Below are 113,816 nucleotides of genomic sequence, written 5' to 3' on the forward strand. Positions count from 1 at the left end.
TGCAAGTATAGTCTAAGAAGGTAATTTTCTGAAAAATTTGAAATATTGTCAAATAAAATAGTTTTCATAATATGTCCACTTCTTCGTATGAAATATGACTTGTCGTAGGTCAAGTACCTTGTTCCATATTCTAGTTCCCTGTTTGCGTTTTGCTGATACCTGGCCTTCCAAAGCCATATAAAGGCAAGATTTTTAGAGAGAAGGTCCGCAGTGTACTTTAATGAAATAATTAATTACATGATGGTGACACAACGTGTGACAAAAATTGTGCACACAGTACGTGATCTCATCAAATAAACTTAATTGTATTTAGATAAATTACCATACACGTCTTTTTGCGGTTTTTACAACTCCACATTATTCCGTTGAGTGAAAAACTAATTTTATAATCTCCTTTCGGGGTTTACAAGTATATATATATATATATATATATATATATATATATATATATATATATATATATATATATATATATATATATATATATATATATATATATATATATATATATATAATATACCTAGTGTGATAATGCTGTGCCATGATTCGCTAGAATCAGTCACGTGATAGGAAAATAGAATGACTATTTCTCTTAACTGTTGTGTCACGTGTGCACTAGTGTACTGGAATAGTTTTATAACGACAAATTATAAATTTACGTTTATCTCACCTTTTCACTTCACACACTGTCAAACAGAATCCTTTTACGTACAGTCAAACAGAACCTATTTCACGAACTATCGTAGAGAACTTTTCCTCGTATTGAAGTAATTTAGTGCTTTTCAATTACATATCGGTTATCGGGGGGCATACTTTAGAAAATGAGATTAGAGGGAGGGCCTCATTTTAATTTGACTCGTTGTCTTACATTACATTATTTTAGTTTTTTGTCATCCAATCGCTGTAACAACGAAGCAAACGCTATTAATATAAAATACACACTGTCTGTCTGTCTGTCTGTCTGTCTGTCTGTCTGTCTGTAGTTTTCTCACCCGTTCACCCTTGCTGTATCATCTTCTCTCGTGGGTGGTTATGCTCCGTTAATAACCACCTTCGAATTCGGACATGTTACGATCGTCGCTACCTTGTTTTAATCCCCATAATATGATAATCTATCCCACGATCATTTCGTATCTGTTCCTTTCAGTATCTATCTTATTAACAAGGGCCATTTATAGTTAAAATCCCAAGATTAGCTGTCTTCATGCTGATAAGAATAAAATCATATCCGATTCTCTACTGTCACTGTCTATTTTGCCATACAACACACATTTGTATGTAAGCGTTTTGCCTCGGCCTCGTCGTCACTGAGATAATGGTATTAGCAGATAGCTAAGGGATCCGATCAAAATATTCAATCAGCTTAGATGGTCTTGCTTGTAAGTATTTAGGTGTTATGCTATACACAATACCATGTGCTTAGATCTCCTCCGAGTCATGACATCGTTCAAAAATTACAGTAGTCTATAGGATTCACTGTCATTCGATTTCCGGCTCGTCGTATGTATAGGCACCCAACTCTTTGTAAATTACTTATGAGGTTATTGGTAAACTGTCAGAGAAAACCCCATTTAAACAATTTAGTGTGTCGACGAAACTTGTAGGGAGCCAGGTTTGGAGTATAATATCCGTTTTGAGTTGACTCCACATGGATGTAATCATTTCCTGCGTCGCACTACAATGAGCAAGATTGACTTGAGGATGCAGAACTCTTGCCATACCATTACAATAGCATGGAATCGTCATGTATTTGAACTTCAAATGAATATTACAACGTAGCTTCATGTGACAATTATGTAGCGCCGATTACATGTGTGAACTGGAACTGCAGACTGATGGTACATGCATAGAGTTTCTTACATTTCGCATGATGATGCAGCCTTGGTTTATTTCAAACAGGTAAGAATCGGACTGATAGGATGGCGGCAGAGATTGACTGGTCTGAAGGATCAGGCGACAACACTACCAACGCAACGTATCATTCAGGGACTCCGAGTATCACAGAACGAGCTGTCGGATCTGCGTTCATGGTCGCCGTGTCAGTTATCGGCATCACTGGAAACCTTGTGGTAATGATTTGCTTGATGAAGTATAAGTACCTGCGACGCCCGTCAAACATTCTTGTTGGGTTTCTATGTATTTCGGATTTTCTCTGCTGCAGTTTTCTTTCAATTGTAATGATTTATTCCTACGTGACCAATGGAAAGATTTTTGGTTACCCCAACAACGGTAGTGATGGCAACTGGATCTGCAAGTTGTTCGGATACATGCTAACATCTTGTTCCGTGACATCGATTGGTTGTATGACATTCGTCGCCTTTAACAGGTATATGTGTGTATGTAAGAAAACAATATACAGCCAAGTATTTACCCATGCCAACACTGTGAAAATGGGACTTTTCGCACATTTGTACGGTTTCGGACTCTCAGCTCTACCGTTCGCCAAATTTTCCAGATATTATTACATCAAAAGCGAGCAAATATGTCTTTTCGACAAAAACGGCACAGGTGTATACTTTCTCGTGATTGGATTTCTGTTTGTTTTTGTTATACCATTTCCAATTATCACATTCTGTTACGTCAAAATTTGGCAGTGTATTAGGCGTGCCAGACGACAAATCCAGACAAACTATCATCAGGCTATAACAGTGGTTCCGCCAAAAGAGATCGCCGTCACACGATCGCTTTTGCTTGTGTTAGTGATGTACATGATCTGCATGACACCGCATCTTATTGTCACTGTCTTTATTCATGGAAGAGAAACTCCTTTCGGATGGGTAACGCTATGGTGTGCCAATAGTGCTGTCAATCCGATTATCTACGGAACTCTAAATCCACAGTTCCGCCGAGCTTATCGTCGTCTCGTGTGCTGCAAGAAATTACGGTTGTGTTTCTCAGGTAAACACACTACAACCGTAACGAGTATGTCAGAATTTTGTACCGAGACTCAAAAGTCGTAAATTGATAGAGTTCGATATCATCGATGGCATGCTACGACATTTAGGAAATGACCCTTTGGGAAGTAATTTACAATATGTGATAGGCCAAGACTCAGCCACAAATATTCTTTGTAACCTGACAGTCGGTTTCAAAGGGCATTTATACAGTCTTCAAATGGGTTATCTTAGATATACACATTTGCAGTCAGTTGATGGGGAAAAATACGGAGCAGATGTTTCTTGTATTCAATTAATTTGTCAGTTTCCAACTTTAACATCAATACATATTTATTACCCGTTACGTGAAATATACACGCTCTTGGGTTACAATTTTTAGTAATTTTTAAAAGTGGATGAAATTAAATATCGCATTATTCGAGGATCTACCAAAGCTGAAAAGACAACCTATGTCACGGGTTTACTAACAGCTGATGTTAGGTTATCATGTACATATAGTATAATGCATCCATCTGCTACTACAGCCACGTATTAAAACTACATGTGATTCAACACAAGATATTTTCAGAAAAACAGAAGCATATTCGGTATCTGATAGGGAAAGAATCATGTCATTTAATTTGTTACTAATAGAAAATCCTTTTGCGTAAACCATGTCCTACAGCACGATTCTCGCCTACAGTCGCGAAAGTTGTTTTTATTCAACCATCTGGAAATTCAACCTGTGTTGATGATGATTGCACATGCGCTACTGTTGACGGTACACGAGGGGATTACTAATACTAGCGCTCTACATATACTAATCTAAGATTCTTTGGTTATTGTATTTTAACCATCGAGGCCATTGTGGTACTTCGTACCAAACTGACATCAAATATATACATATATATATATTCATATAACGACTGTGTCGTTTTTATTTACCTAATCAGTCATACATTACGTGCCTTCAATTTGAATTGTTAAATCTACATTTGTAATTTCGTATAAAAATACAAACTAATATTATCATATCATGATTGCATGCACGTTTTTAATGAGAATATCCTGACAGTTTTAATTACTATTCCCATATTTTGCATGTACAATAAACAGACTTGCACACCATTACTAGTAATATTATTCTATTACAAACATCACGCAGGGTTATGATTTGCAATTTAAAGCATATAATACCAGTATATCAGCTGACTGTTAAAGGCGATACGCGAAATCATGGACATTTTTGTATTATTTTGTAGAAAGGAAATCTGTTTATTTTCAATAATACATTGCCAATGGCTTTGAATTCAGCATTGAAATGACACGTGACACTATCTATCATTGTCACAGAACGTAATGTTTTCGCATTTACGAAAGGAGTGCACAGTTACAAATTCAAAAAAAAATCGATGGAATTTTAGTTTTCACAAATCATGAGGGCTTGCCTTTTACACGCGATGTTTTTGTATATATTTCGATATATGGATATGTCCATGATATGAACCAATTACTATAGTACTTATACGTCAATAGATTTCTGTCGCTACCGTGACATAAAGTTTTAAAGCTAGCTATTTTTATTCTAGCAAAGGCAAGTTTACAACATCATACAATAGAACATTGCTCATGGCAGTTTATCTTAAATAACAAATAAATACATGTTTTCATCATATTTTGACATTTTATTCAAATTTTACTATCAACCAATATGACTGCCAAGAATATCATCCACGATATATATATATCACGTGATCGTATTTGTAATTTACACAATTTACAACCTAAATGTAACTTTCAGATCATGTAGCGAATTATGAAATCATTCTGGTATCTCTGCATCTTGCTATTATTTAAGGTTGGAAAGGAAATATTGAATATTGTTACGTAATGGCGTATTTTTATATAAAGATATGGAAATGTAATACAAGGGTGTACAATTCTATGAAGCAGTTTCTGGGTTTATATTGTCTGTTTGAATCATTAATCCTTACATTTTGTAACTATCAAATATTACAGAGACACATAATGACAATATAGTTTTGAGATCGTCGTATACCATGAGTAATCGCAAGGTCGAATATTAGTAGTAAACGTATATCTACATACATTTTGAATAAAGTCACCCAGTTGAATGATTGAAAGGCAGAAATATGTATGGGTGGACTTCTTCTTTAATATTGATATTCTAGTAATATGTTGCCTGTATTCCGAACATTTTACATTTTCCAAGAACGTTTGACGTGTAAACTCTTACCGTTATGGCAAAGCTAGCTATTAAAGACTATTTGCAAAAACAACACAAGGTGACTTCCTATCAGTTTATTAATGCTCGTAAATATTCTTCCCCAGACACAAAAGAAGGGACGGGTTTATACGTTTATCATTAAAGCAATTTCCTTTTAGTTTTACCTCTTTACATTTTTTAACAGTATTATTTTACGTTCATTATCTTTAAATCGCTCTCTCAAAGCATGCTGGGGAACAATCTGATGTGCAGAGGGACCATTCGTGTGTTCGAAGTAAACGAGGAGGTACAAATACGTCAACTCGTATGAAATACTCGATGTTGACAATTGGCAGATTTATAAAGAAGATATTCTATATTCAATTTGAATCCCTTAAGATCTTTGCTCATTTTCACTGTGGGTTGTGAATGGTAAAAGTAGTTAGAAATCGCGTGCCGCGCTGAGTGATAAGGATGATTTTGCAGTAAATGACTCCGCAGGGTCTTTTTATCGTACCTTCACCAGTGTCAAGAGACGATTTGTAAGTCCCCGTTGAACTCATTAGTACGAGCAACCTGGTTCCGTCGTCATGTGGGCGTAATATAAAGAGGATAAAGTCATCTACAAAGAAACTAATTACAGAATGCGACGAGGATTGTCGATGAACCTAAGACTTTTGTGATAATTTACCTGCAAATCGTTTGTGTATGTGTGTTTATGGAGGGAAGTCATCAGTGAAGGTTCTCACGGCAGATACAATTACTACTCCCAGACGATATCATGTCACCATGTTTCCTGTTTGTTACATACAGTAATTTGATTTACTACTATATATCTTAATAAGATATCTTAGTGTAATAGCCCACAATGTTATTACCTAACTGTAGCACGTAGCGAGACGTCGCTTTATGATTCGACGTTAGATTATGTATAAGACTTGATGAATGACATAAATAATCTTGTGTACACAGCGTGGTATGCATACAGAACCCGGGAACGGCTGTGTTCAAGACTGCTGTCGGACATGAAAGCATGACGACAGTTCTTAAATTCCTTAATCCCTACAATTTGTGTCACGACAACATTTTATTACGGTAGCTATTTATGATAATACGTATTAGGTAGGTGTTAGTTGGGAGTCTAGAAGGAACTCTCCCTTTGGAAACAGTCGTACTACAAAAAGTAAATAGTTACAAGTACAACCATAACCTATTTCTTAATGTATAACAAAATCAGTCAGGTAAACCCATGTTTCCTATATAGGTGCTGTAATTGTGAATGGTGTATACTATAACTTATGAAAAATACATTTCAAGGTTATTCTGAGCATCTTGTTTATAATGTAACGACCATGAATTGTTAATTATCAGACAGTGTATGAATATCATCAAGGTTCTTTGTATGTATGTATGTATGTATGTATGTATGTATGTATGTATGTATGTATGTATGTATGTATGTATGTATGTATGTATGTATGTATGTATGTATGTATCTATGTATGTATTAAGAAAGAATGCCTTTTTGTCACAAATTGTGACTTGGTATTTAAAAGGCGACACATGTCACGTTGATTGATTGATTTTTTAGCAATTTAGTAATATCAGAAAAAAAATGAAAGGTTATTAACCTCATTAAAATGAAATATAAAGGTGATGATGGCCAACGTAGGTTGTTTGATTGATTACGCAGTTTAAGGGGCACACGCTGAGTTCATACGTTTTTAGTCACTGATCGAAGCATACTTAACCACTACTTGCAATTGAGAGTAGTCGAACCTGGCATTAAGATGTAACTTATAAACGACACGATGAAAAAATGTGGAGGAAATCCATACTAAGCAATCAACTATTTTAACACTGCCAGGAGTCAATGTAATGTCATAGAAGGCATGCATGGATATTATCTTTATACTAGATTAGCTTAGTGGAGGTTTTATGTAAAATATTTTCATCTGATTAAAAGGCTTATAATCTCAGCTTGTGTCACTTTAGATAGAAATGTGTTCAATCGTCTGTACATTTTACGTTTTGAAGTACGCTGTCTAATACAAAAGATTCTAGTCACTTCTTCATACAAGCCCGAAAAGAAAGACACACGTGCGAGTACTTTGCAGAATGATTGAGCCAAGATCAGTCAACTAGTATACGAGGAAAGACATCAAAAAGGCAACTTGCTTTCTGTGTAAGTGTAGATGCAATTTACATTGTATTTTTCCTTATTAAAGTTGTTTTAAATTTAGTTAGGACATCAAAAGAGGTATCTTGTAAGTCTTCACCAGTTCTACAACAGTCTGACACATGTTTCTGTGAGTTTGAGTGCATATGGACCACGTTTAGAATGCCCAAAGGGGATCATGATCATTGCCACCACCACCACCACCACCACCACCACCACCACCACAGCCACCATGTCACTGATACAGCATCTGCCAATATTCAAAGTAATACTGTTTAATAACTCCATTCCAATAGCTGAACTATGTTGAGTCATGTCTAGCAAATAGTACAGTTCATCAGAACATTGTATATGCTATATTGTGTACTTGTATTTTGTATGCTGACTATGTCGAAACTGGGGCCCAGTTATAGTCAACCAATTTATTAAAATGTTGTATCAATTATTTATCAAATGTTGCCCTTGCTTGGAAAGTACGACTAAGCTATATCATTTGGAGTCGACATTTCATATATATGACCAAGTCTTCGTCATATACCACGTGTGGATGTAAGCTACATATATAAACAAGTCTTCGTCACATATCGTGTGTGGTTGTAAGCTACATATATAAACAAGTCTTCGTCACATACCATGTGTGGTTGTAAGCTTCATATATAAACAAGTCTTCGTCACATATCGTGTGTGGTTGTAAGCTTCATATATAAACAAGTCTTCGTCACATATCGTGTGTGGTTGTAACCTTCATATATAAACAAGTCTTCGTCATATATCGTCTGTGTTTGTAAGGTACATAATACTTTTATTATCGACAGATCTGTACTTTTGATCGCGCTATCATTGTCGTAAATTTTAAAGCTAACTATTGTATTTCTGTCCAGTCAGCGTTACAGACTTGAAGTGTGTATAAAATATTGGAGTTTCGTCTGTCTGTGTCGATAGTTGCAATGGAGTAGTATGACATGGTGACTGACGTCTCCAAAAGCCTTTTGGTTTCAGCTTGCAAGCCAATCGCACATCACAAGACTACTTAGTGCTTAAGTCTCGCATCGCGGACGAGATTACTTGCCAAGGAATCACTAACAAACTATCGGCCAATTCAACATTTAATGGGCATGTATATGAGTTATAATATTGAAGAAAGAACGTTAACAGGCTCAATGAGGACGGTTTCTATGGTGACGGAAAACGCATCGTAGCTCACACCTGTCTATTACACGACTTTCATTTCTTTCTTGTCAAATGAAGAATGATGTCTTAAAAATTTTATGACAACCTGGTGGAACAGATTATATCCGATTGCCGCGTTTTGAGAGGAGATTAGCTAGGGTTATGTTTGTCAGCCATACGGTGCGAGTCCTTATAAGTTAATTTTAGCATTGCAAGTAAACCGATATGGCTATGATACCTAGAATCTAAATTGTAGTCTATATGTCACTTGTAAGAATCTTGGAGATGTGTATGTTCATTGGCGTTGGACATATCTACTTTAGGACGTCTCAAGATCTTGTGATTTATATTATATTGTCATATTGACAAAGTACAAAACAGGGAACAAATAAAAGCCATATAACTTGACAGCCATCTAATATAATATAATATAATATAATATCGCCCAAAAGTGTGCTTCTTCGATTTATTGTTATCGAAATTGTGTCACGACGACACAAAACAGGTAACATATATGCCATACCTTGATATTTACTTATTCATTGAAATGTCAAACTTCTGCGTTTGTTGATTGATAAAATATTCAGGTGTATTTATTTCCTGACTGATCGTGATGAACAATGTGATGTACACAATCAAATATCACCCCAGTAGAAATGTACATTGAAAGCCATCTTTATAGAGATTAATGACCTCCCATTCCTGTACATATGACGTCCACCGATTTGCATAATATATACCATTGTAAATGTCAGTATGTTTGTAACCTTGGATTCAATTCATTTTGATGACACGAGGGAAGATACAAGGCAAACGCATTTACTCGTCAACTTTGTACGATATGACTATTCCAGTGAACACGTCCACTGACACTGGATTATGAACTTGACCGTCTCACTTATACTACAACATACAAACTTGCACTCAACTCGATTAAGGTGAAAGCCAGGTGGCCCATAGACGGAGAGGCGAGGAAGGAATAAAGTAATCGTTTTCCGAACGGCCATACAACTGTTGCTATGGTAACGACGACACATGTTAATAATCTCGTGAGCTAATAACAGAACACTAACATGATTAATTGTAATTAATAATAGCACATCATTAGGATGCAAAACAAAAACAAAAACAATAATAACCCCCCCCCAACAAAATAAAGTGCCAGATTACAATGTAGTACGGTTGCAATCTTGCCCTGTAAGCTTATTGTGTGTGTGTGCGTGTGTGTGCATGTGTATGTATGTCTGTCCATGACTGTCTGTCTGTCTGTCTGTCTGTCTGTCTGTCTGTCTGTCTGTGTGTGTGTATGTATGTATGTATGTATGTATGTATGTTGTCTGATGAACGCATTGAGCGTGAAACTCGGAGTTACAACCAAGCACCTCAAGTTCCAACCAACCTACTTTGATTATTCCCGCCCTGCTTACCCAAGCATCGAGCACTCTATTCTACGAGTTTGATACTATTTACTATGTATGTATGTATGTATGTATGTATGTATGTATGTATGTATGTATGTCGGTATGTATGTATGTACATGTTTGTATGTATGTGAAAATCGGTGTTGATGCTCAAAAAAACGTATTTTACGATCCCAACTTCCATATCTATTTCCGATTCATTTACCACTGACATGAACGATCGTAGACACAAGTAATAGCAGGGAGGATAATGTTCACAGGCATTGTGTTTTTAAAAATACAGCTACATTAACAAACTTTGTAGTGCACATGCGTCTTGGTTATCACCAATGTACACACCAAATCATGAGATTTTAACCCTAATTACAAAAAATAATTTATTAAAAATGCACGAGTGAGTGTGTGTGACATTTTACTAACGTTCTTTTGAAACTCTAGCATTGTGTCTTATGCGTGCAGCAATTACTTTTTATAATTATAAATATGATTTAACAATGATACATTCTACATAATCCTAATCAAATCATATGTTTAATTATAAAAAGTAATTGTTGCACTTGTAAGACACAATGCTAGAGTTTTATTTCAAAAGAACGTTTGTAAAACACATTCACTCGTGAATTTTTAATAAATTACTTTTGACAAGTACTGTATAATTACACATTATTTTTAAAAATAATTTCTCACCCCCCCCCCCCTGCCGTAAATTTTAACCTCGGCCTAATTTTAACAAATACAGTGGTGGTGGTGGTGGTGGTGGTGGTGGTGGTGGTGGTGGTGGTACTAAATCGTTAGTTCTTTCTCCCCGTTATTGCAGGCACACAATGATTGCGTTGATTTATTAAAGGTACTGTACATATAGCAGACTTTAAGTTGATGTCTTTGCATGAACATGTACAGAACGTTTTTGCTTATAATATTGCAGAAAATTGCAGAAGTAATATTTACATTAGTTATTAAAATAACGGTATTCAGCTATGAATGAAGCAATATCTTACCATATGAAAACCAATCTTGCGATGTGAGCTAAGAATTAAATAACGAAAAGAATATTCAGCCCGAGGTATTTCCAATTTCTGATGCCATAACTTTTAATAAGATTGGCAGTTTCAATGATACAACACGAAACCTGTCTCTATTTTCCCTTTATTCTTTGTGATATTAATAATTCAACGTCATAGGTTTCTTATCACTAGGATACCTAGATAGAATACTAAAACATTAATATTATATATGAATGTATTGTGTGATATGTGGACACTGATAATTTACACTTCCCTGCGATGAGTTAGCTGTCGTGAAATAAACTCATATTGATTAGCTTTGCCTACTAGCAGAGATTGAAAGAGCAACAGTGATTTAAAAAAACAAACCAATAAGCTGATTAGGTGTAAGGTAGATATTTTTTCTCCATAGGCGTCTTATCTTGGAAAATACCCATGACTTGTAACTAGACAATCAAGTTAAGATTACCAATACTAACATCCACGCTGAGCATAAACATTTTACCGGAACGTAAACCAGTCCTGCGAAGAGCCCCATGATAACATTTTATTGCATGATAAACTTCAACACTGTAATGCGCTTACTATACGTATGATCACAAATTACTTACACTGAAAGTTAGGTGATAAAATAATAATTACGAGACTTAAAATGAGGTAACAACTTATTGGCGTGAATTTGCAAGGTACTATGACGTCATTGAGATAACTACGTAAACACATAAACCATCTGGTATACCAGTATATAGACAGTTCAAATTTGAAATCACCTTAACATTTTATTTGTTACAGGCATGGGCAAATATATAAACTACCTCACTCTAATTTGTACAATTCTGATTGCCCTGAAATTGCAATTACAATTACAATGGAAACCGTTCAAGTGCAACATGAAATAGCGTGATGTCTGGTTTGACTAATTTGTTTCTGACATAGTTACATTTATTTTGTGTCAACCGACATCATTGCAGATGTGACCAAATTAACTCCGAACCTGTAGTACTAATATGGTCTCGTCTGTCATGCCACAGGTATGGAAAAACTAATTCTGGTGTCTTTGAAAATTCCCTAACTTTGAGTATACCCTTCTAACTGTTAATTACTAAATTAGTATTCTCCATCCTTAGATGACCGAATTTTTATCAAACACTTATCGTGCAGTAACCTGTCGAGCATTTCAAATTGAATGTTATCGAAACAGATTTCAACCATAGGGTGAGAAAGTCAGGTCAGATATAAGTTGTATGTCAATGTTTCATCAAATATATGGGAACTAATGACTTATTGGTGTAATGTCATTAATGACGGTATTCAGGGAAGGTAACACACTGTGGTTTATATATCACTTCTAAGTTCTAATGCCATACTGGGCAGGAGTGAAATATTGATATGTTATATTTGTTATGAAGGGATAATACGTATACAGCAATATTGCTGAGACTTCTCCGACAGTAAACAGTTTAACTATATGTGAAGTCAGATTATATCAAGGACATGACGTCATAAGTGAACCTAGCACGACAGAGGTATACCATTTACATGCAACTGTTCGGCTAAGAAGAGCACTTTGTAAAATTTAAATGAAAGTATATAATGTAACTGGGTTGGCGCCGATCTGCCGAGATATCGGGTCGGTATTTCTGTTCAAGCAGAGAAAATGCAGCAATTGATAACTTTTTGTCGTGACAAAAGTCAAAGTTCTCTGGGATGAGCAGGTTTCAATTGTCCACCATTGTATAGACGCAGGTAGACTAAAGCTTGATTTATTCTCACTTGTTGGCAATGGCAGTTATGTAAATCACTGTATTAGATGGAGGGTATGGCGCTAAGGAAATTGGAGTTTTTCAGTCTAGTATAACAGCTAATGCTAATGTTCTTCCAAATGTATACATGTATTAGTGTTTAAAACTTTTCAGTAGAGAAGATAAATATAACTCAAGAGACCAGGGCTTTTGTATATTAAGTATATTAAGTATATTAAGAAATGTGTTCATGGCCAATCGAGTCCATCCTAAACATCATATCAGACCACTTTTGCACTTAATAGACATAAAATCTAGTCTTTGGGCTTCGATCCTGTAAATTTAACGAGGCGGTATCTAGTTATCTTGATTGTAGCGTCAAAGTGAATAATTGATTATTTAAAACGTAATGTGTTTATATCCTCTGGGAAATAATGGAAAACGTGAATTTGTTCTATCATTTTCGATTAACGATTCGTGTTTTACCTTCCGGACTATAATTTCATGGATATTGATTTGTTTGATATGTTTGATTTCTCTACAATCCAGAAACCAAATAAAATATTACTTATTGTTTCATTTCTTGGTGTGTTGATGTTTTCGTAACGTTGTTGTTTGTAGCTGACAGGGATATTGGATATGGTAGAATATGTTTACTATACAATTTAGCACTGGTCAGGATGATAATCGATATATTACATTGTCATTTCTACACTACATTTATATTACCAGGTAAAGCTCTACATTAACCAGGTAAAGCATTACATTTTAAATCGATTATATACGAATCCATGACAGGTGTAGTAATTATGATATTTTACATGTCTGATACAGTATGAAGACCGATTTTATTATAGGGAAATTGATTGTTTTCGCCTACACAGGTAACAGGTGTGGAAACATTAATATGCAATAAATATATTATGACTTACGATCATGTGTCAAATGTGATAAATCTCCTCTTCAGTAAACATTTGGTTTACCTCACAGAATTACACCATGGCACGCAATACATTTTGTAACATCTTTAAATTGATCATACTTTTTTTAAAACCATACTTTTATGAGCTAAGTATATTGTACACACTTTTCATTCTAGCTGGACGTGAGTAAGTAACCGTTAAAAAGTCATGTCGTGTTGCCTTTATTGCATCAATTTTAAAAATATGAAAATCCATGGTAAATTAACAAAATGTACGTCGTTTGAAAACTACGCCATTTTTAAACTTTCCTAATTGTGTTATACACAGTTCACTCATTTAAACTACCTCTACTCGCTTTTTTTCCATGACCTAGTAGTGTTGCTGGATAAAATGCAATGAATCTGCAGTAACAATGATTATACACACCGACTACTTAATTGATTATAGGGCAATCTCATGTACTATATCTATTTCGTCTCTCGGGTACATCTGGTAAAGTTAGTCTTCTTAACCAAATATTTGTCTTTGATTGGATGATTGCTTGAAAACGTGTTTTCCTGATAAGTTTGATATGACGTCATTTTCTTTTCTGGTCAGGTTAACTGATATATATGTCTGTAAGGAACTTAATTTAATGCTAAGGCCAAGCCAACCAAGTGAAATTAGCTACATGACGTGTATGGTAAATTTCCATCTGTCAATGTAATTAAATCGCACCACAACACAACGAACCCGTATGTTGCGTTGGTGTGTTATTGCCGCCGACTTTTGAATTTCGAATAAAGTATTGCAGTAATATCATAAATACAATGTACAATATTTCGTATAGGTTTCAGTCTTAAATGTCAGATGTTTACATTAGTCTTTCTACAATATGTGTACCTTTATTCAACAGATTGTCCCTTCCATGGAAATGAAACGAAAGAATATATAGAACCTGTACATGAATCTCTAAGAAGTATAAGAAATATTCACAAAATTAATAAGACAATCAAGGTTCTCATAAATTTACGGCAAACACTTCAATGTCACAATCAAATTATATGTGACATTTATACAGCAAGCACAACGACAGACAGACAGACAGAGAGGCAGACAGACAGCCAGACAGACAGACAGACAGACACACACACACAGACCCCACCCCCCCACACACACACACAGACACACACCGCAATTAGACCTTTATCGTATAGTGTGTATAGTATAACACAAAGTTTTATATTCTAAAGGCTATTAGTGCTCTTTAGTCAAGCTGCTTTTCAAATACATTTCTGCTTGTGCCCTATTGTGCTCATTATATGCCATATCATGTCAATAAGATATGTCAGGGCTAAAAGACAGTAACATGTAATTATCAGAGAAACCTAGACAGCTGAATTGTATGAAACATGATTGTCTTGTCAATGTTATATACTAGTAATGTACATTTACATGTACGCTGCCAACAATATGTCAATTGCAATCCTATAAATGATATATTTTGACTCCCTAATTGAAATACATCTGGTAATTAAGTTTCGAATAGGAAATGTATTGCCAAGTAAATGTCAAATACTCCCTCCCCAACGGTTTGAATATAATCTAAATTTCCAAGTATAGGCACAAAGGATATTTATGGAAATAATCTTGTAATTGCACGTATTTTACTAAATGGCAGTTACATAGTAAGTAAACCTTTACTACGTGCCGTATATTAACGTATAATCATGGCGTCCAATACCCTGCATAGTAATACAGTGCGAGCTGCTGGGCCATATCCCGCGTGGCCCATTTTTCTTGCTAAGGGAAAGGAAACTTTGAGACACACTGTAAGATATGAGTTCGGTAATAAACAATATGATATAGCCGGTGCTTTGAGTTTTCAATGTCGAAGATGTTAAATCTGCCAAATGTACAGTTAATTAAAAATTGATGTTCAATTTCCTCAGTTTTATTAACAATAACGCCCAGGAAGATCTATATCTTATTTTGCAATTTAATCGCAGGAGGTCATACATTACTTGCGGGTCCTCAGTTTGTTTTCTTTGTAAACACCAAGTCGTGTCAGAGAACCGATACTGTCGCACATTCAATATTGAAACGACGTTCTTCATATTATCTTAGTCAAGGGAGACTGGTTATTTTGTAAAGTAAATGAAAGTGAGGAGTTGAAGTCATAATAAAATCTATCAATGACTACTTGTTTTATTGTCATGTACATGAAATGATATCCGCCTGATAAGTAACATGATTATTCTATATTAATTTTTAATAATATTCGATATCGAACTATTGGAAGTGTAGACCGACACTTTTAATTCCAGGCATGAGCAAACCTTTCAAAGTACATATCAATCGACTTTAGTTTTCGTGTGTGATATTTTCTCTTCGTTTCTCAATACTTACGTGATAAACCCTGTAAATTTAAGCAAAGTAAATGTCACTCAACATTCACTATTTTAAAATTAAAAACGTAGCTGCAAGATAAATGATCCTATCAGCATTAATGATGACGTTGCCATTTTCGAAATATAGACTCGTATTGATAGACGTTGTACCTACCTTTTCAATTTCTTTGTTGTAAAACAGACAATTTCCACCAGTTTCTTTTTACAATATGAGTTGATCATATGAAATATCATTTTATGTTTTATTAATAATTCTTGCTTAGGAAATTGATGTGCACAGTGATACAATACAAGAAATATCAACCATGGACTAAAACTGACATTAAATGAATGCTAATAATACCTCAGAAGATGCCCTTTTCAATAATTTCTCTATGATTCACATTGCCTTTCATTTCATTGGATGTTTCGTGTGTAATTATATAGATGTAGTGTCCCAAATATACTAAATATAGATGTAACGTTTATTCCTCTGTTTCTGCATTTAACTCTACCATATACAAACTGAGTGAGTATGATATACATAAGTCAATAGATAGATAGATAGATAGACAGACAGACAGGCAGGCAGACAGACAGACAGACAGACAGACATTATTATATTATTTATATATATATATATATATGTGTGTGAGTGTGTACACAAACACACGTAGATATATATATATATATATATATATATATATATATATATATATATATATATATATATATATATATGAATGAGTGTCTCGCTGGAGAGAACAGTGCTCGATGCAAATATTGGTATATTAGTAGCAGAGCATTATAGACTTAATTCAAATGAATAAGGATCTAATAAGTCGTTACTCAGAGTTTCACGCTTCGAGCGATCATCAGACAACTAAATTGTGATTGTCAAAATCGGTACATACACTTAATGTTTGTATGTATATATTGCGTAACAAGATGGTCGGACTATACTATTCCTCACGGGGGTTTACTTCTGTAGTTGGCGAGCGAGTATTTGCCTTCATGGCGACATTTCGAGACCAGTTCGGATTTTTTGTTCAGTAATCTATTCTTTTCAGCATTGGTTATACAGAGTTTATCAGTTAAACAGAGGTTACAACGTTTTGTCTCACTCGAAGCGTGAAACTCTGAGTAACGACTTATTACATCCTTATTCTTTTGAATTAAGTATGTATGTGTGTGTGTATATATATATATATATATATATATATATATATATATATATATATATATATATATATATATACATAGCTATATATACATAGCTATATTATATTTAAGCTTAGCAGATTGATACTCACCGAGTTATATATATATATATATATATATATATATATATATATATATATATATATATATATATATATATATATATATATATATATATATATATATATATATATATATATATATGTATATATCACTAATAACACAATATCAAGCAAGACACTCAGGAGCCACTATATATAACAGTCGTCTGAGATTTATCACTTCTCAACCCTCCATCGTTCAGCTGAAATCAAACTAAATGTAAATGTGATTCTATGTATAACATCAATGTTCTTGATGCTTGCTTGTAACTGCGATGACAACTCCTTTCGGTGAGGAACAACCGTCAAAATGTTGATATTAATGGTTATTCATTTTCAAAAAGAAGTGTAAATGAGTAGATAAATTAGAAATGGATTCGTTTTGTATCAAGTTCCCTTAGCAACTTAAAAATACGATTCTCGTTCTCCCTGGAGGGTATTTATTTGTATACAACTAAGTACAAGTTGGGAGAAAGATGATTAAACGTTCAAACCGTGTTGAATTTATTTATTAATACAATTGAAAACTATCAGCGTAATGAATTCTGGCAGTGCCTATCAATGTACCCCTCACACTATGCTACTCAGTTTAATGGGCCTGCAAATTTTACTTAGGTGTCTAGTCAAAATAAACATTTAAATGACAGGTTCCTTTTATAAAGAATGTGTCTAACCAAAATATAAATGTTTGAAATGAGTTTTTTATAAGGAATGTCACAGTAGTACTTAGCCGCCAGTCCTGAGGTTTCAATCTTGAAAAGCTGCCAGTATATTACTCTATAGATTGAATTGTTTCATTTCAGAGATGTAACAACTTTCACCACGTATCATTTCCCTCTTCTAATGCATATTAAGTGTAAGGTGTTGAATGGAGACAAACCTCGCAAGTACAATTAATGTAATTTAAGATATTTTTAGCTCACACTTTAAATTAGATTCTTTGATATCTCATAAATCGAGACATAGTAGTGGTTTTTGATTCGTTAGAGCTATGATGTTTAGATGAATACAATTTACTATTCCTTTGGATGTTTGTATTATCACCATTAGGAAACCAAGTATATCTTTACGACATTACTCTGATAATGAACTGTATGTACTGCGTTAATGCACTCTGCGTCAAACTACATAAAAGTAGCGCTATACAACTGAACAGCAGTTAATTTTAGATTGGCATGTAGCAACGACTCGGCCACAGTGCATTTGTCATTTGACGGTCGATGTCCTGATTTGACTTACGGCGACAGTCTAAAACAAACATTAATCAATCGTAGATTGAGTTCATTCGTTCGATGTTGATAGAAACATTGAGAAAAGAAGACACACGTATACATAGCTATATTGTATTTAAGCTTTTCGTTATTTCGATAAAGAAGATTTAATTATTGAATTTGAACTGATACGAATTTAAACGTTGATTCACAAGTGCAAGTTTAAAGAAGACACTTAATCTAAAACAAACTTTTATCCAAGCTTTTAAAACTTGTTGTCAGACTGACCTATATTTAGAGAACATGCCAAGTTATTTTGTTGACCACGAATGACTGAACACAGTCAGAGTTAATATCTTCTTAACATGAATATAATGTGATTATTACGACGTATTCTCATTCTTGTGAATGGAGGTAAGGTTTCCATATCCATGACAAAGACTCCTGACGTTAACCCAGAGCTTTTGATATATATGAATCTGCCATCGATTAATAAAGACAAAGGCTATTCAGGCTATGAAACAAAATACGCCATGTTAACATGTTCAATGGTTGACAAGACGTGTGACATGACTTGTCAATATAAAGGTGAAGTTTACATCCTCCTACAAGGAGTTCAAGAAAATCAGAACTTGACATGAGTGGCAGCTTACATGAAGAGAGGGGGTGAGAGGGTTGATTAAACCGTGGGTGGAGGGTCTATTGTTAAACCGATCTCAAATGACAAAGCGGAAACTGACAGATATGTAAGCTGGCATATATATACCTGTTCATGTCTATCTTTCTCTGGGGTGAAAAGAAGCGGAATACTCTGTAAGCATGTATGTGTAAAATTCATTGCATAAAATGTTAATTCACTACTTTGATGTATTCGATATTTAAAATACTGTAGTGTAGCAATCTTCTTCTGTTCAGGTTTAGAAGTATGACGTATACTCTGCAATGAACCGTATAAAGATTGGAGGAAACCTTTGATAACCAACTCATATAACGTGTAGGCAACACATTTTCGTTGAATTAGTTACACCTTTGGGCTGATGATTTACAACCGTTTACAACTTACATCAAAAGTAATTTGAGTACAAGGGCATGGGAATAAAACATATCTTAGAAATCCAACAATTCTAAGAAAACTTTTGAACGTATGTGTAATTTTACTATGTGTCTGAATAATTTAAAATCATGCAACACCAACAGTGTAAAGAAGCCCGTTCTCACTACTCCTTCAAGCACGAAGACCAATTTGTTTGATCGGTTGTTAATGAAATGAAATAGCCGAAAGTAATTTGTGAAAGAGGTATTACGTAGGATAATTGAATTTCATTATTGCTACTGCGATTATCTGGATTTGAGGGTTTAAGGTACGTTTTAAGATACGTGTTCTGGGTTTCCCTTGTTTTCGTTGTTTTGCAGGTCATATCTATATACCGCTATATACCAGTTCCTCTTTGCCATAATTACATATTATATAGTACGTTGATAACGTTCCCATACCATTTAGAAATTATGCATTGTATTTTGTTTTGAAAATGCCGTCATGTTACCATCTACAACTAATCTATAAGGAGAACATTTAAATTTGACTATGATATACTGCATAAACTATACTCAATGTCCATTGATCCCATGCTGACATCAATTCGTAGAAAGGAAGTAAATATGCAATAAAATTGCTCCCTAGATACATTCAATGTCAGTGGTGAACGAATCATTAATATTCTGAATAATATATGCATTTGCAGCAAATATTCATGATCATTTTACATATGATTCATTCATAGCAATGAAGGAATCATTCGAGACGTGTAAGAAAGTAGTAAGATGATCGTATGCGTAACATCCTAATTTATTGACATCACAGTCTACAATGTCACGAGATAGAGAATTTGAAGAAATCTAATTAATATCTATTTTTCATTTGTGTTGTTTAGAAATAATTGTGCACGCATGCGCTCAAACGTCCATCGTACACTGAAGCCGTACATGAATAAAATACTTGTAGGGTATTATGTATTGTATTACATCCATTTTACTTTCTTTTCAGTCTTTGCATACAATCTTTATTGACTTTCCATACAATCTTTATTGACTTTCCATACAATCTTTATTGACTTTCCATACAATCTTTATTGACTTTCCATACAATCTTTATTGACTTTCCATACAATCTTTATTGACTTTCCATACAATCTTTATTGACTTTCCATACAATCTTTATTGACTTTCCATACAATCTTTATTGACTTTCCATACAATCTTTATTGACTTTCCATACAATCTTTACTGACTTTCCATACAATCTTTATTGACTTTCCATACAATCTGTATTGACTTTCCATACAATCTTTATTGACTTTCCATACAATCTTTATTGACTTTCCATACAATCTTTATTGACTTTCCATACAATCTTTATTGACTTTCCATACAATCTTTATTGACTTTCCAGACAATCTTTATTGACTTTCCAGACAATCTTTATTGACTTTCCAGACAATCTTTATTGACTTTCCATACAATCTTTATTGACTTTCCATACAATCTTTATTGACTTTCCATACAATCTTTATTGACTTTCCATACAATCTTTATTGACTTTACATACAATCTTTATTGACTTTCCATACAATCTTTATTGACTTTCCATACAATCTTTATTGACTTTCCATACAATCTTTATTGACTTTCCATACAATCTTTATTGACTTTCCATACAATCTTTATTGACTTTCCATACAATCTTTATTGACTTTCCATACAATCTTTATTGACTTTACATACAATCTTTATTGACTTTCCATACAATCTTTATTGACTTTCCATACAATCTTTATTGACTTTCCATACAATCTTTATTGACTTTCCATACAATCTTTATTGACTGGTTTGAATTATCTTCAGTGCGTGTGATTTTTTACAAAAGGGTTTACAGAATGACACTGACTCAATCGTTGCCTTTTTATCACATGTCAGTAAATCATTTAATTATATGATGATAATAATCAAGTTGACATCAAAAGTAAGAACAAATGGTTGCATTGCTTTAAATACTGAGCATTTAATTCTTTCCCAAATTTTCTCTAATTTGGATCGAGACATAGCAATTGGAATATAAATGAATTTAACCCAAATAGATGAGTGAGCGTTATAAACCCGCAACGCAATTGAATATCCGCTTGAAATTTGGCAGATGTAGCATAAACTGTACGTTAGTGAACGTATCGGAAATTGCTCGCTACTATAAAAGAAAGTGAATTGATTTCCTTATCCTGGAGTAATATGATAACCTTTTCTACCATGACGTGTTTGCAGTGTAATCTCACAGAGTAACAGCGAATTGAATCGTTCACATGTTCCACTATAACTCTCTATAGTCTTCTTGAAGTTCACTATCGAATAGATATTGCAGTTGACCTGTTCACAAGGGCAATACCAAGATTCGTTTTCTTATGGTTTTTTTCTATGAAATTTCAGATTTTTGGCCAATAAATTATCATTAGAATTTAGCGTTATATTATGTATTTCAAGTTGGTACATATGATCAAACTGTCAAACCACCGTAACGGTTATTTAACTTGGGTTGTTTCAAGTTGAAGCTATATCTTCCCTAATGGTCAGAAAATTACATACTATCACAATTAAAAATTTAAGACCTTGCTATAAGGGATAGACATATCGTGAAACAACTGACCAATTAATCCGAACCCATTCCTCGTTCATTTCATTGCATCTTTCGCATTGACCCTTAAAAGAGCATATCACATATCTGTTTGATTTGTTCAAAAATACATATATACATACATACATACATACATACATACATACATACATACATACATACATACATTAGGGTTTTTGGCAAATATGAGGCACCTTAAAATTTAGTTGAATTCTAAATAACAATAAGGGGTAATAAGGCATGAATTGGTTCTGTAAATATTTCAACCAACATTCCTTCCCATAGATGTGTTATTAGTCCTTTATACATTGTATTCTTAGCTAAACTCTGAAACCCTTCTAAGTCAGATGTATTCCTGCTGCAGGCAGTTACAAAGTAAAGCTTAGGATGTACCAATCTAGAAATAGACGTTATAAGTTAATGTTAAGGGACAAACAAAAGTAATCCATTAGCTCCCTTGGTATGTAGTCGGAGGACATCGACTAATTAGTTCCTGGATTGATGTCATTGATGGAGGAAGTGCAATTATGTTACGGTAGTGAAACTGAGCAGCAAAGGGGCAATATTTCCTTAAGTTGACACGAAAAGATCCTCAAAATAAATGTGTAAACTGTAAAATGCAACGTACGACTACCAGTAGAATGGCAAATAACTCAAGGCTTAGCGATTTAAGCATCTTTAATTACTTTTTCGAAAAAACTCTTTGCTTTTTACGAACACATGGGATGTCTTTATTGATGATTTCAAATAAAGGCAATAACTTCAGAAACTACAAATCGATAAACAATGCAACTGTTATTTGTCACACAACTGGTAAATAACTACTTTCTCTCAATCGGAAATGACATCACAGTTCATCTCTCGCTGATGCAGGTTTTTATTTCTACAAGTCTGGGATTTAGTCCCACAATGCACTGTGCATTTTGACTTTGGCTTTAATATTAACTTGCCTCGTATCTCAAATTTATGAAACAGCAGCGCCTGAACGTCACTGTAAAGTTATAAAACAATAAAATATGTTTTGGAATCCGATGGAAGCTTCCATCATTTCCTTTTTTTATAAGCTAACGATTCTCTAGCATCATATTCATGCTCCTTTTAGCATCATTCAATTTGGAATTAGGTTATCACATTGAACACAAGGAGCTGTCAGTTCTTTCATACTTTGAAGAATAATGAAACCACAGAATGTTACTGCATGACGACTTACAGTACGTTATGAGAATACACTGATTTGGAATATGTACTTTCCTAGAGGCAGTTTTAGTTGTATCACGTGAGGAAATATAGAATCGATGTGAATCTTTACATAGAGTAAATAGTAATGATATAACTTGATTGAACTGTTTTACTTTCTGGTCGATTGGGCATTCGTATTTATTACTTTAGGTCTTTTTATGATCGTTTTTCAGTTTCATGTTGAGCTTTTGCCCACTGGGGAAAAGAACATTTTAATCGGTCTGCTTTTAACACAGTTACGTCAATTTATTGCACAACTCCATTACAATCATTACCACATTGTATAAGACACAATGTGCTGATTGCATTGATAAAGATAGCCTAGTTACGTATTAAATGTATAACTGCATATAACTGGATATGGTACTCTACTGACATAGCATTCAATCAGACAAATAAGATATACAACACTCTCTTGTACGTACTAAATCAGATTGTAAGAAGTACGTCACAGTTGAATTCATTCCTGGCATACTCAGGAATATTTTGGCTGCTTTATCGATGTTCAATTACAAGACTTAGTCTTCATTTTGACAGACAGACAGACAGACAGACAGACAGACAGACAGACAGACAGACAGACAGACATTATGTCCCATAGAGATTTGTTGTCTTTAAATTACCTTGGAAATCTAACTTGCAGCTTTAAAAAGAGCATTTGGCACTAGCGTACGTATTCCAGTAAGATTTGTATATTATTGATGTACTCTTTTCAACACTTCACTCTATAGATAACACTGATACACCAAGGGTATATACTGTTTTCAAGAACGAATATATATTGAAGCGTTTATGAACATTTGTCTAAAAAGACTAATCACTAATTGTTTACTTTAATACCATACTCTGGAGTGCATAGTTTATCGTAACACGTTACATCGTAGCTGTTCACCAGAGACTTTCCCCGTACTCTTATTTCTACAATTTTCCCAGATGGACAGGAGTAATCCATTCTCTCTTTCCTTTCTTGTTTTCCTATGGTTTCTAATCACACTAAAACGGAATGCACCTACAATATATAAATCAAGGCACGGGGCGCACCTAAACCTACACCATATAATTTTACTGTTTATACGTTAAAATTTATCAAGCCCATGATCCAAACTAGTGTAAAACTTTAAACTTAGAAAGCTAGAAGATACATAAATATATGTGTGTTTTAAACAGATAAGTGACATTTTCATGACGTCAGATTGCTGATGCCAGATGGTGTGATAACCTCATCAAACCTTTTCTGTATACGGGAAATATATGGTGTAACATTGTGGTTATACAACTGTCGCAGTGTCGGTGGGCCTGAATCAATCGATGAAATTGCGAAGGTGTACACTGCTTAGAGCCGTATGATGAATTAAGCATCATGATTGTGTGAATAAAATCGTTCTCTACAACACAACACAACACAACACAACACAACTTAACATAGTTTGTTACATTCCAATTTAATACAAATGTAGTAATTTACAAAACGCTTCACCTTTTACCCCCGCTTTAAATTCGATCCGATATCAAGGAAGTCTTTGAATGCTGTAAATCATTCAAGAAAGGAGGTCAATAGGTGACTGTTTGGGAAAAGAAATCGAATGATCGTATACATATATTAGACTGTGAGACCCTTTTTGAATATTAATGCCGCTCTTACTTCAAAGGGTAGTTTGAATTCTACGAGTAAACACTCCACGTTCCAACAGTCCCTCCCAACCGAGTTGGCCTTTAAGCACACGTACATCTCGTCATAGCTTGATGAAAGGGTCTATTGCGTACATATTTAAAACCCAACAGAGAGAAATTATACATGCAAATGTGTCTAAAATTGTACTTTGAGTTTTGGAAAAAACATCTAAGGGAATCTAACGAACATAAAACTAAAGCAAGGAGATATAAACTGACTCGAGGTTGATTTTTGGATTGTTATGTTAAACTAAGGATTTACATAATTTCAAATAATCTGCGAGTACATTATGACTGCCTGATATATAAAGATGGTGTACCATATGATGAACCTTTTTTCTACATTCAATTTACACATAGGATAAGCCAAAATGTAATCACAGAATTTTAACGAATTTCTTTTTAAAATGTCCATTCTTTACGAGCAGTGTGTATATCCATTTTATAAGCAGTGTGTATATCCATTTTATAAGCAGTGTGTATATCCATTTTATAAGCAGTGTGTATATCCATTTTATAAGCACTACATATATTTACCAATTAATAACATAGGAGGACCAGTATAATTAATAAACATAGTAAGAAAAGTATACATCTATGGATTCATGACTTTTTAAACCGATTACCCCCTTATGCATTCGCCAAATTAATGCCTTATGACTAATAATTCTAATTTAAACTCTGTGAATTCAATTTTTGATCTAACAATATAACGTAACTTCAGAAATAAGGTAGGTAGGTCAGAACTTTATATTTTATTTTATTTTTGATGATGATGTTGATGATGATGATGATGATGATGATGATGATGATGATGATGATGATGATGATGATGATGATGATGTTGTTGTTGTTGTTGTTGTTGTTGTTATTGTTGTTGATGATGTTGTTGATGATGATGATGTTGATGTTGTTGTTGTTGTTGTTGTTGTTGTTGTTGTTGTTGTTGTTGTTGTTGATGATGATGATGATGATGATGATGATGATGATGCTGATGATGATGATGACACTGGTGGTACTTACTAAGGGTAAATGTAAACTATGTATACAGTTAATACACACAATTCTTTGCTGGCATAAATCTTTTCAAAACCATTGAACTGTAGAAGGAGGAATTGCATACAGTAACAACATAAGAATTATCAAGCAAGAACATTGAACTAAGAGAAACCGTAGACACGACTTTACCACACAAGAGATGCAAAAGAAATGCCGATTAAGTGTTGGCGATTTTAATGGAAATAACCATGGAAACCTTGCAAATTCGTGCACGAATCTTTTATATACTGCGTCAATCAAGACCATTGATAATTGACTCTGCATTAGGTTTAAATGTGAGAAGGTAAACCCGTCACACGACATTTTTATTTGATGAATGTGTCTGAATAGATACTTGTAGCTTGTTATCATTCGTAGTCTAGTCTAGTTACAAGACATAATGTAAGTGCCTTACACTAAATATATATATTGACCTACATCTGAACAGAAGGCATCCCAATAAACTTTTTTCGCTCACCAGTACTATGACCTCGACGTGACCTCGACGCACTTAGTTATTCACAAAAATGGAAGTTTTACAGCGGCATTAGATCATCGTTTAAATGTAAATCGTAAATTATTCAATTTATTTTGACAAAGCAATGATAAAGGTACTATAAAAAAGTAGTCATTAATTTATTTTAGGATTGTCTACTTTAAAGATGCCACACTTTGATTTCCACTGTGTATATAAATTGAGCATATATCAACATAGAATTCAGCATTTGGACAGGGCTAATTTACTCACTAAAATGGCGATTGAAGAACGAAACGGGTGTAGGGTAGAGTGTCATCAAAGGAAACAACTATTCAGACTCACACGAAGTGGATATAAACCTTTCACCAAATGAGGACATAATTACAATTTGCTATCCCACTGTTTATTCGCTTCGAGAATACTTCAAGCTTATCATCAAATACAAGCTTCAATTCATATAGAATTGTGTGTGTGTGCCAACATTTTACGTGTATATCGATTCACGTGAATAGATTGGTGTCTATATGCAAATTTTTGTGAATTTAGTTGTAAAATATAACGAATGTGTTGGTTTTATTTGCAATTTATGAAAATATGTCCTCCTCAGTGTTCAGTTATCGACAGTGTCATTACATTTGTATGAAACTCTAACTAGGTTGAATTAGACTCAACTAATCGGAGGAGAAACACTTAATAATTCATTCACGAAATTCGAATTTCAGTAATTGCCATGTAGGGAATAAATGTTGTATTCAAGACATTTGTCCATTTTACTCTTTTCGTCAACAGCTTCGTATCAGGGGGTCGTTTATGTCTCTCATTTCAGTCAACTGTAAAGGATTATATCACAAGTGGGTCTAGACTGTTTTCCTAGATGATTTGATCTTAACTCTTGTCTAAAAGATGTCAGAGGTCATATGAATCACCAGCGTATTTAGTGATCATTGAGAATTATTTAGCCATTCACATGAGTGATGAAGGTTGGAAGACCTCAACTTCAACAATGATACTCATGTTTGTTACTAAAATTAAGACAAGTTGATATAGTTAAATTAAGACATTTCAGCGCATAGGATTAAAGCCTTCACATTGCAACCTACATCCTACCAGGTCCCCAATTATACAGGTACAGTCGTGGTTCACATCTTGTCCAAGGACTTTAGCCACTCAGAAACAAACAGCAGGCACCGACAGGGCCCGAACCTGCAACCTGTAGATTCCAAGCCGGTCACGCTAACCATTCACCCATCATGACTCCACATATGTAATGTAAGATCTATTCAATTGATAGGCATTGGTCGACCCATTGAGAAGAAGATTTGTCTCTGTGTTCAAAGAACAGTCATTGTTAAGAATAGTCAGCGAAAATTGCAACCTTCTCAATGGCCAAATAAGGAATGCGAAAGATGATGTTAGTTTTATTTGCATATCCATGTCTATTTAAATGCTTCTAAAATACTACTACTCCATCGCACATTTCAAGACATATTTAAGTGAAAGTTCTTTAAAGCGTACATACATACATACATACATACATACATACATACATACATACATACATACATACATACATACATACATACATACATACATACACACACACGCGCACGCACACACGCACGCACCCACGCACGCACGCACACACACATACACACACACATACACACACACACATACATACATACATACATACATACATACATACATACATACATACATACATACATACATACATACATACATACATACATACATACATACATACATGCATGCATACATACACACACACACACACACACACACACACGTACGTACGTACGTACGTACGTACATACATACATACATACATACATACATACATACATACATACATACATACATACATACATACATACATATAAAAACGTCATTATTTGGTAGTATGATCATCCTAGACTAGAATATCAGCATCCTGGAATGGAGTATTAGCTCACAAGTGACTATGAGTTACCATAACGGAGTTGAATTAATTTCAATCTAAGCTTAACGTTCATCATAGATAGAATATTCCCAGAGTACTCTATCATAAGATCAAAGACCCTGAAATATGGCAAATACCTTATATAAAAGTGCCATTACATTTTGAATAGTCAAGACATTATGATTACGATATTTATATATCTAGTCTCCGTCAACTGCCTTGAAGGAAAGTCATTAAAACTTAATATATATTTTAGATCGCACTCAAACGGTTACAACCTCATAAATTCCTGCATCATAAGATGATATACCAAAGGTCAACTCATGGTATGGTCTAGAACTTGTCCTAAATTAAATCTTGGGACAGAATATTCATTTAGGCTCCCATTGACGGTACTATAATGAATCAACCAAATGATTGGTCGTGTTGTTCTTATGTAACCCAGTATAATAGTGAAATTCAAATGTGAGACAATTCGCAGCCTGCTATCTTTTTTGTGTAAAATGAAACCGTGTATACACGACTGGTTGATGACTTTCCGTTCCTCTAATACGTCACGTATGTCACGACCATGAGAAACCATAATATATTTTCAGGCTACTATGGCTAAGGTGAAGTATTACTGATATATTACATTGAAAATTACTAATCTCAATAAGACCATTGTGGGATATTGACACTGCATTGAGATTTCTGTGCACGATTTTGTGTAGTCAATATGTTGTTTTTTCAATATAAACGTAACACTCAATAATTTTCGGAAGATATACATAGTTTTATTATTATCATTTTGATTTGTCCTTCTGTCAGTAGAAAAAATTCATCGGATATTCTAAAAACATAATGCAGTCAATCCTTTCAAATCCTACTGCTACAGATGCTTAGGAAGAAATCGGATTCATAATCGCATTATATCCCATTCTCGTTAAATAATTACTTTACTTATCTAACCTGTATATGCTGAATGCAATCTAGGGAAATAATCATTTCATCAGTCAGGTCTTTCGACAACAAAAATATAATATTTCAGAGAGTGCTGATTATTTGAAGCATGTATTGAATAAAATGAAGACTTGATAGAATGTAACAAAGTTAAAAATATCAATCTCATATTTCGTTTCAACGTACTCTGAAGTACATTATCTGTATTGACATGCCATATAATGATTGTCTGCTGAGTACTGCCCTACAACTCAATTTCTACACTATCCAAATTGGCTGGTTTTAATCCTTGCCTTCACCTTCTCTCCTAACTGCTTCCTTCTCTTTTTTCAAAGTTAATTCTTCAGTCTCGCTGTCGAGTCAAAGTACAAACATTATAATACTTTCACTTTAATACAATGTTAATAAAGTTATATCGTGATTTACTATACTTCTAAAATGACAATAATATGTGTACAAGTGCTCACAAACTGAACGGAATTACATGATTCAATATTAATAAAGTGTCATTGATGCTTTGTATGATACAGAAGAAAGTAAAGAAACGATTATAAGTTCTGAGACCGTGTTTGATGTGAATCCAGGAATGCATATTATTATATTATATACTTTATTGTCATGCTAAATTTACATGAAATTCTGAATGAATACTGAAATAGTCTTAATTCACTATTTAGCCTTCAGTTATGGACAGTGTCATTACATTTGTATAATAACTCTAACTAGGTTGAATTAGACTCAAGAAATCAGAATGTAAAACCTTAATAATTCATTCAAAAAAAGTCGAATCAAGTAATTGTATCGTGGGGAATAAATATATTGACGACACTACGCAGCTTGAGTCGTATCCCTCATTTTAGTGGACTGCAAACATAGGGGTCTGTAAGTGTTCCGGGGTTGTTAATGTTCTGTTAGCTAGGTGAGGTGTTATGTGTGATATTTCTCAATGTCTAGAATACCTGAGGTTATACGAAGTACTGACTGTATCAGTATATATGGGTATAACTTAAACTTTCATGTCTCTATACACACACACACTCACACACACACACACACACACACACACACACACACACACACACACACACACACATTGGGTAGATTTCCTTGTTAGCAAGACGTGTCGGTTTTTCAAGGTAGAAGTTAGAGATTTTAGAGTAAGACAGGGCTATGTTCGTCACCTGTTTAGACAGATTTATATGTGTATCAGTGTATCTTCCTATGCCCAATGAAGCAGGAAGAGTACGTTTCTTACAATGGAGAGAACATTTGATTTCTCTTAAACACCCTTTCAAACATTTCAACATACGTCAGTAAAATCTCTTCAAGGCATACAGTGATTACAATAAGTTAAATGACTGATTATGAAAGGTAAAATATAAATGATGAAGAGTATATAAAGAACTAAGTGTTTAAGTAGACTGAACGGTTGACACCACTATCAATCAAACTGGCATCAACAAAGAATGCTTTCAAATATACTATTTCACATGCATTTAACGCGTTAAGCCATTTTTAGACAAATTAGACATAGCATAACTTTAACCTTAGTATTTTTTATCATGCAAAGGTATTCCCATGATATGGAGACTCCCAATGTCGAGAAATGGTAGTGTAAGCAGTATATTATGTGATTAATTAAACTGAAAGAAACGTTAACTCGACATTATATGTCAAAATCAATTCTTCTCCTAATATATAATTCCATGATATTACCCCATTTGTCTTATTGTATAGAGATATGGGGAAATACCTATAAGTCATTTCTTCAACCTATCTTAAATCTTCAGAAGAAAGTTCTCCGACTCATCACATTTTCTGATTTTCGTGCTCCCTCTGCCCCTCTGTTTCGCCAACTTAGCATCTTAAATGTTCACCAGTTACGTATATTTAATACTTGTTTATTTATCTTTGATTTGAAAAACAACAATTTCTCACAGACAGTGTATGACTACCTCGACACATATCACATAATTACATGACGTGACTTTCAACAGGAGACAAATTCTACATTCCTAATTTGAGCCAACACAATAACCTATTAAACCAGCATTGAGGTCGCTTTACTTTCATCGATGATTTCGATAGTGCATAATGTGTTCGTCAATGGGGGCGCTCTTTGTGTGTATTTTATCCCCATAAAACCAGCATATCATCTATTCCGACGAGTTTTATGAAGACCGCAATACGTTATGGTGATGACAGATTATGTGGCTTACACAAAAATATATCGAATATATGTAATACATTTACTTGTCTATCTATTTCGGACAAGTATGTCAACTTTTTGACAAATCTTAACACAATGGGTGATATGTGAAATATGATTAAAGACAGGCCTGAGGAAAAATGAAGAGAAAAAGCAGGAAAATGTGACGATTTAATATTAGAGAGAAAGAGACAGACAGACAGACAGACAGACAGACAGACAGACAGACAGACAGACAGACAGAGACGAGCGCACACGGACAGATTGAAGAGAGTGAGCAAAAGAGGTGACAAAAGAAAAGAAAGAAAATGAAAGAATGTAATTGGTACAATAAACGCAACCAGTTGTTTTGAAAATCACATTGTAAAATCGATTACAATGTACTGCTCAACGATTACATAGACTCCTAATGACATCTTAGACCCCTATTTCCTATTGTGGTCTGTTGATATGTACTGTCCATTTATTGGTATTTTTACATTTAACATATTTTCAGTGAATAGATTGTTGAGTACAATCTCTGTGCAACATCCATCAGATCTGTAGTCTGATAAAAAAAAATGCCTAGCAGGTTTAAGTTTTCGCCTAAGGTTTGCAGCGTGAAAAATTTGTACAAATTTAAATCAAACAAAATGACTAACTACAAATTTAGAAACAGGGGACAGTGTATCGTAAGGGATGCACATGATTAACAAACTAAAGTTGCACGTGATGTTCGCTAATAGTCAACACCATGGATATTCAAATGAGGCGATCCAAAATAGAAAGAAAGGTTAGCGAACTATTGAAGTACTGCGACACTAATTGTAAAGATGAACATGTACTTCTATAGTTGACATTTTCAATTGACGTGGATTATGGTTTCATTTTTTTTTCTTGGTAAAAGCGAACTGTTACATTCATGAGGTGATTTTCTTGTATGCAAATTCTAATAAATGTTGAAGTTATTTATGCCATTTCCATTTTTACTTTCTTTACTTGTCTTGGGTACCGCCATCTCCGGAATGACCTCTAGCTTACTGGCGATTAATAACCTGAAGAAACCAACTAATCTATCGCTAAATCGTGATTCTCCTCCGAAATGTGCTACTGTAACAGCTAAACTTCACGAGGCTAGTTCCTATACAGTATCGTTACCATTCACACCTCCACTCGGTTTAGTTAGAAACCACGTTGGCATCCAGACTACAGCTTCATATAAGCAAGACTTTCATGGTTTGTACGGATGTGTTCTGGAATGCCGTGAACCAACTAAGAGAAGCTGATTACATCCATCAAATCTTACGAAGTTGTTTTAATGTTGATCGTGTTTTCAGAATGTTTTAACCTTTGAATTCTAATTGTGTGAAACACCAATTTGGGAAATAAGTGTTAATTACTAAGATTGTTAGCTGTATGCATTTCATTGGCTAAATTATAATTCTAAGGCCACAACATTGCTTATTACCCGTTTTAATTGAAGCATTAACTTCGATTTCAAGTTCAAAATATGACGAGAAAATGAAGTACAGGGGTATAAGGAGATGATACAAATGATTGTCAGATTGACAAGCGCATGTATAGATATATTTTGCTATAGGAAGAACAATAAATACGATTTGCCTCGACCAAATGTTGACTGTGTATATTTAACACAGTAGTAATGTTCATCGGAAAAAAAAATGTTTAATTTAGTCTAGTATGTTGACTTCTGTGGCATTGTATTATTGATGTGAAAACGTCGTACACAATTTTTCATTTCATTACTCATTATGCAACCCTACGTCTGGGCCTTGTAACTTCTTGTAGTAGGGGTGTTGGTAATGAGTTTATGACGACACTGAAACAGTCCCTCGGCAAAACGATAAAGTTGACTGACCATCTCAGGTTTGGAAGCATTATCCAAAAATACAAAACAGGTAAGCAGTGTTTACCTAGGAGGGAGGGGGAGAATGCATTGCTTCATCACCATGGTGATGAAGAGATGTCGATTATCTTACACAACACCCTTTATGTTAATATTTACCTATATCGACCAAAATGGTAGATCTGGTATCATGCCAATTACAATTAGCATACATATGGTTCGGCCCTATTGTATATGGTGCCTGGTACTCATGAGCACACCATCAAAGAAAGTAAAAGTGTTTGCATATAGTATTACTCTTACGTTTCTTGGAGGTAGATATACTGGTGAGAGTCAGTACCTTCAGCACTCACATCAACGTAGTGATACCTTAGGTTTGGATCGCTTCTAGGCCAGGTAAGAAAGTAGTTGACTGACATCATTTGGAAAATGTGTTTCCCTTTTAGTTTGTTTATGATGAATACATGCCTCATTCCATGTAGTGCGTGCAAAACAGAGAAATGCGGTCACTGTGCCAGATATTCAGATTTGAACCCTTGTTTTTTGTGATAGCCAACGAGTTTGGACACAAAAGATAACAAAATGTGTAACGAAAGTGTTAGTTAAAACTAGAGTTAAGTAAAGTTTTCTCCTATCATTATTTCTTATCATTTGCAGGTCAATTTCGAAGATAACAAATAAAAATGCTGAAATTTGTCGTTTTGCTGTTTGCAGTAATTGCATTGGGTAAGATTTGTTGCTATACAATGTGTTACCATTTTGTCATGTCATCTTTGACTCCGATTTAGAATTAGCACATTTGAAATAGTCAATACTTTTTAGCGATGCCGTCTTCCCTGACCCTGGTATATATCGACAAGGAAGGAAAATAGAACCGATTTCATCGAATCTATATATTATACGAGAATCATGAAGCTCGTCTCAAAAAGTTATCTTTAAATGGACAAGCGGTGAATGTTTTTCATTATAAAAATTATGGAATCGAAAATTAGTTTCTTTTGTACATGGCCACTCTTTCTTAGTTTTCTAAGCAAAACTGACGTGAAACAAATTTTCAATCTTGTGGGAGCAAAGAACGAATCTCACATCGTCTAAGGGTATATAATAACATTTCGTGTAGGATATAATTACACATAATTAGATGTCTTTGGTTAGATTCAGATCTCGAACTTCGGGTTAATTTAAAGTATACGTATTGTCAAGCCGTTGTCATAAGAGATTCCAAAGGAGGATTGGGTGGCGATTTGAATTCTTTTTAGTATATGATTGGATAGCGTTCCGTCCTACCCAGGTGTAAATCGCAACCAACTACTACATTTGTATTATTGCTTGTTTTCTTGTTGTGTTTCAGCAAATGCCCAGATGTACACAGATGAAACCGTCATGGATGGGGACGATAAAACACCGATGCCCATGCATGAAGACACTGATGACCACATGATGATGATGATGTGTATGCAGGATTCCGACTGTGGACATGGCATGTGTCACTTCATGGATGAACGCAGCAGCATCTGCCGTTGTCCCAAGAACTATTTTGGTGATCACTGTGAAAATCGTAAGTATCCTATAAAAACTATTTATGATTAGTATATAGGTAATTTAATTCTTTCATAAATAATTTCACAAAGAAACGGGTTAGTATGAAGTCGATCCTACACCAACATTGTAATAAAGTGATAATTAGATATATGATTACATTATGATGGATGGATGGATAGCGTGCGTTAGTGAGTGAGTGAGTGAGTGAGTGAGTGAGTGAGTGAGTGAGTGAGTCAGTCAGTCAGTCAGTCAGTCAGTCAGTGTACACAAATCAATCAACGTGTCAGTCTGTCTGCCTGCCTGCCTGCCTGTCTGTCTGTCTGTCTGTCTGTCTGTCTGTCTGTCTGTCTGTCTGTCTGTCTACATGTATCTGGGAATTGTACGTTAAATTGACAACCGTTTTCTTTTGTCAGTACAACAGAATTCGTTCTCGATTTTCATTTTATAATTTATCATCAATTTAGTAAACTATTGGAAAACATAATATAACCCCCTTCTATGATTTCGTCACTAGATAAACCACTGCAATGCATTGTTTGCGACGGATTCGTGCATGAACACGACCAGTGCTCATCGGGCATGAACGTTGCCGTTCAAAATTGCACTGAAGAACAAACTTTCTGCAAGGTAGGTCACTTGTAATGTCACATGTCATAGTTCTTAGCATGAGCACATAAAAACACCATCAAAGGACGATGTATGTGTCACCCTATGTATTAGCTAGCTGTAGTAAGACATACCATAAATCGTCTTGCCATGATATTGTTTCTGTGCTCAATACTAATAAGATATATTCTTACTTAGGAAATAACTTTTGTCTGAACGTAAACCCAGCCTGATAATGGAAGACCACTACACCATTACTAGTATATGCACCATTAACCTCGCAACAGCCCGGGTCTGGTTTCCCCGGCGGCCCACCCCATTGTAATAACTGAAGACGCCCTATCGCTGATTTTAATCCCCACTATTTGCAGTTGTTGATAATCTTTACAGGTGTTCGCACTCGATATCCTAATCAGGATAGAATTATATCCCATTAACTACAATTGTTTAATATACGTAAAATGTTACCCTCCCCTGATTCTGTCATGCAAAAAAGTGACTCTCCCTCAATTTTTTTAAACATGACCCCCCCCCTCCCCCACCGTTAAAGTAGTTCAAAACATGGTAATGGAAAAGGACACGAGTCCCAGAATATGTGTGGTGTGAAGACACGATATTAATAAATACATGTGTTTGGAACTCATTGGTTAAGGCTACAAAGATTAGTAGATTGACACACTCCTGACATTGTCGGGACCGAGGTCAACATCGCCACAACATATCCCCAGTATCTTAAGCAACTGTTCCCGTTTTACTCCTGTGATACCCACTTCTCTCCTCCCATTACAGCTGACAATGACTACATGGTTGTCAGCAGCGATAACATTGAGATGGTATGATATTATGGCACATAACCCCAACTCTAAGTTTTATCCAGACTTTATGTCCAAACACACACATGACGAAAGTCATAGCATAGGGAAAAGCGTTGCTTGTTTAATGTGTGCAGGGCAACACAGAACTGTATTGAAGTCAACTTACTTTCAACAATACAAGAAAGACTGAAAAGCCTTGAATCTAAATTGGCTGCATGTGCAAAACGATGCAAATGAACGAAGGTCAACGGTTGCCGAAAAGGTGCGAGAATCCACAAGACTGAAAACGTCCAAAGAGCACATAGTCGCCAAGGAAACGTCAGAAATAAAAACACCGTAATTCTTAGGGAAAAATTCTGGAAACCTGTACCCGAATGCCGAATGCTGAATACATTTCTTTTTTAATGAAAGTTAGAAAGTGACTTTTGCGGAACGAAAAAAACAGCTGACCTAAAACTGCGATTTAAGAAAAGATATCAAACTAATTAATAACATACAAAATAAAATGTTAAATAAGTTCATAACATTCAAATTGAATGCATAACGTACTGGTTTCACTTTCAATACAAAGAACACCTGTGCAAAGCTTGCAACCTATTGGCCAGTTGTTACGTCACGCCAAGACAATAATCTCCGGCTTTAGTGCTAACCCGGCGTTGGGAATTTTATCTCTAAACCTAACCCTAACCCTAACCTAAATGGCAGCAACGGGATTTGGGACCGATGAGAGTGATGGGATGGCAACCCCCTCCCCCCCCAAAAAAAAAAAACCGACAAAAAACAAACAAACAAAAAACAACAGAGCCGATTTGTAAAAAGTGAGTCTTCCCCATTCCCCTGGCCTACCCCCTGTAAATACTGAAGGTTCCCTTACAGATTTTTCCTTGAATTTGATTTTTTACAGACAGAAATATGGTACGGTGATGACAACGTTATGTGGCTTAAACGCCATGGATGTTCTGCCCAATGCTGGAATAATGCTAATTGCGGTCGTAAGTATATTGTAAATGTCTTATTATAATTTGAACAGTTTGAAACCGTTCCCTTCATGACGACCATAAATCCTTTCATTCTCCTCCATATGAAATGTATAATTGTAAATACCTGATAAGTTTTTGATATTTCATATTACAGCCCACAGCCCAAACAGTTGCGTGGCTTGCTGTGATTACGAGAGGTGTTTCGGCTACGAGAAGGAGATACTAAATATGGCTGCTGGCGCTTCCATCGTCACATCCGGCATCGTATCTGTCAGTATTGCTGTTATCGCTAGTATTTTCATGTAAATTTCTGATGTATGGGAAGGGATCGGGAAACCTCTTAAGCTTACTATGTATGGTAGCAAAAAAGGAAACGGGAGAGATGATCAATTTTCCTACCTAATTGTTTTTTTTTTCAAAAATTTAATATATAAATGTAACAGAAAAACTGGCCCTTATTAGTCAAAGAATAGATCAAAGACGATTGTCCCTTTCTTGGGAATTTTAACGGGTGTTTTCGACAGGATTGAGCCTAGCCTAGTAGATTGAAGTTAGTAGCCTCAATCCTGTCGAAGATACCGAAGTGCCGAGTTATTTCTCATACAAATACTTGACAAACACTCAACCTTGGAGGGTACACAGTAAATAAAGAGTCCTGTCGGACAGTTTTCCTAAAGTGGATTGACGGTAAATATTGATTACGTAATCGTACATTGTAAACTCGATTCATTTCCAGAATCAAGCTTGTTACTGAGAATGTAAAGTGTCAATAAACGTTTTATATGCAACGATAGTTGTCAACAAAGTTATTTTCCTATTTAAAGAGTGCCTGGTGTGATTTTAATCACAGTGTTGCTGAACAGCAAATATTTGATCTATGTACCCAATACATTTATACTACATTAATTTTGTACTTGTAACGTTGACTTCTAGCTTTGGTTCTGGGAAGGGCACATCTTCATCCAGGGGATGAAGACGTGACGTAGTTCTCTGAGCGCATATTTCCAGAGCTTGAACAAGCTTCCGTCAATAAACTGCCGCATATATATTTTTTGCAACTGGTTACGTAACCTTCTTTTTTGTTCTGTGTGTCGCTGTGTAATCCTGGACTGTAATTCGCTACTTGGGTTACATCCAAAATAGTTGAAAAAAACCCAGACCGTCAGAGAAAAAAGAATCAAACCACAAATACAAATTCACGAGTTCATTCTAAATGTCAGAGCTTTCAGTAGAGGCCAGAGGAGTGCTGGAAGAATTTACATGTGTAGGACAAATTTCACAATGTTAATTCACATAGTCCTCCTCCGTACATGAGTATACAATAATTGCTTGAGATAGTTCTTGCATAAAATTGTAACCATTACAGATATATACTTTGAGATTGTTGATATCTTCATGAATTTTCCAAAAAATGAGTTTCTGGCCACTTGAAAAAGACTAGTGTTAGTAAGGACATTCCTTTGAAGGAGATTCATACTCGATGGTAAATAGATAAGGAGGGAAAGAAGTCAAGTTACTAAATGTGGTCGTTTTCTTCGATGGCACTGTCGGTGGTGAGATTATGGAATGCTGTGCTAGAGAAATCCATTTGACTACATGGTTAAGATGATCGTAGCGTGTATATTAACTAAACTAGAAGGGAAGAGAAGAGACAACTTAAAGTCAGAATTTAACTTCATAATATGTAATGTTAATCTCGATGATAATGTTCTTGACTTGAGACGAGTTGTTCAGTGTCCTTCCCATACACACCTATGGTCTTTATTTCGCGGAAACTTGTACTTCAAATTACCTTTATAACATCCATGTATAAGTAAAATGATTGGTGGAAAACAATATTTCAAAACGTTGACAGGATAGGTGTAGTTTGGAGTCTCAGTTCGTTCTCATTAAAATGTCCACAATTTCGTGATTTACCTGTGTTACATCACCGAAGTGATGAATGACACAATCTTAAATTCACAATTATCAAAAGTTGTCAAGTCCCAAATGAAATTTTCACTTTGGGATATCGCTATGAGCGAGTGGTACATAGTTACCAAGAACAGTATACGGAGTACCCATAGAGTTGGGGGGATGGGGATGAGGCTGTTCAAAATTTTCGATTCCTTTCCCTCATTCTCGCAAGCCAGAGTTCTTATTTCTGTGGGAGGCTCGTTAAGAACGTTGCCGTAAAACAGGCCGTGGTTTGCGACGATGTGGGAGGCTCGTTAAGAACGTTGCCGTAAAACAGGCCGTGGTTTGCGACGACGTTTTCCCTACATTAGCGACCATTTCACGATTCCAATGACAAACACCGACTCGTCCCTGCGAAATTGTATGATTTTATTTTATTTGATTTATTGTTATATATTGTATGATCGCTATACGAAAGAAATAATGAGAATAAAACTGCGTTGACCACGTATCACTTTAGAAAAATGTAAAATTGTCTACGCACGGTCATGAGGAAAGATGGAGTAGAGATACCTGTTGATTTTACAAGTAACACCGTGAACAGCTGGCCAATGCATATACACAAATACAGTGTTTAGAGATGAAACATCATTTGGAGTATGTTATTTCACAGACATGTGCTATATCGTATTTACTTCTTTGTCTTTGCAAGTGACATAATCTCAAATGATGGTGAATAGTATCGATCGAAGAAGAGTTGAATATGGATTTTCTCTTTCTCTCAAAGAGGTCATGTATTTGTTGTATAATGATCCAGACAGTCACAAACTGCTGACTCATAAACCAATTGATTCCGCCACTCCTCAATGCACAAAAGGCAAGTAGAATTGCCTGCATGCCGTAACATAACAAACCAGGCCTGGAATGACAAAACTCATTAAATCTCTATTTGAGAAGGAAAGAAAGGAAGATCAAGTAACATGAACACAAAGAGAGAGAGGGGTATTTGGGTTGGCCAGACTATCATTGTTTCAACCATGCATTTACGTCTTTTTTCACCTTTGGTATTTACATTATAATGTTGGTCAATCTTAATGGTGGTCAGGTCAAATAAAATCACGTGATCTAGTCAAGACACGACAAAAGCAGTGGGAATGGTATCTGTTTCTATTGGCAAGTATGTGTAGGTATAGCAAACAAAAATAGTCACTGAAAATTGTTAAAATACTAATAATTAGACATTGTACATGTTGATCAGTGGTTGGTATCATCCAAAGGCAGTACAGAAACAGGTTGAAATCATGATCACCATTGAGGGCGCTGTTTTTTAGGTGCAGCCCCAAGAATCAATTTGATTTATTGTGCATACCGCCTGTGAATTATAACCAGCAAGTTATTGTACCAAACAAAACATTTTTTTTTTTAAAAACGTTCCGATAGCAACTAGTACAGCTTTCAATAGTGTGGATCGCAAATATTGAATCAGTAAGAAATTGCTTGCTTAGGCCAAATAAAAAAATAGCGCCAATGGCGTTGTAGCCCTTCTGTGATAGTTTGATGAAATATGTACAGACATCACTCACCCCTGATCACTATGGATATGTACATTACATCCCCTTTTCATCACACACACACACACACACACAATTAAAGTTGAGTGTAAGAGTGATATATTCACAGGAAGTCATATTTATGAATACAACAATATAACGAATGTACCTTGTAGACATCCCCCACATATTTTGAGTGACATGTTACAATGTACATCAACATTTTCATATGAAAACCACTAATATTCAGACTTTGAGAAATAGCTGAATACTAATCATAGCGACACACATACATACACATACACACACACATATACACTTCAATGAACTGCTGTGAACACAAATTTGTTTCATGAACGCGTTGTATTTTTAAACAGTGGAAATGACAATCATAAGTAACAACATACATTTCAAAAAAATACCTAGTCCTATGAAGAAACAGAACAAATCGCATCTCCATGTAGTACATATATGCCATGTATGACACAACGTCCCGACACAGCCAAGTAACTCAGTAACACTAACAGTAGGTACGATCAGCTGATCATATATGAATATATTAGATAACATGCGTATGTAGCGCAACATTCAACTATGAAACTAAATACTTAATGGTAAGCAACTGTTAATAAAACATTTTCAAAGTCCATTGTCATTTAATTGTTGTTGATTTGAGTTAATTTCAATTTTCAATAGCTTCTTGGGAAGCTTGGAGAGAATGACGATCATGTTTTTGTGAATTTGAAAATTTGACGTACACGGGTGCTTGAAAAGTACAGTTCACAAACATGCTAGTGAGGCTTTGTCGTCAACTTGTGTGACTTGTAACTGATGACTGGACTTGTTGATGGTGAACAGCTGATGGAACATTAGCTGGAGACAGCTGAGTGTCAGAGGAGTTGATATGACCACCATTTGCACGGTTGACGTTTGACGTCGATCTTGGACTATGACCTACGATATTACATGAGGACGTGGTAGGATTTCCGTACACACTACCAGATAGCGTCGATGACAACTGTCGCTGTTGACCTGTGGATGGTTGAGTTGTGTAACTTTTAACACTGGCCTTATTCACATGCCCACTGACAAACATGATGTGCTGAGTGTCAAATCCTGCATCATCGAGCAATTTACAGGTTGTGGCCCGAATACAATGGTTCGTATATATTTGTGACAATCCGGCCTCTTTGCTTATAGTTTTCATGAATGATCCAAGGGTACTTTCGCCCAAAGGGGCATTTGCATACCACGTTGTCTCATCAGGGTTAAACGGGGACTTAGGTCGTTGAAACAATGCCAGATTTGCAGGATTTAATAACCTGATGTATTTTTGAAAAGACGACACGGGACAGCAATCGGTGTTGGTGGCGTACATACGTGCGTGGCAGGTGTAGTTGTCGTCTGCTTCACTAGAGTGATTATTTACCTTCTCATTGAAGGTGTATTTCACGTACGATTGGCCGACATCATCGTATTCGACAGTAAATGACGATTTAGTCAGACTTCTTATACCTTCTCGCCCTCTTCTACCGAAGTGTAACATTAGGTCAAACCAAACCTTTCGTTGTAGCCCAACGTTGTGTGCAATCGAGAGCACCGGTGACATCGACAGCTTTTTCAAGTCACTTGGACTGATCGGCACTTTGTGTGTCGTGGTATCCTTCCCGTCTTTTTTCATTTTTTTGACGACACCACGAATCACATAGTTCGCAACTTGAAATTCTCGATCCTGCATAATATTTATCTTTCGATGGTATGGAGGACCGGTAATGTGGCGATGGATCGAAGCTCGTAAACCGGACAGAGAGGATTTGCCATACAATTTGCCGTCTTGTTTTCGAGTTGACGCATAGAACTCGCATAGTAGCTCAGCGAGTCGGTCGGTTGGGAGGTCCTCAAAATCCAATGGGTATTGCTTGTACTCAAGCCATTCTACAAATACAAATAAATAGAAACACAAAATTATCCCAGTTGCCTAAATTGACAATTTTATGTTTGCTATTGCATTGTTATGAATTTGAGAACAGCTGATGAATTTACATAATAAACAAAAGGTCGTCGCCAAGGTCGGTCATTGTATTCGTACGTAGTATTATTTTGTCGTCGATTAAGAGTTTCCCGAAAAGGAAACATTTTTCTATAAGATCAATCTACTTACCTGATGCATAACAATTAGGCTATATTTGCATACTCATAACCCCACTAGGCAAGAATTCTTGGTCTCGTGATAGAGGAGGCTGCCCTCTCGCCGATACTACCAATACTAGCCAGTTTTTATTTGCCAGCCCATCCTTAAATACAATTGTATTTCCCAACAAGTGGGGAGGAGGGTGGGTACTGCATCAGGTAAGTAGATTGATCTTATAGAAAAATGTTTCCTTTTGGGGAAACTCTTATTCTATTGCAATCAATCAACTTACCTGATGCATAACAATTAGGCTATTAACAGAATACAAAGGTATCTGTGGAGGTGGGTAGTATATAATTACAAAGACAAAAGGAACTTTCACTCAACATCTAGTTAAGTTCTTTTGCTTCTTGAGCCTAGGCTCGATAAACCAAAGGCAGCTTAATCCATGCCAACATCTTTCAGGTAATAGCTGATGAAAGTAGTTGGTGATGCCCAGAATGCAGCTTTCATGATGTCATCAGTGCTAACACCATTAAACAATGCCCAGGATGATGCTAACGCAATTGTATCATGTGCAGTAATCCTGTGTAACTGACGACTGGTACTGTCCTGGTTGTTATAGGCATAGAAAATAGTCCCTTTTATCCAGCGAGAGATAGAGCTCGGATGTGCTGGATTATGGGCATTAGATTTGTAAGTGAGAAACAACTGACTGTGATTACCTCTCAGTTTAGCAGTTGTCTTAATATAGCATTTTAATGCTCTGTAAGGACATAAGAACTTATCCTCAGAGTCTGATGAAAAGGCCTTGAGCTTTGGGACAAAGAAAGCTGTGCCTGGATGGTTTAAGGACTCATTCTTAGCTAGGAACTGCAGGTGAGGTCTTAATCTGACCCCATTTGGTTCCCAGCGGATATGATTGGGATCAATGGATAAAGCATACAACTCACTTCGTCTACGCCTGTCACCACTGCTAGTAGAAAAACAGTCTTCCATGTCAGGAATTTAAGAGAGCATGAGTGAATAGGTTCAAAAGGGCTGCCCCTGAGGCTGTCTAAGACCAGGGGAAGGTGCCAGGGAGGGAGAAGATGCCGTTTAATAGGCCTCTGAACAAAGAAACCCTTGATAAGAGCAGAAAATGCAGGGTGACTACCTATTTTGACACCCTGTATCTCTGGTAACACTGCTGAGAGTGCTGATAAATAAGAGCTTATAGTTCTGACTTGAAGAGATCTGTCCTCAAAAAGGAAAACTAAGAAATCAGCAATCTGTCCTATACTTGGATTGCTGGGATTAACAGATTGTTTATGGCACCAACTATAAAAAGTCCTGATTTTGTTATCATAGGATTTTCTGGTGCTCTGTCTTCTAGCCCCACTTGCATATTTTGCAGCTTTTTGTGAAAGGCCCTTCTCAAGCCATCGTTGCTGGATAATTTCCATGCAACCAGTTGCATTACACTTGGATCTGAATGATAAACTGTCGATTTGGGTTGAGACAAAGGATCCTTCCTCTCTGGTAATCTGAGTGGTATGTCTCTTAGGAGGTCTAGTAGTTTTGGAAACCATGACCTTCTGGGCCAATTTGGTGCAATAAAGATTACGGTTGTTTTCTCTGAGCTTATCTTTTGAAGTGCTCGAGGAATTAGAGGTATTGGTGGGAAGGCATACCCGTATAGGTGCTTCCATGAAATTGATAGAGCGTCTACTGCTTCCGCTCTTGGGTCTGGGAGCGGAGCATAGAATACTGGTAGTTGAGTGTTTGCTACTGTAGCAAAAAGGTCTATGAGTGGTCTGCCAAGTCTCATGAAGACCTCCTTCACCACTGTTCTGTTCAAAGTCCACTCTGTAGGGATCATGCGGTTTCTGGATCGGGCATCGGTGATCAGATTCTTTTTCCCCGGAATATGAGCTGCTCTGAGGGTTATCCCCTTGCTCATGCACCAGTGACTCATTTCCACACTAGCATGCACAGTGATGGGGAATGAGTTCCCCACTGACGATTTATGTATGATACTACCGTTGCATTGTCGGATCGTATCAGTACCCTTTGTTGTATTATGTGGTTTGTAAAGGCCTTCAGGGCATTCCACACTGCCATTAGCTCCAACCAGTTTATGTGCTTTTGTTGTTGGAGTGAGGTCCACTTTCCTGACGCGATCAAGTCTCAGTAGTGGGCCCCCCCACCCCTGGACTGATGCGTCTGTTAACAGAGTGCTCTCTGGGGTGGATGATATAAGGGAACTCCCTTGAAAAAGTTGTCTGGTACTACCCACCACCTGAGTGTGTCGATAAGTAATGGGTCCATTTGGATCAGTTTGTCTATCGGATGAACAATAGGACGCCATTGTGAGAGGAGGTATAACTGAATTGGTCTCATGTACAACATGGCATGAGGGATCAGTTGAGTGCATGACGCCATCAAACCAAGTAATCGAAGAAACTCTACTGCCGGAAATTGGTTCCTTGTCAGAAAGGGTTCTATCAATGTTTTGAGACTTTGGAACCTTTCCTGTGTTGGCATTGCTATGCCTTCTACCAGATTCAGTGAAGCCCCTATGTAAATCAGGGTCTGGGAAGGTTGTAGGTCGAATTTTTCCCAGTTTGGGATCCAGCCCAATCGTACCGCTGTCTGTAGAACCATTTGACGGTCTCTCACCAAGTGGTTTTGAGAAGACTGTCTTGTCAACCAGTCGTCTAAGTACATGTGAATGTGGATACTATGACTGTGAAGGTATTCCCCTATTACTGCCGTTACCTTGGTAAAGACTCGAGGGGATGATGCCAGGCCAAAAGGAAGGCACCTGAATTGGTAAACCGTCCCTTGGAACGCGAACCAAAGGAAGGGGCGATCTTTTACATGGATGGGGATGTGAAGGTGCGCATCCTTCAAATCCAGTGAGAAGACCCAGTCGTTGGCAAGAACTGACTGAATGGTTTCCATCTTGAAATGTTCCTTTTGTATGAAACCATTGAGAGGTCTCCATCCTCCTGTCTTTTTTGGGACAAGGAAAACGGTACTGTAGAAACCTGGAAACCTCAGTGGAAAGGGAACCTGTTCTATGGCTCCTTTTTCTAACAAAGAGTTTATCTCTATTAGTAGAGCCTCCCTCTTCCCCACATTCCCGGGGGGTGCAGTGTAAATTGGACGATAAGTTACGGGTGGTCTGCTTGTAAACTCCAGATGGTAACCCGATGCTATCACACTCAATACCCACTTGTTTTGGGTGATTGACTGCCAGTGAGTGTAAAAGTGGGCCAACCTGCCCCCTACAGGAATGTGAGGAAGGGGGAGTGTAACCGCGAGTACTCCCTCCCCTCCCTTTTGAGAAGGGTAGTTGTCTACGTCACTGCTGGTCCTTTTTCCCACGAAAGGGCAGTCAGCATTTAGACTGATTTGAGTTGGACTTCTTGTTTTGTCCTCGGTTGTCAGTCTTATTATTATTATTGTGAACTCGTCGAAGTTTTTGGGGTTGGTTACCCTTTGGCTTGGACGGCACTGTTTTGCGTTTGTTTGTACCAGTGTTCATGGTTAGTTCAGAAATCTCTCTCACATCACGCGCAGATTCTGCTTCTTGATGTAGAATCTGAGAAAATTCACCATTATAAACAACTTATCACCACGTATAGGAAGCTTGACTAAGCGTTGTCTTGTAACATGAGTGGGAAAAGACATCTGGTCTAAAAATATCTCCCGTCTAGCATGAGTAGCCAGTGCAATAGCCCAGATATTTTGATCTGCAGCTGACATAATGGCGTGTGTTAAGGAATCGACACTGCCTTTTAGTGTGAATCAATGGTTCCACACTGGGAGATCTAGAGAACTCCTCAAAGTCTTTATCCAACAATCTGAAAACACTGTCAGTAGACTTTCTGTATCTAGGGATATGAGGTAATTGTTTCTCCATACTCTGCCATGTTTTAACCAACTCACCTTCAATAGGCAGTCTTGGAGGCAATTGTGACTTGTCCTCAACTGTATTGACATAGGAGGGAAGAACAGTACTATCCTCCTTAGTAGTCTCACAGCCTAGTTCTGTGGAAATGAGGTTTAAAATAATTGTCCATTTCCCTGCAGAGCCATCACGCTCGGAAACACTGTGAACGGTTGAAACTGACTCACTGTCCGAAATAGACTGATCCTCAGGAGCCTCTGTACTGTGTGAGGGATCCCCATAAGGATGTCTAAAAGGTAACTCCTGCTGTGGGAGGTTTGTGGTCTCATCAAACTCATTCCCAGCATAGATACCCCATCGGATCTATCAAAACGTTCAGCTAAACTAGGATTGACACCCATCTCGGGAACCATAGTAGGCTGAGTACCAATGTTACCATCTGTTTCATTCGAAGTAGGGACTGTGCTATTACTCTGAGCTACAGCACCCTCACTCGGCAGATTCTGAGGAAATTTTCCTAACAAATTTTCGAATTGATTTGCCATTTGTTGAGAAAAATTATCAAAACGTTCATTAAGAATAGTATCCAAGTCGCGCCTGGACAAAAGCTCGGACGACTTGGCACTCTTACCTTTCGCGGTGGACTTACTCGTATTTATACCGGCCCTCGACTTACTACGGGTTGTGACTGGCTTTGGCAAGGGTTGTTGTGGAGTCGTGCCGACGCACGTTTCACATACCTCGTCGTGTCCACAGTTAGGGTCCATCTTTTTGTAGCACTGAGTACATAAAATGGGGTCCCAGACATCCCCGTTGTAGAACTTTCTTCCATGTTCATAGAATTCTAAAAGAAAGCACACTGGAAACATGAGAACGGTAGTTCCAGTTATGTTTTGAGATACCGGAAGTTCAGACCGATAGCGTGATATGCTAACGTACGTCAGGAATTTTTACGTTACTAAGCTAATAAATGTCTTTGAAACTACAAAAGAATCTCAAAGAGAAAAATTGTCCCACAAAAGGACAGGAAAGAACGAAAATACCTGCAAGGGTAGCGCCGTTAAATGTTCGAAGAATTTTATCGGAGTATGAGTGTAGCGATGCATACGCAACGCTAGGCAAATAAGAACTGGCTAGTATTGGTAGTATCGCGAGAGGGCGGCCTTGTCTATCGCAAGACCAAGAATTCGTGCCTCGTGGGGTTACGAGTATGCAAATATAGCCTCATTGTTATGCATCAGGTAAGTTGATTGATTGCAATAGAAAAGCGTTGTTATAGTTTTATGAAAAATTGAAGAAAAATAAATTACCTCTAAATACTCGTACTCCCCACTTGGTTTGCATCGATGTATTCTTTTCATTTCTGGCATTTTCCAGCGAGTTCAGTTCAGTTTCGTTAACAGCAACGAAGCGAGCCATGTTGACAATGTACACCGGTACACTGGGAGTGCGCCCTTGTAGTTCCAAACGACATGCATCGGGCTGGACACACAATTTTTTTACAAATCGTAAAGAAACTCATTATTACTAATATTGTTTAACATTATCAGTTTTATTTTTTTAATTTCAATCTTTTAAAAAAAATTCTTATGGTGTTTACCCCATAATTTCCCTGTTCTTAAATACCCACACCTTTATTGCCTTACGGACATAAGCTTGTATTGTTATGCTCGTTCCGGGGCCGTGATGCCCAATAACAGAGTACATTATCAGTAATAATGTACAGCGATGATGACACAAAATTCACTGGAATTGGTAATGCTATAATATAATTGCCAATATTGATAGAATGCATGCTAAGTGGATCATCTTTTTCATTGATGTTGGTTTCTCTTTTACTTTTCTCGTACTGTTGTCACACTACAATAGTCTGCTCTGTGAAATACATCCAAAGACCTCAAATATGTAAGAGCCATTAGCTACAGTGAGCCTTACAAATACAGTACACTGAGGTTACAAAGTTGCTAAAATTCAAGATTATTTTTGTCAGATAATCAACAAAACTGAATATCTCACCTTCCTTTTCTTTCCTTTTTTCATCTCCGGGGTATCAGTATTCTCCTCTGTTTTTTCATCTTCACCATACACTTCCATCTCCTGAGGTGTATCTTCATCTTTGTTATCAGCATTTTGCCCATCTGTAAGTGTTATAAAGGTAGCTAGAATTGGATTATGTTGATTGAAAGTGATCATTTTCTAAAGTTTTACTCTACATTTCAACTGGTGTGATGAGACTCCTGTATTTAATTTTGAATCAAATGTCATGTGCTGTTATGATTTATGTATAAGCTATTTATATGCATTTGCATACTTCAAATCTCTGATCTCTTTCTGACCTATGACCTGGTAATATTCTGCATTGGAATGAATACTGGTAGTAAATCTTGCTCAATAAAGGTGATTTTTGACAGAACTTGAAAATGCTGGATCTGTACACTAGATTATATACCACTGTTGTCAAACCCTCATCAGTATCCCAAAACTTTATGACCTAAGGAGTAAAACTAACTTGCAAAACCATTATATTATTGCTCCTGCTTGTGTTACAACTTTGCTTGCTGAAAATTTCCACTTTCAGAAAGCATAGCTCCCTTACCAAAATGAAACATCTGTTTTTGAGCTGCAGCAGCTCTCCAACAGACTTCTGACAGTTAGCTGCCGGAAGTCTGTTTTTTGTGCATACTTATTTAGTTTTGAGCTGCAGAGAACAACTCTCAACAGCTCACAGAATGATAGCCGACATTCATTCAAAAGCTTTATAACAGACATCTGAGAGACCACTAACAGACCAGATTACCAACAGCTTCTGACTGCTTTGTGACAGACTGCTGAAAGACTATAAACAGATTTCTGACAGGCATCATTGGTACACCATGAAAGGGGGAACAGATGTTGTGTTGATGGTACATACCATTTTTCCCCATTTTGGTTGTGTTGTGAGATTTTGAAAGGGACTAGTAAAATGCATAAGCTAATTTTGTGTTCACTCAGCAATGGACTGATTTACCAAGTCAAGAGAGTTGTTGTATCTTACTGTAACAGCACACTTTATACTTACATAATTTCAATCAGATAAGGCAATTCTCTCACACAAAGCTGATTATTTTTTTTTGCAAAACCCTGAATGAAGTGAAAGTCTGGTAATATGTTGATTGTCATTTTCAAATATAAGAACATTGTGTTATACATGCAAGTAATGTGATGATGACCTGTTGTATCTGTTACAAACATAAACAAGTTCCACATGTATAGAATAGAATAAAATCTTTATTGCCTCCATTAAGAAAACTACATTTCATCATTCGATTTTCTACAATAAGTATTTGGTGCTAAATGAGATATACGATATATGCTAAATCTATTTTGCAACTCAAGGATTATATTGTCATGGAAAAGTTGCACTTGCTGACAAAGTTGAGTTGTTCTTCCTATAAGTGTAATATAATCATTCAAGTCTTGAATATGAAAAAATAAATCGACGGCTTAGAAATGGTTCAAGAATAAATAGACATATTTCAGCTTATGAAATATATGATATACTAAATTTATTTTGATATAGGAGTACATGGTCATTGGAAAGTTGCACTTGCTGACAATGTAAATGTCAGAACAGTTACATAAGGGCTGATTGCATCATATCACACGCCATCAATAAATGCACTTTGTTCATTGAGACCAAAAACCCCCTCCTGCTCCCTAAACGTACACAATGCAACAAATGAAGTTCAGTATTCACATTGGCACGCACATGGAGCATCGTGTAGTTACTCTGCAAAAAAAAATGACAATACAAAGAGTTAGTCAGTCAGTCCACAGATAAACTAGAAAAACATTAACATAGAGAAATGAACTTAAATGTGTTTGCCTGATATGTATGAAAGATAAAATAAAATGCGACATAAGGGCTTAGATTAAAAACTCGAAAACACATACTCCTTCATGTACATGCTAAATTGAAGACATACACACACCCCAGAAGTCAGAATACACAATAATGTATTGTACATACCTTGTCATTATTGTCAGCCATCCTTTTATACTCCTCCTTTTAGTTTTTTCTCTCTTGACCTCTTCGCAGCTGTGCACTTATTTGTGAGGACCCTGTTTAGATCTTTATCTGTTAATTTTTCATTGTTTTTAAAGGCAGCTGCTCTTGCATACGCTAAAGAAATTAAATGAAAATCACAATTATGATCTTTACAAAGATATCAAATTATTGATATACCATACAACAAATAAAGATACACCAGGTTCAGGTTATACGTTGTTAATACACATTTGTTTGTTTATTAAGGACTGTCGAGAAAATAATATTTCTTAAAACCTCTTGAGATTATAAATAGTCAAGCTATGCTGAGTGCTTGCTATAAAATATCCATGAATATACTAGAGTGACAAGTACTCACATTTCAGGGTCTTCACAATGCTCTGATCCAGGGGAATTTTTCCAGCTGCACTCTGTTTAACGTCAGACCCTGTTGAAACTGCTAAAACTTCAACAGGAAAATAGTATTCAATCAACTTGTGAAACAGTTTCTTTGCGTCTTTTTCACACTCAGATAAGATACCAGTAAGAACTATAGTTGACATATATACTGGTTCGTTTGGTACAAGTTGAGTCATACCCTGAAAATTAAGACAGAAAATAAAAAGAATTAGCAGTTGCCATGAAGTCAGAGTTGTCAAATTTTTTTTAACCGTGGCTGATGACATAATACAAGCTGTACCACTAGAAACTACATGGACATTTTGAAAGAGCAGTTGTACAACAACAGCAAATAATAAACCCTGAAGTTTGAAATATATGACAACAAAAAAAGAAAGCATTATGTACGTGTACTTACTGGACCTGGTTTTTTGAGACGTGTGTCATCCAAAGTCTGATTCATGGATTGGGTCTGGTGATTGTTGTTTGTTCCTTGTTCCTGAAATATGATTTGTATGTTAAAATGTAGTTGAAAATAGCAACATGCATTGCATATATTAGTAGTATAAGTACCTTAATGATTTCTATCCTATTGACATGGACATTCATGTAAGTGCACCCTTGTTAGAAGATTGGTATAAATGTACATCCAACCAAAATGCCAGCTATATGAAGCAGTGCACAGAAAAGAAGACAGGTAGAGTATCAACTTACCTCTATTTTCATGCCACAAAGAAAAGAAATTAGTCGCTTCATGTATTCAGCTGCTTCTGGTGAAGGCACTACAGAGAGAAAAAGTACTTACACATTGAACGAAAAGTGAATTGAAAATATAAGATTCCACAAACCATATGAACAACTTCCACAAGTATATTCTGCATTGCTTTTGATTTAATTGTAGCTACAAAGAGTGTAATTAGTAATGCATCCACCATAGGCATGTTAATGTACTTGTAATCTAAGAGTATGCATACAATAGTGCAAATAAGTAAAGTTTAACAAAGGAAGGCATTAAGAGAATAATTGTTTGGTTCCGGTTACCCGACCCCCACCTAGTTCTTCACTGCAGACCCTAAACTTTTTTTTATGTATTTGAGAAAAAAATAATAAAATCGAAAGAAATTGTGAAGTCTCACAAGAAATAGTGGATGCGGAAACTGACATCAACTTAAAAAGACAATATAAAACTGTTCTCCCAATCAGAAGAAATACATAACACAGAGACCATTTTGAAAACAATGGAAAACCTAAACTAGACACTCACACATTAAAAAAAAAAAAATAAAAAAAAATAAAAAAATTACCTACTCCACCTATTCTAAAATTGAGCGTAACCGGAATCACATAATCTTTTTTACTAGGCCTAATCAAAGAGCATCAATAATTATTTGATGCCTCATATTTTTATGGAGAAATTTTTAAGAACAAGACTCAACAGACATACCTGGCAGTTGTCTTTGGGGTTTTAGCCGTTTAATCTCATCTTTGTACATAGCACAATTGTGACATTCAGTCACACCTGTTGGCTGGCTTTGCTTTCCATCATCCATGTTAAGGATGGACAGGTTGGTAGAAGTACAGGTACCACCACTTCCATTTGCATTTGAGAAAGGGAAACTCATTGGGTTATCATCATCTCTTAGTGTCTCATTAACTGTGCTTATAGCCATCCCAAAAACATCATCAGATGAATCATTTGGGGTGTGTTGCCAGGTATCAAAAGTATGATCATCCATACTATATTGACCATCTGCATGCCTGGGTGTGCTACTGCTTACTGGTGATGATGTGGTACCAGTGTACTTGGAGGCATGTGAGATGGTAGAATGAATAAATACTTGTTGATAACCACTTGATTGCTGCTCCATGTGCTGTTGACTTGAATCAGTAAATGTTGGAGAGAAAGACTGGGGAAGTGATGCCTGTTGCCTGTTGATACCGGTTGATGTCTGTTGAGGTGGTGGTGGTGTTAGTGAGGTCTTATGCATAATGGTTGGTGGTATAGATGGTCTTTCAGTCTGAGTTTGTGATGCTACTTGGCGTCTACCATTACCAGAAAACTTGTGAGCGAAATATGCTGCTGCCTCACTGTTCCTGGCTGCAGTTTTGGCTTTGTTGGCTTCACATTTGGCTCTGTTCCTTTCATGCATCACTTCTCTTGTTACTCCTTTCTTGTGTTTCTTAGCTGCAGTGGCATTATTTTGTGATTTTCTTTTGGACTGAGGAACAGTGGTCTCCATCAGTGGTGAAGTTGAAGGCCTTTTCTTCATTGACTGACCATGTGGTTTTTTGACATTTGATTTCTTTACTGGACTTGATCCTCCAGTGTAGCCCAATTTCCGGGGGCTGGGCTTTCTCTGTCTTGGCCCATTTAATTTTTGCCTCTGTCTGGCTTCTTTTAATTTCATTACATTTTCTACTTCTACTTGGTTGACTATCTTTTTAGATCCTAAAATGCAAAACCAATGTTAACAATCATTAATTTCTTACTTTTTAACTCAGTTCAACTTCTTACATTTTTTAAATTACATTTTTAGAAAGGTTATGAAGTCTATAGTCTAATCACAAACAAGTAAGAAACAGTTTAGCAACAGGTCCTCTCCCATTTACCAAAAGTAGTCTTGGGTAAACATTACTCTATTGTCATGGAAATAACTTTCCAACATCTGAATCTGCCTGGGTACAACACATTCTAGCATAATCAACAAACCACCTGAACCATTTTAACATGTACATGGTTACAAAAAGTAAATTTGTCATTGACGTCAACTCTAGCACTAGCAGTCTTCTTTGCTTGAAACCAACTTATGAGTACATCGAGTACAGATATTTTCTGTGTCTTGCACAATGACCAATCCCAATCAGATTGGGCGAAAAACGCCTACAGTGCCTCTCTCTGATCTTCGGTGATGATATCTTGTTCATCCTGACTGTTCTAAACTTTGACTGCACAGTTTATAACATGTTACAATGTTGTAGCATCATTTCACACCTTTTTCTATACAAAACCACTCTTGATGTACGTGATCCATTGCTATAAAGTGTTGATAGATGGAACTTCTGTCAGTATTACATCTTCAGTCTTCATGGCGTCGACTATCAAAAAATTTCAATGATATTTTCCCAGGCCAATAAAGTAGGAAGTGTGCCATATGTCAAAAGAAGAACAGTTGCCCTAGGATTGTCCATTTATGAGCATTGTTCTAATTTACAACATAGTATTTGTACAATACAAACTACCTCAAAGTATGTAAAGTATGAGTTTATATTGTCTTGATTTTGTATCATAATTGTTCGTATCACATTTCTTTTGAAAATGGTTTCAATTCTGAATGCAACGAGAATCGCATTATAACAGACATCAAACCCTAGAAGTCTGTTGAAGACATTCGGCAGCTCAACACATTTTTGAATGTCTGCAATAGAGCTGTTGGTAGTCTGCCACTGAGCTAAAAAGCTCTGAAAAAGCTCTGTGGCAGCTTGGGACTGAGCTTTCAGTTTGGTAAGGGACACTCCAAAGCCTGAGACTTCCATGTGGTATATACAAATATATACCTTCATACATATTGAGGGGTGTACCACTACCTGTAGTGATAACTTCACATATGGGAGGGTGGGGAATCAACATCAAACATTTACACAGTGAGACCTTTATACCATCACATGTGTGGTGTGGTGAAAGTAACACAATAAAGAGGAAGAATGAATACCTTGCCTAGATGCTGTGAGGTAATCCTTTAATAAAGGAAGCTGACTAGGTCCAGCTTGTGCAACCAATGTTGGTGGTTCTGAATCTTCACTTGATAGATGATTCATCTTCCACTCTAACTGTTCATCTTGTATCTCCGGTTCTTGTGGCAGCTGTTGTGTCACTACCCATTGTACTGGTTTACCATTGTTTGTCTCCCCATCACAGATTGGAGTCATTTGTTGTGTGTCTTCACTATCAATATCATCAGTTATTTCTCTTTTAACTTGAATCTGAGAAGTTTCTTTGTGGTCAATGAACTTCAGTCTGACAGCACCAGTATGGCACAGAAAGTTCAAAAGTTCATTTTTTACTGTAAGGGGAAAAATTGTAACCTAGTTATAGCAAAGTACAACTGGTCAAAATGATTCTACATCATTAGCCTACGTTTTCCACAGCACTAAAACTTGTTTATGTTGACAACCAATGAACATGGTTATTTCATATAAACGTCAACTTGGATATGACCAAGTCTATCATGAAATCTATCTCGTGTGATTTGATGATCCTGTTTACCAATGCAGATTCATTAATATTCATATCATGTATCATTGCGGGATGACACCAAACACATCATCAGCACAGCATGTAGATTTAAAACCAAGTAAGAATTTAACCGTGTTTTCTGGCCCACGCTCTATTAAAGTACATTTTTGCAAAATAATAAAACAGTATTAAGCCCAAGCAACTGTGGATGAACATATGATCATATGTGGACTGAATAAAGATACATGTACCATTATCAAGTGGAAACTGGTAATGTATTTTAAAACTGATCTCATCATAACCCAACTGGAGGGTATATGTTAGTTCAAATCTGCCAGCACAAAGAGTCTTAGCTAAAACTCACCTGTATCAGATGCTGTCTGTTCTTTGACATCAGAGATGAAATGCTGTGTAATGTTTTCGAAGACTTGACATACATCTCCTACCAATCTATTTTCTTCCACTGAATTCCAGAATTCCTGACACTCTGAAATTTGTTGGAGGTTTTACAAATTAAAAAAATTAAAATGTAATGAATGTATTTCATATGAAAAATGTATTTCTCTTATTTCTAAAAGGGATATCTCAGTTTCTAAAAATATCAATGATGCACACAGTTTGCATGTATGTGAGAACATAAGAGAGAGAGAGAGAGAGAGAGAGAGAGAGAGAGAGAGAGAGAGAGAGAGAGAGAGAGAGAGAGAGAGAGAGAGAGAGAGAGAGAGAGAGAGGGGGGGAGGGGGGGGAGGGAGGGGGAGAGAGAGAGAGAGGGAGGGAGGGAGAGAGAGGGGACAGAGAGACAGAGAGAGAGAGACAGAGAGACAGAGAGAGACAGAGAAAGAGAGACAGAGAAAGAGAGACAGAGAGAGGGGGAGGTGGCCGGAGGATTTTCAATTGTCTACGGCCAAAAGTCTTTTGTTTATAAATTGCTGATGAACTTAAGACTGAGAAAAAATAATGCTGCCAGGGTATGAGCTAAAAATGTCAAATTCTCAGGTATACTTATGCAAGTTATGGCAGCTGCACTTAAATTCGATAAATTCTTGTCCATGGTTTATTCTAACTAATAACTGTTGGCAAATGGCACAAAACAAAATACTACCATCAAATCAAATTCCTGAGAATTCTGACCTTGAATCCTCTGAATGGTACATGGTATGTAACATTATATATGAGTTTTTCTCTGTTACTGGTCTACAATCAAATTCAAATTGTGATCAGGAGATGGCATTGTAATCATTCAACATGTTAAAATAACACCAGAAAGCACTCTTTTTGTCTGTGAATTTCAAAAATCTCCTGGGTCTCCCTATTTTGTGTGTTACTTCATTCATTCATTCATTCACTCATCCATCCATCCATGCATTCATTTATTTATTCATTCATTCATTCATTTTCATTCATTCATTCATTCATTCATTCATTCATCTAAATTATTTATTTATTTTATTTATGTGTATACCGTTCCTGGGCTCTATGTGGTTGACCCCGGCCCCAAATACGTATTGTTTTTAACCAGACTCTTAGGGGAGCGTGGCACTATACAAAGCTAGTTGATTTCGCGCTCTCGAATATATACTATGAACTACATGTTAATCTGATATTGATAAATACGACAAAACATGTTGCTGTGTAGCAAGAATTTTGGGATTAACCCCTAGCCAAAGCAGATGTATGCAAGATTAGCACACGGACTAACGTGTAATACAAATCGTGTACGCATATACCATTGTACATAGTATGTGATTTACCATGTGTTTACATACCTTCAGTCCGGATAAGGCCGACCGGAAACCCGGAGTCCTTCGACGTAATACTTCTTCCGTTTTCGTCCAATATGAGGGTGACATTGTAATTCAAGGGAACCTCAACAATTTCAGTAAATCTTACCCCACTGCTCATTTTTTGAACACAGAAACGGAGAGGAGCTGATTGAAAATGACTGAATCGCCAGTTGTGCGGCGTCAAGTCAGCAACACGACTAGTAAGACCACCTAACTCAGGGGAACTTCATTCATTGCTTAACCCGAAAGTCCCTATCCCAACTGCGAAGTGTTGTTTTGTTTGCTTTAGTCATGGATCTATTATCTCATAATAGATCCATGAGAGCTGGACCCCCATGTTACTGCAGAAGGGTAGGGTTAAGCTCCTCACGGTACAGTGATACAATATTTATATAATATCAGGGATGCGTGGGTACCGGGTGGGCGTTTCCCTTCCGCTGTGTGATATTTTCTGCCTTTCTGAGGAATATAGATGCGGAATTCTGTATAAGACCAAGGGTATTATTAGCTAAACTCTATGTATTACCTATGGGACATAAACTAGCTAAACTAGATAAACACAGCTAAACTACCTGACGTAAATATCGTTTTAAATATTTGTTTATACATAAATATGCTAATTATCCGATCTTTATAAACTATCTGCTAATTAGACGGGCCGTCCCTTTTGAGTTATTCATTCCGGTCTGGAAAAATCCAAATAAATAGTTAGTCAATGCCAAGTCGAAAAGATTGCAACTTAGCGAGAACTGATATATAATACGAGTGACTCGGACCAACTTGAAGGAATTATCCTGTTCAAATCGAAATAATGGAAGTAGTTTTATTGTGTATTTTTATTTAGTGCTATAAAATGACTTTTAAGAAAACCGATCTTTTCAATGCCCCCATTCAATATGTTTTGTACACACTGTATGTCATAAAAACAATGGCGCAACCTTTGGTACCATCATGATAACACTTGAAAAAACCATCTGAGGTCACATATAAATTTAATGTGACGAGGTATTCATATTTTGGAGTATTTTGAAGGATAAATTCTGTTTAGATCCAGGAAAGGTGTGTGTTCTTCCATTTGCTATCTGATGATAGTCTGCCTTTTCATTTAACTACATAGAGATTTAAAGACAGGGTTCCCTGATGCAATTACTACTATTAGAATAAGATGGAAAACAGTCGGAATTGAGTCAAATACTATGAACAATATTACAGCATTATTGATGGACAATTCGAAATGTCATTTAGGATTAAAAAAATTGAAATACAGCCAAGTGTTTGGAAAACTGCTAAGTTCTGGTGATGATACACGTTCTCCTTCCTTCCTCGATACGCTGTACAAATTGCGCCCTCTCAGCTGAGAAAATGCTGTTCTTTGGTGCGAGCTTCACACGTGCACCTTGCTGCAGAATTCTTTTTCAACAGTTTCACATACCATCTTATTTTTAAGATACTACAATTCCTGTCTTAGCTCCCTGCGACGCAAAGAATATGTCATTTCACGTTTGAGTTTGGCTGTATCATTAAGTTTTGAAAACCCGATTGAACATTTTATAATTCAACATTGTCTATAAATTTGGTTGTTTTGTTATTGTGGGGAAAACTTTTCCATACTGACGAGAATAACACACACATATGAATACACATCTCAGTGGCAACGTATACAATTTAGTTTTATTAAAGGCCAAGTTCGGTTTAGATAAAACTTCAGTTGTCTGGCAAAGCTATTAAAAACATGGTCCACAAGAAATGAATGACCCTAAATGCAATCCGTTTGACTCCACTGATGCATGCAACATAAAAGTAATGTGAGAACCTGGGATGAATCCCCAGTAATTCCAGAAAAACTTGAATGTGCAGTGTTCTTTGAGAATAAAGTAAGCTTTAAAGCTTATTAAGTTCGATGTATGATTTTGCTTTAATGAGAATAAAATTTTCTGTTTTCTAGTTACAAAACAATGTCAGCTTTTATTTGTCTCCAAATTATATGCTTCAATAACTTCAACTTGCCATTATATTATAATTATGGCATAGTTAGTGCTACTATTGTCAGGGCTACTAACAAGCTAAGAGCTTTATCATACCTTGACTCGGACCACTATAGAGGGGTGACGTTGAAATCAGTCACTGATATACTAACAATGGTATTTATACATTGGTAAATTCAGAATGCGTATATGGGTATAAACAAATTAGAAGAATTGACAATGCTCATGTTTTTTAAGAAACAATTTTTACTGGCACTTCAAAACAAAATAAGTCTTTCTGTTTTTCATCTTGAAGTTCCCATTCAACGACCAGTTGCAACTGAAAGATAAAAGAATGAATAAATGAGATGTTATGTATGCGTGTGTGTGTGTGTGTGTGTGTGTGTGTGAGTGAGTGAGTGTGTGTGTGTGTGTCTTTGTGTGGGTGTGTGTGTGTGTATGTATGTATGTATGTATGTGTATGTGAGTGTGTGTGTTGTGTTTGTGTTGTGTGTGTATGTATGTATGTATGTATGTATGTATGTATGTATGTATGTATGTATGTATGTATGTATGTATGTATGTATGTATGACAGACAGACATACAGACAGACACACACACAGACAGACAGACAGACAGACAGACAGACAGACAGACATACATACATACAGACAGACAGACAGACAGACAGACAGACAGACAGACAGACAGACAGACAGACAGACAGACAGACAGACAGACAGACAGACAGACGATGTATAATAAAACAGTTCTGGCATTCGAACATGAAAAATAGTCACAGTTGTTTAGTAGTTTTGTGTATGAATTTGTACATGACAAAACTAATTTCAACAAAATTTTAATATGATGACTCAAGACACCTACTGTTTGCCAACATCTCTACAGTGTTTTGCTTCATCATAAACCACGCCCATTGAAGTGCAGGCATGTTTTTCATATCATGATCTCTTCAATACTCTTTAGGATGAGCTACATTTGTTTCAACTTCCACATTTGTGGGATGCCATTATTTTGCCACGTGATTCCCGTGATGAGTCATGTGACCACCCAGGAATATCAGACTAATTGAACGAGTTACTAAGTAATATCAGGGACGTATAAACAGATATTTGTATTTTACCGATGGGTACTCTTCTTTAACTGCTAGTGAAGAATTGTAACGATACATGGTGCCTGCTTGTAAGGGACAATTGAAAGATGAACCACATGCTTCAGGGTGTGGCAAAGGAAAAGGCACGGGTACGTCGGCAATGAGACCATGTACCACTCCAGTTGCTACTGTGGCATTTTCACCTGTACATGAAGAGATACAGAAATATTTCCTCGTCAAGAAAATAAAACTAGCTTCAAAAAAATAACACAAATCTGAATTTTTAACCGTTTTTTAAAGACTGGCATAGTTCATCAGATAAAATAGCGCCAATGGTGTTGTAGCACAACTGTACAGGTTTTAATACTGTAAGTTTCACATTGTACGTGTATGTTTGTCTTTACGTAAAATATACGTATTCCTACCTGCATTGAACACAACAGAAACCGACACATTGGTACCTTTCTTCAATGGACATGGCTCTGCAGTACATGGTTCGATGTCAACCGTCTTAATTGCTCCTTTTGCAGGAGGACCAGTAGCTGAAATCAGGTATGTAATGTGATTACGTAGTTGTACATGCACATAACACAGCAATATGTAAGATCTTCCAACTGTAAATGTGTCTGATGCATGGAAAGTATTTGTAGATGATATATTTTAGAATGTGTTTTTTGTCAAAGTACAATGGACGATATAGATAGATTGTACAACGTGTTCACTGTCACCTAGTGTCCATTAAAGGATACAAATACCCATTTTTTTTAAAGAGAACTATATCAAATTTCGTTAATTAATTATATACCCCCCCCCCCACCACCACCACCACCACCACCACCACCACCACCACCGGTACCCATCTACACACACACACACACACACACACACACACACACACACACACACACACACACACATACATACATACACACACACACACATACATACATACATACATACATACATACATACATACATACATACATACATACATACATACATACATACATACATACATACATACATACATACATACATACATACATACATACATACACGAACGCACGCACGCACGCACGCATATTGGTACATTGGTCTTATGCGGGTGTATTAGAGGGGAATATCTTTGTATGAAAGGTCAGAAATGTACACAAAATGAAATAACTCAAGTAAGACATCTTTATTTCTAAGACGTCTGAACTTCAGATCACGTGATGATACCGTGACCTTTTAGAAATGTTACGGTAGTGTATTAGGGAGCCTTCAGTAATATACAAGAGGGGGAGAGCCAGGGGGAATCACACCCGGGCTGTTACGTTAAATGTGACCCTCCCCCGATTCCGTTGTACTAAAAAGTGGCCATCCCCCAACTTCCTTTCTCTATTAGAAAAACGAAATTGGTGGAGGGCCACTCTTTTAAAACATGACCTTCCCCCTGTTAAAGAGGTGACAACCCAAATGACAGAAAACGAATGACAGGCATTTACAATATGTAAACAGTGGAATGAAACCCCTTTTGTACATTCATTTAGTAGAATGACACCCTCTACACTGTTAAACAAGTGGAATGATAGCCTTTACTCTATATTATAATCGGAATGACAGCATCTACTCTACATTATAACACAGTTTGGAATGAAAGCCACTACTCTACATTATATTTGAAATGACAGCCTTTACTCTACATTATAATTGGAATGACAGCCTCTACTCTACATTATAATTGGAATGACAGCCTCTACTCTATATTATAATTGGAATGACAGCCTCTACCCTATACCATAATTGGAACGACAGCCTCTACCCTACATTATAGTTGGAATGACAGCTTCTACTCTACATTATAATTTGAATGACAGTCTCTGTTCTACATTATAATTGGAATGACAGCCTCTACTTTACATTATGATTGGAAGGACAGCCTCTACTCTACATTATGATTGGAAGGACAGCCTCTACTCTATATCGTAATTGGAATGATAGCCTCTACTCTACATTATAATTGGAATTATAGCCTCTACTCTACATTATAATTGGAATGACAGCATCTACTCTATATTATAATTGGAAGGACAGCCTCTACTCTATATTATAATTGGAATAACAGCCTTTACTCTACATTATGATTGGAATGACAGCCTCTACTCTACATTATGATTGGAAGGACAGCCTCTACTCTATATCATAATTGGAATGATAGCCTCTACTCTACATTATAATTGGAATGACGTCATCTACTCTATATAATAATTGTAATGACCGCCTCTACTCTATATTATAATTGGAATGAAATTAAAGCCTCTACTCTATACCATAATTGGAATGACAGCCTCTACTCTATATTATAATTGAAATGACATCCTCTATTCTATATTATAATTGAAATGACAGCCCCTACTCTATATTATAATTGGAATGACATTCATCTTTTACTCTATATTATAATTTGAATGACATCATCTACTCTAATATTATAATTGAAATGACAGCCTCTACTCTATATTATAATTGGAATGTCATGTATCTTCTACTCTACATTATAATTAGAATGACATCATCTACTCTATATCATAATTGGAATGACAGCCTCTACTCTACATTATATATACAAGTAACTCTTCTCTGATCGTATCCTATCAGTCGTGACTACGCGTGCCTTTACATCTAATCTACTAGCACTTCGTCAGACTTGTACCATGGTACTTGCAATACATTTCCGACATACATTGAAAATACTAGCCACTATAGACCAAATCTCAGACATCTATATTAATAGAGGCCTAGATTACTACATGTACCAATTTTCTCAGTAGCCTTATTTTACAATAAAGATGGATTAGGGGGCGTTACATGTAACGTTTGATTCAACCCATACCACTGTCAAACTCCAGACTGTATCGTTAGATCTCGATAGGTACAATCCTGTCGAGTGTCAACATGATCGAACAGCGATCGTTAATAGATAACCAATTTCTATTTCTCATAAACTAAATTCAACACAACATTATTTTGATAGGTAATACCCGTAAAGACGAAAACAGCAGAATATAAGGCAGAAAATACAGTAAAACGGGTCACCCTCCCCGTCAGACTAATCATTTACAGGGACACACTTCAAAATGCACACCACACAACGCAACAATTTGTGAGGTTATTCAAGCAAACTTCTCGGGCAAATTCTTTCAAAAGATTAATTTGAAAAGACCCATACGAAAGAAAAATTAATGTAACTGCCTACAGAATGTGTTTATGCGAGATAGTAGAGGCAACTAATCGCGAGAACTATACATTTATTTTATTGTTACGTCTGCAAACTTACTCAATGTTGTTAGAGATATATATACACGTATAAAACTGAACGGATCAAAAGTCAATCATTTAGACCGACTGTTGGCATGTATATAAATGTTCATGTTGCACAGCTTACGAAATCAACTCTGGGATGTGCATATTTTGGTCGGGTTTGTCAACAAGCACACACTTTTGAGAGAACCCCCCCCCCCCCCACCCGAGAAAAAGTGGAGAGAAATGGCCACTTCCTCATTAACAGTACACCATGTCGATATTCATGTTGTACAGTAACATGGCAAAGTATCATTGGTTACTTACCACAATCTTTAAAAGTCACAGTTTTTGCCGTCACCATGACAACCATGACAAGAAATACAATTCCTGCCGTGTCCTTACGCATGACGATTTGTTTAAATTTCCGTGGAATAAAAAGATTTGCAATCAGAAACACAACTTCCAGGAGACTACTTGCTGTTCGATGGCGATGAAATGAAGTGATACCATTCACGTTTGGAGGTCAAAGGTTGAAGATAGCATATCGTTTCATAAGTCACATGAGATGCTTCACATAACAACTATTTGTTGTGTCATGTGATTTGTGTTTGTCAGTGTCTAATATTCCCCAGGTAATATTCATTGTCATCTAACATGAGCAATGAAGAATTTCAATTTCAGGTTCAGCTTCCTTTAATTTGAATCGTTCAAACGTACTGACACACCTTTTTTTATTCCTTCCTTATTTTTAAATCCAATATATTATGTTAACCAATGTAAATAAGATGTTTGCAGTCATGTCATTTTGACAAGCAGCTCTACAACAGAAAGTGACAGTTCTTTGACAACTTGCCATCAAGTCTGCTGAATAAGTAATTTATTATTCTTTAGTATACACAACACTAAAATACTCCACCCCTTTATTAGTTTGATTTCATATTTTTATTTCAGTATGTCATACTTTGATTTTCTGAATTTCTGTGTTACCCAATATACACCACTTACACTGTATCTACATCAGTGGTTTGAAACACTTTGATTTGTAATAAGTTTGCCTGGACTGAGGATTTATACCAGCAACGGATACAAACTGTAAAATAATATTGCTATGAACAAGTGCATTCTCAAAACATCAAGATTGGCAGGCAAATTTTATTGTCACAGTCTTATTGCAGGAATTACTATTTAAAAATAAAGAATGAAAGAAACAATACCATTACTGTGTTATTGAAATGTTGTTGTAGCTCATGTCTTTTAAAAAATGTTATTCCTTACAAAATTTCCATCTTTTCAATTGATTTCTTATAAAGCCTCAAACAATAATTGTGTGTTTCTGATAACATGGCCTCAGAAAATAAGGTAAGTAGGTAGGTCAGGATTTTTATTTAATATTTTTTATCTTTTAACTTTTTATTTTTGAAAAATATTGCTTTGACCCAAAAGCAAATGAAATGTCGGTCAGAATACCACTTCTGTGATACTTTGAAGAAATATATACAGACATGACTTGGGAAAGAAAACAGACAGGCAAAGAATTTCTTGTCTTTTTGTTTTAAATGTTTAAAAAGATGTTTAGGGTCAGTGGCTTAAACTATAGGATTGGTCATGTAATCGGAAACACAATTTTTTTATTTTATTTTGCCTAATCACACCAAGGAGATATATCAACAGTCGGGAAGGTTCCCTCTCTTGAGTACATCATACAATATACAGGCCAAGACTCTAATCTTATATCTACATATTGTCAGAGTCAATAATAACAATCTAGTACTGTAAACCTGGACATTTTTGCTAAAGACTTATTTTCATTTTCATTTATTTTGCTAGACAACAAAACTGCAAAAATAAGACGTGACTGAAAATTGTTCATTTTCTTTTGTGTGGTATGTAATGTTTTTGGTGAGTGGCAACAGGGCCCAGGTGGAAATCTGTTTCCTGGCTGCCCTGTTCTTAAATACATTTACTGCTGCTGCTGCTGCTGCTGCTACAATATATCAGTCTGGTTATTCATAACAATTAGTGTCTGAGAACTAGATGAAGACTGTAAAATAAAATAAAAAATGTCTAGTGGCAAAAATATCAAGTTTTACAGTATCCATCTTGGTTGTAGTTGTGGTCAAAATCATAGAATGATCTGAAATTACATAAACTAAATTAAATTAAATTAAATTAAATTAAATTAAATCAAATCAAATCAAATCAAAGTCAATAACCTGATTGGCATTCTCTAATCATTAACAAAATGTCAAAGATTTAAAAATGACAAATATTTAAAACATATTTGCACATATGGAGTACATGTCTTTCTGTTGAAGTTTAATATGTTATCTCCAAGTGCACTTGACAGTCTATAATGATATGAACAAATCACATGTTAAAGATGACTGTTTTAGTGAAGTGTTCATTTCATTGTCTGGATGCAAATGTGGTATTGAATCATCTCCGCAAGATTCAATGACGGATAGCACAAGACTAGGTATGTACATGGTATTCTGGAGTAAGTCCAGGAGACATAACAGCATAGTTGTGATGACATACATGTTCACACAGAGTTGTTACTAGCAAATTGAGCCCAGTATGTGTTTCCAATGTTTTTATAAGTTATTAGTGAATGTTAAACTCTATTCATAGCACCTAAGTTTGCTAGCTGCATTCCTCAATATGTGACCTCTTTGCAGGTGGTTCACCATCTTCTAACTCTGTTATAAAATAAAGAAAACAAATTATCAGAAACCATGAAAGTAGGGGCAAGCAATTATAATGAGCTAACATTCCAGTGCAGAGAAATTGTGGTTTATCATACATAACTAAATTAACAAAATCAAATTTTGTGGGTTTAAAAACACTTTGCAAGTCATTCGTACTTTCCAGACTGAATAGGGAAAGCTATTGGTGAATATTACAAATACATTCAGCATATTGCAAAATTGTTCAAAAAAATACGACATGTCTTTGCTGCTAGATTACTATCAACATTTAAGGTGTAAATGTTTGCAGTAACAATCTGGAATATATGTATTCAGGCTAATATTATATCACCTGATTCTGTACTGAAAACTCACCTTTCCTCTGTTCATGTCCAAATAGAACCTCCTTTGGTACTTGAAATGTGACACACATCATCTCCTTATTTGGTGCAACATCCCTGACATTATGGATTTGTACATCTGTAAGACAACTTCCAAGTATTTCCTCTGCCTTCTCTTGCACATCTCTAGCTGGTTCCTCAGACTTTGAAAAGCAATGACAATGCACTGTGGGTATTGTTATATTACCTTTGACCTCATCTGAGAGGTCAGTATACAGTCCCTTGAATGAATCCAGGAATTCAAGTGCCAAGGCGGGTAAATTCATGATGACATGGACTGAGTTACCCTCAACTAATGTATCTGGCTTTAATTTCTCTTTCAAAGTCTCTTCTTTCAAAACTTTTTTGATGAAGTCTCTCCCATCAAGGTTATAGCATTTGACCCTATCCTGAACTTTGTTGACCTTAGCATTTTTTACTAACCATTTGTACGACTCTGGGTTCAAATCATTTGCCAGTACTTTACAGCCTTTCTTTGCAGCAGGAATAGCAAAAGGACCCACCCCAGCAAAAACATCGTACACCACATCCCCTTCCTTCAGTTCTCCCACTATTCTATCATGTTCTGTAGACAGTCTAGGATTCCAGTACACTTTAGAGAAATCAAACTCAAATGTGCAACGATTCTCCTTCATTGTTACCACCATACTCTTCTCTTCTCCAGCCATCATCTCCATCTGAAAGAAGCGGAATTCATTGTCGATAGTGTTCACTTTGTTGACAACCATCTTGATTCCTGGGTTCTTATCCAAGATTACTTGTCCTGTTAAAAGAGACAGTCAACAAAGCCAAGTAATTACACATGAATGGAAGGATGGATTATTGAAAGGTTAAGTTGTAGTGATATATATCATACTCATTATATGTGTGATCAGCTTATTAGTGGTCAACAGAAAATAGTTAAATGATATGTAGTACCTTGGTTTACCTGCAAAAAATAGTTTTTATTTCTTTTCTCTTTCTTCCAAACATACTGTATATTACTTCTCTGTCTAGTTATAGGTTCAACCACATCAACTAATTCGTATATTTTCAATTGTTATGCAAATTTCGATTTCACTATCACCTGTTCTGGGAAGAGCACTGATTAGCCTACAGACTTGTTGTCATGATTGAGACTGTGTCAGATTTGTCATGATTGTGAGTGTCAGATGTCATGATTGTCAGTGTCAGATTTGAAAGCTAATGTGTATCTAGGCTAGTTGACAAATGACATAACCCAGGATCCAGGATCCAGGATCCAGTCTGCAAAAAGACTCTATATATTATATAGCTTCATTTTTGAAGAATTTATAAAGGCTGTAGATGTATGCAATGGCTCAAATGATATTTACCTTCCCTGGTGCCAAATTCAAGCCAACTGCTCACAGACAGACATGAGTGCAGGCAATTGTTTGGATTACATTCACTGCAAATATGATCAATCATATGATCAAACACTAGCAAACTACATGCTCATGCTCAAAATCCATTTCAATATATGTTGGAGAGAAAAATCGTAGAAAACGACCACACGTGTAGTTACTAAACTGGTATTCTACCTACCAATAACTTGTTTGTACGCCATTTGTTCTGGTCTTAGATTCATATGTGCTATATGTCCCATTCTGCTAAAACTACTTATTACTTCTATATCTGGCGGTAGAACAGCACGTAAAATCTCATCAGCCGCCCAGTCTTTGTAATTCACTTCTAAGTCAAAGTCATACAGTTTTTCTTCGATTCCATTCTCGCTCAAATACCTTCGACCATCTTCCCCAAGTGAATCAATGTCTTGCACCTTCTCAGGATCGAGCAAAATCAACTTAGAAGTTTGCGTATCATCGTTCGGTACATCTCTGATATTTTTTATACGGCAACGTTTACGTTTCAACACGTAATCCGGTAAACCCGCTTTCGACTTCATCAACTTTGACAGTGTCCGTTTGTCGACTTTCAGTGCAGGTACTTTCACTATCCGCTTGAAAGCCTCTCTGTCAAGGGTTTTCATCCCGCTAACGGTATAGGTAGGTGGACTGAACATCTTGTCGATCTTCTGCAGTTGTACTGAGATACTAAATTGACAATAGCGTCTCCTGTTTTGGTGGAAAGAATCGTTGAAACTTGAATGATGAGAGCTGATGCAACGTGCAGTAAACAGTACACTCTCTTCCGGTTTCGTGCAATAAGTGAATAAATCGTATGATCTAGATACAAAACATCTAATTTGGCAGAGCCACAGCCGACTCCCAATAATTCTCATGCCAGACAGAGTTCAGTTTAGATGCTCTTGTACATGTCTCCAAGGAAGTGAAAGGGAGAATGAAAATAACATAAATGTATGCCTGCACGTGTGCCCTTGCCGTAATGTGTTTGTAACGTAAAAGGGTAACACGAATGATGTCGTAAATGCAGTGTGTCGTAAAGTGTACGCACGCTACATACGTACTTTACTTACTTTTTAATAGTATGCAGCTAAACTATGCCAAACCTTTACAGGTAGTGCATCCTCTGACCATATCTTTTGCATTTTCCGATGTTCAAGGATATTTCATTGAATAGTTGTTTTATTTCGGGAGACAATTATTTCATGATAACAATTATATTTCATTTCAATACGTACCGTTTACTCTAGGAAAAACGTACGAAGCCCTACGTAAAACAATGCCGCAATACCACACGTCACTATATCACCAAAAAAGACAGAAATTGAAGCACACACAAAACACTAAATTAATTTTTTTCTCAGAAACCAAGTCTGACTCGAGTAGATAAATCTACACGGCCAGCTAGCCGGATCCCAGAAACAATGGCTATGACTTAGTATTTCTTCTACTGTTCACTTACTCTTTGGTGTAAGTTATATCATGTACTTAGGGACCGGACAGAATTTACGGCAGGGGGGGGGGGCCTGGGGAGAAATTATCTCTGACTTGTTTTTTTTCCTGGCCCCCCCATCCACTGTGACCAAAATTTCACAGCCCCCCCTTTCAAAAGTATAAAAATTTCATGGCCCCCCCCCCCCAAAAAAAAGAAAAGAAAAGAAAAAAGTGCACAATATCCTGCCCCCTACAATAACTAAAAAGAGTACAATTTTTTTTTGTTACTGTAGCACAACTGTAATATTTCTTTTGGTACTACTATTATGTTACTATTTCAGCCCAAACAACTTAGTAGTTGTAGAGGAATTTTTTTAGAAAACAAAACAAAATAAAACATTTTGACCATACATGTAATCATACACATGTGGTATAATCTTGTGTATTTCCCAACTAGACACCATAAGTAGTCATCACTTAATACCAAGGCATTTGATGTGGTGGTTTTAACTGTCATTCACTGATACATACACAGAAACACAGACACAGAGTTAAACACACATTCACATGCGTGATTTGTGAAAAACTGTAGTGGGGACATTTGTGGGGAGTATCTAAGAACATCACATCACCTACATAGTGTATTCAAATATCTATTTATACTCATAACACAATAACTATCTAATGTCAGACATTTGTGATGTCATGAAGTGCTAGCAAACTAAGGATTTTATGCAGCTTTCACTTTCCTACACCAAATGCATTACCAATACACCTGTAAATGTAAGACATTTGTGACTTCATGTCACTGATGAAAAAACACTTAACACCACGCAGACATCTAAATGCTTTACAATATTTAGTACAGATAGATGCATTTGATGATGCTGAGGAGGGAAATAGTTTAATTTCACTGGTTTTAGATAGAAAGAAAGACACGTCTTGCCTCATATCTTCAGACTCTAGTGAGTCTGAGAGTGAAACTCAAGAATAGTGTCAAGGAAAGAAATAAAACACCTATCTAAATTAATCTGGCCAGACGTTTTTGTATTTACATTTTTCACCAAAAGGTCACTTTTTAAACACATAAATTACAGGTCCTATGCTAGTATATTACCATATATATATATTAGGACCTGTAATGTATCCTTGATGGTAATTACACACTGAACCTGTTTCCACAGTGCTAAAATGTATGTATGTATGTATGTATGTATGTATGTATGTATGTATGTATGTATGTATGTATGTATGTATGTATGTATGTATACATATGTGTGTGTGTATGTATACATATGTGTGTGTGTGTGTGTGAACAACTTGGAGTATATAAGAGTAATTAAGGGTGTATCAAATTAATCTTGAGTAGTGTTTTTATGCTTCACTAAATACAAACGTACACACTTCCATTTTAATACATAAATGAAAGTGTAGACATTCAATATTAAAGGCGATATCAAGTGCTATCTCATGCAATGCTAAATTTTCTAACATATTAATTTTTTTCAATGACAAAATATTTCGCGGCCCCCCCCCTTTCAAACCATGAGAATTTTCATGGCCCCCCCTTCAAGCCTCCCATTTTTTTCATGGCCCCCCCAATTTCTCCCCAGGCCCCCCCTCTGCCGTAAATTCTGTCCGGTCCCTTATATGAGTGAGATACATCCATGGCTATAGTGAGTATATCTACAAAATCGATGGTTGTTATGTCAGTGAGAGAAACTCTATTTTTCAAGATTTCATTGGACTGAAATAAATTTATGTGGTTTAACTTTATAGGTGATAAATTTTCACTTTGTTTCTTTGGGATCTGGTAGTCTGCTGAAGGATTGTACTGTATACACGTAGTTCCCAAGTAATCTGTTGAAAGATTGCATAGTGAAGACACGGGCATATTAATCGATGTGTGATCTGATGGCACGCCATATTTTGGCTTGAGTTTCTCTACAATTATGAGAGGCTATAATTTACAAATGTAACAATGAATATTATGTATACGTAGACTTGTTTCATTCTTTTGATAGGCAATTCTGTATACATATATGGCTATTTTTTCTGAAATATTTAATATGCAAATAATAATAATAATAATAATAATAATAATAGTAATAATTCAATTAGTATGCATTGTTTCACTTGGATGGAAATTAATGTGAAAAATCAGATTAAATCAGGAGCACTAGTTGTGTTGGACTGTCGAGTTGTCTTGACTTTTGTAATCTTTGAATACAATTTCTAAAACATGGTAGTTTTCAGAACTTTACACCTGTACTATACTGCGTATATCATAGACCCTCCACCAATGGCACTTGTGGAAATCTATTCATATATATGCGATGCTGGGGTGCTGATATTGCTACTGATGATGAGCCTCCTACACGTATTTTCAACGAAGCCAGCAAACTGACAAACGGGTCGATATGGCACCCTCTATGGTGTTTCATTGATAGATACACTGATACACCCGCCCCGCCCCTTCGAGTACTATTACAATTGACCCCCCCCCCCATAAAAACTTATCACTCCCTTACATGTTATATTTATGTAAACACAAGCAGAATTTTAAGGAGTACGATGATATATAATCCATGTCTAAATTCAGACTAAAGTTGTGTCTCGGAACAGTAATATTGGTGCTATGTATCATGTATCCTTCTGATTAGAATTTAGATACACATGTACTACAGTTAAGCCTGCAAATATGAAAATTTCAAGATTCTAAATTAACATTTCGCTGACTTCTGTATTTTAAGTGTTTTTGACAGCAAGTCTCACTTTAGAAGTTTGAAAGATTCTTTTACAATCATACTATTAAAGTGAGCGTTCTTCCACAAAATTAAAAACCAATAATTGATTTTTGTCTTGTTTTATTTACATATCATAGCACAGCTTAACTTCAGCTGTGGTCTGTAATACATCACAGGTGAATGTAATAGAATTATAATTTTCTGCACACATTGAGGAAACATGCACTGGGTTACCTGCAAAAGTTTTCAAAGGGCAAAACACATACCTGGACATTATTCATAAACATATAATTGTACAAAATCTTCTGTGCACACAATGAGGAAAGATGGTTTTAGTCAGTTTGAACAAATTTCCAAAAGCAAAACACAAACATTGCCATTGTCATATTTCTTGTAATCTTAGAAAATCTCCCGTACATACCGGTATGTAATATATAGTACTTGAAGGAAGACCAGTAATTCAAATGAGGTGAAAGGAAACAATTATCAATAAATTCACCTATGCTTTCTAGGCTTTTTACAATTCCCTACCACAAGTAGACTAGAAAATTGTATTACATTTTCCTTTTCACAGTTGCCGGGGTTCCCAAACTATTGCAAAGATGTTGGAAAACTTGAGTAACTGTCCTGTAGACAATGGCTATCTGTATCTATACCATTGAAAATATTGATGTACACTAGTTATAGTAAATGGGCTTTCTCTATTGATACTCAAAATCTTTCTAAGGATGAGATTATCTCATGTCTTATGTTATTCTTTCCATTTCTACATGTGACAATCTCTCAATCTCAATCCAAATACATTAGGACTGCACAGAACACAGTGAGAAGATGAGTGATAGGATCAGAGTTGCTCAATTTCTTCCATTGTCTTTGCCTCAGATATCCTGGTCAGTTTTCCTTTGATGTTAGCATCCACACTTGGTAGTACCTCCCTCCTCCTTACAGATCTCTGTAGGTGACAAGTAGTGTATAACTCAAAGTTATGTATAGTTTTCTTTAAATTATGAAAAGTGCTCAATTGTACAAGTGACACTTCATGATGATAAAGGATTTACAGTATAAAAACCATCGAAGGGAAGTCATGGTTGATCTTGGAATGTTGATTGTGGAGTAATTAGAGGGCTCTCTCACTTCAAATGCAGTGTATCAACAACATTTCCGAAGCAATCATTGTTTCAAGTGCTAATTACATATCTGGCCAAATACATATCATAACAAATTATTTCTGTTCTAAAAGACTTTGCCAGTACTGTGAACCATGGCAGTTTAAATCACAAATGCAACAAGAATGACATCCTAAACTATTCTTTCAAAACTATTATCATACACATAACAGTTTAGTCAGTACACTCATGCTCTTACCTCTATCTTGTTGACCAAGTCAACGTCCCATTTATGTATGATAAAACTAGTCACATGGCCTGACACCTGGGCTCCAACTCTACCCACCCTTCCTACACGGTGGATGTAATCTGACATACCATTGGGGAAATCAAAGTTAATTACATGCTGCACCTGTTTGAGATAGGAAAAAACACATTTAATCCAGAATGAGAATGTTACACTTGATACTACCATAGACAGTTGAAGGTAGATTCCATGTTGTCTAGGATACCAGGAATGTTTATACTAGTATATATCCCCTGATGATACTACAACTTTACTGTGGTGGTACATTGAAGCATTATTCATCAGTGACCATACTAGTTATGATCTTAATAATAATAATATTAATATGATGAAAGCTCATCTGTGCAAAAGTTCAGTCTATTAAGTTAACGGATTTAACTTTGTATTGCACCGAAATTTAATTAGCTTACCAAATCTTTCAACAGGTATCATATCCTAATAATATTAATAATGGTCAAATAAAATGAGTTACATGATTAAAAAGTCTGGAAAAAGACAAGGACAGTCGATAAAAGAAACAGTAAAGCTGTAGTAAAAGTTGTAACAAATAATAGAACTAATGGTAGACTATGAGAATGAAAACTTTTAAATACAGTTAAAAATAACAATCCTTGATGAAATTCCTTGTTTGTAATGTAACAGCATCATAATGATGACATCAATAAGTATTCAATTGATTGATACCACATATAGTGGTCTGAGCACATATTTACAGTTGATATTGTTAATCTATTACAAAAGATCAAATCTTACATGTTGAGTATCCAAGCCTCTTGAACCAATATCAGTACATATCAAAATATTCTCTCTACCCTTCTGAAATTCTCTGAAAACACCAACTCTTTTCTGTAAACAAAAATCAGAAATATTTCAGTCCAATGTATGCAATGTTTTGTACTGACTGATGATGAAAATAATTGAGAATATAAACAGTCAAGTAATGATTATATACATCTGGCAATAGGGTAATTAGAATGTGGTAAGATAAAGTTGCTTAGCAACAGTCTACAATATAATTATTCCTTTTCAAATATGTATGTTTATACAGTGCACAAGACAAAATGAACAAAAAATATGGAATATATACTCTGGTCACTCTATATCACGATTACACGTGTCTATGTCATGACAATGCATGTCTACATCACTGGTTCTGTGCAAAGAGGAGAAAGTAGCTTATTTCAGCATCCATGAATGTTAAATAATTGAAGACAAAGAGTATGACTAACTTCTGTATTCATGCCACCATTAAGTTTAATTGCCGATAAGCCATTTTCTTGAACGTAACGATACAGCCAATTGCATGAATCTGTTGTATTACAGAAGACCAGTACAGGAATATTACGTTTGACATCTTTCTCCAACAATTCAATTATTTTCCCTGAAAAAAGAATGATACTTCATCAGACATCAAACATAATAAATGAAAAGGTTTATAACAACTAAAACATTTCAGATCATTGTTTGTCCTTACATGTCTTGAATCACAAATTACAACATTCAATTTGGGTACTTCCATTATTTTCTTGTTTTGGTACTACAAGTATTACAGTCAATGAAAGTCAAACTTTTTCTGGAAAAGAGAACTTCAAAATTCCATGATTCATACCTGCTTTATCCTGACTGTGAATTTTCATGAATTTCTGTGGTACATGTGGCATCAGTCGATGTAAATGTGATGTGGTAACAGTGACAAGAGCTTCAGGCTGTTAAGATAAACAATATAAAAAAGTTACTGTCTTGGGGAGTTGAGAAGGTATTACCTGTAATTTCTCCACTGAAACTAGTGATGAAGTATTGCTTAATGTGTTTGCACAATGAGAATGTTTATCATTAAACAATCCACAGTTACTAATAATGGCTTAGCAGCAAGAATAGGATACTTGGACTTTCTTCAAATGTACACAACCTTAGAATACCTTAGCTCTAAATTTGGTGATATCTTACATTATTATGTACCTCTACACCACATTTGTATGCAATATATCATCAATTCTAAATCAAATTTATGGAACATTTTACTTATGAAAGATAAAGTGACTATTGCTGGTGTGTACATGTCTATATTTTACTAACCATAATCAAGGAACTACGTCCTCTCTCAAGACAGATTGAATACTAAAATAGCTGCACATGATAAGGATCATACTGTTTTTGTATTCTATGGCACAACTGAATTATTTCTACTAGAGTATTACCTCTACAACCTCTCCTAGTATCTCCTCTGCATTTCTTGGCATGGTGGCACCAGTCATAATTAACTGAGCATTTTCTGATTTCTGAGGTTCATCTCGAATCTTATATAGAAAAGAACATTTAAATTGAAATCAAAATGACACTTTTTAAAGAATTTCAAATAACTAGATTTATTAAACCTTCTCAATGTTCTCTGATAATATTGAAAATGACATGAAAGCCACATTGTTAACTTGTTTCATTTTTCTAGTATACACAGACATCTAAGTATTTATCTAAACATTTTTCTATAAATAAAATAAATTATGTCATCGGATTGTTTATATATAAGTTATATCTTAATACCAGATTTGAATTCAGTAAATTCCAAGTGATGGTTAAGATTGCTGTAGTAAGTAGAACACTTCAAATATCTTCAAATTGCAGCAATGATTTCACCAAGAAAAACGTATTAACTCTGCTTGTGTGTCTTAAATGGAACAATAGATATTCACTACTTAAATAGTGGAAAAGAATCCATGATTGCTCCATGCTGAGTGTTGACTGTATGGCTACTTACAGGTATCCTACTTAATATATTCAGGACAATTTTCTTGAAACTGTCATCTAACATGGTGTCAATTTCATCAACAACAACATACTGGATATTATGCATATGAAGCCAGCCTAAAAAAATAAAATGACTGTAAATATATGAGAAAAAACAAGGACACACTAACAACAATGTATTTTTTCATGGCAAAGGATATGATATGGTTCAAAGCAATGCATATTTATCAATGGGAATCTACAATGTATACATCCTTAATAAGTTGTTGAAAACTAACAGATTCAAATTTCATTCTACTGATAGGTAATACTAACCTGAAGTGAGACATTTCAACATGGCACCTGGGGTTGCTACGATTAAATCCAATGGACCATCAGTCGTACGTTGTAAAGTTTTCTGAAGAAAAAAATGTACAATTGAAATTCATACATACTACCGTATATTACCCTATCATCTAACTAAAATCATACATAACTTTGGGACACTGTGGTTGGTTGCAACGTCACTTTGACTGCTTTTCAATTCTTTGAGTACAACTGTTCAAGCTGTCATATCATTCTTGCAGTTTGCATGGTGTGTGCAAAATACCAAACAACACTTATGAGTGTCATGAAATTACATTACCGGTACCTAGAAATTTACACAAATAACAAATAACCATCATACAAAATATGGGGAAACCTTATACATGTAAGTCATCTCAGAGAGCGAATCTCATTCAATGTCTGCCTGTATGTACTGATAGCATACAAAATGAAAAGCCCTGTCACTAACCACTGAATATTCAAGCTAATATTAAAACATGCTTTGTGATTCATTGTTATGTTCTGACATTATAGCCGCCATATCTCTCAATACTATAACATCATTTTTAATCTCTTGTACATCCAACATTGTGGGAAAACATATATTTCTGTGACAGTATTAACCTGACAAGCCTTGTACCATACACAAATAACTCTGTCATACCCTACTATAAGTGTGATGAGAAAATAATGATAGTAAATAATTCAAGTTTGTCATTTACATTTCATGTGGTATTTACTTACAAGTCTTCGACCACCTTCCACTATTCTGGCAGAAAAGTTGACAGATTTCGCCAATTGTCTTGCGACAGCCTGAAAAAACAAGATAAGATACAAATAAACTGTTATTTATGCCCAGACTCAATATCACACATAGAGAATCTAAGACAAGTACAAGCAGGTTTTGATGATGACTCAACAATTGTAACAGGATATGATTGCTTCCATGGCAACTACTAGTACTATATCACATGCACTGACACCTTGTTCCCATTCTCCTTCAGTCAATATTCAATCTAGAGAAATATAAATGTGGGCCTACATATAGTAAATGTAAATCAAAGAAGTCAGTGTCACACACAAATATTGTAAAATTATTTTTTTTCCAGACAGTGAAGATGAATATAGGGAACATTGGGAATATATCCCCACTAGTCCTGTATATGGAATGTGATGGAAATGTTGGATAAACTATTCAGATATGTTATAAAAGAGACAATATTTACACAAAATGTAAAAAGAATATGGAATTTTAATAATATATCTGTTGTATAATACATAAAGATTGAAAAAAATTACATATTTAAGTTTAAAACATCAAGATAACTTACTAATACTTGTTCAGCTAATTCTCTTGCAGGAAGCAGTACAAGAGCTCTAGGTAAACCTACAGCAGATTTCATTCCAAATTTTTCATTCTCTATCTTCATCTTGTGTATGATTGGTAACAGGTAGGTTAAAGTTTTCCCACTACCTAGATAGGAGATACAGGGCATAAAAAGAACATGTTTGAATTCCCTTTTGATCAAAAAGAAATCACAATACAAATCATTATTGTTAAAATTTCAGTCAACAGACACAATTTTTTCTCAAAAAGTTCCTCTATGGCAATTACTTCATCATACTTAGCAATTACATACATACATACATACATACATACATACATACATACATACATACATACATACATACATACACACACACACACACACACACACACACACACATACATAATACATACATACATACATACATACATACATACATACATACATACATACATACATACATACATACACACAAATGCCCTCAAAATATACAAACACACTTCTCATCCACACTTGAGTTGAATCAATGCACATCTATAAAATCATATGTTGATATCTATAACATTTATGGTGACTAAACTTACCTGTTGATATATATGACATTTATGGTGACTAAACTTACCTGTTGATATATATGACATTTATGGTGACTAAACTTACCTGTTGATATATATGACATTTATGGTGACTAAACTTACCTGTTGATATATATGACATTTATGGTGACTAAACTTACCTGTTGATATCTATGACATTTATGGTGACTAAGCTTACCTGTTGATATATATGACATTTATGGTGACTAAACTTACCTGTTGATATATATGACATTTATGGTGACTAAACTTACCTGTTGATATATATGACATTTATGGTGACTAAACTTACCTGTTGATATATATGACATTTATGGTGACTAAACTTACCTGTTGATATCTATGACATTTATGGTGACTAAACTTACCTGTTGATATCTATGACATTTATGGTGACTAAACTTACCTGTTGATATCTATGACATTTATGGTGACTAAACTTACCTATTGATATATATGACATTTATGGTGACTAAACTTACCTATTGATATATATGACATTTATGGTGACTAAACTTACCTATTGATATATATGACATTTATGGTGACTAAACTTACCTGTTGATATCTATGACATTTATGGTGACTAAACTTACCTGTTGATATCTATGACATTTATGGTGACTAAACTTACCTGTTGATATCTATGACATTTATGGTGACTAAACTTACCTATTGATATATATGACATTTATGGTGACTAAACTTACCTATTGATATATATGACATTTATGGTGACTAAACTTACCTATTGATATATATGACATTTATGGTGACTAAACTTACCTGTTGATATCTATGACATTTATGGTGACTAAACTTACCTATTGATATATATGACATTTATGGTGACTAAACTTACCTGTTGATATCTATGACATTTATGGTGACTAAACTTACCTGTTGATATATATGACATTTATGGTGACTAAACTTACCTGTTGATATCTATGACATTTATGGTGACTAAACTTACCTGTTGATATCTATGACATTTATGGTGACTAAACTTACCTGTTGATATATATGACATTTATGGTGACTAAACTTACCTGTTGATATCTATGACATTTATGGTGACTAAACTTACCTGTTGATATATATGACATTTATGGTGACTAAACTTACCTGTTGATATATATGACATTTATGGTGACTAAACTTACCTGTTGATATCTATGATATTTATGGTGACTAAACTTACCTGTTGATATATATGACATTTATGGTGACTAAACTTACCTGTTGATATCTATGACATTTATGGTGACTAAACTTACCTGTTGATATCTATGACATTTATGGTGACTAAACTTACCTGTTGATATCTATGACATTTATGGTGACTAAACTTACCTGTTGATATCTATGACATTTATGGTGACTAAACTTACCTGTTGATATCTATGACATTTATGGTGACTAAACTTACCTGTTGATATATATGACATTTATGGTGACTAAACTTACCTGTTGATATCTATGACATTTATGGTGACTAAACTTACCTGTTGATATCTATGACATTTATGGTGACTAAGCTTACCTGTTGATATATATGACATTTATGGTGACTAAACTTACCTGTTGATATCTATGACATTTATGGTGACTAAACTTACCTGTTGATATATATGACATTTATGGTGACTAAACTTACCTGTTGATATCTATGACATTTATGGTGACTAAACTTACCTGTTGATATATATGACATTTATGGTGACTAAACTTACCTGTTGATATCTATGACATTTATGGTGACTAAACTTACCTGTTGATATCTATGACATTTATGGTGACTAAGCTTACCTGTTGATATATATGACATTTATGGTGACTAAACTTACCTATTGATATATATGACATTTATGGTGACTAAACTTACCTGTTGATATATATGACATTTATGGTGACTAAACTTACCTGTTGATATCTATGACATTTATGGTGACTAAACTTACCTGTTGATATCTATGACATTTATGGTGACTAAACTTACCTGTTGATATCTATGACATTTATGGTGACTAAACTTACCTGTTGATATCTATGACATTTATGGTGACTAAACTTACCTGTTGATATCTATGACATTTATGGTGACTAAACTTACCTATTGATATATATGACATTTATGGTGACTAAACTTACCTATTGATATATATGACATTTATGGTGACTAAACTTACCTGTTGATATATATGACATTTATGGTGACTAAACTTACCTGTTGATATATATGACATTTATGGTGACTAAACTTACCTGTTGATATCTATGACATTTATGGTGACTAAACTTACCTGTTGATATATATGACATTTATGGTGACTAAACTTACCTGTTGATATATATGACATTTATGGTGACTAAACTTACCTGTTGATATATATGACATTTATGGTGACTAAACTTACCTGTTGATATATATGACATTTATGGTGACTAAACTTACCTGTTGATATCTATGACATTTATGGTGACTAAACTGACCTGTTGATATCTATGACATTTATGGTGACTAAACTTACCTGTTGATATCTATGACATTTATGGTGACTAAACTTACCTGTTGATATCTATGACATTTATGGTGACTAAGCTTACCTGTTGATATATATGACATTTATGGTGACTAAACTTACCTATTGATATATATGACATTTATGGTGACTAAACTTACCTGTTGATATATATGACATTTATGGTGACTAAACTTACCTGTTGATATCTATGACATTTATGGTGACTAAACTTACCTGTTGATATCTATGACATTTATGGTGACTAAACTTACCTGTTGATATCTATGACATTTATGGTGACTAAACTTACCTGTTGATATCTATGACATTTATGGTGACTAAACTTACCTGTTGATATCTATGACATTTATGGTGACTAAACTTACCTGTTGATATATATGACATTTATGGTGACTAAACTGACCTGTTGATATATATGACATTTATGGTGACTAAACTGACCTGTTGATATCTATGACATTTATGGTGACTAAGCTTACCTGTTTCAGCTGCACACAAAACATTATGTCCCTTCAATATCTGTGGAATGGCTGCTATCTGTAATTCAAATATGTTAAAACAATCTATTCATTACAAGTCTAAGACTTGTCATTGTCAATATTATAATCATTAAATGTAACTCAATAATATTATTCAATTCTTCAAAATGTTAAAATCATATTTAAAAAACTAAGACTTAGAAAATGTGATTCTTTCTGAAAGAAATTTTCAAATGGTCATCAAAAGTGAAACCAACCCCCATTCCCCACAACCTTGATTTTCAGTCCAACACATGTGTAACAAAGAGTTAGTAACACTGACTTAGAGTATCACCATTATTTTGGATGATTTTGTTGTCATACCTGTACTTTAGTTGGTCGTTCTATTTCCATACTCTTCAATCCATTCATCACAGACTCATGGAGTTGAAAAGTACTAAAGCTTGGAATAACACCTGCGTAACTTTCTTCTGAGTTGTTTGGAATTGCTGGATTCTGACCCAAAAAATAGGAAAACGTTAACAATTGTGACAGTGCCCAAATGTTCTTTATTCATTTAGTTTACTTTACTTTGATCTTAAAGTTGAAATGACTACTATCTAGAATATTACAATCACTGTAATTGTACCTTTGGGCACATTTAGAAAGTGGACCTACACATCTACTACTTTGAGTGATGTATGTAGGTTTTCAGTTGGTATGTATATTGAAATCACTGTACTCCCAATCATGAAGGAAATGCAAGTGATCCCTCTCCATACTCCTCAGTCTAATCTCCCTACCTACTAAAAATAGCACCAATGGCATTGTAGCGGCCTCCCTACTTACTAAAAATTAAAGGTAACACTACCATATAACCATCCACTCATATTTATTCAATGGAACCAGTGAAATTTGTAGATGTATATAAACATAATAAAAAAATATTTGCAGGGCCATACTAATTCTAATAATTTAATTTCCCCCTGTATCATTGATGTACCGATATATCATCATCATCATCATCATCATCATTTTATACTGTTGATAAAGGTCAGCGACCTGTTCAAAGTTCCAATTGGTGAAATGCAAGTGTCAATTCAGTGCGAAGTTTCCACGGCGGTAGTTTCTGAAGTAAGGGTCAATGGTAAAGTCATACAAAAATGGTGCTGCTTTCCAGTAATTATCTAGTCTTGATTTGAATCATGTTGGTAAACATCTGTGTAATTTCAACAAATTTTCAAAAGTTGGCACCAGTATTTTGGAAAGTTGAAATGGCATTAAGTCACTAATTCCTATCATAGCACTGTATTTGTATTTGTATTTGTATTTGTATTTGTATTTGTATTTGTATTTGTATTTGTATTTGTATTTGTATTTGTATTTGTATTTGTCAAAGCATAGAAGTCAATAAACTTACCCCTCTGGTACTGTTGATAGTGAAATAATCACCATATGATTTCTTGTGTTTCCACCCATCTGATGCTAACTTTGGTGGTTTGAATTTATCATAAAATTGATTTTGATAGTGGTTGAATTCTGGTCTCTTGGCAGTTATAATCTGTTTGCCAGGACGTCCAATGAATAGTCTGCCTCTGAATTTAAATGGTCCTGGTTGGCCTATTTGCTTTTCTAGTTTCTTGGTTATTGGCTTGGGTATACGAATCACATTGTCTGGTGAAGTAGCAGTACTCTGTGAAAAATACAAATTTAAAGATAAATTAGTTTTGAGTTTTATGAATAGAAAATAACTTGCTTTCCATATTTTTCAATCAACTTTCTCTTCATCTCTAAAAATGTTTTAGTTTTTTTCACCACTGACTACAAAAATGTTATACAACTTAAAGGCTACATTACATCTAAAATTGTTTTACTACACTTTGAAATAATGTATTTCATTGTTATCATTGTCTTATTTATTCCAAAATGTTTTCACATGGATTTATAACTGTAAGATGCAATTTAACCAGAATCAATGGATAATACTAGAATATAAAATGCTACTGTGTCATGAAGAGAAAATGGAACTCAGTTACTTTGACACTGAGCTGCTTCATTGCCACTGTGTTCAGTGAGACTGAAACATCTTGAAGTTTCATAGACATTATCATCAAAGTACAATTTCGACATAATCATTTATTTCCAATATGTATTGTTCATAGTAGTTGTACTTCATGACACAGAAGATTCACAAATCAATTTTAGTTTTACTACTACAACCATGCACCACCACCACCACCACCACCACCACCACCAATAAGTATTAAACTAAACAAGAAAAACATAGTGATAACAGATAAGGCATGTGTTTCTACCTCCATGGATAGCGGGACTGTGGAAAAACTTACTAGTTAAAACAAGTAAATTCAAGAAATCTGAACTTCTACACTAATAGACTGTCTATGTTCCTCATTTATAAAAAAAAAAAAAAAAAAAAGTATATTTACTGATTTCCGAGTTATAATCGAATGATTTATTGCTCCAACATATTCTTGAAGTGATGTGACTGGTCGGATCATTCGCTTTGCGGCCGACAAGCTTGGGATGGGGAATCCCAGCCTTAAAGCTGTGCACTTGACACATCCAGTCATTTGAACATCCTGTGAATAATAAAATATGGCAGATATCGTCAACAGAAGTCAAAAATCTAAACACACTATACTAAAGATCAGGTATTTCACATACAAACAGTGACTTAGTCCTACCTATGGTTGCAAGTTCGAAGGAAGTGACAAAACGTGGTGACCGTCATACTAACAGCCTCGTTTTAGTTTCGGGAAATACCTTCAGCCTCGGTTTGACGAATAGCGGAAGTAGAAGAGAACTAGAAATGAACAGTGTGCTAGTCTGTTGACAAGTGACGACCCGTACTGACAAATTGCGATTTTTGGTAACATGTTTGAAGAAGAGTTAGATAAACTTGACCCACATATTTCAAATTACGTCGAAGCTCTCCTGAGGGACGGCGATGTTGGCGTTTGTGGCGGTGCTGTGAGAATTTCAGATTTCAGATCTGGGTAAGCGATCAAGTTGTGAAGTTGTGTGATTCATGGTCACGGAAGTGTATATCCGTGTTCAACTGTTGTTGTCATTTTAGTGTGATAGGCGTGTATTGTAAAATTTAGGCGACCAATGAATGAAAAAATACATGTACTAATATTTTCTTTATTTGTCTTTCTTCTTTATTTAGAAGTTACATTACGTTGGAAAGAGCCGTTAGATGTTGTGACAGATTCAAAGTGACAATCCCATTTGCTGGAAATTCTGTCAAGTGTAAGTTGTTGTCAGTATTTATTAAAGAACAAACTTCATGTTTCGTGTTCACATACATAAATTTGTAAAATGTTCAAAGTCTTACATATTGGTGAATGGTGTTATGTTACCCTGCCATGCATTGAAGTATACTTGTCTAGTAGTTGAACCTGAAAATATACTTATACCACTCATGCAGCCCAACCACTCACTAATATTTGACCATAATGTTTCATGACAAAATATGAGAAAAGCACATTAATTAGCAATTTGTAAAGACACCAAATGAATCAGGTAATTTGCATGTTTGGTACCACAAAAAGTGTGTTTCACTATTCATGTTTTTTTTCTGTTTGATTTCCAATACAGGGCATGTTATATTTAATTGCCACTGCCCTTCAGAGCCACCCGATTTTATCTTTGACCAAGAAGACAAAGATTTCTGTCCAAAATTAGAAGAAACAAAGGTATGCAATACATGACAGAGACAGAGTGACTATTTTAATTTAACATATTAGAATTAATGATAATAATAATGTTGGGTTCTTATATAGCACTTTCCCATGCATGCTCAAAGCGCTTTATAATTATTACCCCTGGCTCGGATCAGAACAGCACAGCGGCCCTTTAGTCTTCCTCAACTCCCTGGGGAGCATACAATCCATTGCAGCCATTTCAGCACATAGGATTAAAGCCTTCACATTGCAACCTACATCCTACCAGGTCCCCAATTGATACCATCTCCATTACAGGAAGGTAACCGTCAGTCAATAAACAATTTGAGAGGTTTGAAAATAAAGGGTTTCAGAACAGTTTTGTACTTTTGTAAACATAATTTATTCAATAGCCAGGCAACATGTATCAGACTGCCTAGTACAAGAAATACAAAATGGACAGTATTTTTACCCAAGTCACAAATAAGTCATCGTCGCAAACCACGGCACTGTCCAAAACATGTTGTCTTGTTATTTTGAAGTTCACGAAAGATATAACTGCTCTGGTTTACAAATAAGTGTGTTTTCTCTGTGAACTATTTTCAAAATCTACTGGCAAAATAAGTTGTACTGTATATAAAGTTTAAAGATTAAAGTTTATTTAGTTTCAAATATGACAAATATTAATGTCATTCTTAATTTAGAAATGACTTAGCTGAATGATTGATGTCATACACTAAATAATTGTTCCTTTGCAGAGTTTGGTTAATTGGAATGCTGATGACACCAAGGCTTTACTGTGTGTCGTCAGGGAATTAGTTGAAAAGTATAAAGAACACCAGGAATCATTGCTGGAAAGTAATCCTAGGCTGTTATATGAATACAACTCACTCAAAGAAACATATGTATACGATCAGTTGGAAGTATTTGCTGGAAAGAGGAAAAGTCTTGTAAGTTTATTTATCATCTTTGTCGCTTCAAAATGATTGTTTTTGGTGATGATGACGACGACGACGACGACGACGACGACAACGACAACGACGATGATGAGAACAATGACAGTGAGGACAACAATGATAACGACGATGATGGCAATGATATATGATGTCATTGATGATGATGAGAAGGAGGACCATTGTAACAACAGTTCATGTCAACAACATAACATGCTTAATCTTACAATCCAAGTGATGTTGTTTGAGTAATGATTACATTCTAATCAAGTATATTTGACAATCAATAATGCAATTTTAACTACATTTATCTAAGTAATGTTTTCTTATATTTGTTTTCTTTTTTTATTTCAGGGAGCAGAAACTCCAATCACCTTCCTCATCAGGTTACCAGTGGATTTGTCAGCAATTCCTCCATATCTTATACAGGTATTGAAATCTATTTTTTAAATCTTTGTCAGCACTTTAAACAAAATGACATAATTAGTATTTTTGCAGTATTCACTTTCTGCACGTCTTATACCAGGTATTACTTAGCCCTCAATCACAATAATCGTACATCATTTGAAATATTCATAAAAACTCCCTTTGTCATAATATTTAGATTAAAATTAATATAACAATTCAAAGAGGAAACTAATAAAAAGTAATTAAAATTGAAGGGATCTTCTACATTTTCATTACCAGGGTGATCCAGGAGAAGATATTGCCATACTTCTGATAAGTTTCCAGAATTCAGTTTCAAGTAAAGTTGTACCACAGCTCTACCTCTCACCACGAGTTGAGCAGTGAGTTTTATTTTGTTATCACTTCTCTGTCAGTGTTTCAGTGTATATAAAGATTGAGCCATTTTAGTGTAACAGCCTGCTACATGAATTATATATGTAATTATAAATAACATGTTGTCTGAGTATTATTTAAATGTGTGGTAAGACCAACATTCATTTGTATACAAACCAATAATGGGATAACATTCTTGTATTCTCAACTATCTATATCCTACAAGGTTGATGTAGGTACAACTTTCCTGAATCACAACCGACATTGGGCAGCATGTGAGGTGTTTCTTAAGTTGTACAAGTTCAAGTTGCACTAGTAAGGTTTCTTGTAATTTTGTATCCAAAATAATTTGTGATAATTTTGGAACACTGGTAATGATGTAGAGTGTATGAATATAAAAGATTACTCCAAATCAATATATGGAATATAAATGTATAATATTGTGATGAAAATGTATTTATATGCAGTGCCATTGGTGGAGCTTCTCAACTTAGAATACCAGTCTTTCCAAGGAACAATAGTCTCTCAGACTATGTACCTCATGTCAAGGACCTATTGGCCAATAAGGTAAGGTGTAATGCTTGGTATTGTTGCCTTTCCCATAGTTTTTCAGGTTGTGGCATAGACAGACAGACAGACACACACACACACACACACACACACACATACATACACACACACACCACAGACACACACACACACACACACACGCACGCACGCACGCACGCACGCACACACACACACACACACACTCACATACTCACACACACACACACACACACACACACACACACACACACACACACACACACACACACACACACACACACACACACACACTATTTTAAATCCAAATACCATTTAATTCGTTGTCTTCACCCTAATAGTCCTGGTATACAATCATAATGTAATAGTTTATTTTCAATACACATTTCAATCAGTGGAAAACTATTTAGCATTGTTGTCTTGGAGTCTTTACCTAACCTGTATATAGAAATATTGACTGAAGTATTTTCATTTTTGTGTTGTTTTAAATGGGATAAGAGGAATTGGCACAATTTATTTTTTTTCACATGAACTGTTATTGTACATGTAGATGTAAAGACACAACATTAAACTATCTTACAATTATCATTATTTTCAAAGGTTGACCAAGTTGTAAAATGTTACCAATCAAGAAGAGAATATATTTCAGCATTTCTCAGTCAGTTTGGAAGGTAAGTGGAAATACTCTTAACCAAAACCTGTGATAGAGCTACCAAGTGGGAAATCAAATCAAATAAGTGTTTGAAGCATGGACATTGGGTCTTCTCTAACATCAGGCGTCAGGGTCTATGGTTGAAGTCATTACATTAAAGGGCGCCCTCTATAAAAGTAAATCAAATACTTTTGTTTTAGAAAGAAATGGCTGGTTTGCTTCATGTTATAAAGGACCTCAGTACATGTCATTGTGCCCCCATTACATTTGCATGTTACACATACATTTTTCTCACAATAAGGGATGACTTGTACTTTTGTTGATATGTTACATTTGCCAAAGTTTTGTTTATCAGTCTGGAGTGCATCAAAGAATTTGATATCATACACATATTACCAAGTATTAGACATTCTAAAATTTGATATTTTTATATTTAACATTTATAGGTCAATACTTGAGTATGATGCTGAAGGTTTCACCAAACTTTCAATCTTACAAGAATGGAATGACTTTCATTTTGTTTTACATGGTAAGTACCACAAGTAAAATTATATACTGTTATTCAGTAACTACTTCACATGTTACTTTTGCCAAAGTAAATGTGTCCGCCATGAGTCAGTGCTTGTATTATTGATGATATTATAAATAGGAATTGAGCAAACCTTTTCTTGTTTTTTGGGGGTTTATTTTTTTTTGTATTTACATATAACGACATGCTTTGTGTCTGTCAAGTGTACCTGAGAGATAACCTTGAATTTACTCTCATTTTGTAGTTAAATAAGAAGGTCCTGGTATGTTGACTATCAATATTTGTCACAGTGAGGGTACGACAGTTCATGTCTAGCCATAAAAATATAGAAATTTGTGAAAATAATTCCTTTCCCAAGAAATTTGATTCTTCATTAGTTTGGTCTCCCTGTCTGAGAGAGTGCAAAACATGTATGTAAATCCACTGTTTTTTTCACTTTTAGTTGATTTACCACCAACATTTCCCAGGGATCAACCTGTGTTGACATTTCAATCAGTCTACCATACAGGAGCTTATGGTAAACCTTACCATTCTGTACAGAAAGGCTATCCTTACAGTCCAAGATGGAATGGGAATGAAATGGTTGACAGAACTAGGTAGGTTATTCCGTAGAGAAAGGCTATCCTTACAGTCCAAGATGGAATGGGAATGAAATGGTTGACAGAACTACGTAGGTTATTCCGTAGAGAAAGGCTATCCTTACAGTACAAGATGGAATGGGAATCAATGTGGAAATTTATTAAAACAAAAAAATGGTGTTAAAATCAAAATAATTGGCACCCATGATTTTCCTTGAATATGTGTTTCTAATTAATGAGGCAAGTGACACTTTTCATTATTTTTTTTTCAACAGAACATTTATGCTTGGCTACCTGCCAGAGTTTCGTCGTAATTCAGTAGGAAATGGTAAACTCAGCTGACCTGTCCAGATTTGATGATGAATGACAAATGGATGATAGTTTATTGTATATTTTAACCAAAGTAAAAAGTTGAATATCCAGTACATGTATGTGAACTATGACCTATGAATATCCAGTACATGTATGTGAACTATGACCTATGAACATCCAGTACATGTATGTGAACTATGACCTATGAACATCCAGTACATGTATGTGAACTATGACCTATGAATATCCAGTACATGTATGTGAACTATGAATATCCAGTACATGTATGTGAACTATGACCTATGAACATCCAGTACATGTATGTGAACTATGACCTATGAACATCCAGTACATGTATGTGAACTATGACCTATGAACATCCAGTACATGTATGTGAACTATGACCTATGAATATCCAGTACATATATGTGAACTATGACCTATGAACATCCAGTACATGTATGTGAACTATGACTTATATAATATCCAGTACATGTATGTGAACTATGACCTATGAACATCCAGTACATGTATGTGAACTATGACCTATGAATATCCAGTACATATATGTGAACTATGACCTATGAACATCCAGTACATGTATGTGAACTATGACCTATGAACATCCAGTACATGTATGTGAACTATGACCTATGAACATCCAGTACATGTATGTGAACTATGACCTATGAATATCCAGTACATGTATGTGAACTATGACCTATGAACATCCAGTACATGTATGTGAACTATGACCTATGAACATCCAGTACATGTATGTGAACTATGACCTATGTAATATCCAGTACATGTATGTGAACTATGACCTATGAACATCCAGTACATGTATGTGAACTATGACCTATGTAATATCCAGTACATGTATGTGAACTATGACCTATGAACATCCAGTACATGTATGTGAACTATGACTTATATAATATCCAGTACATGTATGTGAACTATGACCTATATAATGTTTCTGACACAATATTTATGTTCACAAATGCTCAGTATTAAAGTTATGGATTATAGGAAATAGTGGAAAGGTGGTCATGAGAATGAGGAATTTAGATATTTGTATAATTTCCACCTTGATATACACAATTTAGAATCTATGATATTTATGACCCATAAAATTTAGAGTACCGGTACTACTCTAACCACCACTTTCACCCCCTACCCAACCCCTTATAAAAGTACAGTGTTTTAAAATTTAAACCTAGAAAATGCAAAGAAAGCTGTTACAAAACTTGTTCATTCAGTGAAAACCTTTGTAAAAAAGTTAGCAAGAGTCATACATTTAAGCAATTGTTCAGCATTACACATAGGTTAATTGGATGTAAAAAGCCTTCCTCTACACCAACAGTATTCACTGCCATAGAACTTTCACAGCGTTTCCTGGATTTCTTTGATGAAAAAGTTAAATCCATTAGAGCCAATCTTGATTGTCAAAATGTCCCCCGACCTTTGTGCACTGAACATTGCTTCCAGGGTAAGCCTCTCAGTAACTTTAAACCTGTTGATGATGAGATTGTAGAGAATACTACTCTGGCTACAAAAACATGCGAAAATATGCCCTGTAACGGGGCTGTGAGCTGGTAAATAGCTGTGCTCTTCTTCCTGGCACTAGGATATGGCCACATCCTGGTGCTAGGATATACACATCGTAGTGCTAGGATGTACAAGGTTCCTTGTGTAGACAGCAGATAAAATCTAAATCCTTTAACATGATATTGTTCATGCATTCAGCTGAAGGAGACATGAATGACTGTCAATTTGAAATGAAAGTAAAAAGTGAAACAGGATTATGTCACCTGTACTTGCAGTCTAGGAGAAGTCAGTATAGAAGGGAAGATTGTATAGTAAATGCCATTATAATCTGTACAAGCCAATATTATATATAAATACATTTTTTTAAATTACTCAATATTAATTGTGAAAGTTCATTGTCCCATTCAGCTTACTGGGTCAATGACCTAGTTCCAGTGCTAGACTTAGCACTGATCAATATAGATATGTATGTCTTGCTAATTTTAAAGCCAACAACTCAGCTTATGTTTTATATAAGATATTTAATCAAATGTTTAAAAGAAGTTACAATGCATTTATCAAAGTACATTTGATATAATGAGAGAATGATTAGAAAGTGTGAGTTATTTTACACTACAATAATCAGACAGAAAATTAAAAAACTAACTTGCTGACATATTGTGCAGATTGTAACATACACACACAACTGTTGTCTGTTTCTGTGTAAAGTTTTGGCAACATGTGGTTGTTTTAGATAAAGGCACTTCATTCAGTTTTTGTATTACGATCACAATTATTCCATATTCGTGCATCATCGTTCCGTGTATTTACAAGTGTTAAAGTCTTACATCAAATATACCGCTGTTATTCTGTGTCTGACACAAAACAATGTTTCACATCAATCAATTTCAAACCGGATGTACATACAATGAATTTAAGTAAACATATGTTACCATGCAGACCATGCACAAACCTGATAAAGAATAACTACAAAAGAATTCTTTTATCTTTTAAATCCTGGATATATTTATTTTATTTATATTTCACATTTTTCTTCGTGTAATCCGCTTTTCCCAATTACAAAGTCTTAGTAATATTAACCCCTTCAGCAACTGGAACTCAATATTATGAAATCTCTGTATGTTACTGAATTATTTACTAGTTGCATAGTTTGTTTGAAAGGATGTTTTTGTATGTATGAGATAGTTAACTGATTAAAGCTTGGGGTTTGTCTGAATGGTGTCTGACCTCGACAGATGAATAGGGGATATTGTATGTTGGCGTGTTTGGGTATTGATATTCTGTGCTACTAAACAAAACTCCACGCAATTAGTAACCACCACAAAAAGATTTAACAACACAGATGCGTGGTTTACTAAAACATCACTCAAATGGGCATTGTTAAAGTAGACTATATATAGAGACATCAATCATACCTGGGTAATTGCACAAGAATGCATCAAGTATCATCCACATCAATTACGTAAGCACCTTTGCATGGTATGTTTACATGTTATTTATTCATGCAATGCTCCGCCTTTTTCAGCATCACCTAAATAAAATAAAAAACTGTAGCTGTTGGCCTTTTCCCTTCACTCATGTTTAGCCTTTATCAAGAGATTTCCATGGACAGAGAATTTCACACTACTTTAGGTCAGAGATGTTCACTGATGAATTGATTTGTTTGATGTCTGAATTCAGTTTAGTTTACTATCAAGAGTACTGCCTTGTGTTTATAAAGCCTTTGCTCTAGTGCAGATATGGTGCATGAAAAATTCACACAGGTTCAAGCATGATTATTTCCCCCCCCCCCCCATATACTCTTCTATATTGAATCATATTCAACAAAAATAAACAACTTACAGATGGTATTAGGAAGATGTCTTAGGAGTAACGTTGAGTGAATACTTAGACTGATTACGTCAAGTCTTGCAGATTCGGATCGTAGAGCCCTAGGTGCTGCCAACTCAAAGTTTAAAGTACTGAAAAAAATGGAATTTAGTAGCTATTCTAAGCTTTTTGATTCATACGTGTCCCCTATCCTTGACTATACTGTTCAGTGGTTTGGGGTTTTAGCAGGCATGACAAATGTCACTTGGTACAAAACCAGGCCTTGCCATTTTTTCTTGGCATAAATGTTTACGCCAATATGTGCTTTGACAGGGGATACTGGTTGGCATCCCTGCAGAGTTCGTAGACACATTTCGATGGTTAGGTATTGGAATCACTTTAATATTTCTGCTGGATGAGAATAGGTTGACAAAGAAAATATTTCTGTGGGACTTAAGTCTGGGTAATTCCAATTGGTGTTCAGAATTATGTAATATTTTTGATGATTTAAATTTAGATACTTTTACAGATTCTTTGTTTTGATTTAGAAAATGTAGAATAGAAAGTGAGGTTTAATTTAGAACGATCTTGGTCAGAAACTGTGCATCATAAACCAACACTGTAAGAACCTACAGATGTTTCAAATCCAGTTACGGTGTTGAACCCTACATGTACGTGTTCATGAACTTATCATGTAGTCAACGATCTTTCATGGCTCAGTTCAGGTCAGGTGTATTACCTCTTCGTATAGATACAGGACATTACAGAGGTGAACCAATATCTGAAAGAATATTTTATTGAAATTGGTTCATAAATATATTTGTTTATGTTTATACATATATCTATAGTCATGAGACTTTGAGTGCCAAAAGTAGGATTTTAGTGACAAAGCATGTATGCTGCAGTACAGCTAAAACATAACACCACTAAGATTATATAAATGCAAATATATCACAATAATCATACCAAAAAGTGCATACAACTGTCAACAGTTCAAATTCAAGCCCTAACTTATAGGGCAGAATCCATAACTGGGTCGAGACAGTAGAGACAGGGACAGCTCATTGTCATCTAAATCTACAGGATGGTCTTATTTCTAATATAACCTTACCTGCACAAATATATCCACGTAAACAGATATGTAATTTGTTCCACCTAATGCACCCCACCCCATATATGTATTTTATAATACAAGTTAAATGAAGGGTTTATTAGAGTCTCTACGGCACTGATCTGTGACCTTGATACTTACTCACAGCTTGTTACAATAGCCATTCAAACTGATTTAAGTTAGCAACATCTCTCAAAAGCCAGTATCAGAATAGCATTCTTTAAATTAACATAATATTAGCATTATAAGTAAATCATCATACTTCATATATTGGCTGCTTGTAGAGGGGTTGAGTGTTCATTTACATAATAACTTCATTTGAATAATCAAACAGTCTGATGTAGATACTTAGTAAGCACTTCCCACTGTGACAAATCAGCTTATGGGAATAGCAGTACATTTTTTGTATTATAGTATTAGTATTATAGTATTACCCACTTGAGGTAAGATTTTGTAACATGCTGAGCATACAAGTAATATCGGGGTTACAGTATCATAGACAGGAAATAGATATATATATATATATATATATATACATCTCAACTTTGCGAATATCTTTATTCAAGACTTTCCTTGGTAGGACAGTGGAGAGTAACAACTTCTGGGTTGGCCAGCTGTTAGAATATACATTTATATAATAACCAGATTAAGGTCATCAATTTTTGCTCAATAGTTTTGTGACAGAACCAGTGAAATTTAAGAATTATTCAAAAAGAGACATACAAATACCGTTATTTTTGCATTTTGCAATTACAATTGACGACTGCAACTTGTTAATGTCTACACATACATCAATGTGCCACCTTGGTTTTTTTAAAAATGGCCGACACGTGCATGATGCAGTTTGTGAGTGTTGTTTTTCTTTCTCTAATGCTGTCACACATGGTATACACACAAAAAGTATCTCATGACATTAATCCAACTGTACCATCTTTCCTGACGTCACTTGTTTTGTGTTGTTTTATAGATATCAAATCCATTGCCTGATCAGCAGTTCACACACACAAAATCTAGTGACTACAACACACAGACACTGTTAGCATCATGCAAACTGAGTATGTTAACAAATGCTGAAAGCTCATCTATGCAAATCTTCAGTCTATGTTCATAAATTTAACTTTATTTTGCACCAAGAATTACTATAGTAGCTCACCAAACTTCAGAAAACACTGACAAAGCCTAGGTGGATACTTACAAGTATTTCCTGGTGCAAAATGAAGTTTAAGTTTATGGACATAGAGTACGTTAACATAATGAAAACAGAGTAAAGAATTGACACATATCCAAAATCATGTGTTTGTATTTATGACACTTTATTTATGAAAAAGACACAATATTCCATCCCATTAGTAAATTAGTAATACATTTTATTATTTTAAAAAAAAAACATGTGTTTTGATGATAATCAGTCAGAATTATTCAGCCAGCAGGTTAATTTATTCATTTAGAATTTATTCATTTCAAGTGTAACAGTTGAATAGCTGAAGTTTTTAATTTATTTATATATTAGACACATCCACGCATACTTACAGAAAAGGAAGTGTGCTAACTATTTCTAGGTATGTGGTATATAATAAATGTAATTATTCCAGCCAAATACATGATATGTTCACATATACTAATAATCAGTGTATATGCAAATTTGGTCATTGCGCAAATGTACACTTGAAGACTTAAAACACAAACCGAATTTAAAACTGCCTAAAAACTATATGTAAATGCTAATGGTTGTCAAGGAGACCATTTAAAGTGTTTTTAACAATACAAATAATAAGGCCTAAAATAAAATTATGTGGCTCTGATTACACTCAATTTTAGAATAGGTGGGGTACATTGAGTTTTTATTTCATTTTTCAAAAAAAATTTCATGTTTGAGTGTCAAGTTCAGGTAGTTATGTTTTCCATTGTTTTCCATATGGTTTGTGTTATTGATTTCTTCTCATCAGATGTACAGCCATTACAGATTGGAAGAACAGTTTTATTTTGTCTTTTTAAAGATGGTGTCAGTTTCCACATCCACTATTTCTCGCGAGACGTCACAATTTCTTGATTTTATTATTATATTCTCAAAAAAAATGTTTAGGGTCAGCAGTGAAAAACTATGTGGGGTCAGGTAACCGGATCCAAACAGTTTTTGTTAGCCTAATTCATAATGCTGTAAGTGGTTTTCAAATCTGGGTATCTGAAATATAATCAGTGTTCCAGCTGTAGGTCCTGTTTTCTCATGTCAAAAAACATGCCACCTATAAATCTGACAAATGTACAAAATCCTCTTCAAATACACCCAATATGAAATATTATATTATATCCGTCTTACAAATATATACATATATACCTCTGGATGTAATAATTATTTGCACTTTACTGAAAGATTTAGATAAATATATTGCCAAGGTCTTCTTACTTGTAACATACCCAGTCGGCAACAGATGAGGATTCAAACACAATATTAGGCTAAGCAATAATGCCATTTAAATTCCTGGAAAATACCCTGTATTTTTTGTTCTTCCTTGAATGTTAGTAAACTGATAAATACAAAATAAGTAATTTAAAAAAAAAAAGATTATAAGAGAGACGAAAGTAAATAGTATGGAATAGAATAAACAATCAACTTCCTTCACCTTTCATCACGATATTTGCCATCAGCAACATTTCATTACAGGAGGTTTTACTGTTGTGTTCATTGGTTTCCTCACTATTTAAGGCTTTAAAACAACACAAAAAGTGTCATGAAATTGTTTTCAAACAATACACACATATTTCCAGAGGTTATTATTTTCCATTCAGGACAGGTACCAATTGTTCTTTAATATTTGTGAATTCTTCCTCGGACAATGAAGCTTCATGTAGTATTCTTGATGCCTCGTTTTCTGTCATAGTGTCGTACTCTGATTCAACTGTAAAATGAGCATGATAAAGACAATTACAAAAACACTTTATAACATTGTAGATTAAAACAAACAACAACAATCTAAACATGTATAAACTGTCACAGCATTCATGAGTATAATCTTGTTCCACAACTGTATGCAACTTGATAGTTTTGTCAAAGCACTGAGAACCTGATTTACTTCCGACTCTGTGAGTAGAAATTTTCATTTGATACTATGAACCCAGAATCCATTCATTCTCGTACTGAGAGCCTGTTTATCAATGTTATGTTTTCAAAATATCTATAGTTATGAAGTAAATGACAGGATTGCGTACAGATATGAATGCCCAAACAGTATGTAGTGTTCTCAAATGTGATATTTTATTATCCAGATGTTATCTCTCTTACATGAATCAATGACTGCACCTGTGAAAGCTGGTCTGACTGATTATGTTACATAGTTTATTCATATATCTGTCACATGAACACAACACTATTTGAGGATGTTGTTACCTTTTATTGGTAAATGTCCTGCAAGTTCACATACTGCAATGTTGAAAGCATCTTCTGTTTTAGCACCTGTGGATACGCAGTGAATGGTTTGATATCAGTAACATGATTTCATAAAAAGTTGGTCGGTAGACTATGCAGACATGTGTTTGAAACCAAGGCTAAGTTTATTTATACAACATAAACAAATTCAGTTCAATAGACATGGATATATAGACATACACACAGGCTATGAGAAGTTGGCTGCCAACCAATAGAGTCTTGTTCAGTCCACTGTTTTCAGTAATAGTGTGTATCACATGTAGAATGTTCATATCTTACCATAGGACGGTCTTCTGGGCCACACATACACTCTTACAGTTCTCTTGTTGCTATGGCTGTCATGACAAAATACTGTTCCCCTTGTTATGAACATGTTATGTGCTATTTCATTGCTATGGAAATACGAGGTCACCTTGTACACTAATCTGTTGGTATGAAGTACAAAACACTTAAAATATTAATCATATATTTCAAAGCATTGCATGTTTGATGAACAATGGTTGCAATCTGATGATGTGATAAACTACAGGCTGCTCTATAAAAGGTCACATGAGTTTTTGAAAACAAGAAATTACTACTTTGAATGTACACAAACGTAGACTAGAGACTAGTCATATCTAGTCCATCATACCAAACTGATCCAATTTTAGCACAAATTTCTATGCTGAGTTTTAAATTACCACTAACAGCAGTATTTATATGCATTTCATAAATTGGAGCTTTTAATATAAACCGATGATGTCATCGCGTGCATATGTAACTTGTATTCACAGTTGAAGGTGGAGTTTAATGATGTAAGCATAATATACATATTGTGGTAGAAAGAAGTGCCTGTCAATGTCTATGGGATTAAAACTTACATGTTGTGTTTTTAATTTCTTTGCATGATGTCTCTTCTAGCTTTGTGAGTACAAATCACATCAGCCTAGTTGGTTGGTATGACTATAGACCCTAGTGTAGAGTCTATGGTATGGCAGACTAGATTCCAAAACCAAAGACCAGTCTCTAGTCTAACACAAACTGTACTTTTGATAAGAACAACAAATACTCCAATGTAGATGGAATGATTACAAATGTACTCTACACATCACAAATAATATTGCATTTGTACAGAATACCAGGCACATTTTATATACTGATCTTACCTAGCAAGCTCTGTTACTTGTCCTTCCTCCAACTGGAATGCAAACCCTCTAGTTGGATAACCATCGATCTCATGACATCCCCCATACACAGGTTTGGTAGTCTGTGACAAGTATACATACAGAGAAACACTCAAACAATCACATATGTTAAAGCTTAAACAGATATCAAGAAACTCTTATTACCCCGGTACTAAAACATTTGCATGTTTGATCCATTTATATATACATCTTAACTTAACAGTATCAAGAATCATTCAAAACATTTCCTTCTATTATCTGCATATGTACAGAAGTTCTGCTAAACAAAGGCAGATTTTTCAAGACAGAAAACACAAGGGACTCAAACCATTTCATTTGATCAATATATTGTGTGAATGCCTGTACTGTACAATGGCAACATTTATATACACATGACGAAGAAATACAGCATTTCCAGATTTCCAATCATGATTAGAAAATAATCCATGAGTTGTTGTTTTTTTACATGTGATCTCCATAAATAATCATAAAACTACTTTTTTTTTAATCAATCACTCATGGGATAGCATTGCAAATGAATTCTCTATAAATAATAATTACTTCTTCTGTTTTCAAATTGATATGATATGGGCAAGGTCTTGAACACAAACAAGTCTTTTGACCCTTCCTATGTCAGTCAACAATATGAACTACATGTAAAGTTTTCAAGGGAAGGTAGCTCTACAGAATTTGGTACTTCATATGAAATAACACTCAAAAGCGTACAGGTCTTGGGTACTTACAGCAGATTCAATAGCCAACTCTTTGTCCAAGTAATAAGCATGGAAGTGAAGATGATTGACTGATGCAAATGCACATAGGCTGTTCCAACCAATTCGAAAACCCCTGTGTGACAGACATGATAATTACCATCCAATACATTCATATACAGCTAAAATAATCACATTCATAACATTTTGTAAAGTTTTGTGTAGTAAAAGGCAAAAAAATTACCACGGTAACCTGAGGTAGAGAAATTATTTGAGAATTTAATCAACATAAGAAAATACATTTTTTATACCTTTTCTTCAGCATCAGTAAAACAGTATGGTATGAAAAAATTATCAAAATATATCAAATCGATTTATCAGAGATAGATCTTTGACAAACAAATGTATACTACTTTTTATGGTAGGTTGGGTTACATTCAATTTGGTACTAGCATATCCAAAAGTTAAAAGTAATGATAAAATTTCAAACTAAAAATCAGTATTCTTATTAAAGTTATTCTCGTTTCAGAGTTGGATTGTCACAACAGTGAACACTTACTGGTGAGCACTTATAAGAATAGTATCTAGAGCCAACTTTATTGCATTTGGAGTTAAAACCTGTGAATGAAGAAAGAGAATTCATAAGAAATGATTATGGATTATTACAAGTTCTCTTGTAAAAACCTGTAATTAAGAATAGTAAATTTATAAGAATTGACTATTTAAAGTTACTCTTATATGAATTGTACGTCAGATCAATATGATGGAATGAATGTTCTGTGCTTTCTTGGTGGATCACACACATACACAAATTATAAATGTGTCAGTGAATGGCTCATGAACATATTGCAATCATTAAGAATGACAGCTGTAAACTTTTCCATTATATCTCACAAACACATCCACGGAAAAGGTTGCAACAATAGAAAGTGCAACTACTATCTAAACTGCTGGTTATGACAGAGTTCAGGTGCTAGGTCATAGTGACCTCTAAGTAATTTGCATATAAGGTCATCTTGTAAGACACAGTCTACACATCAATAGAAGCCATTCTGTACAAGTTTATGCCATGCTACATTTATTGTACATATCAGCCATGGACTATATAAGCCACTGGACTATAAGCCTCATCACACTGTCAACAAGGTAAATTACTGTGAACATATAATGTTGACTGTCACTCTAAACTTACATTAACTGAAACAATGTTTGGATCAAAATAAATAAGCATTACTATGGAATCACTTAAAGTTAAATTGCCAAATTCTAAATAACCACAAATAATAATGGCAGAGTTATCTTAAATCAATTATACAATGGTGAAATTCAATTTTAGAATAGGTGGGGTAGGTAGACTTATTATTTATTTTATTTTATTATATTTGTTTCCATGTGTGAGTGTCTAGTTCAGGATTTCCACTGTTTTCCAAATGTTCTCTGTGTTGTTTATTTCATCCTATCAGATGTAAAGCCATTACAGATTGGAAGAATAGTTTTAGAGTATCTATTTAAGTTGATGGCAGTTTTCGCATCCACTATTTCTCATGCCATACTTCACAATTTCTGCGATTTTGTTATTTTTTTCTTGAATACATAATAAAAGTTTAGGGTCGGCAGTGAAAACCTAGGTGGGGTTGGGTAACCGGAACCGAACAATTATTTTTTTAGGTCTAATGGAACTTCCGAGGAAAACTTCCAAGGAAAAGTACTGTATTGCAAACATACAACTTGATCTCCAAAATCTATATTTGGGCTTCACAGGTTATAATACATCTATGCAGTAATATTTGATGTGAACCTAATGAATCCCATATACTGACCTGAGGAAGACCATGATCCACACTGGGCACTATTAGTACATTACAATGTTCTAATGGACTAACATTGATGATGATAATATTTCTGTTTGTCGAAGTGCTCACATCATGACTGACTTCGACCTCTCCATTTACTATTGCTTCATCATTCATAAGCTGCTTGGGGTACAGTTCAATTATAATCTGTAGAGAGAGAGAGACAGAGTTTAAACCATCAATGTATGTGAATTACAAAGTAATTACACACAAGGAGTTCAACTTGTACAGAAATCATACACAGTAATAACAAGTATATTATTCATTCATTCATTTATTGCCAATTTGAAAGTCAATATGTACATGTCAATGATGACCAAATAAGACAAAAGGAGAAACAAAATGGCAATTTGGAGTCCAAAAAAAATAGCTTTCCGCTAATCGAGTTTGGCTCCACCGGTAATGGAAATAATAAGTTATCATTACGGGCTTTAGTTAAACGAACGTATAGATTATAACTATAACACAGACACAGAACTAATTATGACAAGACAAAGAACCATAACGGAAAATTTACACATCAGAAATGATATATTCTTTAAACGCATTCCTAAATTCATATTTTCATGTCAGATTTTTCATATGTATTGGAAGACTATTGCAGAGTTTAGCACCTGCATATGAGATTGAAAATTGTCCGACAGTTGTGTGTGTGATAGGAATAGATAGATTTTGATAACACCTCAGCCTAGTTTCATAACTATGGTCCACACTTTTGAAGTAATCAGTCAAATGATGAGGGAGATATCCATTACATAATTCAAAAATAAAATTTCCAAGACTTAGTTGATAAAGATTATGAATATCGAAGAGACCTAAATTCCTAAACAGGGGAGAAGACGGCTGCCTGAAGCTGAAGAATGTAATACAGCGTACACACATTTTCTGTATTTTCAAAATAGAAAGTAAATACGATAGGAATGTACTCCCCAGACTTCCAAACCATAGGTGTTGTTGAGCTGAATAAATGCTTTGTATAGTACGAGTAAAATGTGTCTAGGTACTAATGTCACAATTGAAATAGAATACCAGACTTTTTCTGAATATTTTTTGTCATCTCCTCAATATGGTATTTCCAAGTCAGATGTTTATCAATGGTACATTAGAATGGCTGATGATACAAGCAGGTCTAATATGATGGATAATGGATGGATGAATGGTCTATATGATGGACGGATGGATGGTCTAATATAATTTATGGATGGATGGTCTAATGTGATGGATGGATTCTTGCATAGGTAAATAAATGTTATTAAAAAGAATGAATGGACTGGCTGCATAGTATCAAATCTTTTGACTGTGTCAGTAGAAATTTTCATTTGATGTGTTAGTATATTTCGTCTTTTGTTTTATCTTTTTTTCCACTTTTTAAAAAAAAAATTTGTCATCATTATTTTTGTAATTTCTAAGCAAGTACTGGTATTGCGGTATTATGTACATATTGTTGACTCATTACCTCATGGTCTTTGATTTTCATAAAGTTGAACAGATCAGGATTGAATGGCTGTGATACACTTTGTATTTCTTGAGGTTTCCTTCTTTCTGTGGCACGTTTCACATTTAGCTAGGAAGAAACATGCATGATATTTTTAATAGTCAACAAAATGAACCCATCACACAACAAGTTTTTATAGTATTACTCAATAAATACATGTATGCCAGTCACATTCATTGTAAATATTAACAAAATGATGATTGGTAACTTCTACAATTCAAAATTAACAGAAGTATATATTCAGCAATAATTGTTACAGAAGCAAACACAAAATGTAATATATTTAGATTTTTTCACCACCCTTCTTTCCTTGAAGTAAGTTGTGCAGTGATGTTTCTGAACTTGAGAGCGACCAGCATCTTATACTGATGGGAGCTATATGCATACAGTACAACAATGTTTACTCATATACAAGTATTCATAAAAGACAGTCATTCCAACCCCCAACCCCTACCCCTACCCCACCCTATCCCCAATTAAATTATTTCCTTCCTGTCCACTATTATGCCAGAACTGTAAAACTTTTAAGACATCATCCCTTGACACATGAGAGCCAGTGTGGCATATTCACATTTTTTATATGGGCATTTGTGGTGTTCTCTGCAGCTGTACTTTCAAGAGCAAAGGATGGGTGGGTGGCATGACCATCACAACAACTCAGTCTATTCTGAACACACACACGCACGCACACACGCACGCACGCACGCACGCATGCACGCACGCACGCACGCACACACACACTTTATCTTGCCTAAAGCACTACTGACCATTTCATTGTGTGTTTTAATTCAACCGATCCAAAATATATCAAATGTATACATACCTGTGCAACAAATTTCAGTTTGCCTGGGATGACTTTGGTCTTTAGACTATCAAGGGTGTATCTGAAGTAACCAGCATCCACAGCATGGTCCCATCTTGCTCTCAATTCACTGTCAAACTAATGAATGATATCAGAAAAACGTTACTACATGGTAACATGTAAGTTTATCACACCAATAATATGTTATTCAAATTTACAATTGGCTTGTGAGTCACAACCAGAGCTCTAAAAGATGTTGGTTCTGAACAAAAGAATGACCCTATCTGCCAAGACAGCAATAATGCGATAACCTGGGAACGAATAATGGGCCTTTATAATATAGAACCACTGCTAATGTCTTGTGTACAATGTACCCCTTACCTTACTGAATTGAAATTCCATTGCGTCACTCCATGGATTAGAACTTAGTATAAACTCATCTTCTCCATATGTATATTTATAGGGCTTAGAGAAGTCCCTCTGAAAATCAAAACATCAGGAAAATCAGGACTATATTCTGCCAATTGCCCCTCCCTTCTCTAGAGACAATGTCAAAATCGCGTCAAGTACACCGTCTGCAAGCAGGACTAATGCAGTTAGTACTAGTACATGGTGTGTGGATCTAAACATTGTAACGTATTATAATTGTGTGGTCTGTTTACGGTGCTTTGGTATGAGAAATGAAACGGAATATACCGTAATTAAGCGCCGGAAACTAAACAGGCTAAATCATGTGAAATGTGCCACATCATCACACTTTCAAATAATGGACCAAAACGTATCACATTCATTAAGTACGTTTCTACATTAACCCCTGTATATGTTTTCTGCGCACTATGGTCTTTTTTATTTCAAAAATATGCTGAGGTTCTCTTAACAGTCTGTATAAACATAAAATGTTGACAACCCTACCGAAACCGGCGTTTTCTCGTCCATGGGAGCCGCCATGTTGATTGTTGAATCATACGTAAGAATATTTAGAGGGCGCTCTCTTATATCGATTACTTCGATTCACTCGAGAACTCACTCACGTCGCACGTCGTCAAGCGCTTTGATCACATGGAAAAGGACGAATAATCAATTTTGTTCTCGCGATTTCAAATAATATTTTCTTATTTTCCCTATATTTCAAATAAAGCCACAGTTATGTTAAACACTCACTGCGCAATGTGTTGGCAAATAGCCTGTCAGTTTGTTCTAGGATTAGCAATCTAAAAAGTTGGGAAACTCTGATAGGACAGGGAAAAGTATGAATAATCAATTTCCTCTCACTGTTTTTTCCTTTGATATATGGCGTGGGCCAATGACAAATATTTCAGATGATATGCTACTGCAAATTTAACTAAGACAATGGAATCGTCAAATAGTCTTGACGAATTTCAGTTGAATGATATGTCTTTCAGCTCATTCTTATCTTGAGCTAACTCACATGACCTAGCTAGAAATATAGAACACCCCCCCCCCGCGTTTTTAGGGAGTCTTCAGTAATTACAGGGGCGGGCAAAATCAGGCCCTGGCTGTTGTGTGAAATTTGACCCTCCCCCAATCCATTGTGCAAAAAAGTGACCTTCCCTCAATTTACTTTCTCTAAAACATGAACCGCTCCCCCGTTAAAATATTTCAAAACCATTTGGTTTAATGCTTTCAGACATGGAAAATGACACTAGTCCCAGAATCAATGGTTTACAGGACTTAATCCCACCGCTACCACCACGTTTGAAAGTTTTAAAGGCATTGCTTATTTCCAACTACTGCCACCGGGGTAAATTTGTGTTAAATCGGCACTACATTAATCAATACCTGTATTTGAATCTCATTGGCTGAGTTAATGGCCCGAACATTAACTGCTCTAAATAAGTTTAGTAGCTGACACACTCCCTACACTCCCTACATTCTCGGGACCGAGGTCAACATCTCCAAAACATTATCCCCAATATCTTACCCAACTGCTTCTGTTTTATTCCTGTAAGGCCCACTTATCTCCTCACATATCAACTGAAAATTAATTTATTACATGGTTGTCAGCACAGCAGCAATTTGATCTGATATTACGGTACCTAACCCTAACCTTCACCCTAACCAATGCTGCAGCAGTGGGATGTAGAACCGGTGGCAGCAATGGGATGCCAAAATCACAAAATAATGCAAAGTTAGAAAATACAATGAGTCAAAGTAAACTGTGACCCTCCCCCAATCTCCATTTTCTAAAATATGGCTCTCACCAACCGATTTGTAAACTGTGACCCCATTCCCGGCCCTAATTACTGAGTGCTCCCTAAGTCGGGTTCCATTGTCCTCTTTCTATCATTTTTTTTATCCCCCCCCCCCCACGATTAACTTCTCTCACCGTGCATTCTTGATTCTCAAAAGAGAGCTTTCTGTTCTGTTTATATATGTTGTCGTCCACTGGAAGCCTACCTTTTCTGCCGTGAGATTTGTTTTCCAACCCAGAGGACCCGGGATCAGTGTTGTTAGTTTTGCCTGTCTTGTATCATATGGATGCATTCAGCTTATTTTTATTTCCCAAAGCCTAAAGTTTTAACTGGCTTAGTTTGTCTGCATCTCAAGACATGCTGCTCAGTGTAAACAAGTTTCAAAAGGACGTTCACAAATCGTCAAAAGCATGCCATATTGTCAACAAAGATGGAGGCACTGTGATAAATAGAAATATTGCGTCTCTTCATACTTTAATCTATCACTGATTCTGTTTTGGAGTATTTCATCAGCCTGCTATTCAGACTTCCACTAACTCGGGGCAACAAAAGAAGAATTTTTGGATTTGGTGGAAGAAAAATTAATAGAATCATCCTATTGCTCTTTTCCTGACAACGGAATAGAACTTCATCTAAATATTGTCAATTTCTCGCCGCTCCATCCAAAACTTCAAGATAGACGTAGACAGTGCAGATCGAAGACGTGAAATTCTACGAAACGACTCGCACGTATAGTACTAGTATATAAGCTATCTATAAGCTAAGTATGTTTGTCCATAGACAGTGGAGAACACTTCTCCACCGTCTATGGTTACTCGATCACCGTTGACAATACATTGACATAAAGGGTTTTTAGATGTTGTTTTATCATTTTTTCTGCAGTGTTATTAGTTAACGTTTATTTGTGCACGTTGTTATTGTATTTTGTCTTTATTACTACTAGTAAGTTGATATCTATATAGCGTATATATTGTAATTTAGATTAGATGTGAACTCAGGCCTCACGTTCGATTTAGTCATGTAATCACTATACAAGCACGTCTTCAACATTTGTCAAATGCAAGAAAATCGAGAAAATAAATTGAATCACTTTGCTTGCAAGACATTTATTAAAATAATATATTTCACAGGCGTAGTTATTTTATACAAAGACAATGTCACTCAGTAGGAATTAATGTAGTCTTGTATTTACTGGTCACTAAGAGAGCTGCATGCATGTAGTCAGCTGTCTTTAACATGTGCACAAATAGCGACTTCTAAGTTCGTCAAAACTGCCGTTAAAGTGATTAAATATTGTCACTTGAACTGAAAGAGACAACATGTACATGAAATATTTGAAATACATTTATGTAACATGTTGGCGTCTTATCCTTTTACGAGATGAATTGCTTGGAATGTTGGGACTGGTGTCTTGCAGTGTAAGTAACACATCTGCAATTCGATTCCATATATTTCAACGTTGAAAGATACAAAGTTGTTGGACCTTAGGTTTTGAAATATCCCCCCCCCCCCTCCAACATATTCCTGCTAAGTGCTGCCGACAAAATGTAACTGAAAACGCCATCCACGCGTATAGGTCTACAGGGTCATTCAGCATTTGGACGAGATTAATGAACGGCTGAAAATGGCGGAAAGTGGAGTATTTAACCTTCAAGTTGTGCCGATGGAGTAATATATCCAGGCTTTTTCACTGGATATTATGCGAAGTAAAGTGTTCACTACAAAACCATATTAGAAAGGTGATCTTCTTCTATATTGTTATGAATATAAAAATTATATACACAGACAAGACTGATATCGAAGTTATTGCATGATATGAGTACTTTCCATAAACATCGTTAAAGAAAAATAAAAACCTCACACAGACAAAGGAGAAACTTCCTTTTCTGTGAAATAATACAAAATCATGGAACATTATTCACGATTACAAAACGTCGTAAAAAACAAAACGGGAAAACTGAAAATCGCCGTGACGGGAGGGGTTGTGAATAGAAATACTATTATACAATTGACTTGGCGTATGACACCTCGGCTATTTGATATCAAGTGTTATATATCATACTACGACTGATGTAGGAAACTTGTGTATATTTACGGTCGGTGACACTTGACCAAATGTCAGGGGAGGCGTTGATGAGACAGGTGCCCAACTTGAAAACACCTGGCTCCCTCCCCCCGGTCAGTTTTAAATGACACGTCCCTGTAACTGTCAGATAGACAATGCGAGGAAAGAACGGTTTTGAGATCGAGCTTTCTTTTTCTCCCGTTTAAGTGATGTTCCGTTCGGTGTCGCTACATATGGCAAAAGTGATGCTACGAGTCTGCCAGATTCAAACTAAAAGCAGTCAGGAATTTGTACACAGCCATCGCCGAAAAGGCCAGTATATCTGTCAAACAATAGTGTATTTTCTTTTTTTAATTTGGGTAATTTGGGTAAAGAAATGTTTTTATTCTTAAAGCTTCGAAGTGAGTGCAATAGACATTTTAAAAACAGACACCAGTGCTTTCCCAAATTGTTGCAATGTAGATATTTTAGCGGACGTAAAAATAAAACACATGTAGTGCTCAAGGCTTCACCTCCTTGTAAGAAATAAATTGATGATTGGAGTTGAATGGCACCACATTATTCTGAGTCAAGAAGTTTTCCAATTTCGCTGTCACTACGATTACCATTCGATCTTGTTGAAATCGATGGTTTGATCACTGTCCAGAAAATAATCGCTCAATCATGTCCACACTTCCTCAGCTACATATCATGATTAAAAGGGCACCCAGATGATAGCAAACAGACTGCGACCTGCATATACATGTCTTGACATAGCTACGTATATTCAATATTGTTGTCTTCGTCTGTGGTGGTCCTTCAACGTCGCAGGTTAAGAAGAAATACCTTGAAGTTAATTTTAGAATACCTTCATTCGGGCGGAAACAAAATCATACAGAAAACATTGGGCGAAGTAGGAAACTATGCTGAGGATTTCTTTGGATTCTTTTTATTTTATTTCCCAAATAACTTTGAATTCCTTGTTGCGATGTAAAAAGAATAATTCAGAATTGTGTGACAATGATAGGTTTGTTTGTTTGTTTGTTTGTTTGTTTGTTTGTTTGTTTGATTTGTTTTGTTTGTTTTGTTTGTTTTTGTAAAGAAAGGCAATCGAACGAAATCTGCGGATCACTATGATTAAACACTACCAGCCTTGGATGTTTGAAATGAGTTGTACTGATAGGAAAAATAAAGCAGTTGGTGCAAGTTTGTTCCTCAGATACCAAATACCCTATAGAAAGACACATAAAGAGAAAAATACGTACATTTCGGCAAACGTCAACCGTGACCGTCTGTCTGTCTGTCTGTCTGTCTGTCTGTCTGTCTGACTGTGTCAGTACGTCTGTGTTGGTATGTCTCTGTCTCTGTCTCTCTCTATATGTATGTCTCTAGCTCTGTCTCTGTCTGTCTCTGTCTCTATCTCTGCTGTCTGTCTGTCTGTCTGTCTGTCTGTCTGTCTGTCTGTCTCTGTCTCTTCTGTCACTGTCTGTCTGACTAACTGACTGACTGACTGACTGACTGTCTATGTATGTATGTATGTTTCTCTCTCCCGTCTCTCACTCTTTCTCTCTACGCCTGTCTGTCTGTCTGTCTGTCTGTCTGTCTGTCTGTCTGTCTGTCTGTCTGTCTCTCTCTCTCTCTCTCTCTCTCTCTCTCTCTCTCTCTCTCTCTCTCTCTCTCTCTCTCTCTCTCTCTCTCTCTCTCTCTCTCTCTCTCTCTCTCTCTCATTATGTAATCAGTATAAGTAATCCAAGTCGGGGTTGTAGTCACCCAACTATACATATCAGCGCAAATCAGAAAGCGTGAAATTTTCCTGACTGATTTTCATTAGATATTCATATATGGATGGTATGGTTTTCATTTTCACTAAGGAAAACATACAAAGGAATTTGTATGATTGCACAACTTCGGGACCTTGTAAAGAAATTATTTGAGGTAACTCGAGTATGTGCCCCTCCCATAGAGAAACTAGAGAGTTTGCTTAAGATTTGATTGCTATTACAGATGAAGAAATTCCAGACGTTCAACTTCTTGACTCGGAGACATGTCTGGACAAATATTGGAATTCCATTTTTATGAAAAACTTTTATCAATGTGACCACTGTTTACCTTAAAATTGGATCGATGGATAACGAAAGAATGTCTAGATGATCGAAGGTTAAAATAATTGTTAGATGTCACAGAAAGATAAAGCTAAAACAAAAAAGTGTTTTCAATGGATTTTGGGCGCGAAAATATTTGAGAAGGATTTCAATAAGATGAACAACAAAGAGCTTTCGTCTTGATAAAGATAACGGTCATGGTTATTCTGTCGCGATCCAAATACATTTATGAACCAATCGAACACATATTCATGCAGACTTTTGTTTATATTTTTGGGGATTAAAAGTGGAAGTACTTGACGGTGGTAATATGATTGTAAATCAAACTCGATCTTAGATTTGACATTTGTTAAAGAAATATCCTCCTAGACTTGCTTCTCCCTATTTCAGTGCTGGTTGAGTTCGTATATAGTTTTCAAAGTAAGTTCAGACCACTACATGCAGAGCGCAATCATGCACTCGATATCTTTAATTGACATTAGAAGCAACTGTAGAATATCTGGCTTAACGCAAATATCTATAGTTGAAGTTGGTGCTACTCTCGGACATTAAACTGTGGCATCAAGGTATGAGGGCCAGTTCTACATGTAATATAGCTGGAAAGAATGGGTCATTGAAAACAATTGTATAGATGTTGAGAAGCTTTCATTGAAAGACACGTATATTGATGAGTGTGGGAAAGAGTCTGCAAGATTTATATTTTGGGACTTTTAAAGCATCGTCTTGGGGTATGCTGCTGCTGCTGCAATAACCAATGTTTGAAGGTGATATAAAGGTGATATTGTACCATGCATGATTTGCTGCAGGATAGTTTCAAATGTACTGTAGAAAAAATATTCTCTCTCTCTCTCTCTCTCTCTCTCTCTCTCTCTCTCTCTCTCTCTCTCTCTCTCTCTCTCTCTCTCTCTCTCTCTCTCTCTCTCTCTCTCTCCAGACATAACATCAAAGTGATCACATTTTGTAAAATAACACATGTTGATAATGAAACTAACCGAGGTTATCAGATGATGTAATAAGAACGCGACACTGATCAATGATCAATTTCCGAGTCGTGTTAAAATGTATGTCATTCGATGTGATTAGCCAATGTCACTGTTGTCTTATCGTTGTTCAATGTAATTTCTTTTCATGTATTCGTACAACACTAAGCTTGGTGTACGTTTTACTACACATTGTTGCCTAAATATTGTACCGTGAATGACAATGCCAGGTCCTAGACTGCTTTACTCCTTCTAGGTTGAAATAAATTAAGAGATTAATGAAAACAAAGGACACATAACAGTGTTTACATTACAATTTAGTAGCTGGTAAAGTACAACTCTTATTGTCTGTACATGTCCAAATTTTCAATTAAGTTTTTCTTTTTTTCAGTGGTAAGTCAACTACCTGGATGCCACTTGTATGGTTGAATACTTGTGAAATCTCGGGTAAATGTTTGCAGTAATCTTACAAGTGAAAAGTACAAGGTCCGTGTATATTGATTCCCAATGTTGATTTCTCTGCTTGGAATGCCTGTAATGCGGCGTGGTTTACACTGTACTTGTTTCCAATAAAAGACATTGAAAGTGGTAATGAAGAATGCCGAGATTAACGCCTCAAATCCTTTGTGAACTGCCACCAAAATATTGACACTTCAGATCGAAACTTTTTCCTGTTTATATTGATATTCTCTTCTTGTTTTATTTGTCGTAAATTACTTCGCGATTCAAATTCTACCAAAATCCTTTAAGTCGCTAGCAACATTCTTCTCCGCCTGCCTTTGTTGTATCTTTTTTTCAGATAACTATAGTCCATTCTAGTATTGTTAAATAGCTCATTGCTTCCATCCCAATTCCCGTAAATAATTGGTGTATACACACTCAACTCTACGTTATCAATGGAAACTTGACACGCTGAATGGCGATGAAAAGAGACATCGTACAAGTTCTTTTTTTCCTCCATTCTGTAGAATTTTACAGACATGTTTGATATTGCAGCAATTGGTGTATAGATGATATACGTCAACAGGGGTGGTCGTTGATTGTACCATAGAGTAGATCTTCTCTATAGAATTCACAGTGTTTATTTAGTATTTTCTCTCCACTTGTGTCCAGATATATGATTCTAATCCCTATTCTATAGCAAATTGAAATCGATATCTTCCTAGCAACCAAAATAGTTGGCACTGACACGATCCCAAAAGGAGATGTATTGAGATAAGCAAACACTTGCAACGTGTTTGCAAACTTTTAGTAAAAGGTGACGGGGTCCTACATCGTACGTTAATTAGCCTCCCATCGAGAAGATGTTCGGGGTCGGAGGTTCCCTAACCACGCAGAACTGAACAACCTTTCTCCTGTTATGTAGTTTCTTTACGATATCAAATTATCGTCAAATAATGAATTGTAATCACAATATCAGAAGGGTATCAAACATATAAGTTACATCGCTATTTTCAAATTCATCACTTGATTCTGAAAAAAAAAATCCTATCATATCAAGTAGAAGTTGTAATGATATTCTGATACCAACATATCAGAATTATTCATTATTTCATTCAAAGCTTAAATAGCTGTCTCATTTTTTTCAATATCACCACTTGGCATGATTACGACGTTACTGATAAGTACTGTATCCCATTTTGGATTCCCCCCCCCCCCCCGATTTTAATTGACAATGTTAAAAGGACCTGACCGGTTGTATAACGCATCCATTGAAAATCAAATCCCATTCAAACTTCAAATAGTATTAAATTGGGGAAACAGGCTGGCTGGGTAAATAAATCATTTTTAAGTTTTAAACGCGTTCTTTCATCTCCTACTTGTTAAGGAACAACAGATGTATTATCCTGTATGTAAGTATTTTGGTTGGTAATAGCAATTCCTCTGATACTGCTCCATCTTCTATTCAGGTATACTAAGCTGAAATGAACTGGTATTATTTATGTACTGTTAGACCAGCTCAGTTTCCTATCCATCAATTACGTTGCAATTCATTTATAACAACACAAAAAGTATACAAACCATCACCATAAAGCCGTTACGGAAACATGAATATAATCTGGATCAAGCTGTATTTTAAAGAATTGTAAAGTCTAAACAGAATTCCACATTCCCGCTTTGAAAAAAAATAATTATCGGGGATGAAATCGACAAAAGAGCATTTTGATGACTGACAGGTACCTTAGTTTGTGATCAGAAAAGAACAACCCCTACTAGCTAGATCAATAATTCTATCCCGATGACATTCATTATCAAAACATAACCGATCAGTGCACGCAGAAATCGTTAGAGTATTTTGTAAAACCTCTTGTACGACAGCATGAAGGAGATAAGTCGTTGACCCATTGATTATAAACCTACCACAGTCATGAGACGCGAAGTTAACACACAAAAGAAATGCTTGCATTCTATATTTGTGAAAACACATCTATCTGCAAAATATACCGATGTCAGAAATCGAAGGAGGGGGAAGGGGTTTAACCAAAGGGTAGTCACTGTACACTTGTTGATTTTCATGTAGTTGTATGAATGACTTGAAGGGTTCGGTTTCGTATTTCATCTACCTGTGGAATCAAACAGTAGGGATACAACCGCGCAACCGCATCAACCCTGACAGCCAATGACAGTGTCAAGTTTTAAGTTACAATGATTCTCAGTAAACTGGACGTAAACTCAACTCTCTGTGTTTCTAAACTCAGTCTGAGTAATGTTCGCCTTCTTCATACCAGCTTCATCAGATCATTAAAACTGAAGTAATAACAC

At 35.4% G+C, this 113,816-nt stretch overlaps 7 protein-coding genes across 8 annotated transcripts; 2 read left to right on the forward strand and 5 right to left on the reverse strand.

The window, feature by feature from the left end:
* The first annotated feature begins 33,836 nt into the window (after window positions 1-33,836).
* On the forward strand, window positions 33,837-37,898 carry LOC144453859 (uncharacterized). The gene is made up of 6 exons (XM_078145233.1): window positions 33,837-33,902; window positions 34,164-34,232; window positions 34,858-35,064; window positions 35,563-35,675; window positions 37,374-37,461; window positions 37,604-37,898. Exons 2-6 carry the CDS (start codon window positions 34,190-34,192, stop codon window positions 37,753-37,755), a joined length of 603 nt encoding a protein of 200 aa, XP_078001359.1. The 5' UTR covers window positions 33,837-33,902; window positions 34,164-34,189; the 3' UTR covers window positions 37,756-37,898.
* Window positions 37,899-41,291: 3,393 nt separating this feature from the next.
* LOC144453313 (uncharacterized) lies at window positions 41,292-57,534 on the reverse strand. 2 transcript variants are annotated; one of them, XM_078144570.1, is made up of 9 exons: window positions 57,351-57,534; window positions 55,949-56,071; window positions 55,061-55,411; window positions 52,795-53,799; window positions 52,065-52,132; window positions 51,769-51,849; window positions 51,331-51,550; window positions 50,934-51,086; window positions 50,466-50,693 (listed from the first exon to the last, which is right to left on the reverse strand). In XM_078144570.1, exons 1-8 carry the CDS (start codon window positions 57,484-57,486, stop codon window positions 50,959-50,961), a joined length of 2,112 nt encoding a protein of 703 aa, XP_078000696.1. In that variant the 5' UTR covers window positions 57,487-57,534; the 3' UTR covers window positions 50,466-50,693; window positions 50,934-50,958. The 2 variants fall into 2 exon arrangements, with proteins under 2 accessions (XP_078000697.1, XP_078000696.1); XM_078144571.1 differs by lacking the exons at window positions 50,466-50,693; window positions 50,934-51,086; window positions 51,331-51,550; ... (1 more) ...; window positions 52,065-52,132; window positions 52,795-53,799 and adding exons at window positions 41,292-42,830; window positions 48,235-48,406; window positions 48,941-49,062.
* Window positions 57,535-59,025: 1,491 nt separating this feature from the next.
* On the reverse strand, window positions 59,026-64,231 carry LOC144453474 (NPC intracellular cholesterol transporter 2-like). The gene is made up of 4 exons (XM_078144783.1): window positions 64,054-64,231; window positions 60,870-60,986; window positions 60,475-60,647; window positions 59,026-59,672 (listed from the first exon to the last, which is right to left on the reverse strand). Exons 1-4 carry the CDS (start codon window positions 64,133-64,135, stop codon window positions 59,586-59,588), a joined length of 459 nt encoding a protein of 152 aa, XP_078000909.1. The 5' UTR covers window positions 64,136-64,231; the 3' UTR covers window positions 59,026-59,585.
* A 1,786-nt stretch (window positions 64,232-66,017) lies between these two features.
* LOC144453550 (tRNA (guanine(37)-N(1))-methyltransferase-like) lies at window positions 66,018-68,959 on the reverse strand. The gene is made up of 3 exons (XM_078144865.1): window positions 68,363-68,959; window positions 66,792-67,580; window positions 66,018-66,428 (listed from the first exon to the last, which is right to left on the reverse strand). Exons 1-3 carry the CDS (start codon window positions 68,838-68,840, stop codon window positions 66,373-66,375), a joined length of 1,323 nt encoding a protein of 440 aa, XP_078000991.1. The 5' UTR covers window positions 68,841-68,959; the 3' UTR covers window positions 66,018-66,372.
* Window positions 68,960-72,933: 3,974 nt separating this feature from the next.
* Window positions 72,934-84,752, reverse strand: LOC144447495 (putative ATP-dependent RNA helicase DDX28). Its single transcript, XM_078137539.1, has 15 exons — window positions 84,463-84,752; window positions 84,205-84,357; window positions 83,178-83,450; window positions 82,142-82,273; window positions 81,779-81,836; window positions 78,158-78,300; window positions 77,571-77,639; window positions 76,836-76,917; window positions 76,531-76,637; window positions 75,974-76,072; window positions 75,385-75,481; window positions 75,005-75,156; window positions 74,529-74,621; window positions 73,728-73,880; window positions 72,934-73,314 (listed from the first exon to the last, which is right to left on the reverse strand). The coding sequence occupies exons 2-15, from the start codon at window positions 84,346-84,348 to the stop codon at window positions 73,207-73,209; spliced, it is 1,710 nt and encodes a 569-aa protein (XP_077993665.1). The 5' UTR covers window positions 84,349-84,357; window positions 84,463-84,752; the 3' UTR covers window positions 72,934-73,206.
* Window positions 84,565-93,127, forward strand: LOC144447504 (BRISC and BRCA1-A complex member 2-like). Its single transcript, XM_078137551.1, has 11 exons — window positions 84,565-84,774; window positions 84,948-85,030; window positions 85,379-85,476; window positions 86,202-86,393; window positions 86,751-86,825; window positions 87,084-87,184; window positions 87,644-87,743; window positions 88,323-88,393; window positions 88,821-88,903; window positions 89,346-89,499; window positions 89,757-93,127. Exons 1-11 carry the CDS (start codon window positions 84,653-84,655, stop codon window positions 89,821-89,823), a joined length of 1,146 nt encoding a protein of 381 aa, XP_077993677.1. The 5' UTR covers window positions 84,565-84,652; the 3' UTR covers window positions 89,824-93,127.
* A 2,789-nt stretch (window positions 93,128-95,916) lies between these two features.
* LOC144451119 (GDP-D-glucose phosphorylase 1-like) lies at window positions 95,917-104,662 on the reverse strand. Its single transcript, XM_078141894.1, has 11 exons — window positions 104,633-104,662; window positions 104,096-104,194; window positions 103,736-103,852; window positions 102,874-102,981; window positions 101,385-101,564; window positions 100,124-100,182; window positions 99,598-99,700; window positions 98,837-98,937; window positions 97,971-98,116; window positions 97,653-97,718; window positions 95,917-97,164 (listed from the first exon to the last, which is right to left on the reverse strand). Exons 1-11 carry the CDS (start codon window positions 104,660-104,662, stop codon window positions 97,040-97,042), a joined length of 1,134 nt encoding a protein of 377 aa, XP_077998020.1. The 3' UTR covers window positions 95,917-97,039.
* Between the last annotated feature and the right edge of the window lie 9,154 nt (window positions 104,663-113,816).

Source organism: Glandiceps talaboti, chromosome 2 (genome assembly GCF_964340395.1).
Source record: "Glandiceps talaboti chromosome 2, keGlaTala1.1, whole genome shotgun sequence".
In the NCBI taxonomy this organism is placed as follows: Eukaryota; Metazoa; Hemichordata; class Enteropneusta; family Spengelidae; genus Glandiceps; species Glandiceps talaboti.

What these genes read in the sequence shown, in the direction of transcription:
- LOC144453550 (XM_078144865.1), bottom strand. Translation starts at nt 68,840, where the DNA reads ATGTTCAGTCCACCTACCTATACCGTTAGCGGGATGAAAACCCTTGAC. An exon ending in GGCGTACAAACAAGTTATTG is followed by an intron (nt 67,581 to 68,362) that starts GTAGGTAGAATA and finishes CTCTTTTAACAG; the next exon opens with GACAAGTAATCTTGGATAAG. An exon ending in TGGACATGAACAGAGGAAAG is followed by an intron (nt 66,429 to 66,791) that starts GTGAGTTTTCAG and finishes ATTTTATAACAG; the next exon opens with AGTTAGAAGATGGTGAACCA.
- LOC144453859 (XM_078145233.1), top strand. Translation starts at nt 34,190, where the DNA reads ATGCTGAAATTTGTCGTTTTGCTGTTTGCAGTAATTGCATTGG. An exon ending in TGGTGATCACTGTGAAAATC is followed by an intron (nt 35,065 to 35,562) that starts GTAAGTATCCTA and finishes TTTCGTCACTAG; the next exon opens with ATAAACCACTGCAATGCATT. An exon ending in GAATAATGCTAATTGCGGTC is followed by an intron (nt 37,462 to 37,603) that starts GTAAGTATATTG and finishes TTCATATTACAG; the next exon opens with CCCACAGCCCAAACAGTTGC.
- LOC144447495 (XM_078137539.1), bottom strand. Translation starts at nt 84,348, where the DNA reads ATGACTGGATGTGTCAAGTGCACAGCTTTAAGGCTGGGATTCCCCATC. An exon ending in CGATTATAACTCGGAAATCA is followed by an intron (nt 83,451 to 84,204) that starts GTAAATATACTT and finishes TATTTTTCACAG; the next exon opens with AGTACTGCTACTTCACCAGA. An exon ending in CTATCAACAGTACCAGAGGG is followed by an intron (nt 82,274 to 83,177) that starts GTAAGTTTATTG and finishes TTTTTGGGTCAG; the next exon opens with AATCCAGCAATTCCAAACAA.
- LOC144447504 (XM_078137551.1), top strand. Translation starts at nt 84,653, where the DNA reads ATGTTTGAAGAAGAGTTAGATAAACTTGACCCACATATTTCAAATTAC. An exon ending in CTCTCACCACGAGTTGAGCA is followed by an intron (nt 87,185 to 87,643) that starts GTGAGTTTTATT and finishes ATTTATATGCAG; the next exon opens with TGCCATTGGTGGAGCTTCTC. An exon ending in AGGACCTATTGGCCAATAAG is followed by an intron (nt 87,744 to 88,322) that starts GTAAGGTGTAAT and finishes TTATTTTCAAAG; the next exon opens with GTTGACCAAGTTGTAAAATG.
- LOC144451119 (XM_078141894.1), bottom strand. Translation starts at nt 104,662, where the DNA reads ATGGCGGCTCCCATGGACGAGAAAACGCCG. An exon ending in TGGATCATGGTCTTCCTCAG is followed by an intron (nt 100,183 to 101,384) that starts GTCAGTATATGG and finishes CTTCATTCACAG; the next exon opens with GTTTTAACTCCAAATGCAAT. An exon ending in ATTCTTATAAGTGCTCACCA is followed by an intron (nt 99,701 to 100,123) that starts GTAAGTGTTCAC and finishes TCTGTCACACAG; the next exon opens with GGGTTTTCGAATTGGTTGGA.
- LOC144453474 (XM_078144783.1), bottom strand. Translation starts at nt 64,135, where the DNA reads ATGCGTAAGGACACGGCAGGAATTGTATTTCTTGTCATGGTTGTCATG. An exon ending in TTCTGTTGTGTTCAATGCAG is followed by an intron (nt 60,648 to 60,869) that starts GTAGGAATACGT and finishes CTTCATGTACAG; the next exon opens with GTGAAAATGCCACAGTAGCA. An exon ending in TTAAAGAAGAGTACCCATCG is followed by an intron (nt 59,673 to 60,474) that starts GTAAAATACAAA and finishes TTTATCTTTCAG; the next exon opens with TTGCAACTGGTCGTTGAATG.
- LOC144453313 (XM_078144570.1), bottom strand. Translation starts at nt 57,486, where the DNA reads ATGAGCAGTGGGGTAAGATTTACTGAAATTGTTGAGGTTCCCTTGAAT. An exon ending in ACAGACAGCATCTGATACAG is followed by an intron (nt 55,412 to 55,948) that starts GTGAGTTTTAGC and finishes TTCCCCTTACAG; the next exon opens with TAAAAAATGAACTTTTGAAC. An exon ending in CATTGTGAAGACCCTGAAAT is followed by an intron (nt 51,087 to 51,330) that starts GTGAGTACTTGT and finishes TAATTTCTTTAG; the next exon opens with CGTATGCAAGAGCAGCTGCC.